This window comes from Hemiscyllium ocellatum, chromosome 19 (assembly GCF_020745735.1).
Source record: "Hemiscyllium ocellatum isolate sHemOce1 chromosome 19, sHemOce1.pat.X.cur, whole genome shotgun sequence".
NCBI classification, from domain to species: domain Eukaryota; kingdom Metazoa; phylum Chordata; class Chondrichthyes; order Orectolobiformes; family Hemiscylliidae; genus Hemiscyllium; species Hemiscyllium ocellatum.
The window spans coordinates 34646218-34788029 of record NC_083419.1 but is presented as its reverse complement, the minus strand read 5'-3'; the positions used below and the strand labels follow the sequence as shown (position 1 = coordinate 34788029).

Genomic DNA, 141812 nt, shown 5'->3' with positions numbered 1-141812 from the left:
ACCCACCCCATCCCGCCGCAACTCCCCACCCCACCCCATCCCGCCGCAACTCCCCACCCCCCAACCCACTCCATCGCACCGCAACGCCTCCCCCAAACCCACTCCATCGCACTGCAACTCCTCCCCCAAACCCACTCCATCGCACCCCAACACCCCCCCACCAAACCCACTCCATCGCACCCCAACACCACCCCACCAAACCCAATCCATTGCACCGCAACACCACCCCACCAAACCCAATCCATCGCACCGCAACACCCCCCCCCAAACCCAATCCATCGCACCGCAACACCCCCCCCACCAAACCCAATCCATCGCACCGCAACACCCCCCCACCAAACCCACTCGATTGCACCATAACACCACCCGCCCACTAAACCCACTCCATTGCACTGCAACATCCCCCCACAAAACCCACTCCATCGCACCGCAACACCCCCCCACCAAACCCACTCCATCGCACCGCATCACCCCCCCAACAACCCACCCACCAAACCCACTCCATCGCACCGCAACACCCCCCCAACAACTCACCCACCAAACCCACTCCATCGCACTGCAACACCCCCCCACCGAACCCACTCCATCGCACCGCAACACCCCCCACAAACCCCCACCACCAAACCCACTCCATCGCACCGCAACACCCCCCCAAATGCACTCCATCCAACCGCAACACCCCCCCAACCCACTCCATCCCACCGCAACACCCCCTCACCAAACCCACTCCATCGCACCGCAACACCCCCCCAACAACCCCCCCCACCAAACCCACTCCATCGCACCGCAACACCCCCCACCAAACCCACTCCATCGCACCGCAACACCCCCCCACCAAACCCACTCCATCGCACCGCAACACCCCCCACCAAACCCACTCCATCGCACCGCAACACCCCCCCAACAACCCACCCACCAAACCCACTCCATCACACCGCAACACCCCCCCACCGAACCCACTCCATCGCACCGCAACACCCCCCCAACAAACCCCCCCACCAAACCCACTCCATCGCACCGCAACTCACCCCCCAACCCACTCCATCCCACCGCAACAACCCCCCCCAAACCCACTCCATCCCTCCGCAACACCTCCCCAAACCCACTCCATCCCACCGCAACACCCCCCCAACCCACTCCATCCCTGCGCAACACCCCGCCCAAACCCCACTCCATCCCACCGCAACTCACCCCCCCCAACCCACTCCATCGCACCGCAAATCACCCCCCAACCCACTCCATTCCACCGCAACTCACCCCTCAACCCACTCCATCGAACCGCAAATCACCCCGCAACCCACTCCATCCCACCGCAACTCCTCCCCCAAACCCACTCCATCGCACCCCAACACCCCCCCACCAAACCCAATCCATCGCACTGCAACACCCCCCCAAATCCACTCCATCACACCGCAACACCCCCCCACCAAACCCAATCCATCGCACCGCAACACCCCCCCAACAACCCCCCCACCAAACCCACTCCATCACACCACAACACCCCCCACCACCCACTCGATTGCACCATAACACCACCCGCCCACCAAACCCACTCCATCGCACTGCAACACCCCCCACCAAAACCACTCCATCGCACCGCAACACCCCCGCCAACAAACCCACTCTATCGCACCGCAACACCCCCCAACAACCCCCCACCAAACCCACTCCATAGCACCGCAACCCCCCCCCCATTGAACCCACTCTATCGCACCGCAACACCCCCCAACAACCCCCCACCAAACCCACTCCATACCACCGCAACACCCCCCCCACTGAACCCACTCCATCGCACCACAACACTCCCCACCAAACCCAATCCATCGCACCACAACACCCCCTCACCAAATCCACTCCATCGCACCGCAACTTCCCCTTCCACCCCAAACCCACTCCTCCGCGCCACACCTCCTCCCCAACCCACTCCACTGCAGCGCAACTTCCGCCCCCACCCCAATCCCTTTCCATCGCACCACGACACACCCCAACCTCCTCCATCACACCACAATACTCCCAACCCCTCCATCGCACCACAATACTCCCAACCCCCTCCATCGCACCACAATACTCCCAACCCCCTCCATCGCACCACAATACTCTCAACCCCCTCCATCGCACCACGATACTCCCAACTCCCTCCATCGCACCACGATACTCCCAACACCCTCCATCGCACCACGATACCCCCAACCCCCTCCATCGCACCACGACACCCCCAACCCCCTCCATCGCACCACGACACCCCCCAACCCCACTCCATCGCACCGCAACTCACCCCCAAACCCACGCCATGGCACCGCAACTCACCCCACAAACCCACTCCATCCCGCCGCAACTCCCCAGCCCCTCAACCCACCCCATCCCGCCGCAACTCCCCACCCCCCCAACCCACCCCATCCCGCCGCAACTCCCCACCCCCCCAACCCACCCCATCCCGCCGCAACTCCCCACCCCCCCAACCCACCGCATCCCGCCGCAACTCCCCACCCCCCCCAAACCACCCCATCCTGCCGCAACTCCCCACCCCCCCAACCCACTGCATCCCACCGCAACACGCCCCCAACCCACTCCATCGCACTGCAACACGCCCCCAACCCACTCCTTCGCACCGCAACACGCCCCCAACCCACACCATCGCACCGCAACTCCCCATCTCCCAAACCCCACTCTATCGCACCGCAACTCACCCCACAAACCCACCCCATCCCACCGCAACTCCCCAACCCACCCCATCCCGCCGCAACTCCCCAACCCCCCAACCCACCCCATCCCGCCGCAACTCCCCACTCCCCAACCCAACCCACCCCACCCCATCCCGCCGCAACCCCCCAACCCACCCCATCCCACCGCAACTCCCCAACCCCCCAACCCACCCCATCCCGCCGCAACCCCCCAACCCACCCCATCCCGCCGCAACCCCCCAACCCACCCCATCCCGCCGCAACTCCCCAACCCCCCAACCCACCCCATCCCGCCGCAACGCCTCCCCCAAACCCACTCCATCGCACTGCAACTCCTCCCCCAAACCCACTCCATCGCACCCCAACACCCCCCCACCAAACCCAATCCATCGCACCCCAACACACCCCCACCAAACCCAATCCATCGCACCGCATCACCACCCCACCAAACCCAATCCATCGCACCGCAACACCCCCCCCAAACCCAATCCATCGCACCGCAACACCCCCCCCACCAAACCCAATCCATCGCACCGCAACACCCCCCCACCAAACCCACTCGATTGCACTATAACACCACCCGCCCACTAAACCCACTCCATTGCACCGCAACACCCCCCCACCAAACCCATTCCATCGCACCGCATCACCCCCCCAACAACTCACCCACCAAACCCACTCCATCGCACCGCAACACCCCCCACAAACCCCCACCACCAAACCCACTCCATCGCACCGCAACACCCCCCCAAATGCACTCCATCCAACCGCAACCCCCCCCATCCCACTCCATCCCACCGCAACACCCCCTCACCAAACCCACTCCATCGCACCGCAACACCCCCCCAACAACCCCCCCCACCAAACCCACTCCATCGCACCGCAACACCCCCCCACCAAACCCACTCCATCCCACCGCAACACCCCCTCACCAAACCCACTCCATCGCACCGCAACACCCCCCCCCAACAACCCACCCACCAAACCCACTCCATCACACCGCAACACCCCCCCCACCGAACCCACTCCATCGCACCGCAACACCCCCCCAACAAACCCCCCCACCAAACCCACTCCATCGCACCGCAACTCACCCCCCAACCCACTCCATCCCACCGCAACAACCCCCCCAAACCCACTCCATCCCTCCGCAACACCTCCCCAAACCCACTCCATCCCACCGCAACACCCCCCCAACCCACTCCATCCCTGCGCAACACCCCGCCCAAACCCCACTCCATCCCTCCGCAACACCTCCCCAAACCCACTCCATCCCACCGCAACACCCCCCCAACCCACTCCATCCCTGCGCAACACCCCGCCCAAACCCCACTCCATCCCACCGCAACTCACCCCCCCAACCCACTCCATCGAACCGCAAATCACCCCGCAACCCACTCCATCGCACCGCAACTCCTCCCCCAAACCCACTCCATCGCACCCCAACACCCCCCCACCAAACCCACTCCATCGCACCCCAACACCCCCCCACCAAACCCACTCCATCGCACCCCAACACACCCCCACCAAACCCAATCCATCGCACCCCAACACACCCCCACCAAACCCAATCCATCGCACCGCAACACCCCCCCACCAAACCCACTCCATCGCACCGCATCACCCCCCCAACAACCCACCCACCAAACCCACTCCATCGCACCGCAACACCCCCCCCACCGAACCCACTCCATCGCACCGCAACACCCCCCCAACAAACCCCCCCACCAAACCCACTCCATCGCACCGCAACACCTCCCCAAACCCACTCCATCCCACCGCAACACCCCCCAAACCCACTCCATCCCTGCGCAACACCTCCCCAAACCCACTCCATCCCACCGCAACTCACCCCCCAACCCACTCCATCGCACCGCAAATCACCCCCCAACCCACTCCATCCCACCGCAACACCCCCCCAACCCACTCCATCCCTGCGCAACACCCCGCCCAAACCCCACTCCATCCCACCGCAACTCACCCCCCCAACCCACTCCATCGAACCGCAAATCACCCCGCAACCCACTCCATCGCACCGCAACTCCTCCCCCAAACCCACTCCATCGCACCCCAACACCCCCCACCAAACCCACTCCATCGCACCCCAACACCCCCCCCACCAAACCCACTCCATCGCACCCCAACACACCCCCACCAAACCCAATCCATCGCACCCCAACACACCCCCACCAAACCCAATCCATCGCACCGCAACACCCCCCCACCAAACCCACTCCATCGCACCGCATCACCCCCCCAACAACCCACCCACCAAACCCACTCCATCGCACCGCAACACCCCCCCCACCGAACCCACTCCATCGCACCGCAACACCCCCCCAACAAACCCCCCCACCAAACCCACTCCATCGCACCGCAACACCTCCCCAAACCCACTCCATCCCACCGCAACACCCCCCAAACCCACTCCATCCCTGCGCAACACCTCCCCAAACCCACTCCATCCCACCGCAACTCACCCCCCCAACCCACTCCATCGCACCGCAAATCACCCCCCAACCCACTCCATCCCACCGCAACACCCCCCAAACCCACTCCATCCCTGCGCAACACCCCGCCCAAACCCCACTCCATCCCACCGCAACTCACCCCCCCAACCCACTCCATCGCACCGCAAATCACCCCCCAACCCACTCCATTCCACCGCAACTCACCCCCAACCCACTCCATCGAACCGCAAATCACCCCGCAACCCACTCCATCCCACCGCAACTCACCCCCCAACCCCACTCCATCCCACCGCAACTCACCCCCCCAACCCACTCCATCGCACCGCAAATCACCCCCCAACCCACTCCATTCCACCGCAACTCACCCCCAACCCACTCCATTCCACCGCAACTCACCCCCCAACCCACTCCATCGAACCGCAAATCACCCCGCAACCCACTCCATCCCACCGCAACTCCTCCCCCAAACCCACTCCATCGCACCGCAACACCCCCCCACCAAACCCACTCCATCGCACCGCAACACCCCCCCCACCGAACCCACTCCATCGCACCGCAACACCCCCCCAACAAACCCCCCACCAAACCCACTCCATCGCACCGCAACTCACCCCCCAACCCACTCCATCCCACCGCAACAACCCCCCCAAACCCACTCCATCCCTCCGCAACACCTCCCCAAACCCACTCCATCCCACCGCAACACCTCCCCAAACCCACTCCATCCCACCGCAACACCTCCCCAAACCCACTCCATCCCTGCGCAACACCCCGCCCAAACCCCACTCCATCCCACCGCAACTCACCCCCCCAACCCACTCCATCGCACCGCAAATCACCCCCCAACCCACTCCATTCCACCGCAACTCACCCCCAACCCACTCCATCGAACCGCAAATCACCCCGCAACCCACTCCATCCCACCGCAACTCACCCCCCAACCCCACTCCATCCCACCGCAACTCACCCCCCCAACCTACTCCATCGCACCGCAAATCACCCCCCAACCCACTCCATTCCACCGCAACTCACCCCCAACCCACTCCATTCCACCGCAACTCACCCCCCAACCCACTCCATCGAACCGCAAATCACCCCGCAACCCACTCCATCCCACCGCAACTCCTCCCCCAAACCCACTCCATCGCACCGCAACTCCTCCCCCAAACCCACTCCATCGCACCCCAACACCCCCCCACCAAACCCAATCCATCGCACTGCAACACCCCCCCAAACCCACTCCATCACACCGCAACACCCCCCCACCAAACCCAATCCATCGCACCGCAACACCCCCCCAACAACCCCCCCACCAAACCCACTCCATCACACCGCAACACCCCCCCACCACCCACTCGATTGCACCATAACACCACCCGCCCACCAAACCCACTCCATCGCACTGCAACACCCCCCACCAAACCCACTCCATAGCACCGCAACACCCCCCCCACTGAACCCACTCTATCGCACCGCAACACCCCCCAACAACCCCCCACCAAACCCACTCCATAGCACCGCAACACCCCCCCCACTGAACCCACTCCATCGCACCACAACACCACCCACCAAACCCAATCCATCGCACCGCAACACTCCCCACCAAACCCAATCCATCGCACCGCAACACCCCCCACCAAACCCAATCCATCGCACCGCAACACCCCCCACCAAACCCAATCCATCGCACCACAACACCCCCTCACCAAATCCACTCCACTGCACCGCAACTTCCCCTTCCACCCCAAACCCACTCCATCGCGCCACACCTCCTCCCCAACCCACTCCACTGCAGCGCAACTTCCGCCCCCACCCCAATCCCTTTCCATCGCACCACGACACACCCCAACCTCCTCCATCACACCACAATACTCCCAACCCCCTCCATCGCACCACAATACTCCCAACCCCCTCCATCGCACCACAATACTCCCAACCCCCTCCATCGCACCACGATACTCCCAACCCCCTCCATCGCACCACGATACTCCCAACCCCCTCCATCGCACCACGATACTCCCAACACCCTCCATCGCACCACGATACTCCCAACACCCTCCATCGCACCACGATACTCCCAACACCCTCCATCGCACCACGATACCCCCAAACTCCTCCATCGCACCACGATACCCCCAACCCCCTCCATCGCACCACGATACCCCCAACCCCCTCCATCGCACCACGATATCTCCAACCCCCTCCATCGCACCACGATATCTCCAACCCCCTCCATCGCACCACGATACCCCCAAACCCCTCCATCACACCACCATACCCCAACCCCCTCCATCGCACCACAATACCCCCAACCCCCTCCATCACACCACAATCCCCCCAACTCCCTCCTTCACATCACAATACCCCCAACCACCTCCATCGCACGGCGATACCCCCCAACCGCCTCCATCGCACCACAACTCACCCTCCCAAACCCATTCCATCGCATCACAACACCCCCCCATACCCACTCCATCGCATCACAACACCCCACCATACCCACTCCCTCGCATCACAACACCCCACCATACCCACTCCCATTATACTACAACACCTCCCCCCCAAGCCCATCCATCGGACCACGACACCCCCCAACCTCCTCCATCGCACCACAATACTCCCAACCCTCTCCATCGCACAATACCCCGAACCCTCTCCATCGCACCACGACACCCCCCAACCTCCTCCATCGCACCACGACACCCCCCAACCTCCTCCATCGCACCACGACACCCCCAATCCCCTCCATCGCACCACGACACCCCCCAATCCCCTCCATCGCACAATGATACCTCCAACCCCCTCCATCACACCACGATACCCAACCCCCTCCATCGCACCACGATACCCTCAAACCCTTCCATCGCACCACGATACCCTCAAACCCTTCCATTGCACCACAACTCACCCCCCCAAACCCACTCCATTGGACCACAACACCCCCCCCACCAAACCCACTCCATCGCACTGCAACACCCCCCCACAACCCTCCCACCAAACCCACTCCATCGCACCGCAACACCCCCCACCAAACCCACTCCATCGCAATTCAACATCCCTCCCCACCCCGAACCCACTCCATCGCACCGTAACTTCCCACCCGCACCGTAACTTCCCACCCACCCCGAACCCACTCCATCGCAATTCAACATCCCTCCCCACCCCGAACCCACTCCATCGCACCTCAACATCCCTCCCCACCCCGAACCCACTCCATCGCACCTCAACATCACCCCCCACCCCGAACCCACTCCATCGCACCTCAACATCCCCCCCACCCCAAACCCACTCCATCGTACTTCAACATCCCCCCCCACCCCGAACTCACTCCATCGCACTGCAACTTCCCCTTCCACCCCAAACCCACTCCATTGCGCTGCAACTTCCCCTTCCAACCCAAAACCACTCCATCGCACCACACCTCCTCCCCAACCCACTCCATTGCAGCGCAACCTCCAAACCCTTTCCATCGCACCACGACACCCCCCAACCTCCTCCATCGCACAATACTCCCAACCCCCTCCATCGCGCCACGATAACCCCAACCCCCTCCATCGCACGACGATACCCCCAACCCCCTCCATCGCACAATACCCCCATCCCCCTCCATCGCACAATACCCCCAAATCCCTCCATTGCACCACGACACCCCCCAACCCCCTCCATCACACCACAACACACCCCCCCAAACCCACACCATTGCATGACAACACCCCCCCCAACCCAATCCATTGTACCACAACACCTCTCCCCCAAGCCCCTCCATCGCACGATACCCCCAACCCCCTCCATCGCGCCACGATACCCCCAACCCCCTCCATCGCGCCACGATACCTCCAACCCCCTCCATCGCGCCACGATACCTCCAACCCCCTCCATCGCGCCACGATACCCCCAACCCCCTCCATCGCGCCACGATACCCCAACCCCCTCCATCGCGCCACGATACCCCCAACCCCCTCCATCGCGCCACGATACCCCCAACCCCCTCCATCGCGCCACGATACCTCCAACCCCCTCCATCGCGCCACGATAACCCCAACCCCCTCCATCGCGCCACGATACCCCCAACCCCCTCCATCGCGCCACGATACCCCCAACTCCCTCCATTGCGCCACGATACCCCCAACCCCCTCCATCGCGCCACGATACCCCCAACCCCCTCCATCGCGCCACGATACCTCCAACCCCCTCCATCGCGCCACGATACCCCCAACCCCCTCCATCGCGCCACGATACCCCCAACCCCCTCCATCGCGCCACGATACCTCCAACCCCCTCCATCGCGCCACGATAACCCCAACCCCCTCCATCGCACCACGATACCCCCAACCCCCTCCATCGCACCACGATACCCCCAACCCCCTCCATCAAACCACGATACCCCCAACCACCTCCAACACACCACAATACCCCCAACCCCTTCCATCGCGCCACGATAACCCCAACCCCGTCCATCTCACGACAATACCCCCAACCCCCTCCATCACACCACAATACCCCCAACCCCCTCCATCGCACCACGATACCCCCAACCCCCTGCATCGCACCACAATACTCCCAACCCCCTCCATCGCACCACAATACTCCCAACCCCCTCCATCGCACCACGATACTCCCAACCCCCTCCATCGCGCCACGATACCCCCAACCCCCTCCATCACGCCATGATACCCCCCAACCTCCTCCATCGCACCCCAATACCCCCCCAACCCCCTCCATCGCACCACAATTCATCCCTCCAAACCCACTCCATCGCATCACAACACCCACCCAAACCCACTCCATTGTACCACAACACCGCCCCCCCACCAAACCCACCCCACTGCAACACAACATCTCCCCCACAACCGCTTCCATCACACCACGATACCCCCAACCCCCTCCATCGGACACGATAACCCCCAACCCCCTCCATCGCACCACAATTCATCCCTCCAAACCCACTCCATCGCATCACAACACCCACCCAAACCCACTCCATTGTACCACAATACCCCCCCCCACCAAACCCACCCCACTGCAACACAACACCTCCCCCACAACCCCCTCCATCGCATCACGATACCCCCAACCCCCTCCATTGCACACGATACCCCCCAACCCCCTCCTTCGCACACGATACCCCCCAACCCCCTCCTTCGCACCACAACTCACCCCCACAACCACCTCCTTCGCATCACGATACCCCCAACCCCCTCCATTGCACACGATACCCCCCAACCCCCTCCTTCGCACCACAACTCACCCCCCCAACCCCCTCCTTCGCACACGATACCCCCCAACCCCCTCCTTCGCACACGATACCCCCCAACCCCCTCCTTCGCACCACAACTCACCCCCACAACCACCTCCTTCGCATCACGATACCCCCAACCCCCTCCATTGCACACGATACCCCCCAACCCCCTCCTTCGCACCACAACTCACCCCCCCAACCCCCTCCATTGCACACGATACCCCCCAACCCCCTCCTTCGCACCACAACTCACCCCCACAACCTCCTCCTTCGCACCACAACTCACCCCCACAACCTCCTCCTTCGCACCACAACTCACCCCCCCAACCCCCTCCTTCGCACCACAACTCACCCCCCCAACCCCCTCCTTCGCACCACAACTCACCACCACAACCCCCTCCATCGCACCACAATACTCCCAACCCCCTCCATCGCACCACGATACCCCCAACCCCCTCCATCGCACCACGATACCCCGCAACCCCCTCCATCACACAATTCATCCCTCCAAACCCACTCCATCGCATCACAACACCCACCCAAACCCACTCCATTGGACCACAACACCCCCCCCCACCAAACCCACTCCACTGCAACACAACACCCCCCCCACCAAACCCACTCCACTGCAACACAACACCTCCCCCCCAACCCCCTCCATCGCACCACAATACCCCCCAACCCCCTCCTTCGCACCACAACTCACCCCCACAACCCCCTCCTTCGCACCACAACTCACCCCCACAACCCCCTCCTTCGCACCACAACTCACCCCCACAACCCCCTCCTTCGCACCACAACTCACCCCCACAACCCCCTCCTTCGCACCACAATACTCCCAACCCCCTCCATCGCACCACGATACCCCCAACCCCCTCCATCGCACCACGATACCCCGCAACCCCCTCCATCACACAATTCATCCCTCCAAACCCACTCCATCGCATCACAACACCCACCCAAACCCACTCCATTGTACCACAACACCCCCCCCACCAAACCCACCCCACTGCAACACAACACCTCCCCCCCAACCCCCTCCTTCGCACCACAACTCACCCCCCCACCCCCTCCTTCGCACCACAACTCACCCCCCCACCCCCTCCTTCGCACAACTCACCCCCCCAACACCCTCCTTCGCACTGCAACTCACCCCCCCACCCCCTCCTTCGCACCGCAACTCACCCCCCAACCTCCTCCATCGCACCGCAACTCACCCCCAACCTCCTCCATCGCACCGCAACTCACCCCCCAACCCCCTCCATCGCACCACAACTCACCCCCCCAACCCCCTCCATCGCACAACTCACCCCCCCAACCCACTCCATTGCATCACAACATTCCCCCCAACCCACTCCATCGTACCACAACACCCCCCCTCACCAAACCCACTCCACTGCACCAAACACCTCCCCACCAAACCCACTCCATCGTACCACAAGTCATCCCCCCAAACCCACTCCATCGTACCACAACCCACCCCCAAACTCACTCCATTGTACCACAACACTCCCCCCAAAACCACTCCATCGTACAACACCCCCCAACCCACTCAATCGCATACCTCCCAGCCAAACCCACTGCATCGCACCACAACACCCCCCCAAACCCACTCCATCGCACAACGCCCCCCAAACCTACTCCATTGCACAACGCCCCCCCAAGTCTACTCCATTGCACAACACCCCCCAACCCCACTCCATCGTACCACGACACCCCCCCAACCCCCTCCATCGCACCACGATACCCCGCAACCCCCTCCATCACACAATTCATCCCTCCAAACCCACTCCATCGCATCACAACACCCACCCAAACCCACTCCATTGTACCACAACACCCCCCCCACCAAACCCACCCCACTGCAACACAACACCTCCCCCCCAACCCCCTCCTTCGCACCACAACTCACCCCCCCACCCCCTCCTTCGCACCACAACTCACCCCCCCACCCCCTCCTTCGCACCACAACTCACCCCCCCACCCCCTCCTTCGCACAACTCACCCCCCCAACACCCTCCTTCGCACTGCAACTCACCCCCCCACCCATTCCTTCGCACCGCAACTCACCCCCCCACCCCCTCCTTCGCACCGCAACTCACCCCCCCACCCCCTCCTTCGCACCGCAACTCACCCCCCAACCTCCTCCATCGCACCGCAACTCACCCCCAACCTCCTCCATCGCACCGCAACTCACCCCCCAACCCCCTCCATCGCACCACAACTCACCCCCCCAACCCCCTCCATCGCACAACTCACCCCCCCAACCCCCTCCATTGCATCACAACATTCCCCCCAACCCACTCCATCGTACCACAACACCCCCCCTCACCAAACCCACTCCACTGCACCAAACACCTCCCCACCAAACCCACTCCATCGTACCACAAGTCATCCCCCCAAACCCACTCCATCGTACCACAACCCACCCCCAAACTCACTCCATTGTACCACAACACTCCCCCCAAAACCACTCCATCGTACAACACCCCCCAACCCACTCAATCGCATACCTCCCAGCCAAACCCACTGCATCGCACCACAACACCCCCCCAAACCCACTCCATCGCACAACGCCCCCCAAACCTACTCCATTGCACAACGCCCCCCCAAGTCTACTCCATTGCACAACACCCCCCAACCCCACTCCATCGTACCACGACACCCCCCCAACCCCACTCCATCGTACCACGACACCCCCCCAACCCACTCCATCGTACCACGACACCCCCCCAACCCACTCCATCGTACCACGACCCACCCCCAAACCCACTCCAATGTACCACAACACCCCTCCCAAAACCACTCCATTGTACCACAACACCCCCCCACCAACCCACTCCATCGCACACCTCCCAGCCAAACCCACTCCATCGCACAACACCCCCCCAAACCCACTCCATCACACCACCCCCCCAAACCTACTCCATTGCACCACAACACCCTCCCCAAATCTACTCCATCGCACAAAGCACCCCACCAAACCCACTTCATCGCACAAACCCCACCAAACCCATTCCATCACTCCACAACACCTCCCCCAAACCCACTCCATCGCACCATAACCCACTCTCCCACCCCATCCCACACAGCCCCACCCAACCATCCCATCCCCAACCCATAACTACATACTCCCCCAAACACCCCCAACCATTCCACAACCACATTTCTCACCCCCACCCCAACCACACCCTCAACCCATCCCACCACCCCATCCCAAAACCCACTCCCCCACCTTACCACGACCCTATCCCACGATCACACCTCTCGCCCCGATCCCAACCAAACCATAAACACAGCCCCAATCCATCCCCATCCCACAACCACACCTCTCACCCTGCCCCCAACCCACTCGCCCACTCCATCGCACAAACACAGCTCTCACCCAGACCCCAACCAACCCACAGCCACACCCCCAACCCATCTCACCACGCCATCCCAAACCCACTCCCCCACCCATCCCACAACCATACCTCTCACCCCAACCCAAACCAACAATTCAACCCCAACCCATCCCACCACTCCATCCCAAGCCACATCACATTTAGCATACCTCCCTGGTAATTACATGGGAATTTGGGGAAAAGATCCTAAGGTAAAGTCATGGGAAGAACCTCAACAACACTGAACCTCATTTTGGATCTAAATAATACATCCTTTCTCTCAGCCTCACAACTCCACAGCCATGTAATCTCATTGAAAAGAAAAAAAAACACTCCAGGTGATGAGAGAAAGAATGCTCAGGAAGTTAATGAAGTGAACTTTTGAATTGTTGTCATTGTTGTAATGTAGAAAATTCAGCTACCAGTATGTACATGGCAACCACTATATAAATAATTTCTGCTACACAAATAATTTGAATAATCAGATAAGGAACAAAATGGAGGAAAGAGTTCATGGTCTGAAGTTGTTGCACTCAATGTTGAGCCCAGAGGCAAGAAAGTACCTAACGGGAAGACAAGATGCTGTATCTCCACCTTGCGTTAAGCTTCACTGGAACGCTGCAGCAGATCTTGTACAGAATTGAGCGCCTCAAGAGCAAGTATTAAATGTTAAGAGATCAGAGGTTGAGGTTATTGGTTTGGTTTCAGCAGAGCTGACATATATTCAGCTAATAACACCTACTCTGGGCCTAACCTGTTCAGATAAAACTATTGCCATTTTTACTGTGACCCGTGATTTTAAACCACCTTTACCGTCTAACATTCCATTAACCTCCCTCTGTTCCATTTGCTTCTTCCCCCCCCCCCCCCAATCTTTTCCCACATATAAAACCTAGCAATTTGCCACCTCTCTCTTCAATTCTGGATGAGTCACATTAAACTCAAAATATTAACTGTTTTCTCTCCACATATAATCCCAAAACTGACATTTTCTGTTTTTCTTTCAAATTTCCCATAAAGTCAGTTCTTGCATTCATTTTGGCCCCAGAGGATTTCCCCAGGCCTCTGTATTACTAGGAATATAACCACTATGCCACTGCTTGAGACTAGTAGTTCACATGTTCAAAGCTCCCACCCCCTTGTTAAATCTATACTGCTGCTATAAGGGTGCCGTTTTGATTGCTTTGAAATTTTCTTGCCTCTGTAAGAGTGATGGAATATCAGGTATAACTCCTGTACTTTCATTACAACTCTTTATCTTCATGTGCCATGAAACATATGGCGTTTTTGAGTTATTACTTTTGCTGGGCTTTCTTCTTCTTGAGGTGTTGGCCAGCTTTTATTGAAATGCGCATTGGTTTGTCTTCAATTAATATAATCTCATTTAAAAAGTGTCTGAATACACACCTCAAGTACCATAATCTTTAGGGCTTTGGACAAAATGCTGGAAAGTGGAATTAAACTGTATAGCTCTTTCTTGGCTATATAGCCCCTTTCTGTGCCATATACCTTTTACAAATCAATTTGGGTGGCATGGTGGCACAGTGGTTAGCACTGCTGCCTCACAGTGCCAGAGTTCAATTCCCGCCTCAGGTGACTCTGTGTGGAGTTTGCACATTCTCCCAGTGTCTGCATGGGTTTCCTCCGGGTGCTCCGGTTTCCTCCCACAATCCAAAAATGTGCAGGTTAGGTGAATTGGCCAGGCTAAAATTGCCCGTAGTGTTAGGTGAAGGGGTGAATGTAGAGGAATGGGTCTGGGTGGGTTGCGCTTCGGCGGGTCGGTGTGGACTTGTTGGGCCGAAGGGCCTGTTTCCAGGCTAAAGTAATCTAATCTAAATGTTGGCTGTCAGGACTCCACATTCATCATATTAAGTTTACTGCATGCAAAATAATGATTAGGATTTACATCTAAGGTAATTGACTGAAATTACAATTTTAAAAATATATTTTACTTTAAAAAAGTTTATCAGAATATAGAAATTTAACATTTCACAAATATGAAATTTGTTTTTCAGGTTGAGTGAGGCTGTGTAGTTGTATATGTATGAATTTATATGCCATTAGTGCCACATTCCAGAAATGAAACATTTTCAAATGTTTTTGCTACAATACTAATAGGGTAAAAGGATATGATTTGGTCTGTTCAGTTATATCTATTCAATTCTGTTGTGACTTCTACATCGTACCTTGTGAAGGAACACAGAATTGCAAACAGCAATATCTGCATTTCCATCTTTGATTGCATTCACTGCAGACATTGAAATCAGCTTCAGACAAATAATAATGGTGATCACCAACAGGTTCACTAGAATTACCACTGCAAAATCTAGGATATTCATTCATTTCATGTATCAGAGTAATAGCTCCAGGATTATCACAATGTTGGATTAGTGCTCATCTGTTTCATAAAACACAGTCAAGGACCAGGTTTGTGTCAGCAAGTTACATCTATGGTCAAAACAAAGCTCACAGATGCTTCAATGTCTGACATTCATAAATATATCTTTCTCCCATAAGTTGTTTCAATTGCCAAGACAGCTGCCACCTTTAGCTTGGATATAAATCATGGTTATTACTGCTGAATGATCAGGAATATTTGAGGTAGACCAAAACTGAGTATCAAATGAACAAAAAGTTCTGATGAAAGGTTTGAGATGTTGGGCAAGATTGAAGCACTTTGATTAAATAATATTTTTCCATCTTAGTGGTATCTTGCACAATGACCTTTGACTCTAATGGTCCAGAATAAACATACCATTAACTACATTTATAATAAAAGAAAATTTAGTGAAATACAAATGTTAATGGCACATCAGCTCAGCAAACGAATCTACCACCTTACCATAACCCGAGCTAGAAATCTTTTCAAAAACTCTAATATGTTAATCTGTAGTGTTGTGATGACCACTTGGCCAAAGCGGAAGTGATCTGTGTAAGTACTTTATTAATCTCTATTAAACCTACATTTAAACTACTTCAACTGTCAAGTATTCAAATCAAGAAAAGGTTTACTGAAAATTAAGGTTGAAAATGTGTTGCTGGTTAAAGCACAGCAGGTCAGGCAGCAACCAAGGAACAGGAAATTCGACGTTTCAGGCCAGAGCCCTTCATCAATATTTCAAACACCATTATTGATATGCAAAATGAATATCTACAGATGCAATGGAATGACTCTTACAATGCTACTGATGCAATGTTATAATCTAATGACGATATAATCAATGTAAACTATAACAATTTATAGTTGTATGATGCCTTAAAATAAAGAAGTGTTTCACAGATCTTCAGTGTTACAAATGTGGCACTTTACAATAAGCTTGTGTTTTGAAATACAACTTATAATTTAATTTTTCAGCATAGGACTTTTAGCTGTGCCTCTGCATATGCCTATCACCAAAGCTCATGGACTACAACTACAATTTACCTTGGCATGCATTATATCCACTCTAGCTCTCTCACATCTCATCCTCACAAACTGCTAACCCTTATGCTCTTTCTACTCACTGGGGACACATAACAAACTCTCCTGTTCCTGTATTTACCACTAACTGTCCTTCTACCTTCTATCATACTCCATACCTTCTTTTGGGAGGCTGCAATATGACACCAGCAGCATGAACAATGAAAGGTCGCAACAGTGGTGAGCACTTCTGCTTCTTGTGTCATGGCATTCCATAAAACATCAGAGTCTAGGCGCATAATTAATGAGGTGAAGTGTGGGAGATTGTATGACACCATGAATCTCACTCAAAAAAACACTTGCATGGAAAATAGGAAAATTTAACCCATGGAAATGCTCAAATTTAGAAGAGATTGTGAATTTAAACAGGGTGAAGTGAATGCAGTTATGATGCTGGACAATTTGGATACTTGGCTGATGAAAGCTTCAGTCACAGACAGAACCTGCAGATGTGAAAGTAAGTGAAAATCGAGAAATAAAAACCTAACTTGAATCAGAAAGGCTCTGAATTTGTTTTACAAAGTGACAACCCTGGTGGCAATTTAACATTTGGTTTAAAAAAAAATAAAATAAATAATTTAATCCAGAGAGTAGGAAGTACCCTACATACTGTCGGGGATCTAATCTATAGTAAGGTGTTAGGTCAGGGGTTCTCTCTTTGGATTTCAGTTCATAGCCACAAGCACCCACAATCCGGTTGGCTGCCAATGATGCTTTTCTCAATGAAATTAACTAGACGAAACATACCTTTGATGATACCTTTGGGACCTATCACAAATGTTCTCAGAGTCCTGACTCTAGACAATTCAATACAGATTTTAAATAACAACCTGAAATAGCTAAACCGTAATATACTCTTTTAATTGCGTTCATGGAAATGCTGCAACAAGACAAATAAATTTATGTTCATCAATAAGGCTGGATAGGGTGGGACTTTTTCCACTGGAGCATAGGAGGTTGAGAGATGATCTGATATAAAGTTTATAAAATAATGAATGTTATAGATAGAGTTAATGATAGTTGTCTTTTCCACAAAATGGGGGATTTCAAGACCGGGGGCAGATTTTTAAGATGAGAGGAGAAAGTTTAAAAAAAAATTTTGCACAGAGGGTGGTTTGCATGTGGAATGAACTTCTTGAGAAAGTGGTGGATGAGGGTACAACATTTAGAAGACATTTGGATAGATACATAAACAGGAATGGTTTGGAGGGATACGGGCTAGGAGCAGGCAGGTGGGACTAGTTTAGTTTGGGATGATGCTTGGCATGGATTAGTTGGACTGAAGGGTCTGTTTCCATGCTGTGTGACTCCATAACTGTGGCAATTGTGTGAATTGTGGAATTCTCCTCACAAACTGCTAACCCTTAAGCTCTTCCTATTCACTGAGGGCACTTGATAATCTCTCCTTCTCCTGCATTTACCACTAAACGCTCTTCTACCCACTTCTATCGTACTCAATACCTTCCTTTGGGAGGTTTCCTCTGGCAAGAATTCATGCCAATTGGATTAAGGTGAATCAACAAATAAGGAACAGAATTAAAAAATAGATTAGTAGTAATGTGCAAATTTCCATCATTTTATTTTTCAATTTACTGAATTGTAAAAGGGTAAAGTTGCCATAGTTTTATGAGGCCATAGGGCTGCTCCCTCATTAGAGATATAACTGGTGGTGGTTCAATCTGAGGGTCACTGTGTGTCAGGCAAAGGGAGAGGTTGAGAAGGAAAGTCCGTCATGAAAAGTCCCTCAGTCAGTGCAGGAATCGGACACACTCTACTGACATCACAGACCAGCATCTAGCCGACTGAGCTAACCATTCCCCAGTGAATTGTATACAGAATTGAGGAGAATCCAAAGAGTGTTTACAAATACATTAAGGACAAAAGGGTAACTAGGGAGAGAATAGGGCCCCTTAAAGACCAGCAAGGCAGCCTTTGTGTGGTGCCGCAGAAAATGGGTGAGATACTAAATGAGTATTTTGCATCAGTGTTTACTGTGGAAAAGGATATAGAAGATATAGACTGTAGAGAAATAGCGGTGACATCTTGCAAAATGTCCATATTACAGAGGAGGAAGTGCTGGATGTCTTGAAATGCATAAAAGTGGATAAATCCCCACCACCTGATCAGGTTTACTTGAGAACTCTGGGAAGCTAGAGAAGTGATTGCTGGGCCTCTTGCTGAGATATTTGTATCATCGATAGTCACAGGTGAGGTGATGGAAGACTGGAGGTTGTTTAAGAAGGGTGGTAAGGACAAGCCAGGAATAATAGACCAGTGAGCCTGACATCAGTGATGGGCAAGTTGTTTGAGGGATTCCTGAGGGACAGGACATACATGTATTTGGAAAGGCAAGGACTGGTTAGGGATAGTCAACATGGCTTTGTGCGTGGGAAATCATGTCTCACAAACCTGATTGTGTTTTTTGAAGAAGTAACAAAGAAGATTGATGAGGGCAGAGCGGTAGATGTGATCTATATGGACTTCAGTAAGGCATTTGACAAGTTCCCCATGGGAGACTGATTAGCTAGGTTAGATCTCCATCGCCCCTCCCCCAAGTCCCTCCTGCCTACCTTTTATCTTAGCCTGCCTGGCATCCTCTCCTCATTCCTGATGAAGGGCTTATGCCTGAAACTTCCCAGTTTCCTCATTTCCCCTCCCCTCACCTTGTCTCAGTCGGTTCCCTCAACTCAGCACCGCCCTCCTAACCTGCAATCTTCTTCCTAACCTCTCCGCCCCCACCCCACTCCGGCCTATCACCCTCACCTTGACCTCCTTCCACCTATCACATCTCCATCGCCCTCCCCCAAGTCCCTCCTCCCTACCTTTTATCTTAGCCTGCCTGGCACCCTCTCCTCATTCCTGATGAAGGGCTTATGCCTGAAACGTTGAATTTCCTATTCCTTGGATGCTGCCTGACCTGCTGTGCTTTAACCAGCAACACATTTTCAACTGTGATCTCCAGCATCTGCAGACCTCATTTTTTACCCGTAGATCTCGTGGAATACAAGGAGAACTAGCCATTTGGATACAGAACTGGCTCAAAGATAGAAGACAGAGGTTGGTGGGTGGAGGATTGTTTTTCAGACTGGAGGCCTGTGACCAGTGGAGTGCCACAATGGGCTGAGAAGTAGCAGATGGAGTTTAATTCAGATAAATGCAAGATGCTGCATTTTGGGAAAGCAAATCTTAGCAGGACTGATACACTTAATGGTAAGGTCCTAGGGAGTGTTGCTGAACAAAGAGACCTTGGAGTGCAGGTTCATAGCTCCTTGAAAGTGGAGTTGCAGGTAGATAGGATCGTGAAGGCAGCGTTTGGTATGCTTTCCTTTATTGGTCAGAGTATTGAGTACAGGAGTTGGGAGGTCATGTTGCGGCTGTACTGGACATTGGTTAGACCACTGTTGGAATATTGCATGCAATTCTGGTCTCCTTCCCATCTGAAAAATGTTGTGAAACTTGAAAGGATTCAGAAAAGATTTACAAGGATGTTGCCAGGGTTGGAGGACTTGAGCTATAGGAAGAGGCTCCAGGAAAAACAGTCTAGGGCTGTTTTTCCTGGAGCGTTGGAGGCTGAAGGGTGACCTTAGATAGGTTTACAAAATTATGAGGGGCATGGATAGGGTAAGTGGGCAATTTTTTTTTCCCTGGGGTCAGGGAGTCCAGAATTAGAGGGATAGGTTTAGGGTGAGAGGAGTAAAAAGATATAAAAGAGACCTATGGGGGAACTTTTTCACACAGAGGGTGGTACGTGTATGGAATGAGCTGCCACAGGAAGTGGTGGAGGCTGGTACAGTTGCAACATTTAAGAGGCATTTGGATGGGTATATGAATAGGAGGGGTTTGGAGGAATATGGGCTGAGTGTTGGCAGGTGGGACTAGATTGGGTTGGGATATCTGGTCAGCAAGGACGGGTTGGACCGAAGGATCTGTTTCCATGCTGTACATCTCTATGACTCTATGAGGTTACGTTAAAAGAACTGGAGTATGGATTTAGGAAGCCCAATAAGGAAAGAAAATCTGGTGAATTTACAAAGAGGCTGAGGGCAAAATCTTGGTACAAATTTTTCAACAAGTACATGTGCAACTTTGCTAAATGAAAATGTTTTCTTTTGCACAGGGTTAAAATAATTGATCATTAGTAAAAGAACTTCTAATTTTCAAGTGAGTTCAAGTAATTTTCAAAATTACTCCCACAAGCCAGATTTTAAATTTCAATTGTCAATACAGGTGGTGATTACAGGGTAAGCTTTATAATGCTGCCAAGACAGATATTTAATGGTGAACTCTCACAGAAGGGAAAAGAACCTGTACCGCCTGTTGTAAATTAGTTATTAAAATGCCTAGAATTTTAATTGTATTGTTGAAAAATCATTACTATGTTCTGAATGGGGAGTGATGTGGCTGGAGACAGAGCATAAGAAATAGGAGTAGATCAAGTGGCCCATCAAACCTGCTCAGTCATTCATGGCTGAGCTTAAGGTTCAACTCCACTTTCCTGTGCATTTCCCATATCTGTAGATTCTCTGAGACATCAAAAAAATCTTGTTGATCCCAGTCTTAATTTTGTTCAACATATGTGCTTCCACAACCCTTTGGAGTATAGAATTCCAGGATTGACAACCCTCTGAGTGAAATAATTTCTTCTCATCTCATTCCTAAATGATCAACTCCTTAACTCGAGAGTATAACTCTGTGTTTTAGGTTCTCTGACCATCGGAGTCAATCTCTGAGTGTCTAGGCTATGAAACCACTTCAGAATCATGCACCTTTCAGTGTCATTCTCTCTTAGGCTTTTAAACTCAAAAGAACCAGAAGCTCAAGTTACATAACCTGTCATTGCAGGCCTATGTCATTTCTAAATGGAACTTTTGGAGAATCAAGTGACTAGTTTTCACATTTTGCCACAAAATGGAAGCAGCTTTTTTTTCCCTAAGTAGATACACATACATTGAAACCAATGAGAGGGCAATGGAATTACATGCTCCTAAAAAAGGTAGACAAGACTTTTTTTTTAATAATATCCATCGAACAGGATGATGGTGGGATCTGACTGCCTTTTTGAAGAGATGAGACTTGTGGATTTCTGCAGCTTGCTACCAGAAGTCAATGTGGAAATACACAGAAGACTAAGTGAAAATGAAGTTCAAATGACACTGAAAAACCTGCCCAGGTAGCAGGGAAACTCCTGAAAATGAAGATGATCTTTGAATTGAATCTTCTTGGTTATCTATCTGCTCTGATTGTGGCATAAAGTATTTTGGTCGAGTTTATTACTTAATGGGGAAGTATGTTTCCTTTCATTTGGCATATTAGTTGTCTATTAATTAATGTTTAGTATATATGTTGACTTGAGTTTGTTTCGGTAAAAGTCTCCAAATGTGAAATTGTGGGCTGTTGTTTCCTGGTTGTTGGGAAATGACCCTTTTTTAAAAGGTTGTTCTCTATGGGGATCATAGCATTATAAAATAGATGATCAAAAGTGTGCTCAAAACAATAGATTTTTAAGGACTGTCATAAAGAAGGTAGTAGAATAGTAGAAAAGTCTAAGTAGGGCATTACAGAGCTTTGGGGCCCTCTCATCCAGGTGTCTGATAACTCCACTTATCCACAGTCCCCATCCCTGCTGAAGCCATTAGTCCTCCTCTAACCTCAACTCTGGGCCACAGCCCATCCTCAGTCTGTAGCCTTCTTTGGATTTCTCCTGTTTGACTGGAAACCATCAGTCTGATTCTTGGGCAGAGGGCTTACTTGTGATGTCACACGGTGGAACTAAAATTGATTGGTGTGTGGGACAATCCCAACTTCTGGTTTTCTCATGCTTTCACAATCCCCCTACTCCCAGCAAATCAGGCAAGTTAAAATTCAGTCACAGAGGCCAAAGTTACTCTATAACTGTTAAATATTTAAGAATACCCTTACTTTGTGAAAGGTGCTAGAGAAATGTGAGATTGGAGAACCATTTTAGACAAGTAAATTCTAGACATAGGAAAATGCTTTGAGGTGAGCAATAAAGAAATGTTGCAAGTTTCAGGGCAAGTTCCATCATACTTTAGTGGAGAACTTTCTATTTGAATAGTGATATCCTTTTTTTCCAAATTTGAACCAATCCTCTCAAACTAAGACTGGCACATTAAAAACCATTTCTGACACAATTCCTCACATCCTTTCAAAGTCTGATTAAATTTTCATATTTCACTTCTGCTGAGTTACAATATCTGCCATGAAACTGCATATTTTGACTCACGGTTTTGAACACATAATCATCAATTCTCAGCTCGTCAGAATTGTCTACATATGTAGTTTGCAATACTAAAAATAAATACTACGTAGTCCAATACCACATTTCAGTCAAAAAAATGCACAATAATGTACCTTGAAAATTTCAATTTATTGCCTTAGCAACTACACAGCTGACACTCAGAAAACCGTAGATATGTCACAATGCAGTTTCACCATATTAAGTGACCATTGTCAACAGGTATCATTTTAAGCACTTCCAGTAAGAAAAATGAAATTTACATACAGTAGAAAAAGTCACATTCATTTTAGTAAGATCTGATACTGATGCAATAACTAAAAATGTACCATTTGGCATTACTTGAGTTTTCCATCACTTTGTCCAACCTATATAGATATACAGATGTAGAAATACATAAATACTTAAAGGAATGATTAACTCAGAAAACAAGTTTAAGGTTTTTATATCTGTTAGTATCAACCATACCATTCAGCAAATCAATACTTGGGCAGGAGGTTAGTGTCAAATTACAATTTATAGTTACTATTTTTTTTAAATGGTACACATGAAACAATATTAGGTGGCACGAATTGAGTTTATATTTAACCATATAATATCAAACTCTCAGTTTGGTTAATGATACAATTTTAACTTGCCAACTTTTCAGAAATAACAACTTCAATATTGTCATCATATTTTAAACACTAGTATAAGAAGGTGAAATAAAAAGTTGTAATTGGTAAATTCAGGTAAATAATTTTTATAACTGCTTGTTAACCAAACTAGTTATATTTCTCAAAACAATAGATAAAATGAAAATTCAATAATTCCAATTATAAATTAGCTGTTTCTGCAATTCAAAATCTAAGGAGAACAAAAGTTTAGAAGATTTATGGTTACTTGCAATTACTTCCTGAAGATGTAGATTTTTTTGAAACAATTTCAGATTATTGTTTTCAAAATAAATTAAGGTAATTTTTTTTGTCCAAAAGAAATTAATGGAATTTGACACTTTTCAAATTATGTTTCTAGCTAACCATAGTATAAAGGACTCCCAAGCAAAATGCCACTTCAGTCTTTGGCATCTATGATGGTGAATATTCACAACATGAACAGTTTAACAATAAAGTAAATCAATAATATAAATCTGAATGGCAAAAAAAAGCTGTTGAAATTTTCACAGGAATGCCAAGTTTTAGTTCTGACACTATAGAAATTAACTGGAACAAAACAAATTTAACCTTTTAAAGTCTAAGTCAGAGCAGATCAAGTATCAGTTGAAATGTAAAGCAAAGTAGTTGTAACCCAGGTCACAAGGTTTAAGTGCAAAACCTCATTGAGGTAAACTTTTCACAAAATGCAACCTTGAAACACAATTCCACACAGTGGCATTTTCAAAATGCTATTTTACCTGCTAACCTTTGGCTGGTGAACAGGATACTTGTGCATATTGAAATACCGAGCCAAGTAACATCCTTTTAAATTTCAATAATATATTCAAATTTTTGCACATCTATGCTACAAAATTTGTTATGCAGAATTGTGCTGTGAAAGATTTGAATTAAAAAAAGCTTTTTTTTAGTTTGTCATATAAAAACATCAAACCTACATTTAACCCACACACTTGTCTTATTAACAATTTGTTTAGTGTTTCTTAAACTTAAAATTATATGTTTACAAGAAATTCATACTTTTAAAAATGAGATAAATCCTTGTTTTCATTGGATCAAAAATATAGCTTTGATCTATTACCAGATTTTACCCATGTAGCTGCAATTAGCAAAGCTCCATATAAAGGCATGAGCCTATTTAAATTTGGGCCATAGGGAATCATGGCATTCTTCTTGGTCTATAACTTTGCCACTGAAATTTTTGTTTGAAAAAGCAAATACATAATTCCGTTCAATTTGTTCTCAACTGCTGGATTTGATCATTTATAAAATTCATAAATGATTAATGAATGAAAACAAATTTAAACTGAGTGTGATCTGTTAAAACATATTTCAGTATCAATTAGTTATTGAATTATCTTTGCATTATTTACGAACTGAAGTATTTTAATTTCTTTACATACCAGTGCATTTGTAAAAGCTTGAAGAAATGGGTTTTGAGACTTGTTCAGTTGACAGGAGAAGCAATATCTTACTCTTTTGAAAAACAAACAGCATGTGAACTGCATCTATTATAGTTAGTGTTATTAATATGCTTCACAGTTGTAGAAATCAGTAGTAGCTTGACACTTAGGAACATGCAAACTGAAAAATATACTACACAACTCAAGGTCAATTTGCAGAGAAAATATGTTAGTGATTGTATTTAATAATTATACACTGTTATAAAAATTGCTGATACTAAATATATGTCAGGTTACAAGTGAACCCTTCAGGGGAAGTTATTTTAACTGCATCAATGGAAAATTTGCGTAGATTAGTTTGAAATTAAGCCCCAAATGTCTGGGGCAAAGCAGAATAAAATTCCATCTTTTAGGATGCTACATACTGCTTAGCCAGTCAACAGTTCAGGGCTAAGACATCTGATAGAAATGTGAAAAATTACTGTTTGATACAATTATAAAAAAGGGCAACTATTTTTCTTATTACAAACAGCTTTGTGAACATTTATTTTGAATGCCATTTAATTTTTTTATCTCACACTTAGGGCACCTATTCTAAGAAAACATATTATTTTTATAGCCTTTGGACAATTATATGTCTTTCTAAATCTATTTTAAAAGTACCAGCAGTTTATTGCACCTATTTAAATGTGATCTTGGAATACCTACTAAAGGACGAGAATGTTATTCAATATTGAATAGGTAATGGTCCTGGGTTGCTGGCAGGACCTAAATGCAGTTGATAAACTATTAGGATATTGCTAATGGAAAACTTATCAAAAACTAGTACGGGGGCCACACAAATTTGAATTACTACCAGTGGAACCAAGAGGGAAAATTATAACTTTTTTTTGCCTTCACTGAGTCATTAGAGCATGGAATGTTTTAATATAAATGGCTTTTATAAAATATATCAATCTTTTAAAGTAAACTGGTTTGAAATGATAAACGTAGGGGAATGGAGGGAAAGTGTTGAAGAATGAGTTTCGAGTAAATTGTTCTGGTTGAAAAGGCTGCATATTCATGGACTTCATGCATCAAATGACTTTTTATGGCACCTCATATAGGAATGGCAAACCAGCTATTCTGAAGTAGATAACTATAATTTGGGTACTTGTCCACTTAGTCATATATGTGGTATGCACAATAAATGTAGATGATTCTTTGCATGCTGAGAGGGAAAGAGATATCCACAGCTAAAAACTATAATATGAAATGAAGTTCCCTTGTGTCGTAATGTCATAAGATCAATCTTCTTGAAGTGACAAAACTTTTTTTTAAACAAAATATGGTTAGTTAGAAAGAGGATTGCGTAAATAACTTGTAAATTTGAATGTAATCCATTTCAGCACAATTGCAATGATCATTAAAAAAGCCATTACATTCTATATATTTCACTGCCAATTGTTAGCTTAAATGTTCAATCCATAATCCAATCAGGAAAAATAATCACACTTTTTGCTTCATTTCTTTTGACTGGATAAATGCAATTTTTTTTTCAGATGAGTACATCTGCTAATAACAGGATAATATGCATGCGTTTACCTGTCATGCTAGAAAAGAACACTAATAAGAAAAATCTACTGACTATGCACAGATTTATACAACACACAAATTTCAGGCAACCATCCTCTTCAGTGGCATATAATTATGCTAAGAGGCTCTTGCTTTGTTCCTCAATTTACTTGCCACAGCTTTACCACAGATGCTGACTACTCCCCTCACTAAATGATTTTACTTTCTTCAGAGATCATCAGCCAAAGATCGCAAGGACAAGATGGCATATACTTTTCAAAAAGACCAATGCCAGTTTGTTCAAAAACTGAACATAGTAAGTTGCTTGTCAAGAAAATTTGACATTATCTTCTGTGAAACTAACTGCAAAGTTACAAATAGAAATAGTATGAAATATAGCCTAACTATAGGCAGCCAGCAGAAATGTAAATTCTTAAAAGAAGTTTGTCTTGCCTTTCTTTCAAATTTGTCAAAGCAACAAAATTAGGGGTAAACAACACTGTTTTTGAATTGATATCCCGTATAAATCAAGTTCCTGGCTACAAACAAGTTGACAACATGCAACAATGCACTCATCTAAGTGAAATTTAGAAACATAGACAGATAAAATACAGAAAATGCCCATTATGTTTGAAATCATAAATACATTTTTGCTTTGGCAAAAGTTTTCCTAATTTTTTATTCTATTAATCTAATTGTTTAGTAAACATTTTATTGTTTCCCCTGCAGTAATCAATAGAATGGCATGGTCACTTGTAAAACCTTTGAATTTAAAGTACTAGGGTAATTTCCAATTCACAAAGCTGATAAGATGATACTACAGTATCAGGCATTTAATTTGACATTTAGGTAGTCAGCTTCATTTTGATTTACACTGATGTTGTTGCTTGTGAAGTACATTACCAGGTGGATGTACCCCTCAAACACTTCCATCTTCTAACAGATATAGAAAGAGTATTCCACTTTGTAAACTTTTCACATTTTCTATGTGCAAACTGTACTGCATATTTTGTATACAATACGAGTTACATAATGCAGCAGAATTATTTTGGCAACACAGCAGCTCTGGTAGCAAATAACTAGAAGTTCTAGGTTAGCTTAAAAGTAAAACTGGTTCATCTATTTCATGGAATGGAATAGAGCTGGCTTGGCTCTCTCCAGAGTCTGAATCATAGGGGGCATCAGGTAGCTCCAAAAAACTGTAAGCTATCTGGTCATCTTCCATTTCTGATCTATCTTGGCGACTGGCATCTGAGTGTTCCTCTTCATCTATGTTATTGAAATCCTGTGGAATAAATAGCATCTCTGGGTAATTTCTGCTGACTAGGTCACTTGTCGTCTGCAGAGAAATTTTTCGAAAAGCTAGGAGATGCATGTGGGAGAACTTCACATATTTGTACCTTTTGAATCCTAAAGATTCAATGGCAGTTTTCCAGCTCTTAATCATATAAGCATGACGGTTTTGATGAGAAGAATCAGGGGTGATAATTAGGAGCAGACCATGGAGTGCTAGAAGTTCATGGGCTTTTTTACAGCAGATCCAACGTTGGTAAGGGGCAGGAAAGTAAGACAGCAAAAGTGAAAAAACAACAACATGAAACAGCTCTCCCGGAAGAGAGTCAATGGGATTTTTTAGCTGCCTGAGAAAAGCATTTATTGCATCTTGAGCAAGCTGGAGGGGCTGTTGCAGCTGAAGATTGAGGAAGTCACATTTGTATACACTCTGAAAAACAAAAACAAAGATTATTAATTACAAGATTATTTTTTCACAGCCTAGCTATTGTGCATAAAATCTTGGTAAGGCATGTCACAAAAATATGTAACTGTCAGGTAATGAAACACAGTGTGCAATATATATTTTATGTTAACATTCAGTAATAGTCTTACTGAATGGAGAAATTTGGGTCAGATGTTCATTTTGATGGAAGATCTCTCTGCTATGGTGAAAATGCCAGAAGAAGTTGGAAACCCTAAGTCCCACCACAAATACATCATCTCCCATTTTTGTGGGAGTGGTCGGCTGTTCACACGTTCCCAGAGGCATTTAAATGTTCAGCTACCTCCAATGAAATGGGATTTTTGAGTCCCTGGAGTGTGGGGATTAGACTACGTAAAAGCAGGTCTGTTTGCAGTGCATTTCTTTTGGAAAGTTAAGGTCCTGGAACAACTTTGAGGGAGGTAAGCTGCCCTTTAGTGGGGGGTAAGACATTAACTTGGATTGTGAAAAATAGCATGAGTGCATAGAAAGTGTATTTTTAAAATTAATTTATGGGATGTGCTGGTACATAATTCAATATCAGTTCCATCTCTTGGTCACTGCCTGGCATTTTTGTGCCGCAAATGTTATTTGCTACATATCCACCTCAGGCAGTGCTGTTGTCCAGGACTTGCTGAGGAGTACTTCATTAGCATACATTCCTACATTTAAAAAAGCTGTTGATATGATGTTGGTCTACTTCAAATCCCTCATTGCCTAAGTCTCCCCAAAAGGTTCAGGTGGGCACACGATTTGCTGAGTTGACACGGAGACTATAATCAACGGTCGGGTTGACTGGAAGGATAGCAGTATGAAAGCTCATGGAGGGAATGTGTATAAGATGGATATGGGTAGGGCTGGCAGCATGATGGCTCAGCAGTTAGCACAGCTGCCTCATAATACCGGGTTTGAGTCCAGCCTCTGGTGACGGTCTGTGTAGAGTTTGCACATTGTCTACCTCTGTACGGGTTTCCTCTGGGTGCCACAATTCAAAGATGTGCAGGTTGGGTGAATTGGCCAGAGTGTTCCAGGATGTGTAGGTTAGATCCATTAGTCAGGGGTAAATATAGAGTAATAGGGTAGGGGAATGGGTCTGGGTGGATTACTTTTTGGAGTGGACCTGATGGGCCAAATGGCCTGTTTCCACACTGTAGGGATTCTATAATTCTATGTACTGTGTAGGTGAAGGTAGGTGGAGGGTATTTGGTGGCATGGTGGGATGAGAGCAGTGAGGGAAGGAGACAATGGATGAAGGAAGGACATTTTATATTTTAGTCTTTAAACTTTGAAGAGATTGCAGGCGAACCTCGGGAGGCTTTTTGCCGAACCTGCTTTGGGAATTGGCAGCCTCCTTCGCTCTTCATGGATCATTTGGTCCAACTCCCAAATCAACTTGCCACCTTGGGCTGAAAATACAAAGTGCAGGCTGTCATTTTTAAAGGGTGGGCTTTACCTGCCCCTCTGCTCCCAATTCAGGAAGTCACAAAATCAAGACCATGGTGCCAGATCATGTACGGAAAAAGGCCATAAAGAATTATTAATTTGAATAAATACTTTTTGCAAGAATGAGCTTCTCTTGAATTTTTGTTAATAAATAGGTACTATTGAAGAATCTGAAATATCTTCTTCGGTGTTCCATTTTAATCATTTAATACATGTGCCACTCAAGCCTCAGTCTAGGTTGCCAAGTGAGAGAGTGGTTGAGGACAGAAAGACCTGACATATTTTTGTGATAAGAAATCATGTATTAATCATACTTTTTTATGATCAGTAGTGATTTCAAATGGACGGAATTATTAGATTTCAAGAAAGTAGCAATATTAGTTTTCTCTTTGTCTACCTTCTGTTACGGTTATATCTGTAGGTCAATCCATTTGTATAAAAAATTGCCCTCATCATTTCAATGCAGTCTGTGCGTATAATATGGGAAGAAATCCATAAAAACAACAGAGCATGAACTTGTTGGATTATATACATGCAAAGCAAAGCACATTATCCAAGATATCAGCCAATTCAGTCACTTCAAGACTCATGGCAGAATCTTCTGATCCTGAGCAGAGATTAGATTAGATTAGATCATCCCCAAACTGAGAGAAAGCCAACAATAATTAAGACTTGATGGCAAACAATTTTAGAACAAAGTTCTTTTTTAATCTTACTTGCCAGTATAATTAAAACTTAGCATATTGCAACTGCGTGTATATGCAACTCTTAGAATATGCTTCAGACAGCCATATTTAGGATGTTTAAAATAGTTGTAAAACAGGTTTTGCATTATTACAAATATTATAAGAATGATGAATTTAGTACCTACAAATATAAAACTTCGATTAAATTTGGAATGTGTTTAAAAGTTTAAAATTAGTCTACATTAATGTTTTTACCTTCTTTCACACTTATGGACTATAAGCTATGTAATTCCTCATGGTTACTTACTGCTCAACTGGATGAGCAGGTGCAGGTTGCTTTGCCAACTGACTTACATCTACTGCTTCTGATTGCTGGTCAAATTTGTGTGGTCGTCCTCTCTTTAAATGCTTCCTAACTCACTAATACACAGCCCACAATCCCTCCCCATTCTGTGCTGGTGGAACCTATGCAAGGAGGGCAGTTTACTCTTTAGCTGGATTGAGTTTAATATTCTATTTACTAGCACCTTTGTAGGTCAGAGTGATGATCAGGGAATTCTCTGGAATTTTTGTATTTATTCATGGGATGCAAGTGTCACTGGCTAGACCAGCATTTATGGCCACTTCCTAGTTGCCCTTAAGAAGCGAGCTGCTTTCCTGAACTACTGAAATCGTTCCACAATGCTGTACGAAAGAGAGTTTGAGCATTTTGACCCAGCAATAGTGAAAGAATGGCAATACATAAAAAATTAGCTGTTTTGGTAAGTAGAACAGCTGTAACTGAAAGTGCAAAGCAACAGAAATAAAATTCTCCAATGTCAAAATAGTGTTTTAAAAAAATAATGGCACTCTACTTGAATCCCCATAGCATTCTCAACAAGATAGTACTAATAAATGTAAAAAGGTATGATTTAATTTCTATTATGGAGGTATGGCTGCAGGATGACTATGACGAGGAAGTGAATATTAAAGGATATTCAACATTTAGGAGGGACAAGCAAAGAGAAAATGAGGTGGAGTAGTTTTAGTAGTAAAAACGAAATCAACTTTTCATAACAGATGATCCTTGATCAGAAGAACAGGATGTAGAATTCATTTGGGAGGAACTAAGAAACATTAATGGCAGCAAATATGGTAGGATTGGTAATATATATCTGCCATGTATCAGCAAATTAGAGTTGCATGTAGCAAGGGAAATATAGTGAGGACTGCAGATACTGGAGATCAGAGTCCAAAAGTGTAATGCTGGAAAGCACAGCTGATCAGGCAGCATCCAAGGAGCAGGAGAGTTGAAACTGATGAAGAGTTTATGCTAGAAACACCGACTCCTCTGCTCCCCAAATGCTGTCTGACCGGCTGTGCTTTTCCAGCACCACACTTTCCGACTCTGATATATAGACTGGTTAGATCTGACAGCACCAATACTGAGAAGGCAGAATGTTTGGAATGTATCTGATACTGTTTTCTACAGCATATGTTGAAGAACTGACTAGTGTGCAAACTATCTTTGATCGATTATGAAATGAGAAAGGGCTAATTAGGAATCTCATGAAAGAATCTTTAGGGAATATTATGGTAGGATTTTTAATTAAGTTGGAAGGAGATGTAACTAAGGTCTTAAATCTAAACAAAGCCAATTATGAAGATATGTGGAGGAAATTGGCTGTGATGAGATTGAAAGAATATATTAATTGGTTTGAGGCCAGCATTTATTGCCCATTCTCAATTGCATTAAGATGGCTTTAAGAGTCAACCACATAACTGTGGGTCTGGATTCATATGTAGGCCATATCAGGGCAGGATGGCAGTTTCCTTCCCTCAAAGACATTAGTGAACCAGATGGGTTTTGCCTGACAATTGATAATGGATTCATGGTCATCATGAGATGCCCAATTGCAGATTTTTATTCAATTCAAATTCCACATGAGTACAGGAGCAAATAAATTTTGCTTCAATTGTTTATACAGTGCTGGTCCATTTCTGAAAGAAGACATTCTTGCCATTGAAACAGTGGAGGTTCATAAGACTGAATCCTGTTAGGGGGAGACTAATTGGGGAGAATTTTTTGGAATTTATTTGTTCATGGAATGTGGCATGGCTTGCGAGTATTGCTTTAAAAGTGATTTCAGGGATGTGGGCGACACTGGTTGGACTAGCATTTCCTGCCAATACTTAAGAAGATGAGCTGCCTTCTTGAACTGCTGCACTCCATTTGGTATGGGTACTACCACAACGTCAACATGTGTCCAGAAATTCCAGAGTTTCTTCATATTACCCAATGAACACACACTGAAGTCAATACGGTGAAATTCCATTAACTTGCCTGTGTTTTTCTTGCATTTTCTGTTCTAATTGCAACAGCACAATGCATTAATACTTTAATACACACTGCAGAGATTACATCCAATATATTAGGAAATTATTTTCTTGTGAACAAAGATATCAAGGATCCACACCATCAAGATAAAGCATGGAGATCACGCAGTTGTGAAATGATAAACCAAGAGTGCATTGTACAATTTGTCAAAAGGTGCCAAGTGATATGACACTTTAAATATATACAGTGAAACATCAGATTTTATTTGGCATGATATTCCAAACTACTGGGAAATGAAAATGCAAATAAGAAAAATAACGTGCTCAAGTTTAGGACTGAAGAATGTTACTATTCAAAACTTTCCAAACTAAAAACACTTGGAGCTAGCTTTTACCCTTGAGGATGATGTAGCTTCAGCCTGAAAATCCCAAAATAAATTGGTAATCATAAATGTAAAGAGTAGACTAAGAGGAGAAAATCCCATAGCATATTTGATAAAAATTCAGTAAAATGGAAATAGCCATTTGAATGGAGTATGTTTACTCCTGTTCGATTATCTGATGGCTCTAGGGCACTGAAATTTTTGTTTGTGGACCACAATTCAAAGAAATTAGCTGCTTCAGTATCACTCTTCCCTATTCCCTCCAAGTTCATCTCCTTTACCATCCCAGTTCTAATACTAAATATGACCAAGTCAACAAAGACAGGAAACATTTACTTCATTCTTATTTTCTTCAGTGTCATGTTGTGAAATATTTTTGACTATTTATCTTGATGTTTCAGTCTCAAATTATGTGTTGGTCATGTCATAAAGCTCTATTCATGTTTACATGTTACCCAAAATCTTCTGCATTACTGTTTACATGCTGCCAGAGAAACAAAATCAGATTCTTCATCTATTTACACGTTAGTTTAAACTTAATTAACTTTAAAACACCAAATTTGGTAACAGTCAAGGAATGTTTTAGTGGTAAGCTGAAGAAATGTCTCCCTCATTTCCATTTTAAACTGACCCCCACTAATTCTCAGGCTGTGCCCACAGGTCCTAGTATTCCCACCTGATGGAAACAAATTCCAAGCGTCCACTCTTTCTTAGCCATGCATTACCTTGTAAGTTTCTATTAGATCTTCCCTCAACCGTCTAAACTTTAATGAATACAATCCCAGGATCCTCAGCTGTTCATCATATGTTCGGCCTACCATTCAAGGGGTCATCCATGTGGATCTCCGCTGGGTACGTCCAGTGCCAGTATGTCTTTTCTGAGGTGTGGGACCCAAAATTGGACACAATATTCTAAATGGGGCCTAACCAGAGCTTAAGAAAGTCTCAATAGCACATTGCTGCTTTTACAAACCAACCCTTGAGATAAATGACAAAATTACATTTGTTTTCTTAATTACAGACTCAACCTGTAAGTCAACCTTTACAGAATCCTGGACTAGCACTCCCAGATCCCTTTGTACTTTGGCTTCAGGGATTTTCTCACAGTTTAGAAAATAGTCTGTCCCTGTATTCTTTTTTCCAAAGTGCAAGACCTCGCATTTGCTCACATTGAATCTCATCAGCCATTTCTTGGACCATTCTCCTAAACTATAAATCTTTCTGCAGTCTTCTCCTCCTCCTCAGAACTAACTGCCTGTCCGCCTAATTTCGTATCATCAGCGAACTTCACCAGAATGCTGCCAGTCCCTGCATCCAGATCATTAATATATAGAGTGAACAGCTGCGGCCCCAACAATGAACCCTGCGGGACACCACTTGTCACTAGCTGCCATTCCAAAAAAGAACCTTTTATCCCAACTCTCTGCCTTCCGCCAAACAGCCAATCCCCAAACCATGCAGTAGCTCACCTCGAACACCATGGGCCCTTACCTTACTCAGCAGCCTCCCGTGTGGCACCTCATCAAAGGCCTTTTGGAAGTCTAGGATTTCCCTGGTCTAACTTACTTGTTACCTCGTCAAAGAATTCTAACAGGTTTGTCAGGCACGACCTCCCCTTACTAAATCCACGCTGACTTGTTCTAATTCGACCTGGCACTTCCAAGAGTTTAGAAATCTCATCCTTAGCGATGAATTCTAGAATTTTACCTACAACCGAGGTTAGGCTAATCGGCCTATAATTTTCCTTCTTTTGTCTTGATCCTTTCTTGAACAAGGGGGTTACAACAGTGATTTTCCAATCTGGGGCTTTCCCTGACTCCAGTGATTTTTGAAAGATTACAACCAACACCTCCGCATTTTCTTCAGCCACCTCCCTCAGAACTCTAGGATGTAGCCCATCGGGGCTAGGAGATTTATCAATTTTTAAACCTTTTAGCTTTTCTAGCACTTCCTCCTTTGTAATGACTATCATACTCAACTCTGCTCCTTCACTCTTAATAATTGTTGGGATATTACTCATGTCTTCCACTGTGAAGACTGACACAAAGTATTTATTAAGTTCATCAGCTATTTCCTCATCTCATATTACTAGCCTTCCTGCATCAGTTTGGAGCGGCTTAATTTCTACTTTTGCCTCTTGTTTGTTTCTTATGTATTGAAAGAAACTTTTACTATCATTTCTAATATTATTGGCCAGCTTACCCTCATATTTGATCTTCTCTTTTCTTATTTCTCTCTTTGTTATCCTCCGTTTGTTTTTGTAGTCTTAGTGATTTCTTAGTGCTCTTAGCCACTTTATAGGATCTCTCTTTTTCTATGAAACATTTCCTGATTTCCTTTGTCAGCCATGGCTGTCTAATCTCCAACAATCCCCCATCAACACCACCCCAAGATAATCTTTCTTTTCTTTGGGATGAATCTCTGTACTGTGTCCTCAATTGCACCCAGAAACTTCTTCCATTGTTGTTGTGCTGTCTTCCTCACTAGGCTCTGTTTCCAGTCGATTTTCATCGGTTCCTCTCTCAGGCCCCTGTAATTACCATTGTACCAATGTCCCACGAAATGAAATCTCTCTCTGCCTCACCAATCTCTTAGCCACATGTTTACTTCCCTAATTTTCTTATCCCTATGCCAATCAGCATATGGCCCGGGCAGTAATCCAGAAATTATGACCTTCGACCTGTTCTTCAATTTCCTTTCTAATGCTCATTACTCCCCAAACAGGTCCTCCTTCCTAGCCTTGCCTTTGTTGTTTGTGTCAACATGGACCACAACAACTGAATCCTCTCCCTCCCACTCCAATATCAAGCCAGTCGGAGATGTCCTGCACCTTGGGACTGGGCAGACAACACACCATGCGGGACTCCTGATCCGGCTCACAAAGGATACTATCTGTCCCCCTAATTATACAATCCCCTATAACAGCTACTTGTGTTTTGGCACCGCCTCTTGAATGGCCTTCTGCTCCATGGTGCCATGGTCAGCTGGTTCTTCCTGTCTACGGCCCTTTTCCTCATCCATACAGGGAGCAAAAATCTCATACCTATCGGACAAGGTCAAGGGTGGAGGCTCCTCCATTTACAGTCACATCTGTTGTTCCTGATCACTAACTGAATTTGAATTACTTAATCTACCGGGTGTGATTGCCTCCTGAAACAAAGTGTCCAGGTAATTCCCCCCCTCCCGAATTTGCCGCAGAGTTTGAAGCTCAGATTTCAGATCTTGTTACATCCCTCCAATCAGAGAACACACTGCTTATACCTAAATCCTGTTTCTTACTTCTGAACCAATTACTAGTCTGTGCCATAAAATTACATCTAATTCTGAGAGCTGTAGCTTTGTTATTAATATTTTGTGTAAAATCCTACCAAATTCCCCCTGCAAATTCATACAGGCGATTCCCATTGACATCCCACAATCCACCATGCAAGTATCCCCTTATAAATTTAACTAGTTTAGGCAACCTTGGCCTATCAAACACAAATCCATGCTGATCCTCTTTGATCATCTCATACTTATCCAAGTAGTCAATCACGGTGAGGATAAAGTGAAACAACCTCCTCAAAATTAAAATTAAACTGATGGGCCTCTTACCCGATTTTCATTTGCCCTTTGTTTTAAAAAAATGTAGTGAAATTTGCAAATTTCCAATCCAAAGACAATTTCTGAATCAGGATAAAACTGGAAAATTCCAGTTATACTTGTGCAATTTTCCTACCTGTTTCTTTAAATATTCTGAGTTGCAAATGATCAGATTCTGGAGATTATTTTACAACATCATTGCTCTTCTGATCTTAAATCTATCAAGATCATTGTCTTAACATATGTTTATGTTTCCTTCTATTGCTGGTATTTTGTTCTGTATCTTCACTACACAAACAGATACAAGGTACTGTTGTGGTTCTGTTCGCCGAGCTGGGAATTTGTGTTGCAGACGTTTCGTCCCCTGTCTAGGTGACATCCTCAGTGTTTGGGAGCCTCCTGTGAAGCGCTTCTGTGATCTTTCCTCCAGCATTTGTAGTGGTTTGAATCTGCCGCTTCCAGTCGTCAGTTCCAGCTGTCCGTTGCAGTGGTCGGTATATTGGGTCCAGGTCGATGTGCTTATTGATTGAATCTGTGGATGAGTGCCATCCTCTAGGAATTCCCTGGCTGTTCTCTGTTTGGCTTGTCCTATAATGGTAGTGTTGTCCCAGTCGAATTCATGTTGCTTGTCATCTGCATGTGTGGCTAAGGATAGCTGGTCGTGTCGTTTCGTGGTTAGTTAGTGTTCATGGATGTGAATCGTTAGCTGTCTTCCTGTTTGTCCTATGTAGTGTTTTGTGCAGTCCTTGCACGAGATTTTGTATACTACGTTGATTTTGCTCATGCTGGGTATCGGGTCCTTCGTTCTGGTGAGGTACTCTTTAATAAGTCTGTCATTTACTTCTATTACTACATATTGCATGCATGAGTCTTTATTCCAAATCTTTCCCTCTCTGTCAATCAGTTTTCTATCCATGAACCTATACTGCTCCCACACATTTTAATTTTATATGCTAATCTCTTTTGTGGGACCAAATTTCCTTTTCTCATTTGTTCTTCATTTTTTTAAAAAAACTTTTTCCTTTAGCTTAGCCTTCCCTTTCAAGCTTTCTTATTCCTTTCTTTTGTCTGGCATTACTTTTTATATATACCTGTAGTTGTTGCTTTCCCCAAGTCTTGCACTTAGCCTTTTATGTTTAACATAGTATTTATCTCTTGTTATGGTTACTTATCATACCAACATGATTATTTTAATACTTCCAATTAGTTGTTGCGAAGTAAATGCGCAAATACAAGATAAGCTAGCAGGTAACATACAAACTGATTATGAAAGCTTCTGTATCTTTGTGAAGAAAAAAACTAGTGAAAATAAACATTGGTCCAAGATGATCAGAAACTGCGAAGTTATATTAGAGAACAACGAGATGGCAGACTAACTAAACCTATATTTTAGTTCTGTCTTCACAGAGGACGACACAAAATACAGAGGAACACAGTCTAGTGTGAGAGAGATGAACTCAAGGACATCAGTATTAGTAGGAAATGATACTGGGGAAATTGATGGGATTAAAGGCCAATAAATCTCAAGGACTCAATAATGTATATCCCAGAATATTTAAAGAAGTGACTCTAGAAATGGTGGATATGTTGGTGATCATCTTGCAAGACACTGGAACTATTCCTATGGATTTGAAGGTAGCTAATGTAACCTCATTATTTAAAAAGGGAGGTAGAGAGAAAACAGGGAATTATAGATGAGTTAGTTTTACTATTGGGTAATTGGGAAAATGCTAGAGTTCATTATAAAAGATTTAATAGCAAAGCACTTGGCAAACAGTCACAGGATAGGACAGGGTCAGCATGGATATATGAAAGGGAAAACATGCAAGACAAATCTATTGGAACTTTCCGAGGATGTAACTAGTGGAGTTGATAAAGGGGAACCAGCAGATGTGGTTTTAGAAGGCATTTGATAAGGTCCCACAAAAGAGATTAGCATATAAAATTAAAATGTGTGGGAGCAGTATAGGTTCATGGATAGAAAACTGATTGACAGAGAGGGAAAGATAGAATAGAAATAAAGAGGTTATTTTCTGAGTGGCAGCCTGTCACCAATGGGATACCACTTGGATCAATGCTTGGACCCTAGATATTCACAATATATATTAATGATTTAGATAAGGGAACTAAATGTAATACACTACCTCCAAGTTTGCAGACACTGCAAAGCTGGGTGGGAAAGTGAAATGTGAGGAAGATTCACCAATGCTTTACAAAGATTACACCAAATGGAAGATTGCAAAACCAGGATGTCAAACTTCCATCTTTACCTAAGAGGAGATCTGATCCAGAAGAAAGCATTTGTAATGGTCAATGCCCAGCTATAAGCACGTGTCAAAGCTATGCTGCTTTCTGACTTTGACTATTGACGTGGCTGGATTCAACAAAAAAACTGTAAAAGAATGATCCTGCTAGGATGCATATTTAATATCATCCTTGTCAGTATAAAGGGTTGATGAACTTGAAACTCAAATTATATCTAACAGAAATTATATATTTTAAAATCTTTTAGCCCTACTTTAAACAAAAAACATTGCACTTGTAGACAGCTCTGCTCACAAAGCTGACTGCATTCCTGGACTGAATTGATTCCCACAATCCTTTCCACAAATTGTACCCATTTAAAGATCTTCATGAAGGCTCTTAGAAAGAAACAGCATCTTCCTAATAGTCTTTGATGATAGCTGAAAATGTGTTGCTGGTTAAAGCACAGCAGGTTAGGCAGCATCCAAGGAACAGGAAATTCGACGTTTCGGGCCAGAGCCCTTCATCCTGATGAAGGGCTCTGGCCCGAAACGTCAAATTTCCTGTTCCTTGGATGCTGCCTAACCTGCTGTGCTTTAACCAGCAACACATTTTCAGCTCTGATCTCCAGCATCTGCAGACCTCACTTTTTACTCAAGTCTTTGATGATAATCAACTACAAAATAGTTACTATCTAAAATTACTAAAATTACTTAAAATTAAAATCTTAAACTACTAAATAGGTTACCAAAGTTGAATAAGAATATTTTCAGTTGTTTAAAATGTGGCTCAACATGTGGTGGACAAGATTAAAAATGCAGATTTATTGTATTAATAAAATTGCAAAAGATTGCCACTTTTAAAAATAAAGGAAAATTTTGAAATGCAGAAACTGTTAGATAACGTTGCTCTATTATGCTCATTGTGTTTGGTAATAGAGATATGAATTTGAATGGAAACCTGGGCAAAAAAAAGTGAGAAAATTTCACAATTATGAGTGCAATTTGATTACAACCAAAACAATAATTCTTTGGATTACAGACTTTACCTTTGCATCTGAACTTCATTCAAAACCACTGCTCACTGCCCTAGCATGTCATTTGGATTATTGTGCATTGATTAATTAGTATAATTTGCCACTACACTCAATGTGCACTCATCTAATTTGAACCTCTTGGATAATATCCTTTCCTCCCTGTGATTCCTAAAGTTATAAACAAGAATAATTACAACTCTAATTTCTGTGGAACTTCATGGTCAGCACTTCCATTGTGAAAATTATCTTCGCACCATCAGTCTTTGCTGTGTACCTTTCAGTTTATAAATTTAGCTTAAAGCTTTACCACTATCCTTTGAGCACTTTTATTGTGACTTAGGTTATTTGGGGCACGGTTAAATAGTTTTCTGAAATCCTCTGAACAGTTAATGAACATCCACTGTCTTATCCTTATCAATCAGATTTGCAGTTCCTTCAGAAAACTAGTTGATCAAAATCATAGAGTCAAAGTGATATACAGCATGGAAACAGACCCTTATATCCAACTTGTCCATGCCAACCAGACATCCCAACCTAACTTTGTCCCATTTGCCAGCACTTGACCCATATCCCTATAAACCCTTCCTATTCAGATACCCAGATGCTTTTTAAATGTTGCAATTGTACCAATCTCCATCACTTCCTCTGGCAGCTCATTCCATACACGTTCCACCCTCTGTGTGAAAAGTTGCTCCTTTTATATTTTTCCCCTCTCACCCTAAACCTATGCCCTCTAGTTCTGGACTCCCCAACCCCAGGGAAAAGACTTGTCTATTTATCCTATCCGTGCCCCTCATGATTTTATAAACCTCTATAAGGTCACCCCTCAGCCTCTGATGCTCCAGGGAAAACAGTCCCAGCCTATTCAGCCTCTCCCTATAGCTCAAATCCTCCAAGCCTTGCAACATCCTTGTAAATCAATTCCTATTTTCTAAACATCTATGCTAGCTTGCTCCAGTCTTCCAAACAATTGCTTATGTCTAATCTATGTTCATTTCTAAAGTACTATGTATATGTATATTTATATAACGTACCTCCACTGCAGGCACAATGTCAATGCCAACAGCTAGAAATTCATCAAACTTCAAAAATGGATTAAAGCAGCTTCCAACATCCAGTAATCTGATCTTTCCTGAAAAACATACCAAACTGGAAAAGAAAATGGTTACAGTCAAATGATTAAAGCCAATAAGACTGAACATCATTATGTTAGGATACATCAAGTCACATAAACATACTGAATGGGTTGACATAAAGAAAGTACAAACTTAGGTATAAAATATTTTATAAACAGATTTTAAATATGCTTTCCTTGTCCATCAAAGTAAAATTCACAGTGAATTGGAGCTCTACATTTGCTAAAAAGCCTCAGTTTTGCAAAGAAGTACATTATTCTGTGTGCGAAGCTAGACAGTATCAGATGGTTAACTAAAACAAAACAGAAAATGCTGGAATCACTCAGCAGGCCAGGCAGCATCTATGAAGAGACAAACTAAGTTCATAGGTGGAATGTTCCATTTTGGATCTTAATTATAGCATTGAGCGTATTAAGTATTGTCACTTGCATGATATCATGGTTTTCAATTTATTATTTATACAGGTGAGTGGAGTAGTGAATCTCATGGGACTGGCACACAGAGCATTCTCATTTGCAGTGGAACCTTCTGGATTTGAAGATCTGAGCACCATACATAAAGGTTTCCTAGACAGCATTTTGCTTGGTGTAAGCCTGCAGTTGATTGTCCTGTGTCTTGGAGATAAAACATAGAACACAGAACTATACAGCACAGGAATGGGTCCTTCAGCCCACAATTTTGTGCTGAACATGACACCAAATTAAACTAATTCCTTCTGTTTGCCATTGGCCCATATCCCTCCATTGCTTGCCTATTGACATGCTTATCTAAAAGTCTCTTAAATGCCCCTAATGTTTCTGCCTCCACCACCTGGCAGTACATTCCACACTCCTACCTCACACAGTGTAAAAACCTTGACCCTCACATCTCTTTTGAACTTTCCCCCTCTCACCTTAAATGCATGTCCCCTGGTGTTCGACATTTCAACTCTGGGAAAAAAGATTCTGACTATGAACATAGAATCATAGAATCCCTACAGTGTGAAAGCAGGTCATTCAGCCCATCGAGTCCATACTGAAGAGGAGCCCACCCCCTGCGCCCCCATGACCCTGCATTTTCCACGGCTAATCCACATAGTCTGCACATCCCTGCAAACTATGTGGCAATTTACCATGGCCAATCTACCTAACCTGCACATCATTTGGACTGTGGGAGGAAACTGAAGCATCCAGAGAAAACCCACCCAGACATGGGGAGAATGTGCAAACTCCACACAGATAGTAGCCCGAGGCTGAAAATGAACCTTGGTCCCTGGTGCTGTTCGGCAGTAGCTTCCTAATCACTGACTGTAGTGTGCTCAGGATGTGTATATATACTCAAAAAGCTCAAGCACTGAACACAAAACAATGTGTTTGGAAAGGCAAGGATTGATTCGAGATAGTCAACATGGCTTTGTATATGAGAAATCATGTCTCACAAACTTGATTGAGTGTTTTGAACAAAGAGGATCAATGAGGGCAGAGTGGTAGATGTGATCTATGTGGACTTCAGTAAGGTTCCCCATTGGAGACAGATTAGCAAGGTTAGATCTCATGGAATACAGGGGGAGCTAGCCATTTGGACACAGAACTGGCTCAAAGGTAGAAGACAGAGGGTTGTGGTGAATGTTTGTTTTTCAGACAAGAGGCCTGTGACCAATGGAGTGCTCAAGGATTGGTGCTGGGTCCACTACTTTTCGTCATTTATATATCTGATTTGGATGTGAGCATAAGAGGTATGGTTAGGAAGTTTGCAAATGACACCAAAATTGTAGGTGTAGTGGACAGCGACGAAGGTTACCTCTGATTACGACGGGATCTTGATCAGATGGGCCAATGGGCTGAGAAGTGGCAGATTTAAATAAATGCAAGGTGCTACAGTTTGAGAAAGCAGATCTTAGCAGGGCTTATACACTTAATGGTAAGGTCCCAAGGAGTGATACTGACCAAAGCGACCTTAGAGTATAGCTCCCTGGAAGTACAATTGCAGGTAGGTAGGATAGTGAAGGACGAGTTTGGTGTGCTTTCCTTTATTGGTCAGAGTATTGAGTACAGGATTTGGAAGATCATGTTGCAATTGTGCAGGACATTGGTTACGCCATTTTTGGAATATCGCGTGCAATTCTGGTCTCCTTCCTATTGAAAGGATGTTTTGAAACTTGAAAGTGTTCAGAAGAGATTTACAAGGATGTTGCCAGGGTTGGATGATTTGAGTTATAGGCTGGGGCTGTTTCCCTGGAGCATTGGAGACTGAGGGGTGACCTTATCGAGGTTTAAAAAATCATGAGGGGCATGGATAGGATAAATAGACCAAGTCTATTCCCTGGAGTCGAGGAATCCAGAACTAGAGGGCATAGGATGAGAGGAGAAAGATATAAGAGAGACCAAAGGGGCAACTTCTTTACGCAGAGGGTGATACGTGCATGGAACAAGCTGCCAGAGGAAGTGGTGGAGGCTGGTACAATTGCAAGATTTAAAAGGCATTTGGATGGGTATATGAATAGGAAGGGTTTGGAGGGATCCTGGCTGGTGGGACTAGATTGGGTTGGGATATCTGGTCGTCATGGACGAGTTGGACCAATGTGTTTGCTTCTATGCTGTACAAGTCTATGACTCTGACAACCAAGCTGAATTCTCCTCTTCTTCTGTCAGCAGGATAAGAGGAGGGAGAGACCCCTGCGCAGAAGGCGGCTGCCAGATATATGAATCCTCATTGCCACTGAATACAGAGCACAGAGCTGGCAAAGGAGAACCCTGATTTTTCCTAGGCTGATGAAGAAACAGGAAGGATCCAAGAAGCTAGTGTGGAAGGCTGCAGTCTTCTTTTATCCCGATGTGCATGGATTGCCAGACATTAATCTAATTAAGGAAACTGAGCATACGTAATAATTAATCTTTTTCCCTTCACCACAACAGATACAAGTGAGCACAGGATGAAGAAGCAGAAGACATTTGGAATTAAGAATCTACTGATGACTGTGAAACCATTGTCAATTGTGAGGAAAACCTATCTGGTTTACTAATGCCATTTAGTGAAGGAAACTGCTGTCATTAGTGGGCATGGTCTGTATGTGACTCTATATCCACAGCAATGACATTGACTCTTAAGTGTCCTCTGGACAATTGGAGGTGGACAATAAATGCTGGTCTGGCCAGCAACATCCACATCCTGTGAATAATTAGGAAAACAACACCCCAACCTTGCTATATTAGTACACTGCCTTGGAGGATGAAGTCTCTGAAACCTCACAGGCAACAGCAACATGGCTTTTATCTCTCCATTATAACATTTGTTTCTATTTCTAATGCATAGAAGTTTACCACTATTAATCTCTTCCTTTGTATGCAGCTTATAGCAGCTTTACAATCAGTTTTTAAGCTACTAATTAAAATCAATATATTTTACTCTTTCCACAGTCACAATTGTTGCCATTATCAACAAAGAAGAAAAAAACAAATATGAATTTCTGTACTTTCCTCTACAAAAATTTGGCAAGGGTCTTTAGACATCACCTTCCCAACACACAGCCACTACTGCCTAGAAGGACAAAGCCATTTGATGGATAGGAATAACACCACCTGCAATTTCCTCTCCAAGTCACTCACCATCCGGATTTGGTAATGTATCGCTGTTCCTTCAGTGCTGCTGTTTCAAAATTTTGTAAATACCAGCTGAACAGCAATGTAGGTGTATCTACACCAAATAATGGGAAATATATGCTGTGTCAGCCAGCAACATCCTCATCCCCTGAATGGATTAGACAAATGGTTCCAGCAACTCACTATAATATTATTTCCTGTATGAAAGGAAAACTCCTTAAATTTCATTAACTAAAGGAAACTCCCTTTTCAGAGCTATACACATGACTAACAATTTCTCTGGGCTATTTTCCTTGGAGTGACCTTAAAGAGGTTTACAAAATCATGAGGTGTATGGATAGGGTAAGTAGACAAGATTTTTTTCCTAGGGTGGGGGAGTTCAAAACTAGAGGGCATAGATTTGGGTGAGCAGAAAAAGATTTAAAAATGGACGTGAGGGGCAGCTTTTTCACACAGAGGGTGGTGCGTATATGGAATGAGCTGCCAGAGGAAGTGCAGGATGCTGGTACAATGACAACATTTAAAAGGCATCTGGATGGGTATCTGAATTAGAAGGGTTGAGGAGGATATGGGTCAAAACCTGGCAAATGGGACTAGATTACTTTAGAATATCTGGTTGGCATAGACAAGTTGGACCGAAGGGTTTGTTTCCATGCTGTACAACTCTATGAATCCCTGTCTCTATGGATATAAACATTCCCAAGATGTGTAAATAAACGTCAATAGTTAAAATTACTTCATAAATATTATACTAATTAAATTAGTTCTGTATAATTTGACAAACAGCAATTAAAAAATGAAGATGTAAATAAATTAATGCCAACATTGAAGTGAATGGAGAAAACTGCATTTTCTAAGCAACATGTACAATGAAGTAGTAATATCAATCTATTAAAGAATTGAAAAACTTCACAGTAAAGGTAATTGATGATATAACTATACCATTTAAAGGTTTTGAAAAAGCACACACAGTATTTTCAATAATAAAACAATGAATTGCTTTTGTATTAATATAAACAGAAGTGTTGGAGAAACTTAACAGGTCTGAGAACATCTGTGGAGAATGGAACAGTTAAACTATTGAGCCCAATATGACTTCTCCCTGGAAAGGTTCTAAAGGTGATCTCCAGTGTCTGCTAGGGCCCCTTGATGGCATGCTCAATCAAGTACAGCCATGTGTCAAGAATGGTCACTCTCACCTCCCCCTGAATTTCAGCCCTTTTGTTCATGTTTGAACCAAAGTTGCAATGAGGTCAGGAGCCATGTGTTCCCAGCGAAACCAGAACTAAATGTCACTGAGCAGCTTATTGCTGCTTGATAGCACTGCTGATGACATATTGCATCACTTTAATGATGACAGAGACTACAGTGATGGACTGGTATTTGGCCAGAGTCAAAAATGTGTAGTGCTAGAAAAGCACAGCAGGACAGGCAGCATCCGAGGTGCAAGAGGCATAAGCCCTTCTTCAGGAATGTTGGAGGGTGGGTGGGGGTGCTGTGAGATAAATAGGAGGATGGAGGTGGAGGGAAGGTAGCTGTGAAGGCGATAGCTAGATGCAGGGGGGAGGTCATAGTGAAAGGTCAAAGGGGGAAGGTGGAATCCTCAATTTCTCCTGATATTTGGCCAGGTTGTATTGACCTACATTTTGGGGCAAAGCTGAGCAATTTTCCACAGTGTCCTGTAGAGGCCAGTAGGCAGCTGTACTGGAACAGCTTGGCAAGGAGCACAGCAAGTTGTGAAACACACATCTTCAGTAATATTGCAGGAATGTTGTCAGGACACAAGACTTGGCATTATCCAGTTCCTCCAGCTGTTTCTCATTGTCACATGGAGTGAATTAAACTGGCTGAAGATTGGTATTTGTGATGCTGGGGTTCAGTGGAGAAGGCCAGGATGGATCATCCACTCAGCACTTCTGTCTGAAGATGGTGAGTGTACTTCAGGCTTAGCTTTTGCGCTGATATTTTAGTTACCTCCATTAGTAAGGATGGGGTTGTTTGTAGAGCTGTGTCCTCCTCAAGGGAGTTGTTTAATTGTCCACCATCATTTATGACTGGTGTGGCAGGACTGCGTGCTTAGGTATGATTAATTGGTTGTGGATTCACTTAACTTCTATCACTTACTGTTTATATGCTTCTATACAAAGTAATCTTGTACTCCAAACATTATAGAAGATTGAGGGATGATATAATTTTGATTTCTGCATTTTGGAACGAATTGATTTAGGATAAGCTTTTTCACTGCTAGAGGAGTGTAAAACAAGGAGACAATCTTAAAATCAGAGCCAAACCAGGAACAAAAAGGCAATTTCTTCATCCAAAAGTGGTAAAAGCATGGAACTCGTACAAAAGGCAGTATATATTAAAGCTGGGATTGATGGATTTTTATTAGCAATGGTCAGAATATGGATAGAGATAGATTACAGATCAGTCATAATTTACTGAATGGTGGCATCGAATCAAGGGGTTGTATGGCCTTTTGCTATATTCTTCACTGCAAGAAACTGGTGATATACAGGTGGTAAAACACTGTGGTGATTAAAACAGTTAGGCAGTTTACTAATTAAAGGTTGGAGCAACTTTAATGTAGAATTATGAATAGAGAAGCATGAGGAGTAGTACTTACAATCAGTACGCACAGCATGGATTGTAAACTCAATTAGACGTATGGATCAATGTTAACATTTTCAATTTTAAATTGGTGCCGTTTTGTGACTCGAAATGAATAACCAGTTACTACATTATGAGACCAATAAGCCTAACGAGTGAGATTTGGTGGGTTTGTTAACAATCAGAGTTACTGTCGATCAAATGCCATCAAAACAACAGATGGAATAACTGTGTTAACATTGGTTAATACAGGTGTACATTTCCAATATCTTATATCCTTTGTTTACTAACATCTTGCAATTACAACTCTAAAAATCAGAAGCAAACATGGTGATCCTCTCTTACCACAGCTACATCAGGAAACAATTCTACCCTCCACCCACTACAATTCATTCTTTCCATATAATACATATTTCTGCTGGACAATATTTGAAATCCTATTGGAAGATGTTTTATACATCAGTTTCATTTTGCATTGCCAAAGTAATAACAATCTGCTTCTAAACCAAGCAATTGCACTACAACATTAAAACTGCACGTAGAAGTTAGAGACATTTTTAAAAATTCTCAACAAGATAGTGCATTTTTAACTTTGCTGAAAAGGTTGACAGTAATAGCGTACTGTGCAATAAACGGATGAAGAATCAGTGTGAATTTTAAGCTACTCGCAACATCAATGAGCTGGAAAAAAACAAGATAATTACCTTTCAGTGAAATTTGTTCACAAGGGAGCAAACTGATACAAAAAAAAGGATAATCATAGTCAGCTACAAACTCCAGTACGTGACAAAGTTGTGGAAACAGCTGTCTCTGAAGAGCAACATTACTATTAGCACTTTATTTGACATGCTAGATTAATTGAATACTACATTTCAATCGCTTGTCTTTCAGCAGTAATTGTAACAAACAGGTGCATGTAAAATTTAATATATCATGCATATACAGTATTGTACAATATGCTAGAAAATGGTGTTCAAATTAATTAACAGAAAAGAGGATAGAAAGACAAGCCTTGGGGAACAAAATTAACCTATTGTTCTCATTATATTAATTATGCTTTCCAATGGCAATCCATATTTAGTGAAGTATCCTTTTATTGGTCCACCATCAACCTACATTCAATAACTTCTGAAGATAATTACAGAATCGTTGACATTGTTAAAAGTGCCTGACAATATCAGAATTAAGACTGATACTTCAGAATATTTACAACTGAAATTAGAAAATGTTTTTTGTTTTCTTTCTTTCAGCAACTACAGTACTTTTATTAATCATGCAATGCAGGTTCTGAAGAAAAATGCAATACTGTGGCGTAAATTAAAATGTTTCGTATATTGCTTGGCAACTGTGCTTCTTCCCAGGCTGTATTAAGTAATTGTAATATATTTTCAGGAACCATTTCGTCAGTTCACAGTCACAGCTTGGCTCAGTGTTGCTATTTCCAGCTCTGGGTTAGAGGAAATTGTGGGACCGAGTTCCACAGCAGGACACTTGCACATAATTTAGGCTAATTCTGCAGCGCTGTGCAAAGATGATGATGAGATGTTAAACTAAGGTATGAGTGAAGCGAAATACCACTTTACACTTCAAAACAAATTGCAGCTCATCATCAACTGAAGCAGCTCCAAACCAGATTTGCTGGCGCTTCATTTCATTGCTGTTTGTGCACTTGCAGCAACCGACTTCTTCAAAATAAATTTCATGGTTCTGAAGCATTTTTGTACATCCTGAAATCATTGGGGCCATTATATATGCCTGCACATTTCTTCGTTACAACTACAAGGTATCTTTAAAATTAGCAAAGCATCAAATCCTTGTCAATTAGGTATATATTTAAAACTGAACCAACAGCAGTCTGTTACTTGATGCTGACAATAAGACAAGCATCACAAAAGCTGCAGTGTGGAACTGACCGAGAACGCTGAACTGCAAGGCCACCTAGTCTACACGGTCAGTGCACTCCTCTTGCAGTGAAACCTGGAGAAAATATGATAAACGTGAAAAAAAGCTGAACAATCTCCACCTTTGTTCTCTCAGATGTATCCTTCGGATCTCTTGTCAGGTCAAGATCACCACCTCAGAAGTCCTGCAGCACACCAACTCAATAATTGCTTATTGCTAATCCAATGTTATCTGTGCTACCTTTTTAACTTACTTATTCACTTCTGGGACATGACCACTGTGACATGAACCATAACCTTACAAGACAGACGCCTGCCACTGGTGTATTACTCACTTCTGGGATATGAGCTTTGCTGGTTGGCCAACATTTATTGCACATCCCAAATTGACCTCGAGGTGATAGTGGTGAGTTGCTCAACCTTGGTCATCAGATGGATAACAACCATATATCCAAAGACCTTCTTATACTGAACTAGCCGTTTGACCATGACCTCCTTGGCACCTTCCTTTACAAGGGCATCTTCAAATGAGACATGAAGATGATGGACTTTGACACTGAAGTCTGGGAGATAGTCACTGGTAGCCATGATCCCAAGACACGGACTTTCTGGGAAGGCATTAAATGAGGCAAGTAGCAAAAGAAACTGAGCTGGCTGTGAAGAGAGTCCAGAGAAACTAGTAGCCAGAAAATTGCACACTTTCCAAATATGACAGAGACTGCCACGTCAGAGTGGGGCACTTGGGGCTCCTCACCTGGCAAAGTTAAACACAAAGTTGACCACTGTAACACGAACCATAACCTTACAAGACAGAAGCCTGCCACTGGTGTATTATTATGATATAATGAACAAAAATTGATGCGCAAAGTTAAATTAAAAAGCAAGACCCCAACAGTAGTAATCACAGGAGTACTCCCAATGCCACATGCTAGTAAGCATAAAAGCAAGAGGAACAATTAATTGAACACATGACTGGAGAACTCAGGTAGGAGGAGAATCAAATTCCTAAGACCTTACAAATTAGACAGGATACATTTTAACAGAACTGGATGAATATTTTTGCAAGGCGATTTGCTTGTGCTGTTGGAGTTTTAACTTAGTTTTTAGAGGATAAAAACCTTGAACGGTAAACCAAAGTTGCAGGTCATAATAGGAAACAGAAAAGCTATTATGGACACTAGAAGAGCAACAAAGCCAAGCATCGAGTATGCTTCAAGTGGGGAATGATATAAAAAAGACAAATGCCACTATATATGAATGTAAATAGTATTTGCAACAAGGTAATGATCTAAAGGCACAAATACAGATAAATTGTTATTACATAATTGCCATTACAGAAATATGACTGCATATTAACCATGACTGAGAATTGAATATTCAAGGATAAGTAATATTTAGGGAGGACAATCTAGGGGACAGAATTAATCTACACTCAAAGGCCGGGATTAATCAAGAAGAGGCAGCATGGTTTTATTAAGAACAAAGAACAGTACAGCACTGGAACAGGTCCTTCGGCCCACCAAGACTGCACTGACATTTGGCACCATTCTAAACTAAAAACCTTTTGCCTCTCCTTATCCGTCTATTCTTTGCCAATTCATGTATCTGTCAAGATGCCTCTTGAATGTCATAATTGTAGCTGCTTCTGCCACCCCCTCTGGCAGCACATTCCAGACATTTACCAACCTCTGTGGAAAATAATTATCTCTCAAATTTCCTTTAAATGCTGCTCCATTTACCTTAATCCTATGTCCTCAAGTAATTGACATTAGTACCCTAGGCAAAAGACTCCGACTACAGTCCATTCTTCTCAATTTTGTAAACAACGGCGCCCCTCAGCCTCCTGCATTTAAGTGAAAATAAACCAAGTTTGTTCAATTTCACATCCTAAAACCCTCCAAAATAGGCAATATCTTGGTAAACCTTTTTGAACACTCTCCAAAGTTGCATGTCCACTGGTCCCTTAAGATATCAGGACAGACAGAAAAGTAGTTAAGAAGGTATGTGGGACACATGCCTTTATTAGCTGAGGCATCAGCTTTAAAAGGGAGGGAGATTATGCTGGATAAACCAATGGTTAGGTCACAAGTAAAGTACTGTGAGCAGTTCTGCAATCCACATCATAAGAGGGATATGATAGCAAGGAAGAGTGCAGAGGAGATTCACCAACATATTTTCTAGTCTGGAGTGTTTTACTTATAAAGTGGGATTGGATAGACTGGGGATGTTTTCCTTGGAGCAGAGGAAACCGAGGGAAGGCATACTTGAGATGAATAAAATTCTGAGAGGCGTAAATAGGGTAAACAAGAAGAAACTTAACTATGGAAGTATCAATGACGAGAAGGCATAGATTTGAGATATGGGGCAGGATGTTTAGAAGGAATGGGAGGAAAAGTGATTTCACCCAAAAGGTGATAGGAATCAGGAACGCTGCCTGTAAGGGTGGTGGAGGCAGAAGCCCTCAATGTTTAAAAGGTGTTCAGATATGCACATGCAATGCCACATATGCTAGGCTATGGGCCAAGTGCTGGAAAATGGGATTACGGAATAGTTAGCTGCTTGTTTCTGATCAATGCTGACTTGATGAGCCAAATGTCCTTGTATCTGTGTGGTAGTCCTCTATGAAAAGCAAGAAGGAAAAGGAGGTGAAGTTACATTGATAATGCGATTTGGGGCCAGTGCATATATAGTATATATATGCAAAGATCTCAGATCACAAGAACAAGGAGTAGAATCTGTTTGTGTAGAACTAATAACAGCAAGAGACAGCATTGAATGAATTAATTTATTGGCCACCAAATAGTATTGGTAGTACAGAGCATGGAGATTAGAAGCAGCATCAGGAGAGACGTTTTTGGCAATACAATAATCAAGGATCATTTCAATTTGCACACATGCTGGTTAAACCAACTGAACATGAAGTCTGAGAAGCAGGTAGTTCTGGAATGTGTTAAGGATGGTGTTTTAAAGCAGTATGTTGAGCCAATTAGAGGACAGGCTGTTTTAGATCTCGCATTACACAATGAAAATGCCTGGTTAATAATATTGTTATAAAAGAACCATTCGGGATAAGTGACCATAATGTGATTGAAATTTATATTCTGCTTGAAAGTGAAGTAGCTTAACCTAGAGCAAATATGTTCCATTTGAAAAGGGAAATTACAAAGGCATGAGGCACAAATTGGCTGAACTAGATTGGGAGAAAGTGAGGACTGCAGATGCTGGAGATCAGAGCTGAAAAATGTGTTGCTGGAAAAGTGCAGCAGGTCAGGCAGCATCCAAGGAGCAGGAGAGTCGATGTTTCGGGCATAAACCCTTCCTCAGGAGGGCTTATGCCCGAAACATTGATTCTCCTGCTCCTTGGATGCTGCCTGACCTGCTGCACTTTTCCAGTAACACATTTTTCAGCTCTGAACTAGATTGGGGAAATACATTAAAGGCTCGACTGTAGAGAAGCGATTGGTCTTTAAAGAACTATCCCTTGGTTTACAACAACTGTGTATTTGTCAAGCAACAAAATCTCAAAAAAGGTCAGTCAACTGTGGCTAACAAAGAAAATGAAGTGCTGTATAAGATTAAAGAAAAGGCTCACAAAATGACAAGAAATAGTAATAAATCTGAGGATTATAAAGATTTTAAGAATTCAGTCAAGAAAGTATTAAAAATTTAAGAAATATAATAATGAAAGGAATCTTGCAATGAAATATAAAAATGAACTGTAAAAACTTGTACATAAAAAGGAAACTTTGTATCAGGCAAATATGGTTCCATTATGGGCAGTGTCAGGAGAAATTATGATTGGGAATGGAGGAATGGCAGATAAGCTAAATAATTACATTACCTGAGGAAGATATAAGCAATCTCCCAAAATTAGAGATCCAAATAACTGAGGAGAATTAGGAGTTGAATTAAATGTATGTAAGAAAGTAAGTTTGTACTGGAGAAATTAATAGGCCTGAACGTTGATGAAACCAGGACCTGATCGACATCCCAAAGTGTGGAAGAAGGTAGTGATGCAGATTGTCACTGCATTGGTGATGATTTTTCAAGTTCCACAGATGCTGGAAACATTCCTATGGATTTGAAACAAGCAAATTTCACCCACTATTTAAGAAAGGAGCAAGAGAGAAAACAGAATATTACAGACCTGTTAACATTTATCAGTCTTACTGAAAATGCTGGAATATTTTATAAAGGACGTTATAGATGAACAGTTGGTTAAAAATGATCTGATTGAGCATTAAACAAAAAACTAAAAGAACTGCAACTGCTGGAAACCGGAAAGAAAAATCAAAAATGGCTGGAAAAAAACTCAGCAGGTCTGTCAGCATCTGAGGAGAGAAGTCAGAATTAAAGTTTAAAATCCAATGACACCTCTTCAAAGGGCCAACATCTCTGTGTCAGGCTTGCTGCAGAACTCCAGTGAACCTCAGCACAAGCTGGCAGATCATTTTCTGTTGGGAATGCTGCAGCCTTTTGGATGTAATATCAAGTTCAACAATGTTAGGGTTTGAGACATCTTATCCTCTGTCCTGACTCAAACCCCCACACACCATATTTTGTTATCACATGGGCTGCTACCACACACAACTCATTGTCAGCTACTTAACAATCCCCATGAACAGTTACTCATTTCGCCCAGACCGACCTTTAGTCACACCCTTGTCTGTCCACCTGTGTTTCTCTCTCTTTGGGTTCTACCTCCACCTTTTGTTTACTCTGCCCCCTCCCGCTCTTCTGCATAAATACCAACCTTTTCCTAGCTACCATCAGTTCTGAACAAGGGTCTCTGAACTCGAAATCTTAACTCTGATTTCTCTCCAAAGGTACCGCTAGACCTGCTGAGTTTTTCCAGCAAATTCCGTTTTTATATCTGATTGGGCATTAACTGCATGAATTTGCAAATGGGAATCTGTGATTGATGAACCTGTTGGGAGTTTTCTGATAATGTTGCCAACAAAATTGATAAAAGGGAGAGGGATGCAGTATCCTTGGATTTTCAAAAAAGCTTTTTGAAAAGATCCACACAAGAGGTTTGTTAACAAAATTAAAACACATGGGATAGCAGGTAGAACTGGCATGGATTAATGATTGGCTAACAGGCAGAAACTGAGAGTAAGAATGATTGATTCATTCTGGCATCAGCAGGTGTGACTGCAAGACCCAATGCTTGAGCCCCAGCTGTTCACAATACATATCAATGATTTGGATGTGGGTTCAAATGTAATATATCCAAATTTACTAATGATACAAAGTTAAGCAGGAAGGTGTATTGTGAGGAAGATGTTCAGTGGCTTCAGAAGGATTTGGACAGGCTTAGAGTGTGCAAAAACATCATAGATGGACTGTAATGTAGGGTTATTCATTTTGGTTGGAGGAACAGATATGCAAAGCATCTCTTAAAATGGCACTTGGTTGGATAATATGAATGTTCAAAAGGCCCTGGGTGGCCTTGAAGGCAAGGCACCAGAAGCTAACATGCAAGAGGATTTGAGTACAGAAATAGTGAAGTCTTACTGTCATTGTAAAGAAATTTAGCTAAACTGCACCTGCAGTCGGTCAAGATATTATTACCAAAGAAGTGGTGCAACCAAGGTTCATCAGACTTGTTCCAAGGATGATGGAACTGCTCTCTGAAGCGAGATTGGACAAATTAGGCTAAGATTTTTTTTTAATTGGGCCTATTCTCCAAAGTTTCAAAGTACGAGAGGTGATCTCATGGAAAACTGCAAAATATGTAAAGACATGGACATGGTATAAAAAGACAAGATGTTTCCCCTAAGTTGGGGAGTCTAGAATGTTTGTAATTGCTATCCCAAAAGGCTGTGAAAGCTCAGTCTTTGAGTATATTTAAGGCAGAATTTGACAGATTCATGATTACCAATGGCGTAAAGAGTTATGGGGATAATGTGGGTAAGAGGCATTGGAGTGTTTGATCAACAATATTAAATGTGGAGACAGGCTGAATGGCCTTCTCACATTCCTAACATCTCAAGATGAAAATAAGGAGCTGTACATTATAAAAAAAACTGTGAGCCTGCTTAAGGTGTAACATAACAATATTATGTAGCAATCCTTTATTGGCACCATTGATTAGATACTAATGCTACATCTGATTATGAAAACTGCACAAATACTTTTTGCAAGTACTAGTTCAATATTTTAAAGTAAACAAAATGAAGTCAAATTTTGCACCAGTCTGACAAATAAGCAGTATGACAGCATTAAAAGCTCTTTCAGAAATTAAATGGGTGGCACGGTGGCTCAGTGGTTAGCACAGCACCAGTGGCTAGAGTTCAATTCCAGTCTGCATGTTCTCCCAGTGTCTGTGTGGGTTTCCTGCAGGTTAGGTGAATTAGCCATGCTAAATTGCCCATAGTGTTCAGGGATGTCTAGGTTAGTGGCATTAGCTAGACGCATATGTAGAGTAGTAGGGGAATGGTTCTGGGTGGGTTACTCTTTGGAGGGTTGGCGTGGACTTGCTGGGCAAAATGGTCTGTTTTCCACACTGCAGGGATTCTATGACCTGAGTACAGAGAACTGTGATCACCTCAATGTCTTTTCCATTCAGGGCTATTATTTTGTAGGGCGAACAGATGTGCAGATCTTAAATCTTTTTGGCCCTATGTATATTTAAACAATATCTGCTAGATGCCTTAATGTGCACGAGTTTGGTGGCTTTACTGTGCGTAGAATGCTTACTGAGCTCCACAAGATGATGGAGATGAATTAACATACATGGCAGATACTGTATCACTGCATTCAGCTAAAATATCCATTTACTTTCCCATCAGTACTGAGTTAGTGACATTTTTGAGTAATGCCTCTGATGATAACACCAGCATTCAGACTAAATTGAACAAAACTGCAATTGCAACAATTAGATATTGATATTTTCATAAACAATTATAGCATGCATTTTAAAGCAAAACTTTTTTGTTTAAAGGCAATTGCTGGTTTGCCCAAAGCAAGTTAATTTATTTCTGGGGAAACAATGGACTGGTTTACTGCAATGACAGCAAAACTGTCAAAACTTGCCATCTTTACAATATGAAGAGGCAGCATGGTGGCTCAGTGGTTAGCACTGCTGCCTCACAACCACGGGTTCAATTCCACCCCTCAGGAAATTGTCAGTGTAGAGTTTATACATTTTCCATGTGTCTGCATTGATTTCCTGCGGGTGCACCAGTTTCCTCCCACGTTCCAAAGATGTGCAGGCTAGGTGGATTGGCCATGCTAAATTGCCCATTGTGTCCAGGGAAGAGCAAGATAAGTGGGTTAGCCATGGAAAATGCAGGGTTACAGGGATAGGATGGGGGAGTGGGTGCTCTTGAAGGGTCAGTGTGGACTTGATGGGCCAAATGACCTGCTTCTGCACTGTAGGGATTCTATGAAATGCATGTACATTTAAATTCAAAATCCAGATGTTGCTGTTAGTGACTCCCAACTCCTCCCCACTGGATGCATTGATGAAGTCCTCACAAAAGGAATCCTTAGAATACACAACAGAATGAGAAAGGCACTTTTCAGACTGTTAGGCTCACTGTAAAACTAAATTGAAAAAAATTACACCTTGTTGAGTGAAATGGAAAAGACTTTTTAATGGGCTATTAAATCATAATTCACGTGAAACAACCTCTCCAATCTTGAAAAAAATCTGTAATTGTAGAATGTCAAATTTCTCCACTATGATCAAATAGTTTGAGGATTTTTAAAATAAGTTAATGATATTTAAGCCTTTACTTTCATTCCATGTATAATGTTTCTTTAAAGTGTAATCTGTAAAGCAATTATTTTAAAGAAATCTCTGCTAACTGAGATTATCCTAATGTGGTGATACTACTTTTGCTGGACAGTGGATATCTTATGCTGCCAACATCAAAATGAAATGATCAAAAAAGGTGAAATCCTCATGACAGAGATTACTTAATCTTTATGGACATTTTTTGAAGTCAGTAGTTAGCATCATCACATTGCAGCTAACCACAAGACCTGGGCCAATGAGTGGCCTCATAATATTTCTTGCTTAAGAAGACCACATGTAAATAAATTTGCCATCTCAAAGTACTTCACAGCAAACTAAATTAGATTTCTGAAACCTAGTTGCAGTTATTAGATTGGAAAGCTTGACAGAACTTTCACTAAATAAAATCCTGTAAGCAGCAATGCAGTTAGTAAAAGAAACTCAGTGACTTTCATTTATGCAGAGCATCTATATAAAGCATATTAAGAATGGAGCATTCCTAAACAGTGCTGATACAGTTCTTATGAAGTTCATGCAATGGTTATGCTTAGACCACTTAGAAGTCAGTAAATTGTTTCTAAATTCAAAGGATCAAGTTAATCATGCACCTACTTTTTTAAATGAAACAATTGCATCTGTTACAAAGTATGATGAATTTCTGATGTGCAAGATTAGATTAGAGTAGATTAGATTAGATTCCCTACAGTGTGGAAACAGGCCCTTCGGCCCAACCAGTCCACACCGACCCTCCGAAGAGTAACCGACCCAGACCCATTTCCTTCTGACTAATGCACCTAATACTATGGGCAATTTAGCATGGCCAATTCACCTGACTGCACATCTTTGGACTGTGGGAGGAAACCAGAGCACCCGGAGGAAACCCACGCAGACACAAGGAGAATGTGCAAACTCCACACAGACAGACAGTCACCCGAGGCTGGAATCAAACCTGGGACCCTGGTGCTGTGAGGTAGCAGTGCTAACCACTGAGCCATTGTGCCGCCCCTGACTTGTGTGTTTAACAGATCCATCCCAGATGCAAAATTTAGATGATATTTTCTGGTGTTACTCAGGTGAATTGGTGAATACACTTCATTTACAATATAATAAAATCACTAACTGATCAAGATTGAACAGAAACATGAAAACACAGAAAATAGAAGCACATATAGGCCAATTGGCCATTTGACGCTGTCCTGCCATTCAATATGGTCATGTCTGATCATCCATCTCAATTACCTGTTCTTGCATTCACCCCATGCCCTTTGATCCCTTTAGCCCTAAGAATAATATCCAAGTCCTTCTCAAAAAGTGTGCATCTTGGCCTCAACTGCTTTCTGTAGCAAAACATTTCATCGACTCATCAATCACTGGGTGAAGAAATTTCTCTTCATCTCAGTCTTAAATGACCTAGCCTGTATCCTTCAATTGTGATCTCCTGGTTCTGGACTCTGATCATCCAGTACTGTTTCTATGAGATCCTCCCCTCAACCATCTAAACAATCCAATACCTCTTCATACTTCAGTACTGACATCCAAGGAATAGGTCTGGTAAACTTAAATAGGTCAAATTATGCTCTAATTACAGGAAATTATACAAATGCCAATGGCTCTTTCAAGCTCAAATTTCACAACTTTGTTGGAACTTTATCTGGGATCTGAAAATGACGTACACAACTTTGTCTCTTCCTTTCTTGCAGAAGTACAGTAAACAAAGGAAGATACCTGGGAAAGTGTTCCAAATGTTGCAGGAAATGCATGAAGCCAAGTGGAAAGTTGGTGGAACCATGTGAAAAGTAGATTAGATTAGATTCTCTACAGTGTGGAAACAGGCCATTCGGTCCAACAAGTCCACATCAACCCTCTGAAGAGCAACCCACCCAATCCCCTACATTTACCCATGACTAATCCACCTAACACTATGGACAATTTAGCATGGCCAATTCACCTGACCTGCACATCTTTGGACTGTGGGAGGAAACCGGAATACCCGGAAGAAACCCACACAGACACGGGGAGAATGTGCAAACTCCACACAGACAGTTGTCCGAGCCAGGAATCGAACCTGGGTCCCTGGCACTGTGAGGCAGCAGTGCTAACCACTGAGCCATCGTACCACCCTTCACTCAACTAATGTAACAGTAGTTACATTAAATTCCCTACATGTGGAGACAGGCCCTTCCGCCCAACTAGTCCACACCGACCCTCCGAAGAGTAACCCATCCAGACCCATCTCCCTCTGACTAGGGCTAACACTATGGGCAATTTAGCATGGCCAATTCACCTGACCTGCACATCTTTGGATTGTGGGAGGAAATCGGAGCACCCAGAGGAAAGTTTTGTCTGCTTGTTTGGGTTTGTTGCTGAGAAATCGGCAGACTGTGTTCATTGGGTACCCATTCTTTTTGAATACAAGGTACAGATGATTTTCCTTTGCTTTGCATAGTTCCTCTGTGCTGCAGTGTGTGTTGGCTCATTGAAATAATGTTCTGATGCAGTTTAATTTGTGGATGTTGGGATGATTGTTTCTGTAGTTCAGTATTTGGTCCGCATTGTTATTTTCCTGTAGACGCTGGTTGAAGTTCCCTATTGGCTGTTCGCTCTATTGCGACATCTAGTTTGTTGTTGTTTTCTTTCTTAGTGAATTTTATGCCAGTAAGGGTATTATTGATGGTCTTGAAGGTTCCTCTAATTTATTTCGAGAATTCTTAGAAGCATGGCAGTCTAACCGGAACTCTGGAAATGAGCAAACATACATCTAGAACCTCAACTTGAGCTACAAATCTTCTCAAAACTCACAAATAGATACCAGTCTTCAGCCAATTCAATTCACTCCACGTGATGTCAAGAAATGGTTTGAGATAATGGATACTGCAAAGGCCATGGGCTCTGACAACATTCTGGCAATAGTAATGAAAACTTGTGCTCCAGAACCTGTGATTGCCCCTAGCCAAGCTCTCTCAGTACAGTTACAATACTGGCATTTACTTGACAATGTGAAAAATTGTCTCAAGGGCAACTAAGGACGGGCATTAAATGTTAGCTAGCCAGGGAGAGTGGGAGAATTTGCATGGGGATGCTGGTGTGTTGGAGAATAGAATAGGGAATAGACAAATGTTAAAGCGATTGGACGAGGAATTGTGTTCATTGCAATAGACTCCTGGATTCTATTAAAAGCCCCTGAGACTGAGAAAAGTGGCAGTTTTGTTTTCACCAAGGTGACGGATGTTAGTGCAGGGTAGAGGAACAGTTTTTTTTATACCCAGTGTAATTATTTAATATCCCTAGGTCAGGGCTCTGAAATGTTCCAATACTGTACTTTAACTCCAACTTCAGAAGGCCAACCCTTCTATGCTTCATTGACATCGACAGCACATTGGGTTTATGGCCTCTTTCAACAAGATTTCCAGAGTGTTAAATTATAGACCACTTTTTGCTACCGATGAAAGGTCCTGAAGAAAACCAATTGATGTTGTCCAACTCAATTTATGTCCAAACTTTCGAGCCTGCAGATGAGAACATTTTTAACTAAATTCTATTCCATATTCTGCATCTTCTGGCAATCAGCCATAAGGTTATTTACGAGAATCATGCTTCACACCATGCACTTTGCCCTTTGAGTTACAGATACCAAGTGAATGGAAAGTAAGTAGCAATCAACAATATTGCAAGAACTCAAACATTTACAGAAAGTTAAAATTAAGCTTGGAGGAAATTACATACTTGTTATTAAAATCTTCATAAAAAAATACACCATCAACTTAAGCTTCACCAGCTCCTGCGTAAGTAATATCAGATCCTTTCTCAAAATATTTTTCAGCAACTTGCACATAATTGGAAAGCTCATATGTTATAACAATGATTGCATGGCATTGTAAAGTTTAAATAGTACATTTCCTAATGCAAGGAAACAAGTGCAAATAATTGATTTCTGAATAGAAGTCAGAAGGACAGATATCAATGTAGTTTGAACATCTTGAATAGACAAGTCATATTCACAGACAGCTCAAAACAATGTAACTACTTGACAATTTATGCTGCACTCTCTCACCCAACCTTATCTTTTTCTCTCCTTGGCTCAGAGTATATTTTGTTTAAAAATGCATATCAATCACAATTTATTTTGGCAATTTAGATCAAAACCAATGAACCTAGACTTCCCCACAGCTGTCAGCATGGTACACCAGCTGATTTTGTGTCAATTGTGCAAGTCTTGTTCTTCAAAGCTGCAATGAAATAGCTAACTCTGGAACTTACCGATAAATGATGATTTCTAGCTGTCCTTGTCCTAACTGAAATTAAATTGGAGATTGCAGTACATCACCAGCTTTTATATCTCCAGTATACACTTTCTTGAATAACCAACTCAGCAGAAGAATATTTACAAAGAAATAATCTGAACGATGAGTCCAAAAAGCAGGTCAATGTCAAGATGTCATTAGATGTAAAATGTTGTTGATTCATGTTCAGGTTTTCAGATGGAAAGGAAGGTATTTGTAATACTTATTTCAGCCATTGAAACACAGAATGGAGAATTGATTATATAACAATAAGCACCCTGACTAAGAGATACCCTGATGAAGGCTCCTAACCCGCTGTGCTTTTTCCAGTGCCACACTTTATCAACTAAGAGATCCCATACACAAGTATCAATCAGATATATATGCAATGATTGAACTGTGCCTTGAATACTATTTTTAATTCGAGTTACAGAATAGCTTATACAAAACACTTCTTATATAAAAAAACTATACATACGCTGGATCAAAATGAATTGCTTGCAACGGTTCACTGCAATAGTTCCAAGTATCATAACACAACAGGTGACAAAAGAAAAAAAAAAAAATTTCAAAGGGGCTCAAAGTTTCTAAGTGTGGCATTGTCACATCTTTGTCTGGACAAAGAATGTGAAATTATTTGTGATAACATACTTCATTTTTAGGTAAATGGTTATGTTTCAAGGCCACAGAAGCTGCCATTAGTAACAAGGCAATATTTTTAGCAGGTTATTCAAGCTAGTCAGCTGATTTAATCAACACATCATTACTAATAAATCAGACACATTGTATAAAAGACAAGGTTATTCCTCCTTACCGTATTAAACTAGTTTATTGATCATGTTATGAACATTTAGGCATATTCATAGTGTATACTTTTGTGTAAATGAATCTAAAGTTTACCTAAAACTTTGATAATGCTAGTTCAGAGTTTAGAATTTGCTGATTTGTCTTCAAAGTTGAACTCTTTACAGAAAAATTGCATCATATCAGCTGAGTGTTAAAGGGGATTATTTTCTTCTCAAACAATTTTGACGAGAGTTTAGGCACAGTAGTGATTCCAAGATGGCAGTGGAATAGGAGTCCTCAGCCAGAGCTCATCTACTGCAACTGTTTGACTTCTTTTTAGTTTTTTCTCCTTCTGTATTCTCGTTTTGGTGATATTCAGAACTCCCGGCCTCAGCATGGTCTCCGACTCTTGACCTTGGCATGGCATACTCTCAGTCTGCATGGCAATGTCTTGGTCCATCGTGATGGGACCTCAGCCAGTGTGGCTGCCTCCTGGCCTGGCGGTGACTTGGTGGCGTGGTGTGGCTGTCTCTTGGCAGTCTGGTATGGCCCTCCAGCCTCAAGACGATTCCAGAATGGTCTCCCCGCCTCAAGGCGAAGCCTGGCACGGACTAGAGGTTAGGTGCTGGCATGGACTGGGGTTGGAAAAACTGTTATTCTGAACCATTTATTTCTTTATTTTCTCAATTATTCCTACGATCTGTAATGCTAGGCATTTTATTTCTTTATTTTTCTAATTTTTTTTCCTCCAAGAATTTGTCCTTAAGAATCTGTAATTAGGTACCTAAGATGATGCTGTAAGTGGTGACTTGCAAAATTTCACTGTGGTCATTTGAGTATGTGACAATAAAGGTAAATTTAAAATTTTTCATGTTGGTTGAATCAGACTATTCATCTGTATTTAGCACTGAATTGAAAATTAAAATCTTGAAGAAATGAGATAGAAATGATAAGAAAAGTAAAATTTTACTTGTCAAGTCATTACTGATGATCCTTTACAACATTTGCAGCTGCAGTCAAATCAGAAAGAAAACATTTTATTCTACTTTAAACTTGCTACAGTGAATTTAAAGGTGTACATATCAAAGTATATAAATAAATAGTAAACTACAGGGTTCTTTTTGTCAGAGAGCAATGCTACCAAAATTATTAATGAGTATATTGCTGTGGAAGAGGAAAAGGAGGAGAGGTAGATGAAACTAAAGGGGATACAAAAGAAACAATTCTTTTAGGATGTACTATAAATGGCATCAATTCTGCCACAATATCATCAGCTGGCTTTATGTGTGCAGACAACAATATTTCTTCCAGTTCATTCACAGGTTATGGACATTAGTTGCAAGGCCAGTGTATGTTGGCTATCTCTAAAGATCCTTGAGAAGGTTACAATGAGATTGCCAGAAGTGAAAACAGAATATTTGGAAAACATTAGAAAGCGTGGACAAAGCCAGCACAGACTTTTGAAAGGCTTAACAAATCTACTGGAGTTTTTTGACGATGTAACTAGTACAATAGATGAGGGAGAATCAGTGGATGTTGTGTATATAGATTTTCAGAAGGCTTTTGATGAAGTCAAGAGACTAGTGGGCAAAGTTGACACATACGGGATAAGGTAACACATTAGCATTGATCAAGAATTTGTTGATCAACATGAAACTACAAGTAGGAATAAATGGGTCTTTTTCTGAGCAGCAGGCAGTAACTAGTGGGGCATGGTGGAATCAATTTCAGGGGCCCAGCTATTCATGAAAAATATAAATGACACCGATGAGGGAACCAAATGCAACAGTTCCAAATTTGTGGATTCCACAAAATAGGACAGAATTGAGAGTTGTGTGGCAGCAGCAAGAAGGTGTCAATGTGATTAAAACAAGGTGAGTGTGTGGGCAAAAACAGCAGATGCAGCACAACTTGCTTTAATGTAGAGTTATACACCTTTGGTGTTATAAGGAGCAAGATAGTAACGAGAGAAAGGGTTAGCCCACTCAAGGACAAAGGAAGAAAGTTATGCATGGAGTCAGAGAAAATGGGCAAGATTCTTAATGAGTACTTTGCAAGGAGAGGGACATGACTGATGTTGAGGAGGTTAGGGATAGATGTTTGATTGCGTTAAGTCAAGTCGACATGAGGAGGGAAGTAGTATTGGATATTCTAAAAGGCATTAAGGTGGACAAGTCCACAGGTCTGGGTAGGATCTATCCCAGGTTAGTGAGGGAAGCGAGAGGGGAAATAGCTCGGACCTTTTTAGATATCTTGGCAACATTCTTGAACACAGGTGAGGTCCCAGAGGACTGGAGAATTGCTAATGTTGTCCCCTTGTTTAAGAAGGGTAGCAAGGATAATCCAGGTAACTCTAGGCTGGTGAACCTGACGTCAGTAGTAGGCAAGCTGGTGAGGATAATGAGGGACAGGACCTATTTACATTTGGAAGAAAATGGGCTTATCAGTGATAGGCAGTATGGTTTTGTGCAGGGCAAGTCATGTCTTACCAACTCAATAGAATTCTTTGAGGAAGTGACAAAGTTGATTGATGAGGGAAGACCTGTAGATGTCATACAAATAGATTTCAGTAAGGCTTTTGATAAGGCTCCCCATGGTAGGCTGATGGAGAAAGTGAAATTGCATGGTGTCTAGGGCATACTAGCTAGATGGATAGAGAACTGGGCAACAGAAGACAGCGAGTAGTTGTGGAAGGGAGTTTCTCAAAATGGAGACCTGTGACCAGTGGTGTTCCACAGGGATCCATGCTGGGACCACTGTTGTTTGCGATATACATAAATGATCTGGAGAAACATATAGGGCGTCTGATCATCAAGCTTGCAGATGACATTAAGGTTAGTGGTGTAGCAGGTAATGAAGGGGATTGTCAGAGAATGCAGCAGAACATAAATAGATTGGAGAGTTGAACGGAGAAATGGCAGATGGAGTTCAATCCAGGCAAATGTGAGGTAATGCAATTTGGAAGATCCAATTCTAGGGCAAACTACATGGCAAATGGAAAAGCACTGGAGAAAATTTATATACAGAGAGATCTGGGTGTTCAGGTACCTTGAATGTGGCAATGCAGGTATATAGAATGGTCAAGAAGGCATAAGGCATACTTTCCTTCATCGGATGGGGTATTGAGTACAAGAGTTGGCAGGTCAAGTTACAGTTGTATAGGACTTTGGTTCAGCCACATTTAGAAAACTGCGTACAGTTCTGGTCGCCACATTACCAAATGAATGTGGATGCTTTGGAAGCACGCAGAGGAGATTCACCAGGATGTTTGCCTGGTTTGGAAGATGCTAGTAATAATGAGAGGTAGATTAGCATTATGTTCATTAGAAAACTGGAGGTTGATTGGCGGCGGGGGCGGTGGGGGGGGGGAGAGAGACACCTGATTGAGGTCTACAAAATCATGAGAAGTACTGACAGGGTGAATAGCAAGCAGCTTTTTCCTAGAGTGGAGGACACTATTACTAGAGGTCACGAGTTCAAGGTGAGAGGGGAAATGTTTAAGGGAAATGCTTGTGGAAAGTTCTTTGCACAGAGGGTGGTGGGTGCCTGGAAGGTGCTGCCAGCAGAGGCAGGCACGATAGCATCATTTAAGATATATCTAGACAGATACATGAATGGGCAGGGAGCAGAGGGATACAGATCCTTGGAAAATAGGTGACAGGTTTAGATAGAGGATCTGGATCAGCACAGGCTTGGAGGGCCAAAGGGCCTGTTCCTATGCTGTAATTTTTGTTGATCTTTGTTGTAAGTAGAAAGGAAGAACATTATTTAAAAGGTGATATTTTGGGGGTAGTGTGGATGTATAAAGAGATCTAGCTGTCCTTGTACACCAATAAGTGAAAGTAGACAGGTAGGTGCTGCAAGCAATTGAGATGATAAATATTGTTTTGGCCTTCATTCATGAGAGGATTTGACCTGAAATAAGGATGTCTTACTGTAGTTATGCAGTGCCTTGATAAGAACTATTCTTGAGAATTGCATGCAGTTTTAGCTTCCCTACTTTACAAAGGTTATACCTGCCAATAGAAGGGGCACTCCATTAGGCTGATGACGGCAGGGCCGTCCTGTGAGACTTGACGAAGCTCTTATTCACTAGAGTTTAGAAAAATGAAAGGGAACCAAACAGACGAGATGCAGGTTGGATGTTTGCCATGGTTTGTGAACCTAGAACAAGGGAACAGTTTCAGGATAGAGTTCACAATTTCAAACTAAGATGAGGAAATATCCTTTCACTCAAATCAAAGAAGGCAGCACAGTCCAAGTCACTACATACATTCAATAAAAAAAATTGAGATTTTAACAGCATCAAGGGATAAAAGCAGGAATACGGCATTAAGATAGAGGATTAGCTATGACCCTATTGAATGGTGGAGAAAATTCACAGGGCTGAATAAGCCTACTTCTGTTCCCTATGACCATAAGACAGGAGCAGAACTTAGGCCATTCAGCCCATCAATTCTGCTCTGCCATTCAATCATGGCTGATAAGTTTCTCATCCACATTCTACCACTTACTTCCCATAATCCTTGATACTCAAGAACCTATCCATCTCAGTCTTAAATACACTCAATGACCTGGCCTCCACAGCCTTCTGTGGCAATGAATTCCATAGATTCACTGTTGTTTGGCTGAAGAAGTGTCCCTTTATCTCTGTTCTAAAGGGTCTTCCCTTTACTCTAAGGCTATGGTCTAGGGTCCTAGTCTTCCCTACCAATGGAAATATTTTCCCCAACATCTATTCTGTCCAGGCCATTCAATATTCTGTATTTTTCAGTTAGATCCCCCTCATCCTTCTAAATTCCATCACATATAAACCCAGAGTCCTCAAACATTCCTCATATGTTAAGCCTTTCATTTCTAGGACCACTCTCATGAACCTCCCCTGAACATGCTCTAGGCCAGTACATCTTTCCTGAGATATGGGGCTGAAAACTGTGCACAATACTCCAAATGTGGTCTAATCAGAGCCTTATAAAGCCTCAGAAGTGTATCCCTGCTTTTATATTCAAGTTCTCTCAAAGTAAATGCCATCATTGCATTTGCCTTCCTAACTACTGACTCAACCTGCAGGTTTACCTTGAGAGAATCCTGGACTAGAACTCCGAAGTGTCTTTGCACTTCAGACTTCTGAATTTTCTCTCCATTTAGAAAATAGTCCATGCCTCTATTCTTCCCACCAAAGTGCGTGACTTCAAACTTTCCCATGTTGTACTCCATCTGCCACACTCTGCCCACTCTAACTATCCAAATCCTTCTGCAGCCTCGCTGTCTCCTCAATGCTACCTGTCCCTCTATCTATCTTTGTATCGTCTGCAAACTTAGCCAGAATTCCCTCAGTTCCTTCATCTAGATTGTTAATGTATACAGTGAAAAGTTGTGGGCTGAACACAGCCTTGTGGAACACCACCTGCCATCCTGAAAAGGACCCATTTATCCCCACTCTATTTTCTGCCAGACAGCCAAGCTTCTACCCATGTTAGCACCTTGCCTTTGACACCATGGGCCCTTATCTTATTCAGTAGCCTCCTGTGCAGCACCTTGTCAAAAGCCTTCCTGAAGTCCAGATAGTTTCAAATGCTGCGATCTGTGTGGTGGAAGTCCACCCAAAATGCTATTATGGATGAAGCTCCAGGTTTTTGAATGAACAACAGCAAAGTAACTGTGATGTAGTTAGATTCAAGTTAGAATGGTGTGAGACATGCAGGGGAACTTGGTGATGTTTTCAGGCATCTGCTGCTTGTACTTTTGGATGGTAGAGTTTGCTGTTTTAGCAGGTGTTGATTAAGAAATTTACTGGTAGCAGAGGCAAAAGTCTCCGAGGACAATCAAGTATAAGTGGCAATGAATGCCTTTGAAAGTTGTCAGATGCCAACAGGGGCTCTCAGGAATCAAACAGTTTGCCTGTGTTTTAAACAATAGCTTATTTTTGCAGTGTGAACAATCTACACACTACAATTTACAGTAAAAAGGAATTTATTTCATTCAATTGTGCACAAGAACCGGGATTATGTCTTTCTATCTGTTATCATGACTGCATCTGACAGCAATACTAAACAAGTCAGATCCCAGAGTGAAACCTGGTTTGATAGATCATAAGTTTACTTTTTGTTCACTGTGGAAGTCAGTTACTGAGCATACTCACAGATGCTGCCAATGCACTTTTAACAGAAGAACATAAAAATAATTACACAAAAGAAAAGCACAAACTATATTACATTGACAAGATAAATTTGAAAGATCTCCTTGGCTAGAAAGATTGATCCCTTTGATCGTAGCAATATTCCTGCAGAAACGGAAACCTCAGTGATCAGTCACCACCTATCTCCACCTGAAGGTTTCTTCCTCGGCTGGAAAGGCTGTAATTAGTTCCCTTTCAAAAAATGCCAATTTCTTTAGTTAATTTCTCTCTGCGGGCCCTTAAAACAAACTGCTAATTCAACTCACAACCACTTAACATGGGTTCCCTAAACTTGAGTCTTTAGTAGACTAATAGGATGTCTCAATCTCTGACACCCTACAACATTGTGCTTCTCAATCTTTCTTCTCACTGATCTCTATGTACCTCTGGACTTCTTCTTAGATGTGACCATATGGACACTGCTAATAATAGCACCTCTTCCCCTGCATGAGCTATTTCTGGCTCAATAAAAAATACTCAATTCAACAAATACCTCAGCAATTCTCTCCCCCAGCAGCTTACTGGGTACTTAACTGAAATCACATTACTTCTTGTAAACGCTATTGAAACTCATGCCTAAAGTGACTTTCTAATCTTTTAAAAAACTGTCAGACCTTCACAAGATTCAAAATTAAAATCCATTTTCCCTCCACTTTAGAATCTAAGTTCCCAAATAATAATACATCATGAAATTTCACAACCCTCAACTTGCCCAAAACAAAAGAAAACAGAGGTTCCTGAATGAGAGCCATCCTGCACAAGATTAGATTAGATTAGATTCCCTACAGTGTGGAAACAGGCCCTTCAACTCAACCAGTCTACACTGACCCTCCGAAGAGTAACCCACCCAGACCCATTTCTCTCTGACCAATGCACCTAACTACGGCAATTTAGAATGGCCAATTCACCTGACCTGCACATCTTTGGACTGTGGGAGGAAACCGGAGCACCTGGAGGAAACCCAAGCAGACACGGGGAGAATGGGCAAACTCCACACAGACAGTCACCAGAGGCTGGAATTGAATCTGGGACCCTGGTGCTGTGAGGCAGCAGTGTTAACCACTGAACCACCGGGCCAATAATGGATTAGAACTCAAGTTTGCTGAATATGCCTTTTAAGAGGCAAAATGTTTTGTTAGGACACCACACTTCTGTACCAGGTCAGGCAGCTTTCATTTCATGATGCTTTGCCGATATAAATTGAGATTATAACCATGACCCCTTTATTGACTTGTTCAAACATTGCTATTTACTTTCAAGAGGAGAAGCATGCTGAATCACCCTGAAAAACAGACTACACACCAGACATCAGACCTATTTCAACAGTACAACCAAGAGCGTAGACGAAAATTAGTTTAATTTATAAGGTAATATGTAGGTTATCACTAGGAGAATAAAAAAATTCTGATGAAAGCTGTCAAGTTGTTCCAAAAAGCTAATTTTTTCAGATTTAGCTGACATGTGTTTCCGGGCCCACTTTATGAAATTCACAATTGATGTTTTCAGAACAACTGTAGATGTTCAATGAATGCTGCCTTGCCAGAGTCAGCTACATCCTAAGAACAAATTTATAGAAAAAATATTCAATGACGACTCCGCAACAGAGACAGCGATTAAACTACTATGCTTTGAACTTATTTTATTCAAGGCAACAAGCCTGCTGCAACTGTTATACCATGTAATACTTCACATCCATAAAGCAGTGGGCTAATCTGAACTGCATCTTCAGCATCTATTTCACTCTGCAGACTATTCAGCAATCAGAATTTGGCTCAGTGTGTCAAATTAAATGCAGATGATTATTTCGATACGTGGTCATGTTAAATTCCAATTCTGCTAATTATTTTCATTAATTGTTAATATTGTCTTAGAAACACAGTTCTCTCCAGCAATGCAACTAAACTTTCTATCTCAGACAGATGCTGAATATGGAACATAACAAAATGCATGCAATTGCTGTCAAAAATCCAAGACATTTTCAAGAACTATTCTTAGTCCCTTATTTTTCTTTTTTTTTTTGGCTAAGTTATTTGCTGAAGAGCAACTTTCACTGAGGGACTGGATGGTACCAGGTGAGGATTTATCCTAAACTGCAGTTAGTAAATTCTTTATAAAAAGCGAAAGAACTGCGGATGCTGTAAATCAGAAACAAAAACCAGAAGTTCTGAGACAGGGTCACTGGATCCAAAATGTTAACTCTCAATTTCTCTTCACAGGTCCTGCCAGACTTTGAGCTTTTCTAGCAATTTCCATTTTAATTACTTTCTTAAATTTGGCAGGTAGGAGGCATTCTGATGGGAGCCATGTCAGACTTATTGTTACTTACTTGCATAATGAGTCCACCTGCTTAAAAACTCTTCCTTAATGGACAATAAACGGAACCATCCATCATAATCCTTTAAAGTTACTGTGAATAAAAGTATGACCATCTTTACAGCAAAGGCCTAATTGCAACTGCAGAATTAGCCTATGGCATCTGAATTTCTGTGCTGCTTCTCTCCAGTGGTACATTTTCTCCGCCAGATAACTGTTGTTCCAAAGATTTTCAAGTTAATTATGTCAGCAGTGGAAATGTGAAAACACCAAATAAAAGGCTAACTCCTTGATAAAGAAAAACTAGCTACAGCTGTCTCCATAAAGGGTTTAACTTATTCACATAGGTTCCGGAATCAAAGGAATAAAATGAATTGATTTGGAGCAATTTCTGGAACATTCCAGATATGCTACATTAGATATGCAGGGATATACCTATTGGTTTTAGGTTTATCTGTGAAAGTTCACACACAATCAAGTAGTCAGCTTTGCACTATGCAATTTAGAGCCAGAAAATCTGTTAGATGCTGTGAGAATGAGTGCTATCAAAAACAGTGGGTATTCTGAGATGGACTCACTAAACAAGTCTGCAGTGAGGCACATGTTTGAGCTGAGCATGAAGCTCAGTTATGTTTGAGAACAGTTCAAGGATCTTTTAGGTGAATGCTAGTGAAGCAATCCCAAGAAATATCATAATTCATATAATAGGGAGAATACAGATTAGATTCACACTTTGTGGCACACTTTGGCTTGGTTTGAGGAGAATTTTGGGTTTAGAGTCTTTATTTATGAGATACAATGATAATTTTGCAATACCTGTTTTATTCAACTCTTGCACAGTAATGTATTTGTTTAAAATGTGAAATGTTGCAGTATCTTTATTTTAGTTAATTCATTTTTTTTTAACGTGAATGGTCTCATTGAAGAGCAGAATTGAAAATATTAAACTTTTCAAAACTCTTTCTTTTTCTTTCTGATTCCTTTGTCTCACCGAGTCTAATCTTTCTTTGCCTGTCTGTATTGTTTTCTGAACCCAATTTGACAATGAAGTCAGTATTTTAGCCTACACTTTCTCATTCCGACTGCTAGTCACCAATGATTCTTCAAGCTAAATGTCTGGGAAGAAATACAAATTGCTTGCCTAATCACATAGGCTCTAGATACTCAACAGATAGTGTGCACTTTTTGAGTTTTGGATTTATAGAAAATTCCTGTTTAAATCATCCACAGAAAGCAAGTGCAGTTGCAATAAGTAGTACCACTGAGAGAAAATACAAGCCTGCTGTGTTTATAAACAAAGGAGAAGTTTCTCCCTCATTGGCTAAAATCATTGCTCATTGTACAAAGACAGAAATGAGGAAAAATGGCACTGGAATAATTCCCCAGACCCCCAAATATCGAAATAGAAAATTGCCCCAGTGCTTTTCAAGGTGAATTACAACGTATGTGGAATTAACCAAACTGATTAATAAGGGAGAAGTGATAAATATTGAAGCAGAGTAAGATACCATGATACACATATGAGGAAAGTGGGATGAGTTTTGGTTTGCAACAGATATACTGAGTGAAAAGGCATGCAAGTTTGCACTGTATGCACCCATGATACTAAACTCCAATTGAGGACTGGAAAATGAAATACTTTGGCTGTGGCCCATGAAACTTAACATTTTGCATTTATCCACATTACAATACAACCAGTCAGAAACAGTATTTTCCAAAGAAGAGAGCTAACTACAGAGTACAGAAATGTCCAATGAAAAAGGCAATCGAGATCTCTCAGAAGAGGACACCAATACAAACACATGTAGGATAACACTTCAAATGTATTAGGTAAAAGTACAAGCAAAAACTGCACATTTTTATAATGGAAAAAGTTGATCAAGATTTGTGCGAAGATTTGTGAGAGAGGCATGGCACTCATCCACTGATTCAATCAACAAGCACATTGACCTGGACCCAACATACTGGCCACTGCAGCGGACAGCTGGAAATGACAACTGGAAGCAGCAGATTCAAACCACTACAAATGCTGGAGGAAAGATCACAGAAGCGCTTCACAGGAGGCTCCCAAGCACTGAGGATGTCACCTAGACAGGGGACGAAACGTCTGCAACACAAATTCCTAGCTTGACGAACAGAACCACAACAACGGAGAAAGTTGATATCAAATTGGGAACTATTTTTTCTCAAGGCTACTAAGATAGTTTATCAGTAATTGTGAACTTGCTTCACTTTTAAAAACCCTGTCATATCACGTTCAACACAGCATGACATACACAAAGACATTTATAGAGATAAAAAATTTAGAAGAGTAGAAGTTCTAATCTGTTCATAGACTTTTAATTGATTGGAATGTTCAAGATAGGGACTTCAACAGCTTACACTGGAAGTAACTTCTGGATTTAAGCATATTGCTCCAGAAGTTATTGTCAGTTTCAGAGGAATAATGATGGTGAATGCTGACAGTTTCACTGTCATTACTATCAGTAAATTCAGGTTTGCGTTTTCCAATTCTTTTTGGATAATTTACTGGCCAATCAGGTTTATAACTACTGTGAGGTTTACAGAATTGACAGTGACATTTTTGATAAGGAAATAGCATTCATGTTGCATTATTAGTCCTAAAAGACTGAGTCGCAGGTAGATAGAGTAGTGAAGGTGGTGTTTGGTATGCTTTCCTTTACTAGTCAGAGAAAGTGAGGACTGCAGATGCTGGAGATCAGAGCTGAAAAATGTGTTGCTGGAAAAGTGCAGCAGGTCAGGCAGCATCCAAGGAGCAGGAGAATCGACGTTTTGGGCATAAGCCCTTCTTCAGGAATGAGGAAGGTGTGCCAAGCAGGCTAAGATAAAAGGTAGGGAGGGTGGACTTGGGGGAGGGGCATTGGAAATGCAATATGTGGAAGGAGGTTAAGAGGGGGGGACAGGTTGAGGCGGTTAATGTTGTGGCGGCAGTTGGCTATGAAGAGATCGAGGGCAGGTAAGAGGTCAGCACTGGGTCTCCAGGTGGATGGGGTGTGTTGGAGGCGGGAGAAGGGGTCACCAGAGGGTGGGCGAGAATCCTGACTGAACTGGTCCTTACTCTGAACAACTTCTCTTTCCAATCCTCTCACTTCCTCCAAACCAAAGGAGTAGCTATGCCTGCCTCTTCCTCAGATATGTAGGACATTCCGTCTTCCGCAGCTACCCTGGCACCACCCCCCACCTTTTCCTCTGCTACATCAATGACTGTATCAGCGCTACCTCGTGCTCCCACGAGGAGGTTGAACAGTTCATCCACTTTACTAACATCTTCTACCCGACCTCAATTTACCTGGACTGTCTCAGACTCCTCCCTCCCCTTCCTAGACCTCTCCATTTCTATCTCGGGCGACCGACTCAACACCGACATTTACTATAAACTGACTGACTCCCACAGCTAGCTAGATTATATCTTCTCCCACTCTGCCCCATGTAAAAACGCCACCCCATATTCCCAATTCCTTCGCCTCCGCCGCATCTGCTCCCAGGAGGACCAATTCCAATACCGAACAACCCAGATGGTCTCCTTCTTCAAAAACCGCAATTTCCCCTCAGACGTGGTTGACAATGCTTTCCATCGCATCTCCTCCACTTCCCGCTCCTCCGCCCTTGAACCCCACCCCTCCAATCGCCACCAGGATAGAACCCCACTGGTCCTCACCTACCACCCCACCAACCTCCAGATACATCATATCGTCCTTCGTCATTTCCACCACCTCCAAACAGACCCCACCATCAACGACCTCGTCAGGTCCACACCCCCCACCAACCCAACCTCCACTCCTGGCACCTTCCCCTGCAACTGCAAGAAATGCAAAACTTGCGCCCACACCTCCCCCTTCACTTCCCTCCAAGGCTCCAAGGGTTCCTTCCTTCCTTATCCATCACAAATTCACCTGCACCTCCACACACGTCATTTACTGCATCCGCTGCACCCGATGGGGCCTCCTCTACATTGGAGAGGCAGGTCGCCTACTTGCGGAACGTTTTAGAGAACACCTCTGGGACACCCGCACCAACCAATCCAACTGCCCCGTGGCTGAACACTTTAACTCCCCCTCCCACTCCACCAAGGACATGCAGGTCCTTGGCCGCCTCCATTGCCAGACCATGGCAACATGGTGCCTGGAGGAAGGGCGCCTCATCTTCCACCTAGGAACCCTCCAACCACAAGGGATGAACGCAGATTTCTCCAGCTTCCCCATTTCCCCTTCCCCCACCTTATCTCAGTCCCAACCCTTGGACGTAGTACCGCCTTCTTGACCTGCAATCTTCTTCCCGACCACTCCGCCCTATCACCTCACCTTAACCTTAACCTTAACCTCCTTCCACCTATCATATTCACAATGCCCCTTCCTCAAGTCCCACCTCCCTACCTTTTATCTTAGCCTGCTTGGCACACCTTCCTCATTCCTGAAGAAGGGCTTAAGCCCAAACCGTCAATTCAACTGCTCCTTGGATTCTGCCTGACCTGCTGCGCTTTTCCAGCAACACGTTTTTCAGCTTTATTGTTCAGAGCATGGAGTACAGGAGTTGAGAGGTCATGTTGTGGCTGTACAGGACATTGTTTAGGCCACTGTTGGAATATTGTGTGCAATTCTGGTCTGCTTCCTATCGGAAAGATGTTGTGAAACTTGAAAGGGTTCAGAAAAGATTTACAAGGATGTTGCCAGGGTTGGAGGATCTGAGCTACCGGGAGAAGCTGAACAGGCTGGGGCTGTTTTCTCTGGAGCTTCGGAGACTGAGGGGTGACCTTATAGAGGTTTACAAAATTATGAGGGGCATGGATAGGATAAATAGGCAAAGTCTTTTCCCTGGGGTCTGGGAGTCCAGAACTAGATGGCATAGGTTTAGGGTGAGAGGGGAACGATATAAAAGAGACCTAAGGGGCAACTTTTTCACGTAGAGGGGGGTACAGGTGTGGAATGAGCTGCCAGAGGAAGTAGTGGAGGCTGGTACAATTGCAACATTTAAGAGACATTTGGATGGGTATATGAATAGGAAGGGTTTGGAGGGATATGGGCTGGGTGCGGGCAGGTGGTTGTCACTAGATTGGGTTGGGATATCTGGTTGCCATGGACAGGTTGGACCAAAGGGTCTGTTTCCATGCTATACATCTCCATGACTCTATTGCTGCAAGCTATTGCTGTAAGCATTATTTTTCCCCATCTTAGATGAGGCCAAGGGCTAAATAATTTCTCATTCAACATCATTGATTTAAAAATATGAAATAATTAAAATGCTTTTCTGATAATAACAGTTCCTGCATTTTCAACACTTTACAGTAAGCCTTTTGGAATTATGCTATGTTTGTGATTTTTGTAGCTCACAAATGTTATGTTGCAACATATAACTTTTTATATAACAAATGGCTCATTTTCTCATACACAACCAAAAAGCTAGAAGATTAAAAAAAAGAACGGCGAATGCTGGAGATCTAAAACAAAAACAGAAATTGCTGGCGAAATTCAATAGGTCTGAATGCATCTGTGTGGAGAAGGGTCAAAAAGTGTGGCACTGGAAAATCACAGCTGGTCAGGCAGCACCGGAGGAGCAGGACAGTCGACATTTCAAGCATAAGTTCTTCATCAGGAAGACCGACTGTGCTTTCCCAGCACCACACGTTTTGACTCTGATCTCCAGCATCTGCAATCCTCACTTTCTCCCCCTATGGTGAAGGCAGAATTAACCTTTTGAGTCCAGTGGAAAACAATCAGCGAGGAAAAAGTGGTATTTATACTGAGACAAGGTGGTGGGCTATGGTTAGAGATAGGTGGAGACAGAGCCCAGAGAAAAGAGAGAGAGAAAGATGTGAATGGGGGGGGAAGAAGAGGCACATGAGCAGATTAATGATTGCAGACCACGACAGAAGAAAAGCTGAACAAGTGATCATGAGTGTTATAAGTGTGGTCATAGCTGCACTTTAGTCATACCCAAGCGCCCTTGAAAGTTAGTGATTAGTGTCTCAGGTAAATAATTTGTAAGTTTGCCAGTGTAAATAGCTGTACTGAGTTCACCTGAACATACTCGCTCAACAACTTTTTCTAACTGTAGCAACAGCTCTCGATTTCATTGGAAATCTGTCAACACTAGCCTCAATCAACTTTTTATGCTAAATGTTTTTGACTCTCAATTTTAAATCAATATTCATGTACTCAGTGCTAGTCTATATTATCTTTCTTTCACCCTCTGTTCCAAATATGGCATTGTAAAACTACTCCTTTTCCCTGCACCCTCAAAATTGTGGGACTACTTAATTCTGCCATTCTGCTCTTCTGCTCTTCAATTTCCTTCCAAAACCACCCTGCAATACTGTTTTTTCACACAAGTCAATATAGAAACAAAATTGAATATCTCCTACAAGCCAAACTCCATTACAGGCATTCTGACAGTGTAGCATTATTTATCCTGTGGACAAATGTTTTTAAAAAAATTTTCCAGATAGCAGTTGATTTCTACAATAAAAACAGAAATTACAACTTATATTTTACCAATTTCAATCTAATTGCCATTAACATACAACTTAAAAATGCAAACATTTTTGTCTTTGTTGTGACAAACCCTTCAGATCAGACTATAACAGCAACCCAAATCCAAAAGTTAATATGCACACTGTTTTCTTGGCAAAATGTCAATCATACAGCTGCTGTTAACCAGAAGCCATTTTCTGTATGTGTATAGTACTCAAAACGTTCAATAGCTGAACAATCAGATAGCCTTCTTCTTAAACCTATAAGGAGTCATACTCTTTTTGTTAATACTTTCGAGTTTCAATTATATCATGAAATGATAAAATGTTATCAAACACCAGATGCTATTTTCCATAAACCCACCAGCAAAGCACAAAGATATGATTGCTCATTTTCTTAGACAAAGGATTGCTCAGGCAACCAATGTCAATGCTTAATCATCAACGGACATGAATGCACTTGTAGGACTGAGGCAGATGATGAGTCCTTCCCATCTCTCTTTCCTTATGAAATTGGAATATTCCATCTTAAGACATTCTAACCAGTGCTGTAGCAGATTATTGACACGTTCATTACAATCCCCGACAGTCTTAGGATTCTAAATCATTGTAGCCTATTTGTGAAGCTGCCCTTTTTAAAACACACTTTCAGACAAGTACTGCGTTAAAATTGTCACAATTTGTATGGTAACAAGTGAAGAATACTTTCGAGTGTCTAATCAAGGGCACAGGGGATCTTAGTGACTCATGCAGGATGAAAATATTCACTGAATTAATCTGCTCGAAACCTATCTATCATCAACCAAGTGGTTCTCTACATTAACCCTGCTCATCAACTTTACTGAACAATTTTTGAATGACAACATGCAGTAGGCTAAATTGAGTGAAGTGCAGGTAAATTGCTGCTTCACCTGGAAGGTGTGTCTGGAGCCTTAGTGAAGAGAGTGGAGGTAAATAGGATGTGCTGCACCTTCTGCAATTGCATGGGAAGTTGCTGTGAAGGTATGGAAAGGACTGGACGTAGAGGTGGTGTGGCCTGGGATGTCTGAGAGAAAATGGGCCATGCAGAATGCTGACAGCGGAGTGGAAGGGAATGTGTCTGGAGGTGGTGAAAATGGTAGCTCATGATCCTTTGCAGGCCGTTAGGGAATAAGTGAGGACCAGGGGAATCTGCACTTCTTCAGTCTAGTTTACAGTATTCGTGGCTCACAATGTGGTCTCTGTGGGAGCGAAATGCAGACAGAGAGGTTGCTTTGTGGAGCACCGTGCTCTGTCCGCAAAAAATGACACGAGCTTCCAATTACCTGTCACGTCAACACATCACTATGTTCCCATGCTAACATTTCTGTCTCAGGCCTGCTGCAATGCTCCAGCGAAGCTCAACGTCTCATTTTCCACCTAGATATCTTATAGCCTTCAGGATTTGAGAACTCATTGAGTTTAACAATTTACATATTTGTTGTCCTCCCTCAACGAGTAAAAAGTGAGGTCTGCAGATGCTGGAGATCAGAGCTGAAAATGTGTTGCTGGTTAAAGCACAGCAGGTTAGGCAGCATCCAAGGAACAGGAAACTCGACGTTTCGGGCCAGAGCCCTTCATCAGGATGAAGGGCTCTGGCCCGAAACGTCGAGTTTCCTGTTCCTTGGATGCTGCCTAACCTGCTGTGCTTTAACCAGCAACACATTTTCAGCTCTGTCCTCCCTCAACCCCCCCATACCCACCTGTTTTGAATGGATTGGTCCCAGCACAGCAAACCTTTTTGAACCATTCACACTTCTCAATAGCACCTTACTCAGCATCTATTTCCCTCTCAGTTTATCAGCAATCCCTTATTCGTCTCTCCTTTCCTTTTATTGCTCGTACCATCTCAATGTATTCTATCCACTTCTATCCTGACCTATCAGCACCTCCCAACCTAAACCCCATCATCAGCAGAAACACAATCTTTTCCTGCTGCTTTAAGTTCTGACTAAGGGACACTGATCTCAAAACATTGACTCTGTTTTTCTTCCAGATGCTGCCCAACTTGTTCAGTTTCTTCAACACTTCCAGGATGGGGGGTGTTACCATTGACCAGCCAAGTAAGTACTGTGGCTACATGAGTACATGAGATAATGTTGATGGGTTTTCTGTGCTGAATAGCTCACCTCCAGACCTTCCAAAGCCAGCATGCCATCCAGAAGGCAAAAATCAGGAGTGTGACAGAATTTTCTTCTCTTTCCTGGATACCTCTCAAGGAACTTTGCAACAAATAAGCCAAAGCAATCTTCACGACTGGTACCTAATTCACCACTTTAAACAGTCTTCCACCAGCAAAGCACAGTAGCAGCAATGTGTGTATTCACAAGATGCACTGCAGCAACTCATGTATCCTTCAGCAAAACATTCCAAACCCATTCCCCTATCAAAAGGTGCCATAGGAATACCATCACCTGCAAGATCCCTGCTAAGCTACATACCACCTTGAACTGAAACTATATATACAGCCATTCTTTCACTGTCAATGGGTCAAAATTCTGCAATTTCCTTCCTAGCAGCACTTTAGGCATATGAAAGCATTCAGAGTGCAGCAGCTCAAGGATATACGGGAATGGTAACAAATGTTGGTCTGGCAAATGGTTTACACATCCCATAAATTAATAAGTGAAATTGCAAATTTTAACATTGTATTGACCATATTCAAATAAGAATTATAAATGTGCACACACGTGAATAAGAAAAAAATCTAGCACATTCAATATTTGCCTTTGGTGCACCAATTTCAATTGAAATTCAATTTAAGCAATACAAATTAACACCAATCAACCCTCGACCCATTGTGCGGCATTTCCTCTTACACCAAACTCTGTACCTTGTTGTAAGCCTCCTGAGAGATAGTTTGGCAAAAAATCTTCTGAAAATTTACATATTATATAATTGCCTTTCAAATCAAATGTGATCAAATTTGACAAACTTTGCAAAACATTAAAAGTCTCTGGTTATTCTTGAATAATTTTGAGTAATGGGTTATAAAGGATATGATTTTCACATAGGACATCATATAGGACAGTGACAAAAGGAGGCAAAATTCAATTGCATGGTCAACCACAAATCTTTCTGATTCTCAACAGTGGGCTTAGGAAATTCCAGCCCTATATATTTTCCTGCTGAGGATGATGCCAACTGGTCTCTCATTTGCCTGTCTTTTTTCCACCGTTGCCTTGGACAAAGATTTTTAACATTCAATTGTGCAAGAGAGTTTGCATTTATAAAATTTAATGACAGTCTCTGTCAGCTGCTCTAAATTTGTTCAAAATCCTAGACTTCATCGAATTAGAGAGCCTAGCACATAATCACCTAGAAATGTAATATTTTCATAACCAATTTCTCCTCTATGTTATCTTCATCCATTTTTCACTGTCTTCCATTGTTCATTGATTTTTACTTCCACCGTTCTTTTATTTAAACAATTAGTAGACAAGGCTTAATTAAAATATCCATTATGCCTTTGTTCTAGTTTTACATCTTTGAAAACTATTCCTTCTAATTGTCATTTAATTTAAATATATCTATGAAAACCCTTATTAATTTCCCCTGTATTGCTGAGTGCTTTTTCCATATCCCATTTTGGCCTTTATAAACTTTTCATTTCATTTTGTACATTTCTTATAATTTTCTTTCATATTGTTCATCTAGTTATACAAGTAGCCTCCTTCTCAAGTTTCAGTTTATTTGTAACCTATTAATCTGGGAAATGGCTAGATTTTTAATTAAATTATCTGTAACGTACTCAGAGTTGGCGAGCTCTGTAGTTCAGAAAAAGGCCCTATCGAGTTTGTGCAGTCAAAAGCAACCACCTAATTATTCTGATCCTATTTTCCAACACTTCTTCCATAGCCTTGTATGTCTTGGCATTGCAAGTGTAAATTTAAATACATCTTAAATGTTATGAAACTTTCTATCTCTGTCACCCATATTGGCAGCGAATTTGAAATTCTCACCACACTGATTTTAAAAAAAAATGTTTCCTCACATCCTTACTAAACTACCTTCCCTTAGCTTAAATATATTGATCTCTCCACCAGATTGATCTCTCCACCTGTCTACCGTATCTATGCCCCTCATAATTTTGTACATTTCAATCATATATCTCCTTCAGTCTTCTCTGCTCCAAATAAAAAAAAATCTCTCTTCATAAATAAAACTCTCCAGTCCAGGCACAACCTGGCAAATCTCCTCTGCACCTTTGCCAATACAATCACATCCTTCTTATAATGTGAATCCCAGAATTGCACAATACTTTCGCTGTGGCCAAACCAACTTTTTCTACATTTCCAGCATAACCTCCCTGCTCTTATGCTGTGCCTCAGTTAATAAAGGTAAGTATCCCATATGCCCTTTTAAAACTTTATCTGCGTGCCCCATCAGTTTAAGGGAGATTTGCCACAATTGCTCCATCTGTCTTTACTATGTTTTTAACTGAGTTAATTTGAATACTTTTTTTTCTTTTTCACTGAATCATAGTTTTTTTTTCCAGTACAGCTCACATACCTTTGAATCTTAATTGAGTCTATATCACCCTCACTTTTAACAATTCCTTACTACTTTCTCAGTTATTTGCTCCACACAATTTCTCCAAACCATATCAAGAAATGTACCTGTTGGTCATGACTTACTTGAAAATCAATGATTTTTAATTTTGTTTTTATTCTAATTAGACAGGGTGTAGCTAACAAGGATGTTTAAAAAATGAACAATACTGTACAGTAAACGACAACCTAGGATACCTGTGCAATAAACAACATTTATAGAAGTGATATGAAATAGAAAGTAAATACTACTAAATGTCAACTAAATAGTTTTGGGACAGTGTGTGGATTATAGCACAGTGCTCATGATTTAACAGAACCTTGGAACATTACAGCACAAGAGGTGGTTACTAAGCCAATGTTGTCCTCTTTGGTATAGCAAACCAATTTATTCCACTATTTTTTTTTCCTTAAAGTAGTTACCTAGTTCCCTTTTAAAAAGTATTATTAAACCTGCTTCCATTGCCCTTTCATGCTTTGCATTCTAAATCATAATATAGTATGTAGACAAGAAATTTTTCATGTGCTCTCGAGTTCTTTTTCAATCATTTCTAGTTGGGCTGACGAAGAGTGCAGTGGTTCAATCTTGCGATCTTTCTGTGGTTCAACATGTTATTAGAATCTCAACTGACTCCTCTCTGAAACTTAATTATCACTACCGCAGCAAGTTATTCATCATTTTGACTTAGACTTTTGGATTTTGTACTTGTCAGTAAATTCCACTTCTCAGAAACAGACAAAGTTATATTCCTACAGAGCACTTAATGCACAAAATTAACAGTACATCAGCATGGCGCACCATCATATTTGGGCTGATAAATAGCATTCATATTCTGGCAGCTCCTTTCAGTGTGTCTCATTAAAATGTCTCTTTGCCTGTCAAGTTGAATCACCACTCAAGATTATTCATACCAGTGCTTAAGTGCCAACACAGCAAGCTGCATTGTAGTTAGACTTGTTTGTGATGGACCACATACTGGATAGTGCAGAAAGATGGCATAGAGTCAAAACAACAGTGCTTGGCCCGACAATGGAAGCTGGTCATTTAATTAGCTGCATTTTTACGTTGACTGTTTCGCTATTTTAAAAATACTCTATTTATTAATTTATTTTCACAATGTGGGAAAGTGTTATGCACTTTTGTACCAAGATCAGAGGCGTAGATTGTTTTCTAAATGAGGAAAAGCTTCAGAAATCTTGAGTCCTATTTCAGGATGCTCTTAATGGTAACATGCAGGTTCAGTTGGCAGTTAGGAAGACAAATGCAATGTTTCTACTCATTTCAAGAGGGCTAGAATACAAGAGCAGATGTATCTACTCCTGATGCTCTAACAGGCTCTGGTCAGACCACATTTGCAATAATATCACAGTTTTGGCCCATGTATCAAAGGAAGGATATTCTGACCTTGGAGGTGTTCAGAGGAGGTTCATGAGAATGATCCTGTGGATGGAGGACTTGTCGTATAAGGAGTGGTTGAATCATCTAGGTCTGCATTTGATAGTGTTTTGAAGGATAAGGGGAAACTGGGTTGAAACTTACAGAATATTGAGAGGCCTGGCTACAGTGGATGTGGAGAAGATGTTTCTGCTAGGAGGAGAGAATAGGACCAGAGCGCACAGCCTCAGTGAAAGGACGACACTTTAGAACTGAGATAAGGAGGGATTTCTTCAATCAGAGGGCGGTGAATCTGTGAAACATATTGCCACAGAAGGCTGTGGAGCCCAATTCTTTGAGGATATAGATAGGTTTGAGAGATAGATAGTTTCTTGTTCGAAAGGGGATCAAAGGTTATGGGGAGAAGGCAGGATAATGGGGTTAAGAAACATAATCAGCCAAATGGTAGAGCAGACTCATTGGCCCAAATGGGCTAATTCTGCTCCTTTTGATCCTATGGCTAACCCTCTTGTCTTAGATCGACAGTAAATATTTTGAGGCAAAAGAAACAGCAGGCTCAGATTATCCCTAAAAAAAAGAGTGATACAAATGTCACAATATTTATATCTGTTCAGTGAAACCTCTAAGAGCCAAAAGTCTGTAGTCAACCAATTAGAATTATGGACATGAAATTTTCATTAAATTGTCTGTTTAAGTGGCTTGGAACATGCTCTCTCTGCTGAAAATGTGTTGCTGGAAAAGCGCAGCAGGACAGGCAGCATCCAAGGCACAGGAAATTCGACGTTTCGGGCATAAGCCCTTCATCAGGAATGATTGTAGAGGGAGGAAGAGAGCTTCTTCAAGGAAGGCATCCTTGCAAGAGGATTCGCAGTAGGTTAAAATCTTCGAGGAGAAAGTGAGGTCTGCAGGTGCTGGAGATCAGAGCTGAAAATGCATTGCTGGAAAAGCATTCCTGATGAAGGGCTTGTGCCAGAAATGTCGAATTTCCTGTTCCTTGGGTGCTGCCTGACCTGCTGCGCTTTTCCAGCAACACATTTTCAGCTCTGATCTCCAGCATCTGCAGACCTCACTTTCTCCTCGAACAGCTCTCTCTGGACTAGAGTCTGTTCTCTTCCTGAATGTATAGTCATGATACATCATCATGATTGAGATAAATCTCATTACAGCACAACTGCCACCAGGTTACTCTCTAATTGGTCTGCATCATTCCAGTAGGTCAACTTTTAGAGATGGTTAGAGCCACCAATACCTCAACCCCTTGAAACATGTTGGTTAATTGCACTAGCACTGATGAATCCAGAAAAAGTTTGTTATTTTTTCACTCAATTTTCTTTCTGCTTTACCGGGACAGCACGGTGGTTCACTGGTTAGCACTGCTGCTTCACAGCACCAGGGTCCCAGGTTGATTCCAGCCTTGGGTGACTGTCTGTGTGGAGTCTGCACATTCTCCCTGTGTCTGCATGGGTTTCCTCCGGGTGCTCCAGTTTCCTCCCACAGTCCAAAGATGTGCAGGTCAGGTGAATTGGCCATGCTAAATTGCCCATAGTGTTAGGTGCATTAGTTTGAGGGAAATAGGTCTGGGTCAAAGGGTAGGTGTAGACTCGTTGGGCCGAAGGGCCTGTTTCCACACTGTCGGGAATCTAAACTAATCTAATGTAATCTTTCAATCTTTATTTCTTCCAATTTTCATTCCCTTTTTGGTATTGTTTACCTTTGCTATACATGAGTTTTGCTCCTCCATTTCTGAATCTCTACTGTGTCCCTTCCATTTTTGTTTACTCCTTCATTCTCGTGTCTCTGCTGCCTTACTTTATTTTCATTTTATCCCATTGTCTTTCTGATTGTTGTCTCTTCAGCAGTTTTCTCTTTCAGTGTAGCAGTGAGGCTGCTGCACTGAGTGCAGCACCATATAGATTAGGATGCAGATCGTCAAAAAAAACATTAGACCCGGAAACTGACCAAGTACAACCATGATGAAAAGTATTACCACTGAACTCACTCAGCTTAAAATAGATCATAATGGAGTTATAGATCTTGTCCATATAAAACAAAATTAAGAAAATGATTTTCAATTTTAAAGCTGGTTCAATTTAGACATATATTTTATGTGTACATATGCATTATCTAAAAATGCCAATCAATATTTATTCTTGTAACTTCTTTCAAATTCTTTCTTTCCAAAGTCAACTCTAAAAATCTGTTGCGATGGTCTTGCGGCAAAAGTAGTATCTCTCTCTCTGGGCCAAAAGCTCCAATTTCAAATCCCACATCTCCCAGGGGTGTGTCATAACATGTCCAAGTAGATTGATTAATATTTTAAAAATGTTTTAGCTTGCATTTGTGTGGCTACGTGGAATGTGTTCACAGGCAAAATTATAATCAAGTAAGTCACCTCACTCAGAACTTACAATATAAGCAAACTGAGAATGTTAGATCAATTAAAATCATCTGCTGGCAAAAGATATGCTTTCTCTTGATAAATTACTAAAGTTTACATTTTCCCATCCTCAGAGACATATATTTGAAGCATTTATCACATTTTGACTAAATAACATATTTCTACAAGCAGTTTGTATATGTAGATTAAGTTCATATATATAGATTGAGTAAGTTAAAAAAAAAAGTTTAATTGCTTTAATTATTAAACTTCCTTACTATCAACATAGTTCAAACTACATATACAGAGCACCCAAACTACACTCTCCTTTGCTGGTGTATCTCTATGCACTTTAATCAAAAATAAAATTGACTAAGGTCCAAATATCTGTTATGAATTGGTTTGGCCAAACACGGAGGGTTCAGTGATCTTTGTACTTAAACAAGTGTGCTATTTCTCAAAGCTGTAAAATAGTAATAATCATTGTTATAACATATTTATTAAATGGAATAATCCTATTGTAGGTAATTTCAACACACCACAAAAAGAATGAAGAAAAAGTCAGGATATACATCGCCCACATGGACTGTGCGGAAGATGTGTATCCCATCTTTTTGTTTTTACTTTTTGAAAAGCAGCATCCATTTGATTTAAATTAACCATAACTTTTTATTTAAATTATATCAGTGTGCATGAATATTTTATCCGACTGTGAGCATTTCCATTCAAATATAATGGAGGCAACCTCCCTCATTGTAGGATCTTACTTCACACCATTTCATTTATTTTGTTAATTTTTGTAAAATTGCAAATGAGTTGGATTGCATGGGACTCTTGTTTGTTCTCAATTCTACACTGCCATAGTTTAGAAACTAAACCTGCTAATTTACTACTGTCCAAAGTCAATAATTACTCAACATTCAACAACTACATTCTGAAGCATTTCATTTTTATAATAAAAAAACCCGTAAAGATCATAATACTTATGATCTTTTACCATCTTTAATACAAGTTACATGTGAGTATAGATCCAAGTGATGTTTAATTCATTTTTATTTTAGCAGTGTTCCAAAATACAAGAACCTTTTGCAGAATATCATTGCATTTTGAATAAATGAAATCTGCTTAGGTCACCTACTTTGAGATGGAAGCATCCAGATTCATTAATATACCATTCGATGCAGAATAATCATCTTTCTTTTCAGATGCTTGTACATTGAAGGTTGGAGTAGCCATGGCAATAGCAAGCCTGGCCCTTTTCTCATCTTTTTCAAGTACCCTCTTCATTCCACCATTCAGAAAATATTCTTGACAAACACTAGAAAAGGAAGAACAACTGGTCAACCTCAAGGAACAAAATAGAAACACTGACACAAAATCTATTTCTCTATGTCTGTAAAAACAAATGCTATGAATGTTTGCTATGAATGATCCAACATTTGTATATGCTCCTGGTAATTAATTTCAATCTCGTGCCTATTTTGACTTCTGGTAATGCCAGGTAAGTGTACTACTTTATTTTCAGGGTAAAAATGTTAATGTTATCCTGGGAGTGAAAATTCCCTATCATTCATTGCTAATAGTTATGCCTTCATATCACTGCTACTTGACGTCCTTCACCTTTAATGAGACAAAATGTTGTAAATATGATACTGTGAAGGAGAAGGTTAAAAATCACAACACCAGGTTATAGTCCAACAGGTTTAAATGGAAGCACACTAGCTTTTGGAGAGACGTTCCTTCATCAGGTGGTAGTGGAGGGCTCAATCCTAACACAGAATTTATAGCAAAAACTTAGAGTGATGTAACTGAAATTATCCATTGAAATATTGATTGTCTGTTAAGCCTTTCATCTGTTAGAATACAGTGATAGTTTCACTTCTTTCATATGTAAATCACAAAACCTTTTTTAAAAAAAGGTTGCATTCTCGGGTTAGCTGTTGACTATGGTGATAACTAGACAATATGTTGAAGGTGTTGGCCCCTGTGTTCTCTGTTTGTGCCATGATGTTTAGATTGATTCTAATCTAAAAAGTGAGATAACGGAATTTTACATAAATTCATGCAGTTTTTGAGCTCAGAGTTCTACGTGAATGCACGCAGTTTTTGAGCAAAGTACAATGTAACCCTGCAAGTGCAAATTCACCCCACAAAATAGGTGTGTGCGTGTGGGTCTTTGTCTGTCTGTGCGTGTGTGAGTGTCTGTCTGGGTTGGGGTTGAGAGTGAGAGAAAGTGCATGTGTGCGTGTAGTGAGTGCAGAGTGTTTTAAGTCTGTGAGAGGGTGCATGTGAGAGTGTGGGAGTGTGTGTATCTGTAAGGGCGCGTGTGTGTGAGCATATAGTGCAATGGTGGTCACCTGTAATGTGACATGAACCCAAGGTCCCAGATGAGGCCCTCCCTATGGGTACCAAACTTAGCTATCAGCCTCTGCTCGGCCACTTTTCTCTGCTGCCTGTCCCGAAGTCCACCTTGGAGGATGGTCATCCGAAGGTCCAAGGCTGAATGTCCTGAGACACTGAAGTGTTCCCCAACTGGGAGGGAATCCTCCTGTCTGTTGATTGTTGTGCGGTGCCCATTCATCCGTTGTCGTAGCCTTTGCTCGGTTTCCCCAATGTACCATGTCTCCGGGCATCCTTGCCTGCAATGTATAAGATAGACAACGCTGGCTGAGTCACATGAGTACCTGCCATGTACAAGGTGGGAGGTGTCCCACGTGTAATGGTGGTATCTATGTCCATACTCTGACATGTCTTGCAGCGCCTACCATGACAGGGTTGTATGGAGTTGTCCTGAGAGCCGGACACCTCACCAAGACCTTCCCCACACCTCCACTCATTGCCTTTAAACAACCGCCAAACCTCAAACAGATCGTTGATCGTAGCATGCTGCCTGGGTCTTGGGACAACTCCATACAACCCTGTCACAGTGGACGCTGCAAGACGTGTCAGTGTGGACAAAGATACCACCATTACACGTGGGGACAACTCCCACCTTGTACATGGCAGGTACTCATGTGACTCAGCCAATGTTGTCTATCTTTTACGTTGCAGGCAAGGATGCCCGGAGGCATGGTACATTGGGGAAACCAAGCAAAGGCTATGACAATGGATGAATGGGCACCGCACAACAATCAACAGACAGGAGGATTCCCTCCCAGTTGGGGAACACTTCAGTATCTCAGGACATTCAGCCTCGGACCTTCGGGTGACCATCCTCCAAGGTGGACTTCGGGACAGGCAGCAGAGAAAAGTGGCCGAGCAGAGGCTGATAGCTAAGTTTGGTACCCATAGGGAGGGCCTCAACCGGGACCTTGGGTTCATGTCACATTACAGGTGACCACCATTGCACTATACACACACGGATACTCCTACACACTCTCACACACAGGCACTCCTATAAACACATACATTCCCACATTCTCACATGCAGCCCCTCACAGACTTAAGACACTCTGCACTCACTACACACACAGGCTTTCTCACACTCACAACCCCCAACCCAGACAGACAGACAAAGACCCACATGCACACACCTATTTTGTGGGGTGAATTTGTACTTGCAGAGTTACATTGTACTTTGCTCAAAAACTGCATGCATTCATGTAGAACTCGGAGTTCAAAAACTGTATGTAAAATTCCGTTATCTCACTTTTTAGATTAGAATCAATCTAATCATCATGGCACAGACAAAGAACACAGGGGGCCAACACCTTTAACATATTGTCTTGCTATCATCATCGTTAACAGCTAACTCGAGAATGCAACTTTTTTAAAAAAAGGTTTTGTGATTTACATATGAAAGAAGTGAAACTATCACTGTATTCTAAAGGATGAAAGGCTTAACAAACAATCAATTTTTCCATGGATAATTTCAGTTACATCACACTGTAAATTTTTGCTATAAATTCTGCGTGTTAGGATTAAACCCTCCACTACCACGTGATGAAGGAGCGTCGCTCCGAAAGCTAGTGTGCTTCCAATTAAACCTGTTGGACTATAACCTGGTGTTGTGTGATTTTTAAACTTTGTATACCCCAGTCCAACACTGGCATTTCCAAATCGTGAAGGAGAAGGAAAGTGAGAGACAGAAAAACTAAAGACAGCACTGAAAGCATACATTTACGCCACTCCAAACTCTGCCATGTTACCCATTTTTTCCAAATGAACAGAACAATTTCCAATTTGCTACCAAATCCTATTCTCAAAATATCACCTCTCTTTGGACAGCTCAATAACGTTGAATAAGTAAAACTCATATTCCTCCAGGACCAACCTGATTTAAGTCAAGACTCAACTCTTATTCTGAACCTGAATGCTATATGTAATTGTTCTAGTACTGTTATTATGAACTCATAAATGTTGGAACCAGAAGTAAGGGGCATGTCCGTAAAGATCTGAACAATGCCAAGATTATAGTATTGTAATCAGCAAGCACATAAAGGTAATAGGAATGGGTGACTCTTCTTCCCAAAAATGCTGCGGGTACTGTGTCAAAAGTCCTATTTAATAATTCTTTCATATGTGCTTTCATATCATAGCTACCTACAAACTACTCAGGTCAATCAGGAGCCCCTCCAGTCAACACAGTTTTCTCATTATCCTTTTGAAAAATGATTTTTAAATACGACAGCTTTGAATCTGTGACAAGGGTATGTGTGAACTGTGACAGATACACATAAGACTCCCATTGTTCATGGTAAATCATGAATATGGTTATGTTAAAACAAAGTGATATCCCTGCAATGAACACAATATTAAAATTATAGATTTACATTACACTAGTATTGTAGTTGCAGCTAATAAATAACTCCAAAAAATTTAGAATCTTTACATTCTAGCAACCTAGGTGATGTATTTGGATTTAAGAAACCAGTTATAAGTAATGTCATTAGCGATTTCTGCTTAAAAGTTTGAAACATAAATTACCTGCAAAGAGCTTCAGAATTTAGGATCTTAGAGAAACTAACAAAAAATACTTTACAATTATGTCTTTTATTTTCCGATAAGGAATCAATTATAATTTTTTAAAATACTTACAGCTGCCCACTGATTTTTTATTGGGTTTCTGCTTGGCAATTAATGAAAACTATAAAGCCATTTTCAGTTAATTAGCTGTAAAAGGGATCTGGGCTTTACGTGAAAAGGGCTAGCAGTAGCAGTTGATTACCACAGGCCAAAGGGAATTGCAGAGAGAGTTTCACAGAAAGAGAAATAGGAAAGTTGAAGACAAGGACAGGTTAGCATCAGCTATCTCCCCACTTCCCCTTTATGCCAAGTCCAATGACTGCAAGAGAGTGCACGATAATGAGGTATCCCACAGGAAACCCTGTTGGAGCTTGCTGGACAGTCTTTGGGAGGTCCTGAAAAGCCTTATGGCTTCCGTTTGATCCCTGTGCCATCACTGAATTGTGGTGGGCTCAGGAATAAGAGTCAATTGACAGATCAACACTGACAACTGGAAATTCTGCATCAGCTCCTTCTTTCCTCTGATTAGGGTGACTGGGAGTGGATGAGTTGTCTTCTCTGGGTAACTGACACAATTAAGTGCTTCATTTCACTAATATCCAACATATCTTCCTGCATTTCAACTGCGACTAAAATTCCAAAAGATATTTCGTTGGTTGTCCCAACATTTTGGGGCACTCTTGGTCATGAAATGTGCTGAGCTGTCCAGTAGGTGAGTCATCCTAGACAGGGTTATATTATGGCTCCAATGAAGGAATAGGGAAATTAGATCATTAAGGAAGGAAGCTGAAACGCTTTTTCCTAGTTGTTTCATAAGCATGCAAATACAGCAACGTCAAAGCGACTCAGCATTGAACAGTGTACTGGGAGTTTGGTGATTGGAAAGAAACGGAAGGAGGTGCTCTTTTGCTTTCACTAAGTTTCTCACTAAGAAACAAGATTAACCTTTTGAGTCCAATCTTTCTCTTCTTCAGAACTCCGCGTTCTGAAGTGTAACATTGGACTTGAAACATTAACTCTCTTCTCCCAGATGGTAACATATCTGTTGAGTTTCTCCAGCATTTAGTTTTTATCTCAGATTTCCAGCATCTGCAGTATTTTGCTTTTGCGGGATTGGGCAGGTTTGATGAAATTATGCTCAGAGGAAGTATAGGATAGAAGCACTTGAATTTACAAGTTACTTGACAAAACACAGCATTCTTAAGACATTTCAAATATATTGTGTTGACTACTTAAGTATTTCAGCAGACCTGAACATATACTACTTTGCCAAAATTAACAGTGATAAATTTCTATCACTTAGGGGGAAAAAGAAATTCTGAGGACTTGTTCAGTACTCATCCGGAGATGAAACATGAAGTCTTCAATTTCATGTCAAGTGGAAGTAAAACAATTTACATTGCAGCTCAATTTCCAGAATTAAATGCATATTTCTACAAGATTACAATACTCACCAATGCATTACCACATATTATGACTGCAAATTTTGTAGACATTTAGAAATGTCATGTGTCATGAATGTTGTCATATTTGCTACTCTATGATGAGCTATCACTCAAATACAACAGGATACATATTATTGGGCTCTTGTGGAAAATGAATGCAGTTTCTACGAATTCTTTAAGCAACTCTGCTAAACATATATGGATGCAATATGAAGCATGCCTCAAAGTACAGCCAAATAAAATGAAATACTTGAGCGAAGAATTTTATATGAGGCTGAAAGTTTCATGGAAGATTTGATTAAAATCATGGTCTGAGTATCTTCGGACTGTTGTTTGTGGGACCCTGATGTTACAAATTGGCTGCTGCAGTTCCTACATTACAACAGTAATCAACATTTCAAACATACTTTAATGCTTGCAAAACATACTGAGGTCGCGAAAAATGCTACATAAATACAAGTCCTTCTTTCATATGACTGAGCTAACAACTTAAACATTCATGGACAAGATGCCGGATTATAACACCAATAAACAAAACAATTTTAGCGGTGATCGTAAATGAAACTATTTTAGGAACAAAGGTAAATATTTCTCTCGGGAGGTTGATGTTAGTATCTCCAAAAATGCAGCCATACTAGAATGAGCCCATCAAGAGGAGGTTAATTTTATCAGTTCACCAAATAATCTATAGAGAAGTCACAATTCAAGTAGTACAGGTTAAGTTGTATATTATTTTAAAATTTCATTATAGTTTAGTTGCACATGCTTCAAATGTGGTCAAGTGAAAAGCCTAAATTGTTTAAATCTCTGGAATGCACATCAGCATGAATCAAGAATACTCAATGGAGGAGAAAGTGAGGTCTACAGATGCTGGAGATCAGAGCTGAAAATGTGTTGCTGGAAAAGCGCAGCAGGTCAGGCAGCATCCAATGAGGGCCAACATTAGCCTTCCCTGATTACCTGCTACATTTAGTAGTTGAGTGCATCCCTACATTCCTTTGTGTTGCATCCTTCTGCAGTTTTTCTCCGTGAAAATAATATTCTGTTCTTTTGTTCTCCCTTCCAAATAAACTTTAGATATTCCCTATATTATACTTCTGCTAATTATGCCCTTTGCACACACCCACACCACAGGCCTTGTCAGGGCATGGGTTGCTTTCTGCACAACCCATCCATTTACACCTACTTATGGTCCCCATTCTAAGCTTTTGTTCTCTCTGGTATGCCATTATACATCTCTTTAGTTACCTGTCTTTCTCTCCCTCTGCTCTGTGTCTGCATTAATCGTCTCCCTCCTTTACCCCTCCAACCCCTCTTCAGCATATACATCACTTTTTCAGAACTGCTACTGGTTCTGAAGGAGGGTCACTGGACCTGAAACATTGATTCTCTACATATGCTGTTAGACCTGCAGAGATTTTCCAGCCATTTCTCTGCTTTAATTTTACATTTCCACCTAGCTTTTGTAATCAGTATTCTAGGAAATATTGCACTTGGGTCCCCACATCCAATTCACTTATCACAGCCTTTCATCTGGAGAATGGCCCAATTATTAACACACTCTGATAACCAATTCTCAATCCATTTAATTCATATGCCCTATTTTGTTTACTGCCTTCTTACGTGAATGCTATCAAAAACCTTCTGAAATTGAAAATATGCCACATTCTTTACTTTTTCCTAAACTACTACGCTCATATCATCCTTAAAAAAACCCAATAGGTTTTAAAGCATAGATTCATGAAGAGGAGACAATGTTGGCTCTGACTAATCAGAAAACTATAATCCAAGTGCTCAATTATCACATTCTTTATAACAAACTGCAGTACTTTCCCATGGTGCACATATCTTTTTGGAAATTCATCTCAAGTCAAATAGGATATTAACATTTCAAACTGTTTATTTCAGTTTCTGACAGCTGTTACAACTCTGAATTTTTTAGAACATTATTCCATTTTTGTGCTGTTGCTTTAGGGTAGGGAATCACATGACCTGTTCTGAAGTTTGCATCCAACAAGCAAACCTGGACGGTTCGATAAAGTGAGATCAAAAAAATGCTTAATTATAACTGAGAAGCTAATTGCAAATTAATAACACTTAAATGGCAGCTGTTTTGTGGTTTACAATGAGTGGATTCTGAAGCTCCCAAGGTGTTGAACTTCCTGGGTTGTAAACACCAAGGTTGGAAACTATCCCTTTACTTCTAAAACCCAAGCAACTAGGATAACAGCTTATTGGCATCCTGCCACAGAAAGATGGTTAGAGAACTTATTTTGATATCAGTTTGCAAACTTCCCGACAAATCAATGAATATCATAGACAAACAGTAGATCTGCATCACAAAAAAGTACAGGAAGGAGATGGTCTCCAGTTAAAAAGGCATTGTACAGCCTTTAATGGATTCAGAGATTTGCTTAGTCATGGCCACAGGAAGAATCATAGAAACATAGAAAAATACAGCGCAGTACAGGCCCTTTGGCCCTCGATGTTGCGCCAACCCAAGCCCACCTAACCTAAACTAGCCCACTATCCTCCATATGCCTATCCAATGCCTGTTTAAATGCCCATAAAGAGGGAGAGTCCACCACTGCTACTGGCAGGGCATTCAATGAACTCACGACTCATCGAGTAAAGAATCTACCCATAACATCTGTCCTATACCTACCTCCCCTTAATTTAAAGCTATGCCCCCTCGCAATAGCTGACTCCATACGTGGAAAAAGGTTCTCATGGTCAACCCTATCTAAACCCCTAATCATCTTGTACACCTCTATCAAGTCACCCCTAAACCTTCTTTTCTCCAATGAAAACAGCCCCAACTGCCTCACCCTTTACTCATACGATCTTCCTACCATACCAAACAACACCCTGGTAAACCTCCTCTGCACCCGTTCCAGTGCCTCCACATCCTTCCTATAGTACGGCGACCAAAACTGCACACAATACTCCAGATGCGGCCGCACCAGAGTCTTATACAACTGCAACATGACCTCAGGACTCCGGAACTCAATCCCTCTACCAATAAAAGCCAGTACGCATGTGCCTTCTTCACAGCACTATTTACCTGGGTGGCAACTTTCAGAGATCTGTGTACATGGGCACCAAGATCCCTCTGCTCATCCACACTACCAAGTATCCGACCATTAGCCCAGTACTCCATCTTCTTGTTACTCTTACCAAAGTGAATCACTTCACACTTACCTACATTGAACTCCATTTGCCACTTTTCTGCCCAGCTCTGCAGCTTATCTATATCCCGCCGTAACCTGCCACATCCTTCCTCACTGTCAACAACTCCACCGACTATCGTATCATCCGAAAACTTGCTCACCCAACCTTCTAGCCCCTCCTCCAGGTCATTTATAAAAATGACAAACAGCAATGGTCCCAAAACAGACCCTTGTGGAACACCGCTAGTAACTGCACTCCAAGATGAACCTTTACCATCAACTACTACCCTCTGTCTTCTTCCAGCCAGCCAAATCCTAATCCAAACCTCTAACGCACCCTTAATGCCATACCTCCGTATTTTTTGCAGTAGCTTACCATGGGGAACCATATCAAACGCCTTACTAAAATCCACATACACCACATCTACCGTTTTACCCTCATCCACCTCCTTAGTCACCTTCTCAAAGAATTCAATAAGGTTTGTGAGGCACGACCTGCCCTTCACAAAACCATGCTGACTATCCTTGATCACATTATTCCTATCCAGATGTTTATAAATCCTATCCCTTACAATTCTCTCTAAGACTTTGCCCACAACAGAAGTGAGACTCACCGGCCTATAGTTAATAGGGTTATGCCTACTCCCCTTCTTGAACAAGGGAACCACATTTGCTATCCTCCAGTCTTCTGGCACTATTCCTGTAGACTACAAGGACATAAAAATCAAGGCCAATGGCTCAGCAATCTCCTCCCTTGCTTCCCAGAGAATCCTAGGATAAATGCCATCAGGGCAAGGGGAACTATCTATTTTCACCCTTTCCAGAATTTCCAACACCTCATCAAAGCCATCCATTCTAATTAATTGTGACTCAATATTCACATCGGCAACAATGTCCTGTTCCTGAGTGAATACTGACGAAAAGTATTCATTCAGTGTCTCTCCAATCTCTTCAGCCTCCACGCACATCTTCCCACTACTATCCTTGACTGGACCTATCCCTACCCTAGTCATTTTTTTATTCCAATCATCATTGGAACAGGTCTTAACACTGCAGGAGGTTTTAAAGAACTCTCCAAAATCTATTCTTCTACACGATTACTCTACATTTCCGATGACTAATGCACCTAACCTACACATCCCTCTGCACTATGGGCAATTTAGCTTGGCCAATTCACCCAACCTGCACATCTTTGAACTGTGGGAGGAAACCCACGCAGACACAGGGGGAAAGTGCAATCTCCACACAAACAGTTGCCCGAGGCTGGAATCGAGATCAGTGAGGCAGCAGCGCTAACCCCTGAGCCACCATGCCACCCTCATGTAATTAACAGTGAATGAGATGGATACAGTTAAGTATTAGGATTCATGCTGAAAACTAATGACAATGGCTTTCACCTAAGCAATATTTAGCTGTAAAAAGAATTCTTACTCATCAAGTTCTAAATGTCCAATGACATTGACAATTTATAGAATGGAGGAATCAAAAGGGTTAGTTGAGAGGGAGGTAGAATTGTGTATCTTTGATATACATGTGGAAACTGATATTGCATTGCCAGATGACATCAATAACATACAACATTTAAATACGAAAAGGCTACAAGTTCAAGAATAGATCCTGGAGAAAACCAGAGGCAAATAGCCAGGAATGGAAAGAGTAGCCATGGCAGATGATTCTCTCTTTATAATTAGATGTATAAGAGCAAAACCAGGAATGTGCAGTCCAGGAGGAATCTAGTTGCACAATGGCAGATAGCATCAGAGGATTGTATGATTAATTATACCAAAGGCAGCAAAAGGTCCAAAAGGATGAGGATGGAAATGGAGATTGCACCTGCCCGAGACGGACAGCAGCGGTGGTAGATGAGAACTGATATGTTCAATCTGTTTCTACTTTTCAGATCTGAAATGTGACGTCACAGTGAAACAGGCAGTTGGTGGGTATTTTTAATCTGTTTCTATTGATTAATCAAGTGGCTTAAATCAGGAGATTGACTTATTATTATAGATGAAGAACAGAATTAAGAAAGATATTTGTAATGAATTTGTTCAGATGTGCTATGACACACCTCAGGAGCAGATTAAAACAGGAACACAAGTCTTTTGGCCCACTCTACCACTGCACCACAAAAGCTCACAGTTAAGAAATACACTTCTAAAACATTTAATATACAATTATTTACTTAAATAAAATGGAATGAATAGATGGGTGGCGTTTTCCAGCTATTTGGGAGTAGCTGGATGCCGGTGACCACACCTGCAGCAACTGTTGGCTCAAGGAACCTCAAATCAGAATTAATGAGCTAGAGATTGAGCAGCGGTCAATGTGACACAACAGGAAGGGGAAAGAGTTACCTGAACACACTATTTTGGAAGACAACCACATCCCTTAGATTAATCACATCAAATTTGGTCCAAAGTCAATAACAGGAGGGTGTGACTGACAGCAAGACAGAAATTGGGATCCAAACTTTTGCTCTGACCGAGAGTCAGCTCACGTCCTTGCTCCTGGAATAGCAGAGGGTACAGATCACAGGAACGATGTGTGGTCAGACATGATCCAGAGCAGCATTTAAGTTGGGGCAAAAGAGAATGTCGTAGTAATAGGGTATAACAGTTAGGGCAATGGATACTATTATCTGTAAAGGCAGAGTTCAGAATGCTGTGTTGCCTACCTTGTACCAAGGCTCCCAACATTTCTTCTGGGCTGGAGGGGAACTTGAATGAGACCGTTAGGATCCAGTTGTCATGATCACAAATGACATAGTTTGGACTTGGAAAGAGGTTCTGCTGAGGGATCATAAGAAGCTCCAGCTAAGTTTTAAAAAGCAGAATCACAATGGTAATCATCTCCTAGTTAAACCTTTTGGGTCCGGTGACTCTTCCTCAGAACTGTTCTGAGAAAGTCACTGGACCAGAAATGTTAATGCTGATTTCCTCTCACAAATACTGCCAGACCTGTGCTTTTCCAGCAACTTTTGTTTCTGATTTACAGTATCCAGAGTTCTTTTGGCTTTTATAACCTCCCAGTTACTACTTGAGGGGTATGCAAATTGGCAGAGGTAAAATAAGATTAAACAGATAAATGTGTGGCTTTTAGAATCCTGTGAGAGAAATATGTTCAGTTTCTATTCCAATGGATAGGTTCAGTTGAACTGTGCTGAGATCAGTTGGGGGAGGGAGTATTCAATCAAAGTTTAAAAAAAAATCAAAAAACACGTGAGTGCAGAGGAGCATGGTAGTGGAGAACCCAACAATAAATATGTGAGAACAAGAAATAGAAAATAGAAGTAGAGTGAAATCAGATCATGTAATAATGGGAAAAAGTCAACTCTTAAGGTTCTTTATCTGAATGTATACAGCATTTGCAACAAATTAGATAAGCTGGTGGCATTATTATGACTTCATAGCTTTAGAGGCATAGTTGCATGTTGACCAAGACTAGAAACCCAATTTTCAAGGGCATTTAACACTCCAAAAGAATAGGCAAAAACCAAAAAGGAGATCAGGTGACTTTGTTATTAAAAGGAAGGTGTCAGTGCAGTGGATGAGTGATAATATAGATGCAATTGATCAGTTCGGGTGGAAAAAGAAATAGCATGAGAACACAGTCAAGTTGGGAGTTATCTATAGGCCACGAAGGAGTTGCTTCAATGAAGGACAAAGTATAAGTCAGGAAATAAAATAGGTGGTGTTGCAGACAGTGAAGAAAACTCAGAGCACAATGGGATCTTGATCAGACAGGCCAATCGGCTAAGGAGTCACAGATGGAGTTTTAGATAAATAAGAGGTGTTACATTTTGGTAAGGCAAATCGGGATAGGACTTATACCATTAATGGTAGGATTCTGGTGAGTGTTGCCAAACAAAAATACCAAGGGATGCATAGTTCCTTGAAAGTAGTGTCAGGTAGACAGTGGTGAAGGCAGCGTTTGACATCTTTGCCTTCCTTGGTCAGAACAGTGATTATAGAAGTTGGAACATCATCTTGCAGCTGCACAGGACATTGGTGAGGCCACTTTTGGAATACGGCAGACAATTGTGGTTGCCTTCTATAGGGGGAATGTTGGTAAATTGAGAGGATGCAGTAAAGATTTACAAGGATGTTGCCGGCACTGCAGGGTTTGAGTTATAGGAAGACACTGAACAGGCTGAGACTTTTTTCTTCCCCCCCAGAGCACTGGAGGTTGAGGGGTGAACTTTCAAGGTTTATCAAATCATGAGGGGCACGGATAGAATGAATAACAAACATCTTTTTCATAGGCTGAGGGAGACCAAAACTGGAGAGAGTCTAGGTTTCAGGTGAGGGGGGAAGATTTAGAAAGGAACCGAGGGGCAATTTCTTCGTACAGAGGGTGATGCATGTGTGGAACAACCTGCCAGAGGAAGTGTTGGATGAGAGTACAATTACAATATTTAAAAGACATCTGAATGGGTGTATAAATAGGAATGGTTTAGAGGGACATGGGGCAAATACTGGCAAATGGAACTACTTCAGATTCAGATGTCTGATCAGCATGAATGGTTTGGACCAAAGGGTCTATTTCCAATCTGTATGACTCTACAATAAGGGAGACATGTGAAAAGGGCATTATAATTAGATTCAAAGTTAACGTTCATAAGATAAAGGTGAAGAACTAGGCCATTTGGTCCATTGAGTCCACTCTGCCATTCGATCATGGCTCTTTCACTCCCATTTTCCTGTCTTCTCGCCATAACATTTCAACCCACTACCAATTAAAAATCTAACACCTCCTTAAAATTTACTCACTGTCCCAGTATCCACCACACTCTGAGGTAGCAAATTCTACAGATTCACAACCCTTTGGGAGAAGTAGTTTCTCCTCAACTCTGTTTGAAATTTGCAACCCCTTATTCTAAGACTGTGACCTCTTGTCCTAGAATGCCCCACAAGAGGATGCATTCCCTCCACATCTATATTATACATACCTTTTATCATCTTGAATACCTCACAATTTGATCTTCCCTCACTCTTCTAAATTCTAGAGTATAGGCCTAACTATTCACTCTCCATTCATATGACAAACCCCCTCATCTCTGAAATCAATCTATCCATCTGAATTTATACAGCATTTGCAACAAACTGAACTGCCTCCAACGCCACAACAGCTTTCCTCAAATAAGGACAGCAAAACTGCATACAATACTCCAAGTGTGGTTTCACCAATTCCTTGTATAGAGCCAAATCTACAGCACAAAAAAGGGCTCATCAGTCCTTTGGAGTCTGAGCCAGACAAAAATAAACACCTAATTACTGTAATCCCATTTTCCAGCACTTGGAAGTGCACTCCAGCACATCCCACAGCATTATTTGCCTTAGCATTACAAGTGCACACCTAAATACTTAAGAAATATTGAGGGTTTCTACCTTTACCACACTTACCAGTTTGAGTTTCAGATTCCCATCATCTTCTGGAATTCAAATGAGGGGACGTACTTAGGGAGAAAAAAAGAAAGTAAGGGAATACAGAATGAATGGGGGATACAGGGAAGCACCAAGGATCAGAGGGATCTTGATGTGTCTGTCCACCAGTTCCTTAAAATTAGATGGATAAAGTGGTTAGGGAGGAATATGGGATACTTGTCTTTATCAACCAAGTATAGAGTTTAAGAGCAGGGAAGACTTGCTGAACTGTATAAAATGTTAGTAACACAACACTAGATTTTTGCAAGCAATTCTGGAATCCACATTATAGATAGGATGTGATTACAGGAGTGTGCGCGCAGAAGAGGTTTACTAGGAAGTTGCCCAAGCTGGATAGTTTTAGTTATAAAGATAGATTGGCTAGACTGGAATTGGCTTTCTTTGAGCAAAGGAGATGAAAGGTAACATAATTGAGATGTTTAAAACTATGTGGGACATAGGAAGGGTAAACAGGAGAGAACTCTTCCCTTGTTGGAGGGATGAATGGATTTAAAAGTAAGGGCAGGAAGTTGAGAGGGGATGTCAAAATATTCCAGAACATTCTGGATTCTAAAATTCTAAAGTTGATTGGAAAACTTCAAATGGGATGCCCTTGTTCAAGAAGGGAAGGACACCAGAAAAGAGAGGAAACTATATACTGATTAGCTGAACATCTATCACTAAGAAAGTGTAAGAATCCATTATTAAGGAGAAAATAATCAAACAGAGAAAGGAAAATCACATTTTCAAATTTGTTAGCGTTCAGAGTATAACAAGTAGAATTGATAGAGGGGGAAACTGGTGGATGTAGCACATTGAATTTCTAGAAGGCATTCAATGGGATCACCAAAAAGGTTGTACGAGATAGGAGCTCACTGTATTAGAGCAATGGATTATCATGGATTCAGGGTTAGTTGACACAATGTTGTAATTGTACAGCATTCCTTCTGCCCGAAACATCAATTCTCCGGCTCCTTAAATGCTGCCTGACTTGCTTTGCTTTTCCAGCTCCACACACTCAACTGTTATTGTACCAGCCTCCATTACCTCCTCTCGCAGCTCATTCCATACACACATCACCTTCTGCATTAAAAAGTCACCCCTTAAGTCCCTTTTCAATCCTTCCCCTTTCAACCTAAATCTGTGCCCTCTTGTTCTGGAGTCCCCCAACCCTGGGAAAATACTTGGTTTATTTACACTATCTATGCCCCTCATGATTTCATAAACCTCTATAAAGGTCACCCCACAGCCTCTGACACACCAGGGAAAACAGCCTCAGCCTATTCAGCCTCTCCCTATAGCTCAAACCCTCCAACTGAGGAGACATCCTTGTCAATCTTCTCTGAACCCTTTCAAGTTTGACAACATCCTTCCTTTAGGAAGGAGATCAGAATTGCACACAATATTCCAAAAGAGGCCTAACCAATGTCCTGTACAGCCACAATGTTTTCCTAACTCCTATAACTCAATGCTCTGACAATGAAAGAAAAGCATACCAAACACCTTCTGATCTTATTAAAAAAAAATCTAAGTTTTGAGGGAGCTGGACATAGTTATTGAGAAGGTAGTGCCACTATTAGAGGGAGGTGGAGAAAGAGAGAGAAGAGAATCTCAAATGAGGTGTCACTTTCCCCCTGTTTTATAGCTCTCATTTAAAACAGATGTGAAGAAATTTCTTTACTAGAGGTTAGTGAATGTTTGGAATGTGGAGGTTAGATCACAGAATATTTAAAAAGAGGAGGTCGACAGCTTTTATTGAAATGTCGGAGAATTGAATGTGACATGGGGCTGGAATAACACAGGAGTTAAGGCTTGGGGCAGATCAACCATGATCTTAATTAATGGCAGTCAGGCAGAAGAGGGTCAAGTGGCCTACTTAAAATTTTATTTCTTACGTTTCCCTTCGTCACAATTACATCTAAGTTGAAAGTGATATCAAGGGAGACTGTTTGATAAGAGTCAGATAGAAACTCAACAGAAAAGAAATCAAACATGGAGTCTCAGGGGAAAAAAAATAATGGCTAGTAGTTCAGTGGGTATCAGATTGGGAGAACAAGAAAGTTAGTCCTGCAAACAGTGAGTTTAGAAAGCAAATGAGGAAAAACAAAAACAGAAACTGCTGGAGAGATTCTGCAGGTCTGGCAATATATGTGGAAATAAGGCAGAGTTAACGTTTCAGGTCCGGTGACCCTTCTTCAGAACTGGGTAAAGAAACTACTGGAAAAAGGTAGTGTAATGGAATAAGCATTTAGCAGTTTTTTTGCAGAGGTGGCATCAATATCAGTACAGGGGTACTCAGCCAATTATACAGTGTTTGTAAGCAAGGACAAAATTGCCAAAAGCTGAAAATGTGTTGCTGGAAAAGCGCAGCAGGTCAGGCAGCATCCAAAAGAGCAGGAGAATCTACGTTTCGGGCAGGAGCCCTTCTTCAGAAATCGATTCCTGAAGAAGGGCTCATGCCCGAAACGTCGATTCTCCTGCTCTTTGGATGCTGCCTGACCTGCTGCGCTTTTCCAACGACAAATTTTCAGCTCTGATCTCCAGCATCTGCAGTCCTCACTTTCTCCTCAAAATTGCCAAAAGCCTTTGGACCTCTGAGACGGGAGGTAATGTCCTTTTCTCTGTAGTGAAAACACCCAAAGCCTGAAGAAAGTGAGCTTACAGTTGCTGTAAACTATTGTTTCAAACCATTAAGTCACAGTTTTCATATGCTGTGAATTAGTCAATGTTTCATGTAGGCAAGTCAAATACTTAGAGAGAGATTAAAGGAACAGAAAGTCCAACTAAGCCTAAACAAATCATCTCAGCGCAACCTGCGGACAGAGACAGTTGAATTGGTGTGTGCGCACGCGTGTGTACGTAGGGAGAGTTTTAGAAGGGATTAAAGTTTAACCAGTAATGCTATACATTAACAGTTCATAGTTGTTTACCTGTAACTAAAATATACTTATTTGTGATAAATATAGAAACCTTATTCCATGCTTTCTGTTAACCGGAGTCTGAAAAGACAGGAAAATTTGCGAGGTTTGTATACTTTTATAAAACTTTGGTGACAACTCCATGAATAGCTGAGCTTGATTTTCTGTGCACTGAGGGTGGCATAGTGGCTCAGTGGTTAGCACTGCTGCCTCACTGTGCCAGGGGACCAGATCAGATTCCAGCCTCGGGCAACTGTCTGTGTGCAGTTTGCACATTCTCCCTGTGTTTGCATGGGTTTCCTCTGGGTGTTCCAGTTTCCTCCCACAGTCCAAAGATGTGGGGGTCAGGTGAATTGGCCATGCTAAATTGCCCGTAGTGTTAGGTAAGGGGTAAATGTAGGGGTATGGGTGGGTTGCGCTTCAGCGGGTCGGTGTGGACTTGTTGGGCCGAAGGGCCCGTTTCCACACTGTAAGTAATCTAATCTAATCTAATCTAATCTAATACATTGCAAGAACTTAACTGTTCTTTGAGTAGTTCTGTGGTATGATGATTAGATTAAATTCTCTACAATATGGAAACGGGCCCTTCGGCCCAACAAGTCCACACCGACCCTAAGAGTAACCCACCCACACCCATTTCCCTCTGACTAATGCACCTAACACAGTCAGTCGCCTGAGTCGGGAATTGAACCCGGGTCTCAGGCGCTGTGAGACAGCAGTGCTAACCACTGTGCCACCGTGCCACCCACACTTGGTCATCACTTTCAATGAACACCATCAAAACAAAAATACCAATAACTTAAGTCATTGTATTTAGGAAATCTTGCTGAGCACAAACTGATTTGCTTTCTTACGTAAGAGTAGTGAAGATACTTCAAAAGTCAAGGCAACAGCTGTGAAGCACTCTGACACATTCTCAAGTTGTCATGAGCAATAGTTTATAAAAAAGAATATTTTTTTTCTACCATACACTTAAAATTCCCAACCATATAAACATAACTATAGCTAGTGCAAATTAACATCAATACTAAGAATCAATCAAAACAAGGATATGGGACAAATGCACAAAATTGGGATTACATAGTTTTTGTGTAGTTAAAGAAGAATTCAAGTTGAATCAAGTCTCTAAAAAAATCTGGAAAGAGACGACCAGCAAGTGTTTACTCGATTCTGCCCAGAAACCCATCCAGCTTAGAAGGGCAGCCAGTACAACAATTTGTTCATGCAAACAGTTTTAGAATAAAGTTGATCATTTGGAAAGTATACATGCTGCTAAAGCTGTCGCTGGCTCTCTTATTTATACTTTATTTTTTCATCAATTTTGGTTTAGAGCTGTGAATTGGGAATTGAGAGCTAAAGATGACTGTGGTTTACAGCTTCTGTTAGAAGGTTGTTGCAACTATTTTCCTTCTGTTTATTCATGAAACCAGGCCTGGAAGTTAATTGCACATTGGTTCTGTTCAAAAGATTCTGCTTTGTCACCATGAAACAGTATTATGTTTAAATGGATAGCAGAAGTTGTCTAATAATGAGGTCAGTACCTGGGAATTGACTCTACCAACTCTGGAAAAGACCTTGTAAAAACTGCTTAAAATAAAATAACAAAACTGGTCAGATTACTTATTTATCCCTGATGTGGATTCATTTGCCAGACTTATTTTTGTGTGAATAGGGCTAAAAAGACTTTGGGGATAAACCATAAACCAATGGATTATTGTTGCTTAATTTTACTCTGCTAAAGTCACAATATTATTAATAAAAATGCAAGTCTTTTATTTAAGCGGTACATGGAATTTATTATTCACAGATTCTAAGATTGGTTATTCAAAAAGTTTGGAACCACTGGGGTCAACTTAGGGTGCCTTTAAAAGGTCTTAATTTTATCGTGTTGCAAATATAGAGATAGAAAGGCTGATTTAGTTTAGCTACTTGTCTCCACGTCTTAATAATGTGAAATAATGTTGTTCTATCCAGTCACCAAAATGAAGCCCGAACAGAATGTGAAGTGTAAAACTCTTCTCCGCAGCAAGGGAAGGAAATCAGGCAAAACATAGCCACTAGAGAAATGGAAAGGATGGAGAGACTGCAACTCAGTACAGATAGAAGCAAAGAGAAGCAGAGAGAGGAAAGTTTCAAATGGTACTCAAACTTACAAAAAGGCATAAATAAGACTTTTTTTTCAAAAAAAGATGGGTCAAATGCAAAACGACAACTTGACAAAAGCAATATTTTATTTGTTCATGAAATACACAGCATAGGCATAGCTCATCATCAATTGCATATTATAATTAATGTTATATGATACTAGCCTCATGTTGAGAGTTGGTTTCTTCCAGTCCCTAAAACCAACAAACGAATTACTTGCATTTGATAGCCGGTTTTATTTCCTCATATATATTATCTTGTGCAAGTCCAGAGAGGAACACAATTATTAAATTCAATTCAATAGCCATCATTTGTGGCTTTCAATAAATTATTTCTGGGTTGCTAACCTGCCAACATAACTATCAGGTTACTCAGATCTCAGCTATATTGCACCAATGTCTTTCAGCACAATATGGGATATTATTATTATAGCAAAACAAACAAAGATACACATCTCAGACAAGATAAGACGACAAAACAGAGATTGTGGGTCATGGTTCTAAGGGGATGATGACAGTCAGAATCCAAATTCAGTCTGCCTTAAAAAACCCGTATATTCTCTGCCCACAAATCAGGAAAATGTGCTTGTTCAAGAGTCGATCACTTTTTAACAACTAAACGAACATAACTATAAATTGGCAGAGTTAGCATTACTACATTTGTGCCCATTAACTTAAACAGTTAAGAATTTCCATGAATAATTTTCAATTATTAACTGTGACACTATTAGACATTTTCAGCCAAACATTGACAGTAATGATAGTGCATTCCTCCTTTTGCTCAACTTCACTGTTAACTAAGCTAGAAAGAAAATTTCAATTCACAATATTCCAGTTGCAATTCAATAGGTGACATGGTGACTCAGTGGTTAGCACTGCTACTTCAACGCTAGTGACCCGGGTTTGATCCCAGCCTCAGATGACTCCCTGTATGGAGTTTGCACATTCTCCCAGTCTCCGGTTTCCTCCCACAGTCCAAGGATTTGTAGGTTAGGTGGATTGGCTATGCTAAATTAGCCGTAGTGTCCAGAGGGATAGGCTAGGTGGATTACCCATGGTAAATGTGGAATTATGCAGACAGAGTGGGGGTCTGGGTCTGGGTGGGATTCTCTTTGGTTGATCGGTGCAGAATTGATGGGCCGAATGGCCTCTTTTCACATTGCATGAGTTCGATGATTCTATGTTGATTGAATTAGGATTTAGGATGAATTCTGAGGAAAAATAACATTAAGTAAATTGTAAACCTTAGATCTACATGGTGGAATTTCTGTTTAGCACGTGTTAAAGAAAAAGGATTTCGACTGAATATTGGAAATTCTGAGTTGATTCCATACATGCTAGACATGCTCGATGATCAACTGATCTCTTCTGTCACAATATCAAATCATATTTAATTTGTTTTCATTGTGCATAATGTACACTTAAAGACTTTCCCATTTGTTCTTTAAATTGGCAACAAGGTAAAAACATAATTCAGTCATTTGCAGCAATTGTTATTTAAATATACAGCTGTTTATTGTGAAATTGTGCGTCAGGATTCAACAGTATTGGTATGCAGGCTGACATGGACTAGGTACCTTCATTACCAGACTGAAGACTAGTACTGTGTATGATATTCTAAACCACAGATTTGTTTCATTGATATTCTATACCACTGGATTATGAGCATAGTATATAAAAAACAGACTGGATTTATTTTAGATTTCAATTAGAAGTTATACCAAAAGGAATAGTTGACAATGTTCAGCAGGTTGCAAAGCACGTTTTGTTTTCCAAAAGCCTTTCTCAACCGTAGTCTTTTATTTATTTGTTACAATATTATATTTATTTCACATCTAATATTCTCTAACATATTGCTGGTTTGCATGTTTTAAAGTTTGATGTGAACTACTGGTAAATTTCCATATACAAGATGGAATTTCATTTGACTTTCTGTTAAACTGTCATTTTCTTGCTACACTTTTTCTTCCTTTCAGAAAAAAAAGCAGAAGGAGCTCTGGACTATTAACCAAAGTGTTTGTCACAAGTTCTCAAACTCCAGTTCTGAAGGACCTTCAAACTCACTTGTCCTCACCGAGAGCTTCACCAGATTTTATCCAGTTCACCACATGAAGTGTTGTGTAGCAGTAAGGTGCTCCATCGGAGGGCGAAAGGGAAAACTAGCAGCACCAGTACCACCCAGCAGAAGTGCATCTCCTGTCGGCTAATCAAAAAGCAGCAACTGACAGCAGCAACAGAGGCATCCAGGATCTAGGCCGTCGCTCACTCCCAGTTAGAGGAGGTCATGTGGCAGGTGACAATAATGGGGGAACCTAAACAGGAAAGGGGCAAAAGTTGTAATTCTATTTTTTAAAAAAGTGTTTTCTGAGCTTAAACAGATGTTTAAGTGGCTGCCAAAATAGGAAGTCCCATTTTATTATTAAGGGCAGAATAAATATATATGAATCAACCACCAACTAAAAAGCCTCTCAACTTATATAAAAAATAATGCAGTCAACCATCACTTTCCAAAGTTGGAAAGGATTCCCCAGTAATTGCAAACAAGACTATCTAACAGCCATAATCATCAAATTGGGGGGTAATTTTGTAATGTAGCTAACAAAATAAAAAGAGTTAGCATGCTAAATTGCAAATTCTGGAATTTCAAATGACAGAAATAGAAGTGATGATGATGATTATATTTATCTTCCCATTCTCTTCATGATGTGGATTAGCTCAAGTGGAAATACAATGGAGATTTACTGGTACAAGCTATTGATCAAGTCTAAAAGATTATTGTTATTATCATGCATTTGCACAGCTGAAGCAAATAAAAACCAGGGAAAAGAAAATATATTAGCTCATTTGAGAAGATGGTAGATCAACTCTTAAAAAGGTTAGAATGAAGAAAGAGCAAGTATTGTGCACTATAAGGGGTGAAAGCAAGTCTAGGCCTAGCCTAAGACTCACCTAACTTGTCTCCCATAAGATATATTGTACTGAGAACTAAACTATTCACTTTCCATCATCTCATGATATTTTAATCATTTAACATCGTGTGACAAGTTTGATTCATTATAAATCCAGGGTGTCAGTATTCTAAGAGCTTTTTGTTAAAAAAAATTCATGAATGTTACATCTGTGCTTTTCAAATATCAATAAATTGAGCACTGTACACAAACATGAAAATATTTTATTTTTCCTGAATTTATTTGTGGTACAGAATAGAAGATCAATGGCTAACTGTACTTGCCAAATGCATTAAATATTCAGTATTAGCTCTCCCACCTACAGGAGAAAAATCTGTCTCAAAAATCAAAAACAGATCTTCAGTTAACATTAGACAAGTTTCTTCAAATGTTACCTCAATGTGCGGCACAGAATGGATTCCACAGCTTAGAGCTACTCAATCTAAAGTGCATTAAAATTGGTCAGAATTGTTGGCATCCCCAAAACAGGCAGGAAATGTAGGATATTTTAAGAAACCACCCTGTGGGAAGAGGTATCAAATTCACTACCTAAATTGCCTTCCTTTCTCAAAGTAGTCAGGCGGTTGTTGCATTTTAAATTAGAAGAAAAAAAAGTGACTACTTGTAAATCAGAACTGATGAGAGGGGTCATAAAACAAGATGTTCAGCCTCTTGTCAAAATTAGTTTTTACCCCAAGGCAACATTGTAGAATAAAATCCAAAGATTTTTAAAAAGTAGATATCAGTGTAATGGAGCAAATGTAGAAAAACACAGGAACAAAACACAGAATGCAATGATGCCATTGAGATCACCTCTTCCTATTTACTAGGTATAATCAGTCAGTCTTGTCACAGAAGTTAATTAATTTATTAGTATTACACTGTTAAAGAATAACATCAGATAACACCTCCAAATAAAAGGAAGGCTCAAACTCTTCCGGAAAATATTTATCTAAAAATTTCAAGGCCATTCATCCTACATTATTCATTCAATCTTAAACTGAGTCATCATAGGAAGCATTGCATGAAGGTAAAACTGTAGTCACGATGTCCCAGTCAGTCAATCATCCATATTTATGAATATAAAAAGGAATGAAGATTACAGAGATAAATAGTTATGTGCAAAGCTACTTTATAATTTGCTTAACCTTAGCATTCGTTTTTGTTGCAGGTTCATTCTACATATATGCTGTTAGGTGAAAAAAATCTTATTTCTAGTATTACACCAGGCTTACGTTAACGTTAATCCGATGATTGGATAGGATTAGGCTCATCGGCTTAAAACTTTAAATTATCCATTCAGTTCAGCCCTTTTCCAATTTTGTTATTTAGTGGGAACAAGCCCGAGTTGTTAAGAATCTCATCAAATTCCAGAATCATTGACTTTGTTTTGTCAATACAATCATACTATTTTCATATAGCACAAGGCATATATTGAAAATGAGGGTATCCAGTGGCTATGCTTGTATTTTAACTAGATTTCTGAACTAACTTGTGGCTGAGGTACATTCATTCCGTGAATGTCACACTAGAACATTATTGACATCACTAAAATGATTAAGTTATTTGCAAAATCCAACAAATAGCTTTGATTATAAAAATTGGCTTCGAATGCAAGTCATTTAGGAAAAGTAATACCAGTTACATACTACAGTTCTTAAAAGAAAGATAAATACTAATGTGCCATAATCTCTTTTCTCCATATAAATGTTGAATTGCCTGTTGCATTTTTGTAATGTTTTCTATTTTCATGTAACGTTTTCCTTCCTACTTTGCATAAAATGACAGCTGTTCTTCAGAATAACAGGCATCCCCACATTATGTAGGAGAAAGTGAGGACTGCAGATGCTGGAGACCAGAGTTGAAAAATGTGGTGCAGGAAAAACACAGCAGGCCAGGCAGCATCTGAGGAGCAGGAAAATCAACATTTCGGGCATAAGCCCTTCTTCAGGGATGAGGTTGGTGTGCCAAGCAGGCCGAGATAAAAGGTAAGGGGGGAGGGGCGATACGATAGGTGGAAGGTGGTGAGGGTGAGAGGCCAGTGAGGGGGTGGGGACGGAGAGGTCGGGAAGAAGATTGCAAGTCAAGAGGGCAGTGCTGAAACCGGGGGGTTGCGACTGAGATAAGGTTGGGGGGGGGGGGCTGGAGAAATCTGCATTCATCCTGTGTGGTTGGAGGGTTCCTAGGCGGAAGATGAGGTGCTCTTCCTCCAGGCGTCGTGTAGCCAGGGTCTGGCGATGGAGGTGGTCAAGGACCTGCATCTCCTTGGAGTGGGAGTGGGTTAGTGTTCAGCCACGGGGCGGTTGTGTTGGTTGGTGCAGGTATCCCAGGGGTATATGTAATTTAGAGATGAAGAAAACAATAACTGCGCAACAATGATAAAAAGGTGGGACACTATCAAAATGTAAACCAAAACCAATGTTCACTAACTTGTTGTATACCCAATATGAGAAGAAAATATAAATAAAGAATAAAAATTAAGCAAAATAATCAGCAAAACCACTACCACTACATATCCAAATTCTATCTTTGATTGGCACAACCTGGTTTCATGAACCTACATTAAAACTTCGCAAACATGCCTAACTTCACAATTAATATTGAATTATTTATAGCTCACTCTCACTTTTCAGTGTAGTAGGCAAACCAAAGGCACAATATTTAACGAAAAATTTCAGCAGATCTACAATACCAGGTGCTTTATTCAATACATTATCCAAACATTACTAATCAAATATTTGAGAAATAAAATTTGATTAATAGACACCATCATTGAGCATACATATTTTTAACATATGCCAGTTTGTTGGTAAAACATCAAGACAAAAAAAACCACAAATCTTTTTGATTGTGTGCTTCCTGTCTTGGATTACTGTTGTTAAGCTATTCAAATATTGCGCAACACTCTGTGAAAAGGGAAGGCTTCAACAGCTTGGAAACATCAGCAATATTACATGGAGGTGGAAATTGGAATTGTACACAACCAATTAAAATAACTGCTCAAAGTTAGAAAATAAACAAAAAAAACCAAGCAAAGTTCAAGCATCATCCAATGCTCAAATCAGAGTGACGAGATGTACCTGTCATATAAATCAACCATCTCAGCAATTGCTTTGAAGAAATCAAAGTAGCACTCATGACAGTTGGACAAGAACCTAGAAGCTACACTAGATATGTACCATCTGATAAATTCATATTTACTCCTTGCTCTCAGATCACTGGGTTATAACACTGGATCAATCTTTTATGACTCATTAACTAATTCCATTAAAGTTCTCTTTTTTTGTTCATTTGTGAGATGTGGGCATTGCTGGCTGGTCAGCATTTATTGCTGTCCCAAGTAGCTCAAGAAGGTGGTTGTGAACTACCTTCTGAACCACTGCAATTCGAGTGCAGAGTCAGCAGTACTTTTTACTTGTCAGTGGAATCTTAGTTACTTTCATATTGGAATTTGATTTAACTCATCACGTATTAAGCAAATAACACTGGGAGGGTTTTTAGTACACTTCATACTAAGGAGTTATTTGAACAAATTGACCTCAAATTAACAAAAGTATACTGCATATTGAAATAAGGCAGACAAATCTTAAGGGACTTCAACGTTGCAATTCTAAGAGGATAACGATTAAGTAGATTAGCAATACGCAGTACTAACCAATGTCTCTAGTATTTATTATAGGGAGTAATCCAGAAATAAAACAGACTGACTTGGTCATCCTTTCAATTATAAGTTTAAATTACACTCTCATTGTGAATTACAAACAAAGTATTGGAGAAATTCTGTATCTGTAGAAAAAGAAAAAAAAAAGAATAATGCACCGCTTTCAGTGTGACTCTTCTTTGGAACTGAGGGGAGGTTGGGACAAGGTGCTTTTAGCACCAAAAAGCAAGACAGCATTTCATTGGTGCGTTCTTTTTTATGTCAAGAGTTCCAGCATCTTTGCTTTTACTTCCATCATAAATGGCTGAAATTCAATACAGTATGACATACAAGTCCAATGGAATGCAATCAACAGGTCTGGTGAATGTACCAACACTTCTCACACTCCATACTGCCGTCACTTATAGAGTTATAGTCATACAGATGTACAGCATAGAAACAGACCTTTTGGCCCAACCCGTCCATTGGCCCATCTGATCAAGATCCCATTGTAATCCGAGGTAACCTTCTTCGCTGTACATACACCTGCAATTTTGGTGTCATCAGCAAACTTACTAATTATACCTCTTAAGCTCACATCCAAATCATTTATATAAATGATGAAAAAACAGTGGACCCAGCACCGAGCCTTGCAGCACACCAACGGGCACAGGACTCCAGTATAAAGGTTAAGCCAGAACTTTTTTTAAGAGAGGGAATTCCAGAGTTTTGACGCAGTGACAGAGAAAGAATGGTAATATATTTCCAAGTCAGGTTGGTGACTGGCTTGGAGGGGAGCTTGCAGAGGTTGGTGTTTCCATGTATCTGCTGCACTTGTCCTTCTAGATGGAAATGGCCATGGGTTTAGAAACCCCTGTCTGAGGATATTGGGTACACTTCGGCAATGTAATTTGTAGATAGTACACACTGCTGCTCAGTGGTGGAGGGAGTGGATGCGCCAATGTGGTGCCAATCCAGCAGACTGCTTTGGCTTGGATGCTGTCAAAACTTCTTCAGTGTTGTTGCAGCTGTAGTCATTCAGTCAAGTGGGGAGTATTCCCTCACACTCCTGACTTGTGCCTAGTCAATGGTGGACAGGCTTTGGGGAGTCAGGAGGTGAATCACTCACCATTGCATCCCTAGCCACTTACTAAAATTGTTAAAAAGCTGAGGCCAGAGTGAGAAAGTGTATAAGTATGAACAGGTAGGGAAAGCGTTAAGCTTTGAGTTTTGTGAAATAAGAGGTTCAGCTAAGCATGACTCAGATCAGACAAGAATTTGTAGTTAACAACTGGGTGCTGGAGGCAAGAGTAATGGGTTAACAAGGTGGAAAAGCATTTATTATGTAGAGCCATTTAACAATATTGGAAGCATTCAGTATGTAAAGTCAGTTAACAAAGTGAAAAACGTTTGTTACCTGAAGTCAGTTATTCATTGTATAATGCCAGGTGGTTTAATCTCTACTACTGACACTCACTGATTGTAATGGTCATCCAATCAATATGTATGTTGCCTTATCTGGATGCTGTTCCCTGTAAGCGATTATACAATTCATTAAGAAACTGCTGTTCCAGAGAAAGCCATGGACTCATGTCTCTGTGCACATGGGTGATCATTCTCTCTCCCTCCAGCGCCCGGAATAAAGATGAAGGAGGTAAAACTATACTGTGTCTCTCAGCGTTTTGCTTCGACTGAGGTGGGAACAGGACAACACAAGCACTGATCCCTGTCGAGCAGCATTCATGGTATCTTGCAACCAGAAAATGACTGACTTACATCTATCTATCCCCCTGTCAGCCAACGAATCTTTTATGCATGCCAAAATGATGACCATGATGATTCTTAAAAGGTATCTAACACATCCACTTTACATTCTCCAAGGTACAAAGTTTCATATTGTCACCACTCGGGGTCAAGAGCTGGCGCCTAAATTTCAAATTTAATTTATTGGTGATTATGTTATATTGACAGCTCCTCCCCCTCTGTATTTGCTCTGAATTTAAAAGACCACAATTAGGTTCCCAATCAGCCTACTTTTATTTCAATTTAAAGACAGCCGCAGCCGGTCAATCCTTTCCTGGTATTTAAATCCAGCCATTTCTGGGATCCGTCTTCCAAATGTCTCCTGTACCTGCTTATAATTTTGACACATTGCTGTTAATCACTTATGAAAGTGATTCCTGATATCACATTTCAAGTCTCTCACTTCGAAGTTTTTTTCACTTGGAGATTATCTTTTTCTCATATCACTCTCATTTCAAGTGTAATTCTCAGTTTTAAATTCCTTACTTCCTGGTCACATCTCGAGTCATCCACAAGTCCTCCTGACTATGCTGCCAGTGAATGGTGTTATGTACCTGCAACCTTTTCTTTCTCATTCATTAATGGAATGAAGGTATTGCTGACTCAGCCAAGCATTTATTGTCTAATAACCCAAAGGGCAGTCAAGAGTCACACTGTTGAGAGTCTAGAGTCACATACAGACCAGACCAGGTAAGAATGGCACTTTCCACCCCTAAAAGGACATTAAGAAATCAATAATGGGTTTCTCCAAAAATTAACAATGGACCCATGGTCATAATTAGTTCTTAATTCCAGATTTTTAAAAATCAGATCCAAATTCTACTAACCAGGATTCAAACCCAGCTCCCCAGAACATGAATTAGGTCTCTTCATTAACAGTCCAATAACAATACCACGAAGCCATCACCTTCCCTGCAGTCAAAGATTTTGTCTCAGAAAACACCAAGTCACATAGTCAGAGATGAACAGCTCAAACAAGTCACCTCGGTCTAACTCATCCATGCAAACCAAATATCCCAAATAAATCTAGTCCCACCTTCCAGCAATTAGCCCACATCCCTCCAGACCCCTCCTACTCATATACCCATCCAAACACCCCTTCAAATGCTGCAATTGCACCAGCCTCCACCATTTCTCCTAGCAGCCCACTCCAAACATGGGTCAGCAATACCTTCATTCCAATACCTTCTGGGGTGCTCCTTAGGTCCCCCTCAAATCTTTTCCCTCTCACCCAAAACCTATGCCCTCCAGTTCCTGACTCTCCCACCCTAGGGAAAAAACCCTGTCTATTCATCATATCCATGCCCCTCATGATTCTACAAACCTCCACAAGGTCACCTCTCAGCCCCTGACACTCCAGGGAAAACAGCCCCAGCCTATGCAACCTCTCCCCAGCAATATCCTTGTAAGTCTTTTTTGAATCCTTTCAAGTTTCACAACATCTTTCCAATAGGAAGATTACCAGAATTGCACATAATACTCCAGAAGTGGCCCAACCAGTGTCATGTACAGCCACAACATGACCACACAACTCCCATACTCAATGCTCTGACCAATAAAGGAAAGCATATCAAACGCCACCTCCATCATCCTATCTACCTGTGACTCCACTCCCAAGAAACTATGAACGTGCACTCCAAGGTCTCCCTGCTCAGCAACACTGCCCCCACGACCTTACCATTAACTACCCAAGTCCTGACCTGGTTTGCCTCTCCAAAATGCAGCACCACACATTCATCAAATCAAACTCCATCCGCACTCCTCAGCCCATTAGTCCAATCAAGATCCTGTTGTAATCTGAGGTCACCTTCCTCACTGTCCACCATACCCCAAATTCTGGTGTCATCTGCACACCCATCAACTTTCCCTCCTTAAACAGATGTGAATTCCCAGATACATATTTTTAGATAACGACCACTGGAAATCTGTTTTTTGGCACTAGGAAGCTATAGCAGCAACAGATGTTCTGCCTCGGTTACATGATAATATTCTTAAATATGCGCCAGCTGCAATTATTCTGAAAAGTACTTTCACTCAACTTCAGAAGGGACATTTCTGTGCACAGTATGACAAACACTGTACTCATTAGTCTTCCTTTCAATAAAGCTGTATTGAAAGTCATGAAAAATCTATCTTAAAGCTGTGCAGAAATATTCCCTTCACATATTGCCTATATAATCACCTAGTAAGATCAGTTAAGACCACCAATTATTACTACTGTAACATTGTTCTTTATAGACATCAAAAATTAGTTGGAGCAACATCATTTGGAGCCATGGCAGTGCTATTGTCCAATAATGATCTTGTATACCACTGGCTTTGGATTGTCAACTTGCTACCTTGGAAAAGGGCCAAGCAATCACTTAGATGCCTGCTCATAGTGAAAACAGTGATCCCCAAGTTTCCCACATGGACTTCCAAACAATGAACAAAAACAAAAACTATTAAAATCATCTAAATTATGTTGACATTGATTCTGGGAATACAAAACAAAAACCTGATTCATTTATTTGAGGCAACTTCTTGAATGCAAGGAAGTTCCAGTTATCAAGTAGAGAACAAGTACATCTTGTTTCTTTCCAAAGATTATCTCAGGGTTCCCCAATAACCACTTCAACAGAAAGGAAGCTTAAGGAGTAAGCTGATTATGACGTCTGACAGTCCTTTGGTGGTAGGGATATGAGAAGGGGCATTCCTAAACCACTGCTCATTTTAAAAACTTGCTCAATGCTCATGTTTTTGATTTGCCTTTCAGTTATTCTTCCTCATCACTATTTCTAGCTGAGCCTGTGTCACTACTTGGTTTTAGTATCTTATTTTCTCCTGCTTTTAGATGCAAGTGCATGCACAGGTTCTCAAATGTTATAGGAATTTCGTGTACCAAGCTGTATGGGTTGACTCGCTCATTCTCATACTTTTCTTCCATAGGACAACAATTTTGCATGTGCAACTTATGCCGAATGAATGAGGAATAACAGAAAATGTATTTTACTTTGTTAAAATGCTGGCATTATCAAATTTGAAAAAAATTAACTGAAGTTTATTTTTTAAAAGCCATACCTTCGACACCACTCAATCCGTCCTTCACCCTCACAGCTTTTGGCCCAATGATTATCTGCCAAATTCTTCATTGCAACTGCATATTCACTTAAAGTCTCTTCATCTTCACAGTGTTCACGCCAGATCTTGTCAAAGTCTCCCACTGTGGAAGGCAACAAAAAAAAATGTTAGCTACTATTTGGAGATGATAAAGGTCTCCTAGAGATGAGTAAGCCATGTTTGATTAATGGATTTTCCAGAAGGTCAGCATGTCTTCAGGTACAAACCGTACAATAGCATTCTGTGCTTATGTCTCTCACTTTTCAACTGTTATTGGTACTCAATACCCTATCCTCAGCTTTGAGAATTAATGTTTAATTACTTTTGTAAGCAGTGAAAAGACAATGATTAAGCTATGCAATAAAACTCCACTGTGCTGCCCCAGCTCACCTCAGCATAGCACCTCCATTTGTATAAGCCTACACCAAATAATCTATCACCCTTTTGAATGAATACCCAATCTGTATTCCAGTGGCATCAGTTGAGTTAGGCGCCAATGTCCACTAAAGACCGAGTCAGATCTGCACAGAACCATTATAAGTTGCTTGCACAGCCAGCAGGTACTGAAGACCCTCTTATGGTCTTTCATTTCAACAGAGGCAAACTGATCAAAGATGCAGAGATGCAAGGAACTGAAGCATAGAGATAAAAGAGCAGCAGCCAAAATCCCACACGGTCAACATTCTAAAGAGAGCCCTTTAAAACATTAATGTTTCTTTCTTTTAGAAGGGTGGAGTGGGGTGGGGGGGGCCGGTGGGTAGTGGATCATAATTTCTACCAAGACTTATCAGTACAATGTATCAACATAAATGCACTGACAATAACTGATCTGCCATCGCGAAATAAAGTTTAAATATATGAAACCACAATTACTGAACACGTCTCAGCAAAATACTTGATTTTAATCACCAATAAGTCACGGATTGGTTGCGGCTTAAGTCCTACACCATCCCTTCTTAAAGAGATAGCTTTGCTATTTTCAGCTGTTTTGGCGAACAAAGTACTAAACAATGAATCATCATTCAAACATTCATAAGCTGAATGACACAAATAGATACAAATATAATTTAGAATTTTGGCTAAAATTCTAAAAACAAATTATTTAAGAGATAAATAACTAAACACGAGATCACTTTCCCTTTTAAACCAAACTGATGTGTAAAATTGAAATCTTTTACGAGAGCATTGCATTTATATTTATTCCATCAGCAGTACACGTTCTTATTTGTTGATTCATTATATCTCACCAGAAACCAATGCACAAATAAATAATAATATTACATCTATGACTGGTAAATTTTTTCAGATTATACTTGTTTTAAATCTTAATGGTCGAATGCGGCCCACTCACTGATGCTCTTCTGAACATTATGTGAAACTATTTGCAGGCTGAACAATTAACCGCTTCATGTCTTAAGTGCTAGGAATTTTGTTCTACTTAAAATTTAGAGCTTAGATGAGCTGTAAAATCAAAGAGTTGCACATGACCCTGATGCTGAAATGTATTTTAAAGCTTTAGAAAAGGATGCTTCTCACAACAATACACGAATCAAGCTTTATTTTATCCTTTGCTAACTTGTTGTTCTCAACCTTGCTCAGCTTATTCTTTACTGTATCTCACATGGTCTTGGTTGGGTGGGCCATAAGTGCCACCTTTGTCAGCAATACCTACATCACAAGCATGAATAAAACAAAATGCATTCCTCAGAAACAAGATAGATCTTTTCATAATTGCTTCTTGCATGTAAAGAAGAAAGAAACAGTATCTGTAATTTAACCAATATTCTGCTCATAATGCTGTGGACGGGAAGCCATCAAAAAAGGATGTTGGAATGCCAGGCTTAGGTCATAGAGTCATAAAGATGCACAGTATGGAAACAGACCCTTCGGACCAACTTGTCCATGTCGACCAAATATCCCAACCCAATCCAGTCCCACCTGCCAGCGCCTGGCCCATATCCCACCAAACCCTTCCTATTCGTACAACCATTGAGGTGCCTTTTAAATGTTGCAATTGTACCAGTCTCCACCACTTCCTCTGACAGCTCATTCCATATACGGACCACCCTCTGAGTGGTAAAGTTGCCCTTTTGGTCTCTTCTATATCTTGCCCCCCTCACCCTAAACCTATGCCCTCCAGTTCTGGACTCCCCGACCCCAGGGAAAAGACTTTGTCTATTTACCCTATTCATGCCCCTCAATTTTATAAACCTCTACTAGGTCACCCCTCAGCCTCTGACACTCTAGGGAAAACAGCCCCAGCCTATTCAAACTCTCCCTGTAGCTCAAATCCTCCAACCCTGGCAACATCTTTGGAATTTTATTCTAAACTTTTTCATGTTTCACAACATCTTTCCAATTGGAAAGAGACCAGAACTGCACGCAATATTCCAACAGTGGCCCAACCAGTGTTCTATACAGTCGTAATGACCTCTCACCTCCTGTACTCAATACTCTGACCAATAAAGAAAAACATACCAAATGCCTTCTTCACGAACCAATCTACCTGCTACTCCAAGGTCTCTTTGTTCAGCAACACTCCCTAGGACCTTATCATTAAGTGTATAAGTGGGCGGCACGGTGGCACAGTGGTTAGCACTGCTGCCTCACAGCGCCTGAGACGTGGGTTCAATTCCCGACTCAGGCGACAGACTGTGTGGAGTTTGCACGTTCTCCCCGTGTCTGCGTGGGTTTCCTCCCACAGTCCAAAGATGTGCGGATCAGGTGAATTGGCCATGCTAAATTGCCCATAGTGTTAGGTAAGGGGTAAATGTGGGGGTATGGGTGGGTGGCGTTTCGGCGGGTCAGTGTGGACTTGTTGGGCCGAAGGGCCTGTTTCCACACTGTAAGTAATCTAATCTAAAGTCCTGCTAAGATTTGCTTTCCTAAAATTCAACACCTCACCTTTATCTGAATTAAACTCCATCTGCCAATCCTCAGCCATTGGATCATCCGATCGAGATCCCGTTGCAATATGGGGTATCCTTCTTCGTTGTCCACGACACCTCCAATTTTGGTGTCATCAGCAAACTTACTAACTATAAGTCTCATGCTCACAATCAAATCATTTATATAAATGATGAAAGGTAGTGGACCCAGCACCAATCCTTGTGGCACTCCACTGGTCACAGGCCTCCAGTCTGAAAAACAACCTCCATCACCACCCTTCTACCTTTGAGTCAGTTCTGTATCCAAATAGCTAGTTCTCCCAGTATTCCATAAGATCTAACCTTGCTAACCAGTCTCCCATGGGCAACCATGTCGAACGCCTTACTGAAGCCCATATAGATCACATTACCGCTCTGCCCTCATCAATCTGCTTTGAGGAATTCTCATGCATGTCTCTCTTTGGCTTGTCCTACGATGGATGTGTTGGTCTAGTCGTAGTGGTGTCCCTCTTCATCTGTAGGAAAGGATACTGAGAGTGTGGGTCATGTCTTTTTGTGACTAGTTGATGTTCATGTATCCTGGTGGCTAGTTTTCTGCCCGTTTAGCCAAAGTAGTGCTTGTTACAGTTCTTGCACGGTTTTTGTAAATGACATTCGTCTTACTTATTGTCTGTATAAGAGTCTTGAACAAGCCAAAGAGAGATATGCATGAGAATTCTGGGAAGCGACGCATTCCAACTGGAACTCTATCTGCATGCCATTTACCATCCTTTGAGCAAAAGAATAGGAAAGGACATGACCATAGTACATACAACAATACAGTACAGAACAGGCCAGGCCATTTGGTCCTCAATGTTGCCCAACCTGTGAGCTAATCTAAGCCGCTACACTATCTCGTCATCATCCATACGCTTATCCAAGGACTGTGTAAAAGTCCCTGATGTGGCTGAGTTAACTGCATTGGTTGGCAGGGCATTCCACGCCCTGACCGCTCCGAGTAAAGAACCTTCCTCTGACATCTGTCTTAAATCTATCATCTCACAATTTGCAGCTATGCCCCCTCATAAAAGCCATCATCATCATCCAAGGAAAAAGATCCTCACTGTCCACCCTAGCTAATCCTCTGATCATCTTCTATGTCTCTATTAAATCTCCTTCTTCTCTCCAATGAGAACAGACAAGTCCCTCAGCCTTTCCTCATAAGACCTTCCCTCCAGACCAGGCAACATCCTGGTAAATCTCCTCTGCACCTTTTCCAATGCTTTCACATCTTTCCTGTAATGGGGCAACCAGAACTGTACACAATATTGCAAGTGAGTCCACACTAGCGTTTTGTACAGTTGCAGCATGACATGACAGCTCCAGAACTCAATCCCTCTACCAATAAAACCTAACACATCATATGCTTTCTTAACAGCACTAATCAACCTGGGTGGCAACTTTCAGGTATCTATGTACATAGAATTCCAAAATCCCTCTGACAATCAACATGAGACAGAATCTTTTCACTGACCCAGTATCCTGCCTTCATGTTATTCTTACCAAAGTGAATCATCTCACATTTATCTGCATTTAACTTAATTTGCCATCTCTCAGTCCAATTCTGAAGTTTATCCAAGTCCACCTGTAACATTCTTCCACACTGTCCACCACTTCACTGACTTTAGTGTCATCGGCAAACTTACTAACCTATCCACCTATGCCTGCTTCCAAGTCATTTATAAAAATGACAAACAGCAGTGGTCCCAAAACAGATCCTTGTGGCACACCACTAGCAACCAGACTCCAGGCGAATATTTCCCATCAACCACCACTCGCTGCTTTCTTACAGAAAGCCAGTTTCTAATCCAAACTGCTAAATCACCCTCAATCCCTTGCCTCCACATTTTCTCCAAATGCCTACCATGTGGAACTTCATCAAAGGCTTTACTGAAGTCTATGTACACCACATCAACTGCCCTGTGCTCATCTACACGCTTGATCACCTTCTCAAAAAGCTCAATGAGGTTTGGGAGACACAACCTGCCCTTGACAAAACCATGTTGACTACCTCCATTCAAATAGGATTTATAATCATTTAGCAAAAGCAACTATCTCTTATATCCTTTCCAAAACTTTTTCTACAACAGACACAAGGCTAATTGGTTTATAATTATCTGGGTCATCTCTACTGCCCTTCTTGAACAAGGGCACAGCATTTGCAATCTTCCAGTCCTCTGGTACTTTACCTGTAGTCAATGACGCTTTAAAGATCAAGGCCAAAGGCTCCACCATCTCCTCAGTTTCCCAGAGAATCTTCAGATAAATCCCATCCGGCCCAGGGGACCTATCTACTTTCACACATTCTAGAATTGATAACACTTCCTCCTTACTAACCTCAATCCTTTCTAGTCTAATAGCCCATATCTCAGTCTTCTCCTCGACAATACTGTATTCTCCCTTTCCCAAGTGATAACAAATGAGAAATATTCATTTAGCACCTGTCGAATCTCCCACTTCTGTCTCTGACTGGCTCTATCCTACCCTCATCATCCTTTTATTCCTCTCATAGCTTTGGAAGGTTTAGGATTCTCCTTTATTCTACCTGCTAAAGACTGCTCATGTCCCCTCCTTGCTCTTCTTAACTCTCTCTTTAAATCCTTCTGAGCTAATCTGTAACTTTCCAATGCCTCATCTGAACCAACTCGTCTCAATGTCACATAAGTCTCCCTCTTCCGCTTAACAAGAGATATAATTTCTTTCGTAAACCACAGTTCCCTTATCACTTCCTCCCTATCTGACAGGGACATAGCTATCAAGGACACACAACATCTGTTCCTTGAATCAGTTCCACATTTTGACTGCCCCCATCCCCTGCATTTTGCTACCCCATTCTATCCATCTTAAGTCTCGCCTAATCGATTATAATTGCCCTTCCCCTATTTTTAGCTCTTGCTCTGTGGCATGCACCTATCCCTTTCCATCACTAAACTAAACATAACTGAATTATGGTCACTCTCTGCAATGTGTTCACCGACCAATAAATCAAACACCTGGCCTGGTTCATTACCATGTACCAGATCCAATGTGGCCTCTCCTCGTGTCGGCCCTTCAACATACAGTATCACGAAACCCTCCTGTACACATTGGACAAAAACTGATCCATCCGACATGCTAGAGTTATAGCATTTCCAGTTACTGTTGGGAAAGTTAAAGTCCCCCCATAATGACCACCCTGTTCCTTTCACTCCTACCCAGAATTGTTTTGCCAATCCTCTCCTCCACATCCCTGGAACTTTGTGGAGGCCAATAAAAAACTCCAGCAGTGTGACCTCTCTTCTCCTGTTTCTACCCTCACCTATACTACCTCAGTAGATGAGTTCTAGTCAAAAGTTCTTTCAGCCACCGTGATACTGTCCTTAACTATCAAAGCCACGCTTCCCCTTCTTTTACCACCTTCCCTATCTTACTGAAAGATCAAAACCCTGGAATCTGCAACAGCCATTTGTGACTCTGCTCTATCCATGTCTCCAAAACTGCCACAACATTGAAGTCCCAGGTACCTATCCATACTGCAAGCTTACTTACCTTATTCTGGATACTCCTGAGTGAAAGTAAACACACTTCAAACCAGCTTGCTGTCTGCCAGCACACTCCTGTGACCGTGAAATCCTGTCCATGTCCTCCCTGCTCACATCCTCCTGTGCACTGGAACTATACTTCAGTATTCCATCCTTCTGCTGAGCTAGTTTAAAATCCACCCAAATAGCACAAGCAAATCTCCCCCCAGGATATTAGTACCACTCTGGTTCAAGTGAAGACGATCCCGATTGTTGAGGTCCCACCTTTCCGGAATGAGCCCCAATTATCCATATGCCTGAAACCCTCCCTTTGGCACCACCCCTGCAGCCATCTGTTTAGCTTATGTCTCTCCCTGTTCTTTGCCTTGCTATCACATGGCATGGGTAACAGACTGGAGATAACAACTGTTCGTTCCAGCTCTCAGCTTCCATCCTACCTCCCGGAAATCTTGCCTTACATCCCCATCCTGCTTTCTACCTATGTCGTTGGTACCTATGTGGACCATGACTTGGGGTTGGTCACCTTCTCCCTGTAGGGCCCCAAAGACATGATCCTAGATCTCTGAGATCCTGGCACCTGGGAGGCAACACACCAACTGCGAGTCTTTTGTTCCCAACAAACCTTCTATCTAACCCTCTAACTAGTGAGCTCTTAATGAGTAACACTCTCCTCCTTTCCCCACTTCCATTTTGTGCAACAGGGACAGACTCTGTGCCAGAGACCCTCCCCATAGGAAATGGCATCACCAACCCAATGAAACCAAACCATAAATAAAAAGTGGGCCATACCACCAGTGCTTCAGAAGAGGCTCACTGATTAGATTAGATGAGATTTACAGTGTGGAAACAGGCCCTTCGGCCCAACAAGTCCACACCGACCCGCCGAAGCGAAACCCACCCATACCCCTACATTTACCCCTTACCTAACACTACGGGCAATTTAGCATGGCCAATTTACCTGACCCGCACATCTTTGGACTGTGGGAGGAAACCGGAGCACCCGGAGGAAACCCACGCTGACACGGGGAGAACGTGCAAACTCCACACAGTCAGTCGCCTGAGTCGGGAATTGAACCCGGGTCTTCAGGCGCTGTGAGGCAGCAGTGCTAACCACTGTGCCACCGTGCCGCCCACAATTGATTATGTTACCTAGTATGGTGACGAAACATCTGAAAATGAACCTTCCAGATCCACGAGTAAACCTACATTCAGAACCTCAACCAAAGCTATAAATCTTCTCAAAATCTGCTAATAGACAAAGTATTTTCTCTGGGGTGGAGGAGTCCAGAACTAGAGGGCATGGGTTTAGGGTGAGAGGGGAAAGACATAAAAGAGACCTAAGTGGCAGCCTTTTCACGCAGAAGGTGGTACATGTATAGAATGAACTGCCAGAGAAAGTGGTGAAGGCTAATACAATTGCAACATTTAAAAGAAATCTGGATGAGTATATGAATAGGGAGGGTTTGAAGGGATATGGGTCGGGTGTTGGCTAGTGGGACTATATTAGGTTGGGACATCTCGTCAGCATGAACTAATTGGACTGAAGAGTCTGTTTCCATTATGTACATCTATGACTCTCTAACTCTAAATGAACATCACAGAGTTTTGTCACCTCACCTGTAGGCACTGATATGGTATATTACTCAATTCAGTACTGTTTCATTCTGTAGCATTAAATGGTGATTTAACCTAAAAATAGTTGACTTTTCTGTTGGCATAGAAATTTAACATTCAAACCCTTTATAGACATCACCAGGTGAAGGCAAGGAAAAATATAATCAAAAACTCATTGACTTAGTTGGCCACATTCATCAATTCCCAGTTAAGAGAATATGACAGCAGAGTGACAGATCAGAAGAAAAATAAAGAAAGTCACATACTTGACTCATCACTTGCTCAGCCATGCAAAGCAATAGTAGCACAAGTCAACAACTTCAATCACTGGAGAGATCATTTCCACCACCTGAAAGTGATTTGAAAGCAAAGGTTTCCAAGGATCTTGGAAAACTTCGAAAAGTCTGATGCACTGGCATGAGTGAATAGTCCAAGGGAAGGCATACAATGACTCCATTTAACAAAAAGTGACTCCAGGATTTTCACATCAAAAGAGCTTTGTTCAGATTTTTGCTGCAGCTACATAAATATTTTTTACATAGGGTGAGTGCAGATGCTGCAAAGGTGGCTGCAAGTATCGGAAAGTATAAAGAGGTGAGAGAACACAAAGTGTGGGAACACTTTAGCTTCCCATTGTTGTGGAAGAACACTGAACAAAATAACAAACTTCCTCCAAGCTTTAAAATTTTTTAAGAAAAGGCGTTACAGTTTTTAATCACTGGCTACTTAAAAAAGCCAAATGGTGCAAAGAGAATATTTGCTTCAATAAAATCACTTAAACAAAACAATGAATTTGAAGGGATATGTGGACAATTGATTAAGCCATTCATTCACCAGCAGTTCTGGCTGATCAAGAAAAACACTCAGGTCCTGTTCTCATCTATTAAAACCACGCACTCTTCCATGATCATCCTGAATACAAAGATAACATTTGGCTGTGATTCTCTATTACAAAGTCAGGTCCTATTTTCTTCAGATGCTTGTGTTTGTTAATTCTACTAACTGAAGTAAAGATGATTAATACCCAAGGGAAATAATGAAAATAGCCCACCAGCAGTGCAATACACAACCACAAAAGCCAAATTCAAACCAGTCCAAATCACCTACACTGAAACAGGAGATGAGAACTTTTAGTGTTTCAAGGGGAAGCTGGAAGCCAACAAAGATAAATCAATAAAATTGATAAATACAGGTTTCAAATCTGGAATTAACAAATGGTAAAGTGATTCTAAGTTTGACTAACAATGTTATGGCTTGTTCAGAATAACAAACATCAAATCTCTCTTATTAAGAGATCAACAATTATGTCATGTTTAAGAGAAATGCCAAAAAAAAGACTTCATGCTGAAAGGCCTTCTTCTTTCACGTGATTAGAATCAGAGGCTTTGCCTAAGTATGCAATTCTGGAATTCTAAATCAATTGCAGTTTGATCTCCAGAGAAGAGCCGGGCCCAGGCCAAGTTGTCAACCTGCCTCATATCCTCAACCGCTGTCTCCTCATTGTTGGCTGGAAAGTATACACTTCACCTGCAAAATGGAAAATACTGAACCCAGCTCAGAGGAAACAAATTATTGGACAGCTAATTCAAGGACATTGTATCTTGTATGAACAGATTTTTAGTATCTCTGGATTACCAAATGTGTACTTTATAATCTATCACCTCTCCAATTCTGCTCAATTTTCTGAGTGCTTGTATGTGCGATTAAGTAGTTTCATGTACTTCATCTATGTTCTTATTAAGCCCCACCTTTGATTTCATCTTAGAGGATTTTACTGTGAGTTTATTTTTTTAAAATTGGAATGCAAAAGCTAGGTTCAAGCAACAACCATTGACCTACCTCAGTAAGAGTCATTTGCAAAATGAGAAAGGAGGAAGTCAAACAATACCTCTCTCTCAGCCTTAAGAAGCATGAACAACCATTGTCTAAATACACTCTCATTTTCCCTTTATCAGTGACAGGAATCAACATATACTGCAAACTTCAGTTTCAATCTTAACTGCCAATAAGTAAAATGGTCAAATTAATTTGTAGTCTAAATACAAAAACAAATATGGTCAAGAATTTTTAAGATTCACTCTCTTGGGGCTAGATTTTGCAGCAAGAATGACAAATCAGCTTTGTCGTTATTTCTCCACTGAATTGGATGGCAACTTCTACAGTTTGCTCAAATTCAGAATCCAGAAATTTCTAAACAAACAAAAACAGAAATTGCTGGGATATCACAGTAGGTCTGGCAGCATCTGTGGAGAGAAATCAGACTTAATATTTCACGACCAGTGACCCTTCTTTGGAACTCCAATCCTGGCAACGATGATACCACTATCAGGCAATGAGGATACTGAGCTAGTACATCTCATACTGTCTCATTCAGATTTAATTAATTTATTTAGCTCATTCAAAATGCACTACATCACACTGGTGTTGCTTAACTGCTTCAGCAATCGTTTATATTCGGTTTAATGAAGTTTGGTATTTTTCCCCCCAAATTTTCTGTGTCGAGTTTGGCATCTTTGTAAACTTGGACATGCTCACCTAAATTCTTAAAGTTTGATATTTTCCTGTGAAAACACCTAACCTTCTCCCCCAACTCCAATACTAATCCCTAAAAATATCATTTATCACTGCCCAATCAAAGAATGACCCTTGTAACTTAGTTAAAAAAATCACACAACACCAGGTGAAAGTCCAACTGGTTTATTTGGAAGCACTAGCTTTCGGAGCAACCCTCCTTCATCAGGTTGTGGAGAATAAGATCACGATCACAGAATTTATAGCCAAAGGAATCCAGTGTCATGGATATGTGACATAGTTAACAATTTTAGATTAAATCTTTCATCTTTTCGATTGGGATATGCTAGTTCTTTGTCCACCCCTGTCCAACACTGGCATCTCCACATCATGCCTCATAACTTAGTTCTTTCATTCTCACACTTTCCTTCCCATGTCACAAACCTCTCAATTCCAGGTACATCAGATTTAGGTAGATCTCTTGTGTACACCCTAATAAATTTCTCAGAATCCATATACTAATCTTGCTCTGTTCACCTCCTCATGACTGTTATTGGATTCTATTAGGTTTTACCTGACTCTTCATTCACAAGGACAGTCTGTACATCTGCTGTCCACTTATTTTGATCCTTAAGAATGCTAGCAGCTTCCCAATCACTGACCTTAATCTCTTTGATGTTTACAATTCTCGTTGTGTCCTTGCATTCCTTTTGAATAAAAATGCAGCATTAACTATCTTCAAATTCTATACATAATCCTTGAATCTAGTATGATTTGGAAATGGTCACCTAAGAGATCTACAATATCTGGACATTTTTCTTACTACTATTAATGCTGTTAACATCATTAGATTAGCTAATTACTTGTACTCTGTTTGTCAGAGCTCATTCTATCCACATATTATATAGACATATGTTAGCCAACATTAAAAAGTAAAAGTTATTGTTCACAAGTTATTGGGGTGGCACGGTGGCTCAGTGGTTAGCACTGCTGCCTCACAGCACCAGGCACCCGAGCAATTCCTGCCTCAGGCAACTGTATGTGGAGTTTGCACATTCTCCCCAAGTCTGCGAGGGTTTCCTCTGGGTGCTCCGGTTTCCTCCCACAGTCCAAAAATGAGCAGATTATGTGAATTGGCCATGCTAAATTGCTCGCAGTGTTAGGTGCATTACTCAGGGGTGAACGTAGATGAATGGGGTCTGGGTGGGTTGCTGTTCGGAGGGTCAGCATGGACTAGTTGGGCCGACGGGGCCTGTTTCCACACTATAAGCAATCTAATCCAATCAAAACACTTTGAATGTGCTGAGGCCAAAGATATTAATATTTGCAAGTGAAATCTTTCCCTTTCTTTGTATTTGTAACAGCACTATGTATGGATTGTCACTTAATGCTGTTATGTTCTGCTATGCTTGACAGTCTTTGTAGTTACTATTGTCTAAAGACAAGGAGTGTTATATGAAATAATTGCGTGTTTATACAACTTGAGACTATATCTATTGAAAAAGGCATGTTTGCACCATTGTGTTTTATACAATAATTTTTCTTTATGAATATAGTGCAAGAGCTGAAAATGTGTTGCTAGTTAAAGTACAGCAGGTCAGGCAGCATCCAAGGAACAGGAAATTCGACGTTTCGGGCCAGAGCCCTTCCTTGGATGAAGGGCTCTGGCCCGAAACGTCGAATTTCCTGTTCCTTGGATGCTGCCTGACCTGCTGTGCTTTAACCAGCAACACATTTTCAGCTCTGATCTCCAGCATCTGCAGACCTCACTTTTTACTCGAATATAGTGCAATGCAAAGTCATTTTTGTGTTCCGCATGAAATATTGCTTGGTATGTATGTGCTGTGGTTTGGAATGTATTTTTTAGGGAATTGCCAACAAAGTAACTTTTGAATTAATATGAATCAAGGAAATACCATCCTCAGGGCCTTGGTCAGAGAGATTTCCCATTTGAACGAAATTATGACACTGTTCCAGCATAGTTTACGTGTAACACTTCAACCATGATTTATGGTTGACTTAAATGAATTAGGTGAACACACACTAGTGTGAATATACAGAGTTCCTGACTGACAAACATCCAACTTCCAAAGCTCATACTTAAAATGCAATTTCATACACGGTTGTAATTGTATTCGAGCTTTTCCTGTGCTTACGCTGTTTTACATCACCCTACAATGTGTTTCGACTTGCACACATATCAACTTGTGAACCGACTCCAGAACAGAACCCATTCACAATCCAGAAAGTGACTGTATACGCTGCAACTTATTTCTCTGGCACGGTCACCTTCAAGTTAAATGGGCTTATGCTAGTGCTCCTTTCTACTTCAAATACATTCAAAATATTGTGAACCATGTTTTTTTTTAAATCAAAGGTGATTTGCAAATAAAATATGAAGAAACAGAGTCATGGAGATGTACAGCATGGAAACAGACCCTTCGGTCCAACCCGTCCATGCCGACCAGATATCCCAACCAATCTAGTCCCACCTGCCAGCACCCAGCCCATATCCCTCCAAACCCTTCCTATTCATATGCCCATCCAAATGCCTTTTAAATGTTGCAATTGTACCCGCCTCCACCACTTCCTCTGGTAGCTCATTCCATACACATACCACCCTCTGCATGAAAAAGTTGCCCCTTAGGTCTCTTTTATATCTTTCCCCTCTCACCCTAAACCTATGCCCTCTAGCTCTGGACTCCGACCCCAGGGAAAAGACTATGTCTATTTATCCTATCCATGCCCCTCAATTTTGTAAACCTCTACAAGGTCACCTCTCAGCCTCCGACACTCCAAGGAAAACTGCCCCAGCCTCTTCAGCCTCTCCCTATAGCTCAAATCCTCCAACCCTGGCAACATCCTTGTAAATCTTTTCTGAACCCTTTCAAGTTTCACAACATCTTTCCGATAGGAAGGAGACCAGAATTGCACGCAATATTCCAACAGTGGCCTAACCAACATCCTGTACAGCCACAATATGACCTCCCAACTCCTGTACTCCATACTGTGACCAAACACCTTCTTCACTATCCTATCTACCTGCGACTCCACTTTCAAGGAACTAGGAACCTGCACTCCAAGGTCTTTTTGTAAAATTCCAATGTACTCACACTTTCTTTACAAGATATTTTTAACCACAAAGACCTTGAACATCAATATTAGTTACTACATTATTCTAAAAAAAAAATCAATACTTTGTTAACAATCACCAGCAGTAGCAAAACAGTTCTATCAGTCATTACCATCACGCTCTGCCAATGTTGAACTGCCCACTTTTGCTCGACTTCTGCAAATGAGGCAGGTGACTGACACCCCGCCCACCATTACTTTGAACCCACGATCAATTTCAGTCGCACCCACTCATTTAATTGCACTCCTAGCTTTCCAATCATGACCATATGGTTATAATGTTTACAAACTTTAAATTCAGGAATCCCCAAGGATACATATTTGCCTTGTTTTAAAAAGGGGATCTGTTGTTTTAGATTTCTTATGGTTTTCAACTATGATGATGCATTCCTCTCTATTAATTTGTGTATAGAATGTGGACATCACTGGTTGGGCCAACATTTATTATCCAGTTGAAAAGGGCAGCAATGCTAAACAGTCTTTGTGCAGAAAGCCAGCATTTTGAAAAAAAATGGGAACATTGTATCATTAAATGTTAGAGCGTTCCAACAGTGGTTAAGTGGCAACATTTAATTCTGTGCTGTAATAAGGCTGCAGTTTAGTGCAAAGTTTTCAACAACTCGCTCAATACAGTTCCAGAGTCACAGATAATTGAAGAGCGAGCCAAAGACAGGGCATAACTTCAATATTTTTTAGCTGTTCAACAGGGAAGGAGTCAAGTGCAGATGAACAGCTGAATCTCAGGTAAAAGTACAAGATTAAGCTTGCTGTAGCTAGTTTGTAAGGCATTCTGGGGAAGCCTGCAAGCATGAATTCCTAAATACAACTGTGAGTCGAAGTTGAAAATCACATGCAACAGTTGCTTGGTACAAATTGAGCCGGGGCAATTGTTAGCTTAGTGGAGTCAGCAAATAAGTGCTGGTGAGCAACTTTCAGAGTTCAGCGAACAAGAATCCAGGAAAGGAGGGTGATCAAGTGGTACAGGAGCATCCACTGAGACAGGCCATGATGGAATGACTCATGAGAGAATTAAAGTCAGATCAACAAAAGTGAAGAACTGCAAATCCTTGTTAAGTTTATTAAAATTTGGGTCATTGCGTCAATAATGTCTGAGAGTTACTAAATCTGTGAGGTCTGTCGTGATCACATTTGTTAGGTGATGTGCGTTATGCAGTGTTAAATCACAATATATGTACTGCCCATGTTAGTTATATATTAATTTTGCATACTAGACATCTTACAATATTGTAGATTGTGTTACTATTCTAGCTTATAAACTACTGCTATTTGCTCAAAACAATGGAAACTTATGGTTTCATTCCTTAAGTTCCCCAGAACCTACATTTTCTCTATTTTAAAACTAAGGTTACTGGTTCCCCAAACACGTTAATAGCAATAATTTGCTAGTCTCATCCGAGATCACAACTAAGTTGGTGACTTGGTCTCGGATCACAATGACGGCTCTCTCCCTACCTCTCCTAATTCACGCTGTATAACTGTTTGATATCCAGCATTGGATAAGCAGCTTTTTCTTTACTTCTAGCTTTATGTTGGAGAGATCTGAGCTGTTAGCTTCTGTGCCATTGCCATATCCCTCTCTAGTTACTATCTCTGGCTAAAATCAGATCTTTCACAATCTCAGAAATCTGTTCAACACCAAACTAAGTCTCTAATCCTAGAAGCAGACTACAAGCATCTATGTACATGATGTCACTCATATTCCCCCCCATATATCAGTCCCTTTGCCACTTAAATCTTCACGTGTGTTTGGCATTTTTGGTGTTAGGTGGTGTCACTTAGGTAACCTAGACCCTAATTTTTACCTTATTGAAAAGTGTAAGATCCTGTGTTCCAGATGTAATAAAATTGGGCATGCTACTCAACTTTAAGCAAAAGACAGTTTATCTGTAATCCCAGTTAAAATACAAACAAAAAGAAAGAATTGGTATAACTTTATCTCTATTGGAAAACTTAACAGAATAATGCCCAGGCCATTCAGTATTCTGCAAGTTTCAAATAGATTCCCAGTCATCCTTTTAACTACATAGAGTATAAACCCAGTGTCCTCAAGCATTCCTCACATGTGAAGCTTTCATTCCTGGGATCATTCTTGTGAATCTCCTTTGGATCCATTTCATCCAAGGCTATTACATCCTTCCTAAGGTATGGGGCCCAAAAATGTTTATGATACTCTAAATGTGGTCTGACCAGAGCTTTAAGATAAACTTCAGAAGTACATCCCTGCTATTATATTCCAGTCCTCTTGAGATGACTGACAAAATTGTCTTTGCCTTCCTAACTACCAACTCAACCTACAAGTTTACCTTACGAGAAACCTGGTCTAGGACCCCCAAGTCCTGTTGCACTTCAGATTTAAGAATTTTTCACCCCATTTATAAAATAGCCCATGCCTCTATTTTTCCTACTAAAAAGTGCATAATCACTTTCTTATGCTGTATTTAATCTGCCATTCTTTTGTCCACTCTCCTTACCTGCCCAAATCCTTGTGAAACTTCCCTGCAAGTTGAGAAGATTTGTAGCTCAGGTTGAAGTTTTGGATATAGGTTTGCTCGCTGAGCTGAAAGGTTCATTTCCAGATGTTTCGTTACCTTACTAGATAACATCTTCAGTGGACCTCATGCAAAGCAATGCTGAAAATTCCTGCTTTCTATTTCTATGTTTGGGTTTCTTTGGGTTGGTGATGTCATCTCCTGTGGTGAAGTCACTTCCTGTTTCTTTTCTCAGAGGGTGGTAGATGGGTCTAACTTGGTGTGTTTGTTGGTAGAGTTCCGGTTGGAATGCCATGCTTCTAGGGAGCACCTAGAAGCATAACATTTCAACAGGAACTCTACCAACAAACACACCAGCGAGCAAATCTACATCCAAAATTTCCTTGCCTCCTCAAAACTACCTGCCCTTCCACTTATCCTTGGATCATCTGCAAACTTAGTCTGAATGTCCTCAGTTCCTTCATCCAGATTGTTAATGTATACTGAAATTTTGTGGTCCCAACACTGAACTTGTGGAATACGACTAGTCACCAGCTTCCATCCAGAGAAGGACCATTTTATTCCCACTTCCTGCTTTCAGTCAATCTTCTATCCATGCTAGTAGCTTACCTCTAATACCTTAGGCCCTCATCTTACTCAGTAGTGTCCTGAGCAGCACCTTATCAAAAGCCTTCTGGAAGTCCAGATAGATAACATCCATGGACTCTTCATAGTCTAACCTGCCCGTTATCTCCCCAAAGAATTTTAACAGATTTGTCAGGCATGGCCTGCCCTGAATGAAACCATGTTGACTTTTCCCTATTTTACCATGCATTTCCAAATATTCAGAGATCTCATCCTTCACAAAAGGACCCCAAAAGTTTGGCAACAACTGAGATCAGCCTAATCAGCCTAGAATTTCCTGACATTTTCATTACTCCCTTCTTAAACAGGGGTTACATTTGCAATTTTCCAGGCCTCTGGGACCCTCTCTGACTCCAAGGATTCAGGTCACAATAAAGCTTCTACCATCTCTTCAGCGCGCTCCTTCAGTTCTTTGGAGTGTAGCCCATCTGGTCCAGGTGATTTATCTATTTTCAGACCTTTCAGTTTTTCTAACATCTTCTCCTTGGTGATGGCCACATTCTCATTTATGCCCCCTCACTCTCGAAATTTTGGGATATTACTTGCACCGTGAAAACGGATGCAAAACATTTGTTCAGTTCCTCAGCCATTGCTTTGTTCCCCATTACTGCTTCTCTGCATCATTTTCAAGTGGCCCAAAGTCCACTTTTGCCTTTATATGTCTACAGAAACTCTTCCAATCTTCTAATAATACCGGTATGTTACCCTCATATTTAATCTTCTCCCACCTTATTTCTTTCTTCATTGTCCTCTGTTGGTCTTTGTAGGTGTCCAATCCTCTGGCTTCCCACTGCCCTTCACCACATTATACGCTTTCTCTTTTGCTTTCATGCGGTCTCTGACTTTCCTGATCAGTCATGGTTGCCTCAGCCTCCCTTTAGTATGCTTCTTTTTCCTTGGGATGAATTTTTGCTGTCTCCCCCAGGATACTCCCAGAAACACCTGCCATTGCTGTTCCACTGCCTTTCTTGCTAGGCTCCTCTCAGTCAATTCTGGTCAGCTCCTCCCCCATGCCTCTGAATGACTAATGCCCAAAACGTTGATTCTCCTGCTTCTCGGATGCTGCCTGACCAGCTGTGCTTTGCCAGCACCACACTCTCGACTTTTTCAACTGTAGTACTGTTACATCTGATTTCACCTTCTCCTTTGGGACTGAGGCTGTACTAGATTTTGGAAATTTCTACATTACAAGCCAGGTGTTGCAGGCCATTGATAGATCAAGCGAGAATGGGTTGATGGGATCAAGGGTCACTTAAGGTGTGGGACAGAGAACTGATCAAAATGGTAACGTGAGTAACTAGTCTGAGTAACCATATCAATGCAGGGCCTAGCCAAATTGACCAGGTAAGAAATTTTTAAAAATGTAATTTAAAATTGACGCATAAGTGTCCAGTTCTCAGGCAGCTGGATTTGAGGTAGTCAATACAGCTATAACACATGTTTCTTCAATGCGCATTGACTTTAACGCGATTGAAGAATTAGACTTTTATTTGTAGGACGTGAGCTTTCCTTACCTATACTGGCTATAACGCAATTCTGGTGCCATTAGCTTCAATGGAGCAACTACTGTGCAATTCTCAATGCGAGATGACATGAGAGCAGGACAATTGTGTTTTATCAGAACCAACTGTACTCTAACTGCTCATCGAAATCTCCAATTCAGTCCGTGGAACTTCAGCCGCGCCAAGAACCCAAGTTTTAAATTCAGGAACCTTTTCAAATTAAATAATCACCTTCTTGCTGTTTGACTACTTTGCAGCAATAAGAGCCATAAATTAGCATGTGAAAATCCAGAAGGGTAATAATCAGGTAAGATATACCTAAAATATCACATGCCCATTGGTTACTGTAACTTAAATACTTAATGTACAATGCAACGTGAAAATAATTTTCTTATTTACCTAGTTCTAAAACAGTCTCCGTACACTGTGCTGAAAATTTAAACCATTACTAAGAGATGCTTTGCCCATGGTACAGGCCATGGGATCTTTGATCGGCAATTAGTCAAGATGAAAAAAATTCTGTAAAGGACTGAGTTTTAAACATTCTAATACTGTTGACTGCAGAAAGTGTTCTGCAAACAAACAATATTTCAATAACCAGTTAAGTAACATGTAATACATGACACCTAAGTGAACACTTGCCTAATTACTTAATTTACAATTATGAATGGACACATTTCCTCTATGAACAAAAAAATCCACTGAAAGAAAACTAGTTCAGCTATGGCTAAGGGTATCACCCAGAATTGAAAGACATCATTTTTTTGGGAAAAAATCAGCAAAGGGTGAGAAAGAAAGTGATAAAGGAGTGAAAATAAGAGTAAATAAAAAAAAACACAAAAACAGACAATAACAATTTTAACAAGCACGTAGAAGGGAGAGATTAGCAAAAGTAGAGGCAGAGACTGGAGAAATTATAATGATGAATGAGGAAACAGTAGAGATATTAAAGAAAACGTGTTATGAAGAACATGCTAAAGTTATAGGGAAACAAGGATCTGATGAGACTGAGAAAATTATAAATAACTAAGATTAAAGTTCTTTAGAAATTATAGGGACTAAAAATCTCACTAACTAGAGAACCTCATGGCCGACACTTCAGGGTTTCAAAAGGGCACATGCATGTATTTTGATCTTCCAGAATTTCCCATATTCTAGGATGGTACTAGTAGATTGGAAGGCATTAAATGATGGTTAAGAAAGGAAAGTAGTGTGGAAAAAAAATGAAACTATAAACCAGTTAAGCTGGTATTAGTGGGTCAAATGCTAAATACTACTGACAAAGATGCATCCATCAAGAAATTTGCAATGGACCATACTTTGCAGTTAGTGATAAAACATGTGTATGCATCACTAATCGTGGTGGTGGTGGGGGGGGGGGGGCGCAGTGTGTGTGTGTGTGTGTGTGAGAGAGAGAGATGTGCAGTGCAGTTAAATCTCATTTATCTTTAACTGTTATGAATTATGATTACTTTTTTTTATTTCCAGTGTTAATTCAACACCGGTCAGCATGACTTTTCAATAAATCATGTATGTCTCTATCAACATGGAACAATTTGAGAAGTTACTGATGTACACCAAAGATGGAACAAGCAGGTAGCATAAAGGGGAACTAGCAGTTATGTAGTGTATTAGACTTCCAAAAGGCATCAAAAATGGTGCCGCATAAAAGGTTACTACATTAGTTAAGTGTTTACAGAATTTGGGCAAGAATATATATATATTAAAAAAAGCTTGACCATCTAACAGAGATCTGGAACAAATGGGACACTGAGATGGCAAACTGTAACAGTTCCGGTGGGACAAGGATCAATGCTGAGACCTTGAGTATTTACAAACTTGCTATTGACTTGGATGAAAGAACCATGTATATAGCACAATGGGTGCTTTTCCACATCAGCAGGAAAAGAATATTATTTATTTAAATCAAGAAAGAATAGTCTGTCACAGAGTGATCTGGGTATCCTTGTACATGAAACATAAAACGTTGGTATTCGGGAATAACAAGAATTAGGAAGGCATTTGGAATAGTGCATGCTTTGCAAAGGGACTGAAGTATGAAAGTTGGGAAGTTTTATTACAGTTGTACAGGGCTATGGTAAGATCGCAACCAGAATATGCCATGAAAGTGAGAAGGTTTAATGCACTGATCCCTAGGATGAACAAATTGTTTTATGAGGAAATGCAGAGCAGGTCTGACCTCAATACTCATTGGAGTTTAGAAGATTCAAAAGGTAATCTTATTGAAGCAAAGTTGTGAGCAGGCTTAACAAGGCAGATAGTGAGAGAGAAGTTTCCCGCTGAGGGGCAATTTATAACCAAGGGACATTTTTCTGAAATAAGGAGTCTCTTTTTCAGAATGAGTAGGGTTTTTTTTGTTTGAGTGTTGTTAATCTTTGGAATTTACTATCCTAGGCAGCAGTGGAGGCTGTTTTGTTTTGAAAAAAGGTCAGGCAGGAAAGTGATTAAGGTTTACAATTAGACCAGCTATATTCTTATTAAATGACAAGGAGCCAAACAGCCTGTTTATGCAAGAAACACTTTTTGCATAAAATAATTGTCCAAGTTCTCTCTCAAATACAAAGCATTTCAAAAGAACAATTATTTATTTAGTTTAGATTTACAACTGCTATTCTCAAAAAGTGAATTCAACATACACTAGTACTCAGCAATGCTTCATGTTTATAAATACAAATATAATGAGCAGGCTTTGTTTCAAAATTTTTCTCTGATGATTTTGTTTGTTTCATATTTGGTCTGCACAACTGTTTTTCCTTTACAAATAACCATCTCCAAGATCCAGACATGCAAACTCCATAATTTTGCAAGCTTGCATCATAAGCTCTATAGAAATTAACCATCATCCAGACAGGGATCCTGGAAGCCAGAAGTGCCTTCTATTTGAAAGCTTTCACAACATTCCTTATATCAACTTGTACTCCACCCTAGCAATAAGAGGTAATGCTATTTCTGGACTAATACATGTTTTCGTATTAGCCCTGAGAACATGTATTGTGTAGTATACCACCATCAAATGCATTTCACAATTGAAGTATATTTATGATGTTTCCCTATCAGATAATAACAGTATTTTTCTGGATCTCTCTAGCATAAACAACAACGCAATCAACTTATATTACCATCAGGTAGACAGCAGATTAAAAGTTCAGGCAGTTTTCAAAATCAATCACTATCACTGCTTAGTGCTCTGCAATCTCAATATAGTGAATCAGAAATTCTCACAGCATTCTGACACTGATTCAGCTAAAGGGTACAAGCATTAAAATAATTCAAACTTCTGGACCACAGCCCCTATTCCTCTATAAAACGTGATAAACGGAGAGGACAAAATATAATGAAAACTTGACAGTGCCCATAACTCACTTTTTGAAAAATATTTATTGGGCAAGGAAACTAACGGAATCAGTAATTGCTTCAGGATCACAAAATAAATTAAAAGATGGCCTAACAAAAAAATGTAAGAGGAGAGTACTATGGACGATAGAATGTGAAATAAAAAGGATTGAAGAAACTTAGCAGGCCTCGCAGCCTCTGCAGGGAGAGGAAAAACAAAGGTCGAGTCCAGTATAACACTCCTTGAAAAGGCGAGTACTTGTTTTTGTCTGTATGACACAAATAGGAGGATTAATACATGGACTGAAAGATAACTGAATGACAGCAAACCGAATGAGAAATCAGTGATCTGTCGAGCTGAGGCTGTTGTAACCTCCAGAGAAGTAGCACCGTGAGAGAGAGGGGAGTGGGGGACCGACCGACCCACTCCCCAGCCCAGCCCAGCACCCGAAGGCTCATCAGCGGGGGAGGGGAAGAGGGCTCACTGCCTTCATCCAAACCACCCCACCCCCCCCGGCCCTTCACTTCATTATCACCTTCTCGATATTTCTTGCGCAGTTTCCTGTGGACATTCTTCACTACACCGGAGAGTTTCTCCTGCTCCTTCTTCCTGTCGCCTTCCGAAGCGGCCACCGCCTGTATGCTGACGAGCCCGGACGGTGCAGCCCTCTCGATGAGCCGGACACCGAGGGAGCCGTCAGCGTCCTCCATGCTGGCGCCTGATCGGCTCCGCTCGGCAATGTTCGGCGGTGCTCGGCTCAAGCCCCGCCCTACACATACTCCATTGGCTGAGGCCCGCTGACTGACAGTCGACCCTGCCTGGTGACGTCAACGGAGTTGAAAAGTCCACGGGGGTGGGTGTGGAGAAAAGGGGTCTGGGGCAATGGGGACTTGGGGGGTAGGGAGGATGAAACGATGGGGCAATTGGGATTGGGGAAGAGTTCTGCCTTAAGGTAGTTTGTGGGGTTCCTGCTCATACTAATGCTTCATCCTCAGGCTGTTCTCCAGGCAAGGTCTGGCTGGCTGTTGTCTTCTAAGCCTCACGGGCAAAGAGTAAGGATGGAGGTCCCAAACCTAACCTCAGCTAAAAAAGGAATTGATTCTCACTGTTGACATTAATCAGACCACCAATTACAGTTTTACAGTACAGGAGGCTACAGTTTGGTTTTAAGGTTAGAGTGGTGCTGAAAAAGCACAGCAGGTCAGGCAGCATCCGAGGAGCAGGAAAATTGACGTTTCGGGTAAAAGCCCTTCATCAGGAATGAGCCAGGGAGCTTCCGGGGTGGAGAGATAGATGGGAGGGAGGTGCAATAGGTGAATGGAAGTGGGGATGAAGGTGATAGGTCAGAGAGGAGAGTGGAGCCTACCTTGAGTCTTGACTCTGATCTCCATTATCTGCAGTCCTCACTTTTGCTCTACAGTTTGGTTCCAGTTCAACGTCATTGACCCAAACTGAACCAGCTGTATGTGCTGTGGCAATGAAAGCTATCAGAGGCTGGGTATTTAGCTATAAGTGGCTTACCCCTTAATTCCTGAAAACCTCTTCAGTATCCAAATTGAGCAAATTGGGAGTGTCATGGTCATAAGAACTAGGAGCAGGATTAGGCTGTCTGGCCCTAGAGCCTGCTCTTCCACTCAATAAGATCATGGCTGATCGTTTTGTGGGCTTAGCTCCACCATATCCCTTAATTCCTTTATTGTTCAAAAAGAATCTACTCTAGCTTTATCTAATCCACAGATTTACAACCCTCTGGGTGAAGAAGTTCCTTCTAGATTCAGCCCAAATGCTGCTCCCTCCAATCTTGAAGCTATGCCGTCTTGGAGAAGAAAGTGAGGTCTGCGGATGCTGGAGATTAGATCTGAAAATGTGTTGCTGGAAAAGCGCAGCAGGACAGGCAGCATCCAAGGAACAGGAGATTCGACGTTTCGGGCATAAGCCCTTCTTCAGGGCTTCTTTTCAGCTATGCCTTCTTGTCCTAGTTTCCCCTACCAGTGTAAACGTCCTATCTATTTCTATCTTATCTTCCCTTCATACTTTTATATGTTTCTATAAAGTCCCCCCTCATTCTTCTGAACTCCAATAAATATAATCCCAGTCTACTCAGTCTCTCCTCATAAGCCAACCCCCCCCCCCCCCCCCCCCCCCCCCCCCCCCAACTCCGGAATCAATCTAGTGAATCTCCACTGCACACCCTCTAGTGCCAGTACAACCTTTCTCAAATAAGGAGACTGGTGTGGCCTCGCCAGTACCCTATACAGCTGCAACATAACCTCCCTGCTTGTCAAAGGCCTTTTGGAAATCTAGATGCATGACATCCATTGGGTCCCCATTGTCCACCTTGCTCATAATGTTTTCATAGAATTCCAAAAGATTTGTTAATCTTCATAAACCTTGCTGGGTCTGCCCAACAGGACAATTTCTATCGAGGTGTCTTGCTATCTCTTCCTATATAATAGGCTCAAGTATCTTCCCCACTACAGAGGTTGAGCTAACTGGTCTATAATTTCCCATCTTTTGTCTACCTCCCTTTTTAAACAGTGCTGTCACATTTGCTATTTTCCAATCTGCTGGAACTGCTCAGAGTCCAGTGAATTTTGGAAAAGTACCACCACTGCACTTACTATTTCTCCCACCATCTCTTTTAGTACCCTGGGATGCATT

The 141812-nt window shown here is 41.9% G+C and overlaps 1 protein-coding gene across 1 annotated transcript; it reads right to left on the bottom strand.

Annotated features, from left to right (window-relative positions):
• Positions 1–27828: 27828 nt before the first annotated feature.
• bmt2 (base methyltransferase of 25S rRNA 2 homolog) lies at positions 27829–139875 on the bottom strand. Its single transcript, XM_060839360.1, has 5 exons — positions 139687–139875; positions 117417–117558; positions 87039–87218; positions 41581–41695; positions 27829–28823 (listed from the first exon to the last, which is right to left on the bottom strand). Exons 1-5 carry the CDS (start codon positions 139859–139861, stop codon positions 28194–28196), a joined length of 1242 nt encoding a protein of 413 aa, XP_060695343.1. The 5' UTR covers positions 139862–139875; the 3' UTR covers positions 27829–28193.
• Between the last annotated feature and the right edge of the window lie 1937 nt (positions 139876–141812).

What these genes read in the sequence shown, in the direction of transcription:
- bmt2 (XM_060839360.1), bottom strand. Translation starts at nt 139,861, where the DNA reads ATGGAGGACGCTGACGGCTCCCTCGGTGTCCGGCTCATCGAGAGGGCT. An exon ending in GCGCAAGAAATATCGAGAAG is followed by an intron (nt 117,559 to 139,686) that starts GTGATAATGAAG and finishes TGCCTTCCACAG; the next exon opens with TGGGAGACTTTGACAAGATC. An exon ending in ACATTGTGCCTGCAGTGGAG is followed by an intron (nt 28,824 to 41,580) that starts GTACGTTATATA and finishes TTTGTTTTTCAG; the next exon opens with AGTGTATACAAATGTGACTT.